The 114,453-nt window shown below is 55.9% G+C and overlaps 4 protein-coding genes, 1 pseudogene and 8 gene segments (V, D, J or C); 10 read left to right on the top strand and 3 right to left on the bottom strand.

The window, feature by feature from the left end:
• Positions 1-1,041: 1,041 nt before the first annotated feature.
• On the bottom strand, positions 1,042-1,846 carry LOC139601492 (feather keratin Cos1-1/Cos1-3/Cos2-1-like; annotated as a pseudogene).
• A 3,545-nt stretch (positions 1,847-5,391) lies between these two features.
• OR6F1 (olfactory receptor family 6 subfamily F member 1) lies at positions 5,392-7,794 on the bottom strand. The gene is made up of 3 exons (XM_071450777.1): positions 7,754-7,794; positions 7,582-7,657; positions 5,392-6,336 (listed from the first exon to the last, which is right to left on the bottom strand). Exons 1-3 carry the CDS (start codon positions 7,792-7,794, stop codon positions 5,392-5,394), a joined length of 1,062 nt encoding a protein of 353 aa, XP_071306878.1.
• A 1,763-nt stretch (positions 7,795-9,557) lies between these two features.
• On the bottom strand, positions 9,558-83,457 carry LOC139601518 (feather keratin Cos1-2-like). The gene is given in 4 exon segments (XM_071450650.1): positions 9,558-10,298; positions 10,652-10,744; positions 10,747-14,232; positions 83,032-83,457. Coding segments are annotated over 3 exon segments (450 nt in total). The 5' UTR covers positions 10,786-14,232; positions 83,032-83,457; the 3' UTR covers positions 9,558-9,980.
• LOC139601550 (T cell receptor alpha variable 1-1-like) lies at positions 17,122-19,002 on the top strand. The segment is given in 3 exon segments: positions 17,122-17,170; positions 17,997-18,264; positions 18,942-19,002. Coding segments are annotated over 3 exon segments (378 nt in total).
• Positions 19,119-20,144, top strand: LOC139601549 (T cell receptor alpha variable 4-like). The segment is given in 2 exon segments: positions 19,119-19,161; positions 19,600-20,144. Coding segments are annotated over 2 exon segments (588 nt in total).
• Positions 43,709-45,593, top strand: LOC139601548 (T cell receptor alpha variable 1-1-like). The segment is given in 3 exon segments: positions 43,709-43,757; positions 44,588-44,855; positions 45,533-45,593. Coding segments are annotated over 3 exon segments (378 nt in total).
• LOC139601547 (T cell receptor alpha variable 4-like) lies at positions 45,710-46,736 on the top strand. The segment is given in 2 exon segments: positions 45,710-45,752; positions 46,192-46,736. Coding segments are annotated over 2 exon segments (588 nt in total).
• Positions 48,130-50,025, top strand: LOC139601546 (T cell receptor alpha variable 1-1-like). The segment is given in 3 exon segments: positions 48,130-48,178; positions 49,020-49,287; positions 49,965-50,025. Coding segments are annotated over 3 exon segments (378 nt in total).
• Positions 72,514-73,684, top strand: LOC139601545 (uncharacterized). The gene is made up of 2 exons (XM_071450672.1): positions 72,514-72,565; positions 73,056-73,684. The coding sequence occupies exons 1-2, from the start codon at positions 72,514-72,516 to the stop codon at positions 73,682-73,684; spliced, it is 681 nt and encodes a 226-aa protein (XP_071306773.1).
• Positions 83,458-87,518: 4,061 nt separating the features above from the next.
• LOC139601522 (immunoglobulin heavy variable 5-51-like) lies at positions 87,519-88,890 on the top strand. The segment is given in 2 exon segments: positions 87,519-87,809; positions 88,301-88,890. Coding segments are annotated over 2 exon segments (597 nt in total).
• Positions 88,891-92,189: 3,299 nt separating this feature from the next.
• On the top strand, positions 92,190-93,687 carry LOC139601516 (immunoglobulin heavy variable 5-51-like). The segment is given in 2 exon segments: positions 92,190-92,250; positions 92,707-93,687. Coding segments are annotated over 2 exon segments (636 nt in total).
• A 3,251-nt stretch (positions 93,688-96,938) lies between these two features.
• On the top strand, positions 96,939-98,744 carry LOC139601544 (immunoglobulin lambda variable 3-9-like). The segment is given in 3 exon segments: positions 96,939-96,990; positions 97,438-98,003; positions 98,721-98,744. Coding segments are annotated over 3 exon segments (642 nt in total).
• A 3,388-nt stretch (positions 98,745-102,132) lies between these two features.
• On the top strand, positions 102,133-104,470 carry LOC139601543 (uncharacterized). Its single transcript, XM_071450671.1, has 3 exons — positions 102,133-102,309; positions 102,804-103,378; positions 104,324-104,470. Exons 1-3 carry the CDS (start codon positions 102,258-102,260, stop codon positions 104,468-104,470), a joined length of 774 nt encoding a protein of 257 aa, XP_071306772.1. The 5' UTR covers positions 102,133-102,257.
• The last annotated feature ends 9,983 nt before the right edge of the window (positions 104,471-114,453 follow it).

Below are 114,453 nucleotides of genomic sequence, written 5' to 3'. Positions count from 1 at the left end.
GGGTTCACAGGGACCCCAGTGTGAGGCCCAGAGTGGTTAATCCCAGCATTGACTTGGGAATGATGCCAGGCCTGAATGCCTGCCAAAACCTGGGCCCTGCCATGGGCCTTATGTGTGGCAGTAGGGCTGCAATGAGGAACTGATCCCAGCTGCCTGTGCCCATTTGTGCTGGCCATGGTCTCAGACTGGGCAGTGGAGTGGAGATGAGGCCTTGGGCCAGCTCCGAGGCTATTCCACACAACCACACTTCTGACATCCTTTGGTAACATTTTCTGCCTACCCCAGCACAGCACTGACCAGAGCAAGAGGTGCTGAATTCCCATGATCCTGCAGGTTGGTTTGTTTCCAGGACCTCCCATGAAATTCTAGTTGTTACGTGAGGTTTTTGCAGGAGGTGTTGGGGGTATATCTGGGCAAAGACACTGAAGGGAAACGAGCTGATCACCTTTCAGCTGGGGATGTTTTGCATCCTGGCCCAGGACTGTTCCCCACATAGCACCCCCTGCAGTGTATCCCAACCTCACATTTTTCTGGATGAAGGATCTCACTGCATTGTCACCTTTTCCCCTGCCAGGATCAACACCATTCTACCCTGGGAGCTTGCAAGGGCATATGTGGAGGGAAGGACAACCTGGAGACCCAGCCTGAGATGCAAAAATCTTTATTGAGTTTAAAGAAGGAATCAAGGTTGTTATAAGCACAGGCCCTCAGTGCAGGGATCTGGAGGGACAAGCAGGACACTTCACCTCTTGGCCATGGTGAAGTCCATGCAGGACATGCATCTGCCTTGCCTGTAGAGTGCAGGCTGGCTTGGAGGAGCCTTGCAGCCGAGGGGAGCAGAAGGACACAATGAAAATAGAAACAAGGAGATATGTAGGAAAGACATAGGGCTTTTCAAGTGCCTGAGCTGGGCCCTTCTTTCCAGCATATTCAGGAGGAACTAAAGATGGTCAGTTCCTCTGAAAGAAATGACCTGAAGATTCTTCCTTTGTCCAGCACCATGCCTGGAGATCCTGGGGACACTTCCCAAGACCAGCACCATTAGCAAGGGAGGCCCCTCCTTCCACCGTAGCGCCTGGTGATGGAGGAGATGTCAAAGCCCCCAGAGTTGATGGGAACTCCGTCAGAGCTGAGGATGTTGCCAACAGCAGCAGAGGTGGAGGATCCCACCACGGTGTTCTGTGGGAAGGAGCTGAGGATGGGCCCAGGCAGGGTCACCACCACAGCAGGCGGCTGAATGACCACAGTGGAGTCCTGGCACTGCCTGACACAGCACTCATTGCAGCTATTGGCCAGTGGAGTGGGGCCACAGGGCTGGCAGGGACGGCACTGGGTGTTGCAGGACATGTCTTGAGGCTTCAGATGCACCTGGCAGAGAGAGTAGAGAGGAAACAGAGCACAAGGCTGGGTGGGTGAGTGAGGAGCAGCCTGGTTACCCCATCACAAAAGAGCCAAGGCCATCATGAGTGGGAAGCTGGAGACTGGGCCAGGAGCCCTACAAAGAGCAGCCTGACTCAGGAAGTTCTCTGCCAGGCAAATAAAGCAAAAGGCACCACCATCACCAGCCTCTCTCCATGCCAGCCTCCTCCCGACTTTCCTCTCTCAGGACCGGATGCTCCAATCCCCAAATATGAGAAAGCCAACATCAGTTGAGATACCCACCAAGAGGAGATCTCACTTTGGCAGAGAAAGAGAAGGGGCTTCAGACTCACCTGGTTCCCAAGCAGAAGGAAGCAAGAGAAGTGGATGAGAGAGCAGAGACTTGGGCTGCCTTTTATACCTGCCCTTCACTGCCGCAGGACCAGGGGCAGCCTTTGCAGAGGTAACAATTTCCCAGCAAGCTCATCTTGAATGCAAACCAGCACACCTAATGATATGGGCTGTGCTTTCATTTCCTACACTGCTGCCTTTTCATTTCCAGGTTTGTTCCGTGCCTGTTCCCCATTGAAGGCTTCTTCTGATCCCTGGGATTAAAGGCCCTGGGATTTCTAAAGCAGGAATGCAGCAGTGCAGGCAGAAAACTCAGTTTATGTACTGCATGGGCCCAGGCTGGGCAAGTGATATTACAGTCTGGATAACTCTGGTGGGGCGGTTTGAGTTCCAGCAATCCTCAGCTGGCTGCCCAAGGACTCCTGTGCATGAGGATATGTCCTATCCTTCTCTTTCTCTCCCTGTGGTCACCTCTTCCCTCCCTGTGTCCATCGACTCTGCAACTGTTTTTCAGCCCAATGTGCCTAACTCTGCTATCAAGAGAAAATTCTGGCTTGTTTAACTCATGCCCTCTTTGTGCAGCAGAGAAAATGTCATGGGCTTGTCTGGCTCCTTGTCCTTCCTCACAGTGCTCCAGCCCTGCTGCAGTTGTCCCCAGGTGTCCTCAGCAGAGCCCATGGTGTATTGTGCTCCTACAACCTCGACTTCATCAGGACAGAGAGGTGGGCCAATGAAATCCTCATGAAGCTCAAGAAGGCCAAGTATAAGGTCCTGAATTTGGGTTGGGTCTTCCCCAAGGATGCACACAGAGTGGGTAATGAGTAAACTGAGAGCAGCCCATCCAAGAAGGACTTGGGTGTGCTGGTGAATGAGAGGCTGGACACGACCTGCAACGTTCACATGCAGCCCTGGAATTGTATCCCAGAACTGTATTGCCTCAGAAGAAGAGTTACCACTAGGTATAGAGAGGTGGTTCTCCCCCAGTTCTCTGCTCTTGTGAGGCCCCAGCTGGAGTGCTGTGTCCATTTCTGTGGTCACCAATGTGAAGGTGCTGAAGTAGGTCTAGATGAGGTCACAAAGTTGCTCAGAGGGCTGCAGCCCTTCTGCTATGGAGACAGGGCTGGGAGAGATGAATGTATTTAGCCTGAAGATGGTTTTGGGAATACCTTAAATCACATTCCAGTGCCCAAAGAGGATAAAAGAGATGAACTCTCTCTTTTTAACAAGGACATGTAGTGACAGGGCAAGGGGGAATGGCTTCCCACTGAAACAGGATAGATTTGTACTAGTTGCTAAGAAAAAATTCTTCCCTCTGAGGGTGGTGAGGCCCTGCACATGTTGTCCAGAGAAGATCTGGCTGCCCCATCCCTGGAAGTGGATGCTGTGGTGCTGTGAAGCACATACTCGTGTGACTTTCACAGTTGCTTCTAGATCCAGGGATTTTGATGATAAAAACTGTCCAAGACTTGGTGCAGACCTATTGGAGGCTACACCATTAACAAGCCAAACAAGCCTTGTCAATGTTCTCTGCTTACAATAGCACTGCAATTCTCAGAGCAAGTAGCCTGCTGGCTCTTCTTCCTGTTTCATCTCCATGGGCCTCCACTGATGGCCACAGCTGGAGAATGAGGCCTTTGGTAGGGAGCACAATTGCTCTTATGGTTTGACATTGTGGCAGAAGCCCAAGATGGGAAGGGCTCTTCCTTACCCTGCATCAGCAAGTGGAAAACAGCCACCAGTCAGACTCTGGACAAGATTCTTCCTGCACTCATCCACTACCAGAGAGGGGTCCCACTCTTTTTCATGTCTCTCCTTTTCAGGGAAATCACCAGTGCTGGAGAGAGCTCCCATGTTCCTGAGTCTGTGCCAGTTTCTCTGTCCAGCAGCTGGCAACATCTCAGTGATCTCCTCTCCTCCCATGAGCTAAAGGAAGGGTTCTGGGGACCTATTTTTGGGCAAACCCACTACAGCACTTCTTATGGAAACTCAGCTCAAGGGTGCTGAGTTTCCAGATGGATCCCACCCTTTGAATTGGAATCGGTTGATCATGGAGTATCATCCCCTTTGCCCGAGAAATCTCAGGGTACTCATTTGTTTTTCTGTGGCTGTTCCAGCATAGCCTGCCTCTCCCAAGTGAGAAGGATGTGCTCTGACAGCCCTGTGTGAGGCTTTGAATGCTGCTGGTTATCTCAGAGGGCTCTAAGCAGTTTTGATGAGGAATTCACAGCAGGTCACAGTGTCCTGCACTCTACTGTGTCTTGGATTTCTTGGACATTTCTGATCCTTTTTGTTGCTTTCCAGGACTGTACAGGGCTTCAACACTCCAAATACACAATTCTTTCCAAAGTGCATCATTCCTAGGCAGAAATGACAAGCAGTGGTGTCTGTCTGAGGACAAATCCAGTCTCAGACTCTTTCTGCATTTTCCCAAATGCCACTGGAAAAGAGCACAGCTGACAAAGGTGGGAATGAGCCTGTGCCTTGGGCAGTGGTGCCTGGGCCTGGGTACAGGACTAAATGCCAAGTGCCCAGGTGGATGCAGGAGGTTTGGGAATCTCCCCCAGAAGTGCCATTGCTTCTAGAAGGGAGGAGTAGATGTCCAGTTCAGACTCAATCATCTCAATTGGAGAGCTCTATGTTCAGGTGAAATTAACCCTACACTTTCCATAAAGGTGTGTTTACCATGATGAGGAGCTGATGCCTCCTCATTATGAAGTGGTTACATGGACTATCCTCACTGTCAGTGTGCCAAAAGAAAAGCTTTGAGAACATGGTTAATCTGTTCTGAAATGAAAATTGGGAGGGAAAAAGCAAGTACTGTTTGGAAGTGCTAATGTCCTCCCAATGAGTGCAAAGAGAGGCTTGCTTCCCAGCCAGCCTTCCACAGCTCTGCCCTTTGAGTGCTTTGCCAATCACATTAAAGTTTTTCCACAACAAAGCCCAAAATGGGTGGAACAATGTACTGCTAAAAACGATGTGGGGTTTTAGATGTGGAAATGCCCTGACACATCTAGAATGAAGCACACTATTTTGCATAATTTTAATTAAAAATAAGAGACTAGATTCAGATACTAAGGAGAGGAAAGAAGAGGAATTATGCAAATTTTGTTTGCAGTCTTATGCTAGGAAAAATGGCTATAAGTAGAGATATCAGACATTGCCAAATTTTATCTTGAATCAGAGTATGAATTGATGAAATAGCTACAAGAATGTGGCATAGATACATCACAAAACATCAGGCTAAATGGAGAAACACGTCTACTTCCTAAAGCAATGTTTCCTAAGGTTGCTGGGATTTCTTTAGGAGATTCAGACAAACCCTGACAAAATTAAGCACTTGGCAAACTGGGGTAGAAACCTGTGGGAGTACCACTCCTCCAGCTTTGTTACAGAACCATTTATGGACAGGGTTTGTGACCCTTTCCAAGCATGGCACTTTAAAGGACTGGAAGGCATTCTGAATTACCTGGGAACGAACAGAGGGTGGTGGGAGAGCAGAACTGAGGCTCAGCCCAGCCAGAGATGGCTGTAAGGTGATATGAGCTCATTGGCAGTGGCTTCTCAGTGCCTGGGATGTCCACACAAACCTACACTTCAGAGGGGATCTTCTGCAGGGCAGAAGTCATGGGAGGGCAGGGATGAATCTGTTTGTTCAACTGATGCCCTGTGAAAAAAGTCACTTTATTTTTTCTGGAAAGCCCGTCCCAGAGCGAGCTTGACCTCTTTGTTTCTGAGTGTGTAAATGAAGGGGTTCAGCAAAGGAGTTACCATTGTGTTAAAGGTATTCACGATTTTGTTCACATCCAGGGAGTTCTGGGCTGATGGCTTGACATACAGGAACATGGTGGAGCCATACCAGATGGTGACAACACTGAGATGGGCAGAGCAGGTGGAAAAGGCTTTTTTTCGGCCATGGCCTGACTGGATCCGCAGGATGGAGGAGATGATGTACGTGTAGGAGACCAAGGTGACCACACAGGAGGCCACCACAACAATAATGGAGACAAGGAAGGTTGCCAGCTCCACAGGCCATGTATCACTGCAGGAGAGGGCAAGGCAGGAATCTATATCACATATGAAATGATTGATGACATCTGGCCCACAGAAAGTCAGCCTGGATGTCAGAAAGGCCAGCAGGGAAATGGCCAAAAATCCTCCCAGCCAGGAGCTGAGTGCCAGCCGAACAGAGAGGACACTGCTCATGAGGGAGCTGTACCTCAGGGGGCAGCATATGGCTAAGTAGCGGTCATAGGCCATGACAGACAGGAGAAAACACTCAGTGGAGCCTAGAGAGAGAAGAAAGAACAACTGGAGGATGCAGACACTGAAGGAGATGGTCTGGCTAGTCCCCAGCATGACTCCTATGGCTTTGGGAACAACACCCGTAGTGTACCAGATCTCCAGGAAGGAGAGATTGCAGAGGAAAAAGTACATTGGGGTGTGTAGGTTGCTGCTTCTCCACACAAGGGCTATGATGGATGCATTACCTATCACTGTCAGGGTGTACATCAGTGCAAACACCACCACAAAGGAGACTCGGAATTGCCATGTCCCTGGGAAGCCAAGAAGGATGAATTCTTTTACACTTGTCCTATTTGCCATGTCCTTCCAAGTGTTGAGGTCTGTCTGCAAAGAAAGAAAAGTTTCTGTGAAAGTTTGCATGCTACAAGTAGTGAAAAAAAAAAAATCACCATCCCCAAAAATGCAGTTGGTGCACAGCATAGGAAAATGGGACTTTTCCTATGTTAAAATTTTCATAGAAATCCTCCCCTGATGAAACACGTTTGGACAACTAGATCTAATCCTGAAAATCAGGTGTACCCCAACAAATGAACACTTAGAGAAGTATTTATCAGATTGTGCATCTCCTTTACAGCACGGGGAATGTAGTCACTTCTGTGACATGAAAATCCCACATAGGAAACTATGGACACCAGGCTGAGGCACTCCAGCTATGGAAAAACCTGTTACAAATAGGAAGGCAATAACATAACTTGTAGTTTCCAAGGCAGGCAATACTGAGGTGTGGTTTCATCAAATGAGGAATACAAATACTGTCATGATCATGTGACACTGCAAGAGATTTTCCTACCTCTTCTATGTCAGTTTATTACAAAGCATTGAGACTGAGCTGCAGGCACACAGGGCAGCAGGTTGGTATGCCAGTCACTACTCAAGGTCTCCTATATTTGCTTTCTTTTAAGCCTCAGAACAGGAAGCTTTTGCAGATACCTCCATTTCCCTCACTGAAGTTTGCTTCTCAGCATAGCTACTAGGTGTGATCCACCTCTTTGCAACTTTGCCATTTCAGAGTCAGAGGAAGGATTTCTGCTGACTAAGCTGGAATATCTAAGGTGAAATAAAATACTTCTATCTCAGCTCCTCAGCTTACCCCCCTTCTTTCTTCACAGACAGAGAAAAAGCATGAGGGAAACATGGCTCATTTTGTCCTAAAAGCATGGCTAAAAGCTCTCTAGAAGTGCCAGGTTGTCTCTGAGGTCTAAGGCAGGAGTCTAGTAAGCACCTGGGTGTTAGACATCTCAATTTGGGCAGAGATATTCAGCCTCAGAGACTGAAGGCAAAATCCTCCGAGTTGAATCCATTAAAGGTAGCTCTGCTGAACTGTTGCTGCAGACAAGGGAAAATTCTTGATTAGTTCTCTAGAGAAAACATATTTTCAGGTGGATGTGGAAGACAGATGGACTAAATCACCACCTGAATAATCCCTTTCTCTCCTATCTTCCTCCACAGCAATATATACCAGAAATCTCATGTACTTAAAGGGTAAAGAAATCTCCCTTAAACCAGCTCTCCTTAAACATGCAAGGCATTGGAAGTCTGTGCTACACGTCTTGGGCAGGCTTCACTCACCAGATTTGCCAGTGGAAATGATCCAAAAGACATTTTTTCATGCACCATCCTCCCAAGGTAGCCATGGTCCCCTTGGCTAATGGAGAGCATTGGAAAGAAGTAGATTTATTGTGGGGAACTCTGGATTCAGGTGAAGGTGTGTGGATGAGCAGCTCTCCCCTTGCTGACTCACTTCAAGCTGATGGCAACTGCCTGACCTGGTTTCCTCTCCATCCAGTAGGATCTGACAGCTTCCACTCCTGATCTTCTTCCCTCTCACTGCCACCACTGTAATTCCACCAAAGAAAGCTCTGTGTGCACACACACAAAGTGTAAATTCTCTTCATATTATGAGATCATGCACCAGAGAGTCGCCAGCATCATTAGCATAAGAACATCCCCACACCCACCTCATTAACACAATGAAGCTCCAGCTAGCCACACCCTGGAGACTGTTTTCTGTTTTCCCTCTGGTGTGCTCCAGGGAATTTGACCTCTGGGAAGCCTTATGGGCTTGTCAGGGATGAATAGTACTCTCTCTTCGCACAGGCCAATTAAAGAACAGCAATGCAATTCCCTAAGTGCCTGCTAGGCTGGGTGTTTGCCTCCTACCTGCAGCTGTGGTATGAGAACCTTGTCAGGAACTCAGCTGGCATGGGAATGTCTGAAATAGTCATGTTCCAAGAGACTGGGGTCAAGCATTTGGTGCTGGGTACTCAGGGGGTCGAGAAACCTCCATGGTGAGAAGTAACTAAAGGCAACTATGGGCACATGGACACAGAGACAGTAAAGGACTCACCTACCTCATTTCAGAGCCTTTAAGTGCAGTTAAGGCCTCTGTCTTCAGCTTTAACTGAGGAACTAAGTTCAAAATCAGACAAGACATAAATAGAGGAAAATTTATTTCCCCTGACTCCAGAAAAGGTGTCTTCTATTGAGGTACTCATCTTTGCTCCATTCATCATCAGCTGAGAGAACAGGCACTCTCAAGCCTTAGTTCAACCCTTACAAAAAATGATCTCTTACAGATCAGGCAATGCAGGCCTTACAGACACCTATTTTTCTTCTGTTGACACTCAAGATAAACTAGTCAGCTGGCTTAGACCACACTCACACAAAAATACACACACTTCTCATCCTCTAGACATCTTAAGTTAGATTCACCTCCAGAGAGAGTCTGTCTGCACTGTCCAGGACCTCACACAGATGTTGGACATGGCAGAGACATTTTCTGCAAGTCTGTGTCCCAGGTTTTGGTGTGGTTGAGAGAAAACTGACCTGTACTTGGTTTGAGGTGGAGATGCAGCTAATGGGAGCCAGGTTCTCAGCTTGAGCCTATTTGCTGACCATTAAGCCATCTCCCCACTATTTATCTGTCCTATCCATGGAAATGGTGGTGGGGTTTAGCCATGGAATGGAGGTGCTGGAGCCTCTGGGTTCACCTGTGATCGCTTAGTGAAGCAAGCCATGCACACATGACCAGGAATGCAGGCCCTGCTGTTAGCTTGTCCTACCTGGGTAGTTCAGAGGGACCACCACTGGTCAGCTGCAGGATTTGTGTCTCCAGAAAGATGATTCTTGCCATTTCCTGGCACACCTGCTTTGCTTTGGGATGGGTAAGTCCCTTGGGTGACCTGATGTCCCATCACTGACTGTGGGAAGAGTCTACAGAGTCTGTTAGATCTGGTCCTGAAGATGGGTTGTACTCCTCATCTGCAGCACATGCTCTGAGACCAAGGAGTCATATCTGAGCAGAAATGTTGGAAGGCTGAGCCTGATCCCTGCTGTCTGTGGAGAAGTCAGGGATGTCTTCCTCAGCTCCAAGGGACAGTGCCCGAATGGGCCCCACTTCTGTGTTTCCCACCCTCCCCTTCCTCTGGGAATAATCAGTGGTCTACTGGTGTCCCCACCTTTTCCTCCACCACCCATGGCAACACCTTTTGGTCTCAGCACCTTGAGACAAGGACACCAAAAAAGGATTACATGGAGGCTGAGGATGAGATGCACAAAGCTTTATTGTCATTGAAGTGGGAAATTAGTTCCCTTACAGAGGAGGCTACTGGTGGTGGTGGTGAGAGACCACATGCAACTGCAGCAAGTCTGGGCCCACTTTGGCACAGACACTTGAGAGCCAAAGGGACATCCATCTGCCTGCCCTACAGCAGGCAGGGGTTAGCAGATCCCCCAGAGAGGCTCTGAAAGTCTTACAGTCCAGAAGTATGGAAGACAAGAGAGAGGTGGAAGAGAAAGGCAGGGAAAGCAAACACTGGCCATGGTTTCAGAGAGCCCCACCAGCCCTCCTTCAGAAGAGCAGCATTGGTGGCTCAGCACCTCTGAATTTGATGGCCAGGAGCTCTGTCCTCAGTCCAGCATCAGCTTCTGGGTTTCTGGGGGTCCTCGTGAGGGCTGCACCAGTGGCTTTAGCATGGACGGCACCTGCTGCCACCGTAGCGGTTGGTGATGCAGGAGATGTCAAAGCCCCCAGAGTTGATGGGCACTCCTTCAGAGCTGAGGATGTTGCCAACAGCAGCAGAAGTGGAGGATCCCACCACGGTGTTCTGTGGGAAGGAGCTGAGGATGGGCCCAGGCAGGGTCACCACCACGGGCGAGGGCTGGATGAAGACGGTGGAGTCCTGGCACTGCCTGACACAGGGCTCATTGCAGCTGCTGCCCAGCGGGGTGGGGCCACAGGGCTGGCACCGGGTGTAGCAGGACATGGCTTGGGGCTGCAGATGCACCTGAGAGAGAGGGAAGGGAAGGAAGCAGAGCACAGGCACATGTGAGGAGCCATCAGCCATGAATCCATCATCCCACTGCAAGAATTGCAATGGTACCTGCTTAAGCCAGAAGGGAGAAACTGGGCAGTGAGAGAAAGGGGTTTTCAGCCTCATCCTGACACGGTACTGCAAATTGTTGCAATATCTCTTCAATAAAGAGCTCCCTCAGCCAAATCCTTGACACTAAGTCAGACCTTAGTTCTTCTCTGACCCCTCAGCAGCAGCAGCAGCAGCAGCACTAAAACCTCTCATAGGCTATAGGAACATGCATCTGCTTCACCAGAAAAGGACAGGGGAAAGGGCTTTGGACTTACCTGGATTCCAAGGAGAAGGAGGCAGGAGAAGTGGATGAGAGAGCATGAATTCTGGCTGGCTTTTATAGTCACTCTGAGTTGCCCCAGGCCCAGAGGTGGCTTCTATGAAAGTGATAATTTCTTAAGGTACTCATGATGTATGGAAAATATCCCAGCTAATGACATGGGTTGGGTGCTTGTTTTCCATGTTGCCACCTTTTCATTTCCTGGCTTATTCATAGACATTTCTTCATGGAGGCTTCTTCTGAGTGCTGAGATTGAGACGCCTCAGGATTTCCAGGGCAGGAATGTGTCAGTGTCTGCAGAATCCTCCGCTCGAGTGCTGGATGGGTGCATGCAGGGAAATGAAGTTGGCCTGGAGCTCACTGCTGGTGTTGCCTGTGGCCTTGTTGATTGCAAGGGGTGCAGCTGCTCCCAGGGCTTCAAACCTTGACTGGTCACCCAAAGATATGCCATGATACCATTGCAAAATGATATGCCATGTCTCTTTCCTCCATTCCTCCCAACTTGCTCCACTGTTCATTTGTGTTCAGAATCTCAGGCATTTGGGCTGCACTGTTGGGTTTCATTCTCTTGCTCCTAAAGCTCTCATTTTGTCCTCCCAAGGAGGGAGAATCCTTAAGTCATCTGGGCAATGTGAGAGAGTGCTTGGTCACCCTCAACAATAAGAAGGGCTTCGCTATGTTTCACACCAGTGTTCCAGCCTGTGCTTGTTTTCTCTGGTCCCCTCACTGGGCAATTCAGAGAAGTGTCTGGCTCTGTTTGCCTTGCACCCTCTGGATTTGGGCTGCATGGCAAGGTTTTGGTTGTGGGGGAGCCAACACCAGATGGATTTAAGACTCATCCACCCCTGGCCAAGGCTGAGCTCATCATTGATGGTGGAAGCAGCTCTGGGATAACGTTTGGGAAGGGAGAAAACACCTACTGTGGAAGAGCAGCCAGAAGAGAGGGGAGAGACAATGTGAGAGAAACAACCCTCAGGGAAGAGGGGAGGTAGGTGCTCCAGGTGACCCCATAAAACCTCATTCTGGATCAGGCTCCTGTCAGGACCTGTGCCCACGTGAGTGACAGGCCCATGCTAGCACAGGTTTGCAAGCAGGACTTGCGAAGAACTGTAGCCCATGTGAAAAACTCACATTGGAGAAGTTTTGGGAGTACTGTCTCCCCACAATGGCATAGGGCAAGTGTGTGAATGTTCCTTCTCCTAAGCACAAAAGAGCCACAGAGATGTGTGGAACTGACCACAACTCCAAATCCTTATCATTTGGAGAGGAGAAAATCAGCAGTGAAATTGAGCTGAAGAAGAAGGGAGCAGTGGAGGGGAAGGTGGTTTTAGATTTGAGGTTTATTTCTCATTACCCTAAACTGACTGGATTGCAATATATCAAATTAATTTCTCTGATCTGAGTTGGGGTTTCCCATGAGGGTAATTGATGAGTGACCTTTCCTCTCTTTATCTAGACCCAGAAGCCTCTTGTATTTTCTCTCCTCTGTCCAGCTGAGGAGAGGGAGTGATGGAACAGAGCTATCATAGAAGACTGCTGGAATCAGGTGGTTGGTCCATTGAGGTGAGATCTCCTTTTAGAGAAAGCAGAGAAGGAGAAAGGGTTTCAGACTGACCTGATTCCCAGGGAGAAGGAGGCAAGAGAAGGGGATGAGAGAGAAAAGAGCTGGGCTGGCTTTCACCATGGACCTTTACTGACTCAGGCTGCCAGAGGTATCCCTTCTGGAGGTGATCATTTTCTGACAAATTCATCTTGAATGCAAACCATCTCATTTAATGCTGTGAGCTGTGGTTTGGCTTTTTAAATTGCTGTGTTTTCACTTCCTGCTTTATTTCTGGCACATTCCTCAATGAAGGCATCTTTTGCATGACAAGATGAGAGGCCCAAGCATTTCTGCATCAAAACACATCAGCGTCAGCACAGGACTCACACACTACAGGAGTCCATTAAAAGTAAATTATGTCAGTCTGGGTCACTCCATTGGGATCTTAGGGGCCTTTGTCTCAAAGAAGTGGCCTTGTTCCTGGGTTTGACTGTATCCCACCAAACACAGAGCCCAGGACAATTCAGGTGGCTGGCTTTGCCTTCTCCTGTCGTACAGCAGGGATACAGAAAGGGGGAGAAAAGGTGGAAGGTTTTATTCAGCTGTAAGAAGGAAAGGCAAATGGCATGATAAAGGGGCTTCCATTAGGACAAAGGTGACAAAAGGAAGAGTAAGGAAAGTTGCTGCTAAATGAGACAAAGGCCCTGGTGACACAGGGTAGAGAAAAAGCTGAGGTGCTGAAGGCCTTCTTTGCCTCAGTCCTTATTAGCAAGACTGGCCTTAAGGAATACCAGATGTAGACTGGGGGTAAAGTCAGGATGGAGATCAGGGCAGTGAATCCTTAGCAAACTGCACATATTTAAGTCCTATTGGAATGTAGACACAAGTAGTGAGGGAACTGGCTCCTGTCATTGCCAGGTCATTCTTGGTTACCTTCAGCTGAGCCTGGTGACTGGATACTGGAGCAAAACAAATGCCACTTCTGTCTTCAAAAAGGGGAAAAGGAGAACCAGGGAGCTACAGCCTTCTCAGCCTCACTTAGCCCCTTAGAAGGTGATAGAGCAGCTAGTCCTGGAAAGCTCTCCTAATCAAGGCATGCAGGGATGGGAAAGTAACCAGGAGCGGGGCAGTGTGGCTTTACTAAGGGGAAGTTATGCCTGATCTTCTTGACAAAGTGCTGTGGAGATGTGACAGAATGGTGAGGAAGAAAGAATGGTGGATCTTCTCTACCTGGAGGTGAGCAAAGCCTTTGACATTTTGTGTGGATTCCTGTAGGAGCCTCAGAGAGAAGCTGTTGATGTTGGATGAGCAGACAGTGAGACAGAATGAAAAGTGACTGGCCAGGCACAGAGATCAGTGATCAGCACCACAAAATAAAGTTGGAGACCAGTGCATCCAAATGGTCAGGAGTTGATGGCTCCTGTTTGTCAACTTCACTGGTGATGTGGTTGATGGGACAGAGTGGACCCTCAGCAGGTTTGCAGACAACACCAAACTGGGAAGAGAGTCAGGCCAGCATCCAGAGGGACCTCAGCAAGCAGGAGAAATGTGCTGGGAATGGGAAACTCATGCAATTGAAAAGGGAAAGTGCATATTCCCTTGTGCCAAAGAAGTCCAACTGTATCCCCAGCTCCACTGCACCAGGTGTGGCCAGGAGCTCGAGAGAGGTGACTGCTCTCCTTTATGCAGCACTGGGGGGGACACAGCTGCAGTGGCCTCCTCTGCTGCCCTTCCTCTGTGACCATATTGGTGAAAAAAGGGATCAGTAAGACAGGGATAAGGTGAGTGGAAAATTATCTGGCCTACCAGGCCCAAAGTGTTGTGGCCATTGTTTCAAACCCCAGCTGGCAGACAACTCTGGGGTCCCTCAAGGATCAGCAGTAGGACCACTAGTGTTGCATGTTGCCATGAATGTTGTGAATAGTGGGAAGGAGGACACTCTCCACAAGTTTGGAGGTGACATGGAACAACCAAGAACAGGCAGTGAACTGGCTTCTGTTGCCCAAGTTGTTCCCAGAAAATCCTGGAACCACCTGTGGAAAGGAAACAAGGAATAGCGACTAGACTCTGGGAGTTCTCTGCAACAGGAGACTGAGCTACAAACACCTGCTGGAACATGGGGCTTTCAGCCTCCTCACTGCCATCTGCAGAAAATCCCTGGCTGCTGTTTCCAGCCCCTGAGCACAGAGACAGCTCGGGGAAACTGCTCCATCTCCTGGTTCAGGGCCCTCTTGCTGCCTCAGGCTGCAGCTGGGGCTGTACCGCCTGATTCTCGCTGAGATGTCCTTGCTGGAGGAGGGGGAGAGTCCATTTGCCAGGACACCAAGCTGTGTCCGTGCACACCCGGACTGCTCTGAGACAGCCCGAGCGGAGCCAGGGCAGGGCTCAGTCCGGGGCGGAGCTGGTGGCGATGGAGAGAGAGGAGAGGAGAGACGAGGAGGCGGCACAGTCAGAGCAGAGCCGGGGCTCAGGGGCACAGCGAGGCTCGGCCGGCGGAGCGGCGGCATGCGGCGGGCTCGGGCCGCGGCGCTGGCCGCGCTGCTCATCGGTGCGTGGGGCTGGGGTGATCCCGCAGGTGCCCGGAGGCTGCCGCCCTGCCTGCCTTCGGCACAGACCTTTTCTCGAGAGCTGTTCCCCTCTTCATCCCTCCCTCTTCTCCATCCTATAGTACCGCAGAAATCTCCGGGTATTTTCTCTACCCAACCCTGCACAAGTATTCTTTCTTTATTACTCACGAAGTCTCTCCATACCACTTGCTAATTTCCTTCTTGTCTTTTTGTGCTTTCTCCCACATCCTCTCATTCTTCAACGACTGCACCGATTCTTCTGTCATTCACTCATTCATCTCTCCACAAACCATTCATGGACACTTCCATTCCTGCATATCTTAACGCCCTCTGGGAACTGTTTTCCTCCTCATCTCTCTATGTTCCTGAATATCATTTTCTGCAAAAGAAAAGTGATTGTGCTTTTCTCTGTGGCAGTGGCTGTGGTCAGAGCCCAGGTACAGCAGGAGCCATTCATGGAGACCACCGAGGGCACCGGCATCAACATCACCTGCTCACATCCCCAAATCCAGACCAGAGATTGGATCCAGTGGTACCGACAGCTCCCGGGCCAAGGACCTGAACTCCTCGCACTCACTGTGAAAGAGGCCAAAGAGCTGCCGGGCAGTGCAGGATGGCTGTTGGTGTCGGCAGATCGGAGTTGGAGCTCGCTGTGGCTCGCTGAGCCCCGGCGCGGGGACGCGGCCGTGTATTACTGCGCGCTGGGGGCCACGGGCACAGGAGCCGGGGCTGCGGCCGGGCACGAACCGCCGCGGGCGGGGCCGGCCGGGGCCAGCAGGGGGCGCTGCCGCTCCGCCCGCCGGGCTCCCGGGCCGCGCCTCCGCAGCTCCTTCCTCTGCCCCGAGCCCGCAGCACCGGCCCCGCACGGCCCCGCACGGCCCCCAACACGCCTCACAACCGCCCCAACCTGCACTCACACAGTCCCCACACACAGCCCGGCCTCTCCTCGGGCCGCTCCTTGAGAGCACCTGGGCTGGGAGCTGACAAAGCAGCTGCGCTCACAGGCACACAGGGGCCAATTCCTGGAGTGCTGTCAGGTCAGTAGGTCAGTGCATGAGTGGGGTTTGCATTGAGGTGACAAAGAAATCTCTGTCTCTGCAGAAATGTCTCTGGTCCATACTGCAAGGTGCATTCTCTCCTGGCTGTGTAAGGCAGGTGTGCTTTTAATGCCACCTGAAGAAGAAATTCACCTCTTTACATTTTGTTCTCGTCCTCAGATGTCCACAAACATCCAGGAATGTGCATTCAGCATCTTCCTGAAACAGTAGAACATCTGCTAGGGAGACCAATCAATTGGTTGGAGTAGAGGAGCATTTCATATCATTGAAGGGCTTGCTTATACCCACCCTCCCCCTGACTTCGGTTTGCCCCTTTCCCTTCACTTTAGTAACCTGTCCAGCATCCAGAAGAACAACTGCCAGGATTTAGCAGTGCTGCAAGTGTTGGAGGGAGACACTTGAAAGACTGATCTCCACATGATGTTTCCCTCCAGAGACCTGCTCTAGGGACCCCATTTCCTTTGGGGACAGGAGCCTTTCAGCAGCTTCAGGAACTCTTTGGGCTGAGCAAGTTCAGCTGAGGCCACAGTCAGGGCATGTGAAAGACCAGACTGTCAGGTTCTCTAAGGCTCACATCACATCCATTTTCCTTTCCAAGGGAAGAACAAGGATGAGGGAAAGTGAGGAACAAAGCACACAATGACACCAATGTAGCAGTAGGTGATAAGGGGAGAAAGAGAGAGCTCAGAGCTCTCCAGCTTCTAATTGATGGGCCATTAGGAAACTGCTGTGAGTTGGCTCAGGCTGAGCTTTGTCAGTGACAAGAAGGGACAAGAGGAACATGAGGATAATGGAGGTTTGAGGGGGTCTTGTGGGGTTAGGGAGCACCCACCAAGGAATGCTTGTGAGGCTGTTCCGCCTCCAGCCATGAGGTTCTTCAAAAGCCATCAGGATTTGGAGATTAGCAATGACCCCAGAGAGCTGAGGACACCTCGGGAGGGTGAGAAACCCCAGCAGGGAAGAAGCCCCTGAATACCCAGGCCTGGGTGTGCAGCAGAGCTGGGCATTGCAGCTGCGGAGGTGAGGAGCCCACTGCGGGAACAGCCCCTTGCCATGGGAATGCTCACAATGCCAGGGGCTGAGGGAGCCTCGGGGGCTGCTGCTGGAGGAGCCAGAAACGCACAAGGAGCATTTCAGGCACTGCAAGGACAGGTCATTGCTCTGCCTGCTCCGCCGCTGCTCCCTGTGCTCCCGCCCAGAGTCGTTTGCGGCAGCTCCGTTCTCTCGGCGCTGGGACGTCCTTTCTGCCTCTGCCTCACTCAGCAAACACTTGCTCACTCAGCACCTCGGTCTCGGCATGCACCTCGCTTATCTCATCCTCACCGTCCTCCTGGGCCAGCTCCTGGGTAAGTCCTGGCTCCCCTCTTTTTCTTCTTCTTTTTTTCTGCCCAGGATATCCTCAAAAGCCTAATCAGGACCACGGGGGAAATGCCAGTGAATGAAGAGAAAAGGATAAGAAAAAACTGCTTTTGTTGGTGGTTTTGCAAGTGTTTCCTGAAGAAGCTCTTCGATTTGGAAAGGGAAAGGGAAGAGAGAGAAACCTCGGGCCCTTCTGTGTCTTTTCTCTCACCTTAAATCCATCTGCCTCTGCCTCTCTCTCCTCATCCACGTGCTGTCACCTCAGGACATCTCAGCTGTCTCTGCAGTGCCATATTGCTCCTGTTTTAGTGTAAATTCCCACATTCTGTCCAACCTGCCCCAGGCACCTCGCAGTTTTTCATACCATTCCATTATCCGGGTGTTCCATTCTGCCTCCAGGCTGACACAGCTCTGCCACAGCTTCCCGTGTTCACTGGCATGGACACAAGCAGGGCTCCCTCTTTCCAAGCTCAGCTTTGTGTGTGCTCAGGAGCTTTCAGAGGTGACAGGAATGGGGAAGCAGATGAACCTTTCTGCTGGACCTGGCTGGGCACCTCAGGGAGCTGGAAGGCTGCTGGTTCCAGCACGCTAAGTTCAGGCATGGCAGGCTGTTCCCTGGTCCTTTAAGCAGAGGGAGCAGGAGCAGGGACACAGCCCAGTTCTTCTTTTGGCGATGCATAGCAGAGAGCTCCGAACTGCTGCCCAAAATCTCTCCGGACTCTGCTACAAGGCAGGCACTTTTCTCCACCAGCGTTTTCCATGCACTTCGCATAGTGTTTTCCTGTGGAACTGCTCAGCATCACTTTCTTCCAGGCACCACGGGGCAGGACACGGTCACCCAGGAAGATGGACCAGTCTTGGTGAAGCAGGGACACCCCTTCCACACCACCTGCAAATACCACACCAGTTCTTTTAATGCCTTGCTGTGGTACCAGCTGAGGAAAGGCAGAGCCCCAGAGCTGATCTCCTATCAAGCAGGGACTGGCCGCAAGCCCAGTGGCCGTTTCACCACGGTCCTGAACACCACAAGCAAATCCAGTGTCCTGCAGCTGGAGGAAGTGGAGCTCTCTGACACTGCCTTGTACCTCTGTGCTGTGCAAGACACCCTGGTGCAGGGAGCTTCCTCAGCTGTGCAACAATCCAGGCCAGGGAGGGCATGTGTCAGTGCAAGGCTCAGCTTGGCAAAGGGACTCTGATCTCACCCTGATACTCAGCAGAATTTGCATCCACATGTGGATACAATGGTCTGGTGGTTTTTACCCCATCCATCCTAGCACTTCACTTAGGAAAATATTTTGGAGTATATTGACTTATCTCTGCATTTTGCAGTCTCTAAGTAAAAAAGAAAACTATCCCCTGTGCTTGCCTGAGACCTTGTCCTTCCACACCCCAGCCCTGCTGCTTTTGACCGCGCATGTCCTCAGCAGAGCCCGGGGCTGCTTGTGTGTCCCTGCCTTGGGTGCTCTTGGAGCAGCCCCGTTTGCAGGGACACACGTGAAGCAGGGATTTGTCTGTGGCTCCACACTGGGTAGGACGGCCCTGGCTCTGTCCGTGAGTGTCCCCGATCGGGAGGGAATTTCCTGACCATGCCAGGGACACCGAGCACCGCTCTGGCCCCGAACAGCACAGAGCAGCGGCTGCCCAGGCTCACAAACAGCCTGAGAGCAGCTGAGCGGGGCCGGCAGCCGCCCGCGGCAGGTGTGTGCAGGGTGGATCGGCTGCCCAGGCGGTGTGGCTGCTGTGTGCGATGGGACGCAGCTGTCCCTTGTCCCTGGCCATGCCAAAGGTCCTTGTGTCGCTGGTGGTGCAGGTGCCGTGAGAGGCGGGGGCTGAGGCCGGCCGGGGCGGAGCTGGCGGCGGTCCAGAGGAGGCGGCACGGCCGCAGCAGAGCCGGGGCTCAGGGGCACAGCGAGGCTCGGCCGGCGGAGCGGCGGCATGCGGCGGGCTCGGGCCGCGGCGCTGGCCGCGCTGCTCATCGGTGCGTGGGGCTGGGGTGATCCCGCAGGTGCCCGGAGGCTGCCGCCCTGCCTGCCTTCTGCACAGACCTTTGCTCGAGAGCTGTTTCTCCTCTTCATCCCTCCCTCTTCTCCATCCCATAGTCCCGCAGAAATCTCCGGGTTATTTTCTCTACCCAACCCTGCACAAGTTTTCTTTCTTTATTACTCACAAAGTCTCTCCGTACCCCTTGCTAATTTCCTTCTTGTCTTTTTGTGCTTTCTGCCACATCCTCCCATTCTTCAGCGACTGCACCGATTCTTCTGTCATTCACTCATTCATCTCTCCACAAACCATTCATGGACACTTCCATTCCTGCATATCTTAACGCCCTCTGGGAACTGTTTTCCTCCTCATCTCTCTATGTTCCTGAATATCATTTTCTGCAAAAGAAAAGTGATTGTTGGTTTCTCCGTGGCAGTGGCTGTGGTCAGAGCCCAGGTACAGCAGGAGCCATTCATGGAGACCACCGAGGGCATCGGCATCAACATCACCTGCTCTCATCCCAAAATCCAGAGCGGTGATTGGATCCAGTGGTACCGACAGCTCCCGGGCCAAGGACCTGAACTCCTGGCACTCACTGTGAAAGAGTCCAAAGAGCTGCCGGGCAGTGCAGGATGGCTGTTGGTGTCGGCAGATCGGAGTTGGAGCTCGCTGTGGCTCGCTGAGCCCCGGCGCGGGGACGCGGCCGTGTATTACTGCGCGCTGCGGGACACGGGCACAGGAGCCGGGGCTGCGGCCGGGCACGAACCGCCGCGGGCGGGGCCGGCCGGGGCCAGCAGGGGGCGCTGCCGCTCCGCCCGCCGGGCTCCCGGGCCGCGCCCCCGCAGCTCCTTCCTCTGCCCCGAGCCCGCAGCACCGGCCCCGCACGGCCCCGCACGGCCCCCAACACGCCTCACAACCGCCCCAACCTGCACTCACACAGTCCCCACACACAGCCCGGCCTCTCCTCGGGCCGCTCCTTGAGAGCACCTGGGCTGGGAGCTGACAAAGCAGCTGCGCTCACAGGCACACAGGGGCCAATTCCTGGAGTGCTGTCAGGTCAGTAGGTCAGTGCATGAGAGGCGTTTGCATTGAGGTGACAAAGAAATCTCTGTCTCTGCAGAAATGTCTCTGGTCCATACTGCAAGGTGCATTCTCTCCTGGCTGTGTAAGGCAGGTGTGCTTTTAATGCCACCTGAAGAAGAAATTCACCTCTTTACATTTTGTTCTCGTCCTCAGATGTCCACAAACATCCAGGAATGTGCATTCAGCATCTTCCTGAAACAGTAGAACATCTGCTAGGGAGACCAATCAATCGGTTGGAGTAGAGGAGCATTTCATATCATTGAAGGGCTTGCTTATACCCACCCTCCCCCTGACTTCGGTTTGCCCCTCTCCCTTCACTTTAGTAACCTGTCCAGCATCCAGAAGAACAACTGCCAGGATTTAGCAGTGCTCCAAGTGTTGGAGGGAGACACTTGAAAGACTGATCTCCACATGATGTTTCCCTCCAGAGACCTGCTCTAGGGACCCCATTTCCTTTGGGGACAGGAGCCTTTCAGCAGCTTCAGGAACTCTTTGGGCTGAGCAAGTTCAGCTGAGGCCACAGTCAGGGCATGTGAAAGGCCAGACTGTCAGGTTCTCTAAGGCTCACATCACATCCATTTTCCTTTCCAAGGGAAGAACAAGGATGAGGGAAAGTGAGGAACAAAGCACACAATGACACCAATGGAGCAGTAGGTGATAAGGGGAGAAAGAGAGAGCTCAGAGCTCTCCAGCTTCTAATTGATGGGCCATTAGGAAACTGCTGTGAGTTGGCTCAGGCTGAGCTTTGTCAGTGACAAGAAGGGACAAGAAGGGACATGAGGATAATGGAGGTTTGAGGGCGTCTTGTGGGGTTAGGGAGCACCCACCAAGGAATGCTTGTGAGGCTGTGCCGCCTCCAGCCATGGGGTTCTTCAAAAGCCATCAGGATTTGGAGATTAGCAATGACCCCAGAGAGCTGAGGACACCTCGGGAGGGTGAGAAATCTCAGCGGGGAAGAAGTCCCTGAATGCCCGGGCCTGGGTGTGCAGCAGAGCTGGGCATTGCAGCTGCGGAGGTGAGGAGCCCACTGCGGGAACAGCCCCTTGCCATGGGAATGCTCACAATGCCAGGGGCTGAGGGAGCCTCGGGGGCTGCTGCTGGAGGAGCCAGAAACGCACAAGGAGCATTTCAGGCACTGCAAGGACAGCTCATTGCTCTGCCTGCTCCGCCGCTGCTCCCTTTGCTCCCGCCCAGAGTCGTTTGCGGCAGCTCCGTTCTGTCGGCGCTGGGACGTCCTTTCTGCCTCTGCCTCACTCAGCAAACACTTGCTCACTCAGCACCTCGGTCTCGGCATGCACCTCGCTTATCTCATCCTCACCGTCCTCCTGGGCCAGCTCCTGGGTAAGTCCTGCCTTTTCCCCAAGGCTCCCCTCTTTTTCTTCTTCTTTTTTTCCGCCCAGGATATCCTCAAAAGCCTAATCAGGACCACGGGGGAAATGCCAGTGAATGAAGAGAAAAGGATAAGAAAAAACTGCTTTTGTTGGTGGTTTTGCAAGTGTTTCCTGAAGAAGCTATTTGATTTAGAAAGGGAAAGGGAAGAGAGAGAAACCTCGGGCCCTTCTGTGTCTTTTCTCTCACCTTAAATCCATCTGCCTCTGCCTCTCTCTCCTCATCCACGTGCTGTCACCTCAGGAGATCTCAGCTGTGTCTGCAGTGCCATATTGCTCCTGTTTTAGTGTAAATTCCCACATTCTGTCCAACCTGCCCCAGGCACCTCGCAGTTTTTCATACCATTCCATTATCAGGGTGTTCCATTCTGCCTCCAGGCTGACACAGCTCTGCCACAGCTTCCCGTGTTCACTGGCATGGACACAAGCAGGGCTCCCTCTTTCCAAGCTCAGCTTTGTGTGTGCTCAGGAGCTTTCAGAGGTGACAGGAATGGGGAAGCAGATGAACCTTTCTGCTGGACCTGGCTGGGCACCTCAGGGAGCTGGAAGGCTGCTGGTTCCAGCACGCAAAGTTCAGGCATGGCAGGCTGTTCCCTGGTCCTTTAAGCAGAGGGAGCAGGAGCAGGGACACAGCCCAGTTCTTCTTTTGGCGATGCAGAGCAGAGAGCTCCGAACTCCTGCCCAAAATCTCTCAGGACTCTGCTACAAGGCAGGCACTTTTCTCCACCAGCGTTTTCCATGCACTTCGCATAGTGTTTTCCTGTGGAACTGCTCAGCATCACTTTCTTCCAGGCACCACGGGGCAGGACACGGTCACCCAGGAAGATGGACCAGTCTTGGTGAAGCAGGGACACCCCTTCCACACCACCTGCAAATACCACACCAGTTCTTTTAATGCCTTGCTGTGGTACCAGCTGAGGAAAGGCAGAGCCCCAGAGCTGATCTCCTATCAAGCAGGGACTGGCCGCAAGCCCAGTGGCCGTTTCACCACGGTCCTGAACACCACAAGCAAATCCAGTGTCCTGCAGCTGGAGGAAGTGGAGCTCTCTGACACTGCCTTGTACCTCTGTGCTGTGCAAGACACCCTGGTGCAGGGAGCTTCCTCAGCTGTGCAACAACCCAGGCCAGGGAGGGCATGTGTCAGTGCAAGGCTCAGCTTGGCAAAGGGACTCTGATCTCACCCTGATACTCAGCAGAATTTGCATCCACATGTGGGTACAATGGTCTGGTGGTTTTTACCCCATCCATCCTAGCACTTCACTTAGGAAAATATTTTGGAGTATATTGACTTATCTCTGCATTTTGCAGTCTCTAAGTAAAAAAGAAAACTATCCCCTGTGCTTGCCTGAGACCTTGTCCTTCCACACCCCAGCCCTGCTGCTTTTGACCGCGCATGTCCTCAGCAGAGCCCGGGGCTGCTTGTGTGTCCCTGCCTTGGGTGCTCTTGGAGCAGCCCCGTTTGCAGGGACACACGTGAAGCACGGATTTGTCTGTGGCTCCACACTGGGTAGGACGGCCCTGGCTCTGTCCGTGTGTGTCCCCGATCGGGAGGGAATTTCCTGACCATGCCAGGGACACCGAGCACCGCTCTGGCCCCGAACAGCACAGAGCAGCGGCTGCCCAGGCTCACAAACAGCCTGAGAGCAGCTGAGCGGGGCCGGCAGCCGCCCGCGGCAGGTGCGTGCAGGGCGGATCGGCTGCCCAGGCGGTGTGGCTGCTGTGTGCGATGGGACGCAGCTGTCCCTTGTCCCTGGCCATGCCAAAGGTCCTTGTGTCGCTGGTGGTGCAGGTGCCGTGAGAGGCGGGGGCTGAGGCCGGCCGGGGCGGAGCTGGCGGCGGCCCAGAGGAGGCGGCACGGCCGCAGCAGAGCCGGGGCTCAGGGGCACAGCGAGGCTCGGCCGGCGGAGCGGCGGCATGCGGCGGGCTCGGGCCGCGGCGCTGGCCGCGCTGCTCATCGGTGCGTGGGGCTGGGGTGATCCCGCAGGTGCCCGGAGGCTGCCGCCCTGCCTGCCTTCTGCACAGACCTTTTCTCGAGAGCTGTTCCCCTCTTCATCCCTCCCTCTTCTCCATCCCATAGTCCCGCAGAAATCTCCGGGTATTTTCTCTACCCAACCCTGCACAAGTATTCTTTCTTTATTACTGACAAAGTCTGTCCGTACCCCTTGCTAATTTCCTTCTTGTCTTTTTGTGCTTTCTCCCACATCCTCCCATTCTTCAGCGACTGCACCGATTCTTCTGTCATTCACTCATTCATCTCTCCACAAACCATTCATGGACACTTCCATTCCTGCATATCTTAACGCCCTCTGGGAACTGTTTTCCTCCTCATCTCTCTATGTTCCTGAATATCATTTTCTGCAAAAGAAAAGTGATTGTTGGTTTCTCCGTGGCAGTGGCTGTGGTCAGAGCCCAGGTACAGCAGGAACCATTCATGGAGACCACCGAGGGCACCGGCATCAACATCACCTGCTCACATCCCCAAATCCAGACCAGAGATTGGATCCAGTGGTACCAACAGCTCCCGGGCCAAGGACCTGAACTCCTCGCACTCACTGTGAAAGAGGCCAAAGAGCTGCCGGGCAGTGCAGGATGGCTGTTGGTGTCGGCAGATCGGAGTTCCAGCTCGCTGTGGCTCGCTGAGCCCCGGCGCGGGGACGCGGCCGTGTATTACTGCGCTCTGCGGGACACGGGCACAGGAGCCGGGGCTGCGGCCGGGCACGAACCGCCGCGGGCGGGGCCGGCCGGGGCCAGCAGGGGGCGCTGCCGCTCCGCCCGCCGGGCTCCCGGGCCGCGCCTCCGCAGCTCCTTCCTCTGCCCCGAGCCCGCAGCACCGGCCCCGCACGGCCCCGCACGGCCCCCAACACGCCTCACAACCGCCCCAACCTGCACTCACACAGTCCCCACACACAGCCCGGCCTCTCCTCGGGCCGCTCCTTGAGAGCACCTGGGCTGGGAGCTGACAAAGCAGCTGCGCTCACAGGCACACAGGGGCCAATTCCTGGAGTGCTGTCAGGTCAGTAGGTCAGTGCATGAGAGGCGTTTGCATTGAAGTGACAAAGAAATCTCTGTCTCTGCAGAAATGTCTCTGGTCCATACTGCAAGGTGCATTCTCTCCTGGCTGTGTAAGGCAGGTGTGCTTTTAATGCCACCTGAAGAAGAAATTCACCTCTTTACATTTTGTTCTCGTCCTCAGATGTCCACAAACATCCAGGAATGTGCATTCAGCATCTTCCTGAAACAGTAGAACATCTGCTAGGGAGACCAATCAATTGGTTGGAGTAGAGGAGCATTTCATATCATTGAAGGGCTTGCTTATACCCACCCTCCCCCTGACTTCGGTTTGCCCCTTTCCCTTCACTTTAGTAACCTGTCCAGCATCCAGAAGAACAAATGCCAGGATTTAGCAGTGCTGCAAGTGTTGGAGGGAGACACTTGAAAGACTGATCTCCACATGATGTTTCCCTCCAGAGACCTGCTCTAGGGACCCCATTTCCTTTGGGGACAGGAGCCTTTCAGCAGCTTCAGGAACTCTTTGGGCTGAGCAAGTTCAGCTGAGGCCACAGTCAGGGCATGTGAAAGGCCAGACTGTCAGGTTCTCTAAGGCTCACATCACATCCATTTTCCTTTCCAAGGGAAGAACAAGGATGAGGGAAAGTGAGGAACAAAGCACACAATGACACCAATGTAGCAGTAGGTGATAAGGGGAGAAAGAGAGAGCTCAGAGCTCTCCAGCTTCTAATTGATGGGCCATTAGGAAACTGCTGTGAGTTGGCTCAGGCTGAGCTTTGTCAGTGACAAGAAGGGACAAGAGGAACATGAGGATAATGGAGGTTTGAGGGGGTCTTGTGGGGTTAGGGAGCACCCACCAAGGAATGCTTGTGAGGCTGTTCCGCCTCCAGCCATGAGGTTCTTCAAAAGCCATCAGGATTTGGAGATTAGCAATGACCCCAGAGAGCTGAGGACACCTCGGGAGGGTGAGAAACCCCAGCAGGGAAGAAGCCCCTGAATGCCCAGGCCTGGGTGTGCAGCAGAGCTGGGCATTGCAGCTGCGGAGGTGAGGAGCCCACTGCGGGAACAGCCCCTTGCCATGGGAATGCTCACAATGCCAGGGGCTGAGGGAGCCTCGGGGGCTGCTGCTGGAGGAGCCAGAAACGCACAAGGAGCATTTCAGGCACTGCAAGGACAGCTCATTGCTCTGCCTGCTCCGCCGCTGCTCCCTTTGCTCCCGCCCAGAGTCGTTTGCGGCAGCTCCGTTCTCTCGGCGCTGGGACGTCCTTTCTGCCTCTGCCTCACTCAGCAAACACTTGCTCACTCAGCACCTCGGTCTCGGCATGCACCTCGCTTATCTCATCCTCACCGTCCTCCTGGGCCAGCTCCTGGGTAAGTCCTGCCTTTTCCCCAAGACTCCCCTCTTTTTCTTCTTCTTTTTTTCTGCCCAGGATATCCTCAAAAGCCTAATCAGGACCACGGGGGAAATGCCAGTGAATGAAGAGAAAAGGATAAGAAAAAACTGCTTTTGTTGGTGGTTTTGCAAGTGTTTCCTGAGGAAGCTATTTGATTTGGAAAGGGAAAGGGAAGAGAGAGAAACCTCGGGTCCTTCTGTGTCTTTTCTCTCACCTTAAATCCATCTGCCTCTGCCTCTCTCTCCTCATCCACGTGCTGTCACCTCAGGACATCTCAGCTGTGTCTGCAGTGCCATATTGCTCCTATTCTAGTGTAAATTCCCACATTCTGTCCAACCTGCCCCAGGCACATCACAGTTTTTCATACCATTCCATTATCAGGGTGATCCATTCTGCCTCCAGGCTGACACAGCTCTGCCACAGCTTCCCGTGTTCACTGGCATGGACACAAGCAGGGCTCCCTCTTTCCAAGCTCAGCTTTGTGTGTGCTCAGGAGCTTTCAGAGGTGACAGGAATGGGGAAGCAGATGAACCTTTCTGCTGGACCTGGCTGGGCACCTCAGGGAGCTGGAAGGCTGCTGGTTCCAGCACGCAAAGTTCAGGCATGGCAGGCTGTTCCCTGGTCCTTTAAGCAGAGGGAGCAGGAGCAGGGACACAGCCCAGCTCTCCTTTTGGCGATGCAGAGCAGAGAGCTCCGAACTCCTGCCCAAAATCTCTCAGGACTCTGCTACAAGGCAGGCACTTTTCTCCACCAGCGTTTTCCATGCACTTCCCATTGTGTTTCCCTGTGGAACTGCTCAGCATCACTTTCTTCCAGGCACCACGGGGCAGGACACGGTCACCCAGGAAGATGGACCAGTCTTGGTGAAGCAGGGACACCCCTTCCACACCACCTGCAAATACCACACCAGTTCTCTTACTGCCTTGCTGTGGTACCAGCTGAGGAAAGGCAGAGCCCCAGAGCTGATCTCCTATCAAGCAGGGACTGGCCGCAAGCCCAGTGGCCGTTTCACCACGGTCCTGAACACCACAAGCAAATCCAGTGTCCTGCAGCTGGAGGAAGTGGAGCTCTCTGACACTGCCTTGTACCTCTGTGCTGTGCAAGACACCCTGGTGCAGGGAGCTTCCTCAGCTGTGCAACAACCCAGGCCAGGGAGGGCATGTGTCAGTGCAAGGCTGAGCTTGGCAAAGGGACTCTGATCTCACCCTGATACTCAGCAGAATTTGCATCCACGAGTGGGTACAATGGTCTGGTGGTTTTTACCCCATCCATCCTAGCACTTCACTTAGGAAAATATTTTGGAGTATATTGACTTATCTCTGCATTTTGCAGTCTCTAAGTAAAAAAGAAAACTATCCCCTGTGCTTGCCTGAGACCTTGTCCTTCCACACCCCAGCCCTGCTGCTTTTGACCGCGCATGTCCTCAGCAGAGCCCGGGGCTGCTTGTGTGTCCCTGCCTTGGGTGGTCTTGGAGCAGCCCCGTTTGCAGAGACACACGTGAAGCAGGGATTTGTCTGTGGCTCCACACTGGGTAGGACGGCCCTGGCTCTGTCCGTGTGTGTCCCCGATCGGGAGGGAATTTCCTGACCATGCCAGGGACACCGAGCACCGCTCTGGCCCCGAACAGCACAGAGCAGCGGCTGCCCAGGCTCACAAACAGCCTGAGAGCAGCTGAGCGGGGCCGGCAGCCGCCCGCGGCAGGTGTGTGCAGGGTGGATCGGCTGCCCAGGCGGTGTGGCTGCTGTGTGCGATGGGACGCAGCTGTCCCTTGTCCCTGGCCATGCCAAAGGTCCTTGTGTCGCTGGTCGTGCAGGTGCCGTGAGAGGCGGGGGCTGAGGCCGGCCGGGGCGGAGCTGGCGGCGGCCCAGAGGAGGCGGCACGGCCGCAGCAGAGCCGGGGCTCAGGGGCACAGCGAGGCTCGGCCGGCGGAGCGGCGGCATGCGGCGGGCTCGGGCCGCGGCGCTGGCCGCGCTGCTCATCGGTGCGTGGGGCTGGGGTGATCCCGCAGGTGCCCGGAGGCTGCCGCCCTGCCTGCCTTCTGCACAGACCTTTGCTCGAGAGCTGTTCTCCTCTTCATCCCTCCCTCTTCTCCATCCCATAGTCCCGCAGAAATCTCCGGGTTATTTTCTCTACCCAACCCTGCACAAGTTTTCTTTCTTTATTACTCACAAAGTCTCTCCGTACCCCTTTCTAATTTCCTTCTTGTCTTTTTGTGCTTTCTCCCACATCCTACCATTCTTCAGCGACTGCACCGATTCTTCTGTCATTCACTCATTCATCTCTCCACAAACCATTCATGGACTCTTCCATTCCTGCATATCTTAACGCCCTCTGGGAACTTTTTTTTTTTTTTTTCCTCCTCATGTCTCTATGTTCCTGAATATCATTTTCTGCAAAAGAAAAGTGATTGTTGGTTTCTCCGTGGCAGTGGCTGTGGTCAGAGCCCAGGTACAGCAGGAGCCATTCATGGAGACCACCGAGGGCATCGGCATCAACATCACCTGCTCTCATCCCAAAATCCAGAGCGGTGATTGGATCCAGTGGTACCGACAGCTCCCGGGCCAAGGACCTGAACTCCTGGCACTCACTGTGAAAGAGTCCAAAGAGCTGCCGGGCAGTGCAGGATGGCTGTTGGTGTCGGCAGATCGGAGTTGGAGCTCGCTGTGGCTCGCTGAGCCCCGGCGCGGGGACGCGGCCGTGTATTACTGCGCGCTGCGGGACACGGGCACAGGAGCCGGGGCTGCGGCCGGGCACGAACCGCCGCGGGCGGGGCCGGCCGGGGCCAGCAGGGGGCGCTGCCGCTCCGCCCGCCGGGCTCCCGGGCCGCGCCCCCGCAGCTCCTTCCTCTGCCCCGAGCCCGCAGCACCGGCCCCGCACGGCCCCGCACGGCCCCCAACACGCCTCACAACCGCCCCAACCTGCACTCACACAGTCCCCACACACAGCCCGGCCTCTCCTCGGGCCGCTCCTTGAGAGCACCTGGGCTGGGAGCTGACAAAGCAGCTGCGCTCACAGGCACACAGGGGCCAATTCCTGGAGTGCTGTCAGGTCAGTAGGTCAGTGCATGAGAGGCGTTTGCATTGAGGTGACAAAGAAATCTCTGTCTCTGCAGAAATGTCTCTGGTCCATACTGCAAGGTGCATTCTCTCCTGGCTGTGTAAGGCAGGTGTGCTTTTAATGCCACCTGAAGAAGAAATTCACCTCTTTACATTTTGTTCTCGTCCTCAGATGTCCACAAACATCCAGGAATGTGCATTCAGCATCTTCCTGAAACAGTAGAACATCTGCTAGGGAGACCAATCAATCGGTTGGAGTAGAGGAGCATTTCATATCATTGAAGGGCTTGCTTATACCCACCCTCCCCCTGACTTCGGTTTGCCCCTCTCCCTTCACTTTAGTAACCTGTCCAGCATCCAGAAGAACAACTGCCAGGATTTAGCAGTGCTGCAAGTGTTGGAGGGAGACACTTGAAAGCCTGATCTCCACATGATGTTTCCCTCCAGAGACCTGCTCTAGGGACCCCATTTCCTTTGGGGACAGGAGCCTTTCAGCAGCTTCAGGAACTCTTTGGGCTGAGCAAGTTCAGCTGAGGCCACAGTCAGGGCATGTGAAAGGCCAGACTGTCAGGTTCTCTAAGGCTCACATCACATCCATTTTCCTTTCCAAGGGAAGAACAAGGATGAGGGAAAGTGAGGAACAAAGCACACAATGACACCAATGGAGCAGTAGGTGATAAGGGGAGAAAGAGAGAGCTCAGAGCTCTCCAGCTTCTAATTGATGGGCCATTAGGAAACTGCTGTGAGTTGGCTCAGGCTGAGCTTTGTCAGTGACAAGAAGGGACAAGAAGGGACATGAGGATAATGGAGGTTTGAGGGCGTCTTGTGGGGTTAGGGAGCACCCACCAAGGAATGCTTGTGAGGCTGTGCCGCCTCCAGCCATGGGGTTCTTCAAAAGCCATCAGGATTTGGAGATTAGCAATGACCCCAGAGAGCTGAGGACACCTCGGGAGGGTGAGAAATCTCAGCGGGGAAGAAGTCCCTGAATGCCCGGGCCTGGGTGTGCAGCAGAGCTGGGCATTGCAGCTGCGGAGGTGAGGAGCCCACTGCGGGAACAGCCCCTTGCCATGGGAATGCTCACAATGCCAGGGGCTGAGGGAGCCTCGGGGGCTGCTGCTGGAGGAGCCAGAAACGCACAAGGAGCATTTCAGGCACTGCAAGGACAGCTCATTGCTCTGCCTGCTCCGCCGCTGCTCCCTTTGCTCCCGCCCAGAGTCGTTTGCGGCAGCTCCGTTCTGTCGGCGCTGGGACGTCCTTTCTGCCTCTGCCTCACTCAGCAAACACTTGCTCACTCAGCACCTCGGTCTCGGCATGCACCTCGCTTATCTCATCCTCACCGTCCTCCTGGGCCAGCTCCTGGGTAAGTCCTGCCTTTTCCCCAAGGCTCCCCTCTTTTTCTTCTTCTTTTTTTCCGCCCAGGATATCCTCAAAAGCCTAATCAGGACCACGGGGGAAATGCCAGTGAATGAAGAGAAAAGGATAAGAAAAAACTGCTTTTGTTGGTGGTTTTGCAAGTGTTTCCTGAAGAAGCTATTTGATTTAGAAAGGGAAAGGGAAGAGAGAGAAACCTCGGGCCCTTCTGTGTCTTTTCTCTCACCTTAAATCCATCTGCCTCTGCCTCTCTCTCCTCATCCACGTGCTGTCACCTCAGGAGATCTCAGCTGTGTCTGCAGTGCCATATTGCTCCTGTTTTAGTGTAAATTCCCACATTCTGTCCAACCTGCCCCAGGCACCTCGCAGTTTTTCATACCATTCCATTATCAGGGTGTTCCATTCTGCCTCCAGGCTGACACAGCTCTGCCACAGCTTCCCGTGTTCACTGGCATGGACACAAGCAGGGCTCCCTCTTTCCAAGCTCAGCTTTGTGTGTGCTCAGGAGCTTTCAGAGGTGACAGGAATGGGGAAGCAGATGAACCTTTCTGCTGGACCTGGCTGGGCACCTCAGGGAGCTGGAAGGCTGCTGGTTCCAGCACGCAAAGTTCAGGCATGGCAGGCTGTTCCCTGGTCCTTTAAGCAGAGGGAGCAGGAGCAGGGACACAGCCCAGTTCTTCTTTTGGCGATGCAGAGCAGAGAGCTCCGAACTCCTGCCCAAAATCTCTCAGGACTCTGCTACAAGGCAGGCACTTTTCTCCACCAGCGTTTTCCATGCACTTCGCATAGTGTTTTCCTGTGGAACTGCTCAGCATCACTTTCTTCCAGGCACCACGGGGCAGGACACGGTCACCCAGGAAGATGGACCAGTCTTGGTGAAGCAGGGACACCCCTTCCACACCACCTGCAAATACCACACCAGTTCTTTTAATGCCTTGCTGTGGTACCAGCTGAGGAAAGGCAGAGCCCCAGAGCTGATCTCCTATCAAGCAGGGACTGGCCGCAAGCCCAGTGGCCGTTTCACCACGGTCCTGAACACCACAAGCAAATCCAGTGTCCTGCAGCTGGAGGAAGTGGAGCTCTCTGACACTGCCTTGTACCTCTGTGCTGTGCAAGACACCCTGGTGCAGGGAGCTTCCTCAGCTGTGCAACAACCCAGGCCAGGGAGGGCATGTGTCAGTGCAAGGCTCAGCTTGGCAAAGGGACTCTGATCTCACCCTGATACTCAGCAGAATTTGCATCCACATGTGGGTACAATGGTCTGGTGGTTTTTACCCCATCCATCCTAGCACTTCACTTAGGAAAATATTTTGGAGTATATTGACTTATCTCTGCATTTTGCAGTCTCTAAGTAAAAAAGAAAACTATCCCCTGTGCTTGCCTGAGACCTTGTCCTTCCACACCCCAGCCCTGCTGCTTTTGACCGCGCATGTCCTCAGCAGAGCCCGGGGCTGCTTGTGTGTCCCTGCCTTGGGTGCTCTTGGAGCAGCCCCGTTTGCAGGGACACACGTGAAGCACGGATTTGTCTGTGGCTCCACACTGGGTAGGACGGCCCTGGCTCTGTCCGTGTGTGTCCCCGATCGGGAGGGAATTTCCTGACCATGCCAGGGACACCGAGCACCGCTCTGGCCCCGAACAGCACAGAGCAGCGGCTGCCCAGGCTCACAAACAGCCTGAGAGCAGCTGAGCGGGGCCGGCAGCCGCCCGCGGCAGGTGCGTGCAGGGCGGATCGGCTGCCCAGGCGGTGTGGCTGCTGTGTGCGATGGGACGCAGCTGTCCCTTGTCCCTGGCCATGCCAAAGGTCCTTGTGTCGCTGGTGGTGCAGGTGCCGTGAGAGGCGGGGGCTGAGGCCGGCCGGGGCGGAGCTGGCGGCGGCCCAGAGGAGGCGGCACGGCCGCAGCAGAGCCGGGGCTCAGGGGCACAGCGAGGCTCGGCCGGCGGAGCGGCGGCATGCGGCGGGCTCGGGCCGCGGCGCTGGCCGCGCTGCTCATCGGTGCGTGGGGCTGGGGTGATCCCGCAGGTGCCCGGAGGCTGCCGCCCTGCCTGCCTTCTGCACAGACCTTTTCTCGAGAGCTGTTCCCCTCTTCATCCCTCCCTCTTCTCCATCCCATAGTCCCGCAGAAATCTCCGGGTATTTTCTCTACCCAACCCTGCACAAGTATTCTTTCTTTATTACTGACAAAGTCTGTCCGTACCCCTTGCTAATTTCCTTCTTGTCTTTTTGTGCTTTCTCCCACATCCTCCCATTCTTCAGCGACTGCACCGATTCTTCTGTCATTCACTCATTCATCTCTCCACAAACCATTCATGGACACTTCCATTCCTGCATATCTTAACGCCCTCTGGGAACTGTTTTCCTCCTCATCTCTCTATGTTCCTGAATATCATTTTCTGCAAAAGAAAAGTGATTGTTGGTTTCTCCGTGGCAGTGGCTGTGGTCAGAGCCCAGGTACAGCAGGAACCATTCATGGAGACCACCGAGGGCACCGGCATCAACATCACCTGCTCACATCCCCAAATCCAGACCAGAGATTGGATCCAGTGGTACCAACAGCTCCCGGGCCAAGGACCTGAACTCCTCGCACTCACTGTGAAAGAGGCCAAAGAGCTGCCGGGCAGTGCAGGATGGCTGTTGGTGTCGGCAGATCGGAGTTCCAGCTCGCTGTGGCTCGCTGAGCCCCGGCGCGGGGACGCGGCCGTGTATTACTGCGCTCTGCGGGACACGGGCACAGGAGCCGGGGCTGCGGCCGGGCACGAACCGCCGCGGGCGGGGCCGGCCGGGGCCAGCAGGGGGCGCTGCCGCTCCGCCCGCCGGGCTCCCGGGCCGCGCCTCCGCAGCTCCTTCCTCTGCCCCGAGCCCGCAGCACCGGCCCCGCACGGCCCCGCACGGCCCCCAACACGCCTCACAACCGCCCCAACCTGCACTCACACAGTCCCCACACACAGCCCGGCCTCTCCTCGGGCCGCTCCTTGAGAGCACCTGGGCTGGGAGCTGACAAAGCAGCTGCGCTCACAGGCACACAGGGGCCAATTCCTGGAGTGCTGTCAGGTCAGTAGGTCAGTGCATGAGAGGCGTTTGCATTGAGGTGACAAAGAAATCTCTGTCTCTGCAGAAATGTCTCTGGTCCATACTGCAAGGTGCATTCTCTCCTGGCTGTGTAAGGCAGGTGTGCTTTTAATGCCACCTGAAGAAGAAATTCACCTCTTTACATTTTGTTCTCGTCCTCAGATGTCCACAAACATCCAGGAATGTGCATTCAGCATCTTCCTGAAACAGTAGAACATCTGCTAGGGAGACCAATCAATTGGTTGGAGTAGAGGAGCATTTCATATCATTGAAGGGCTTGCTTATACCCACCCTCCCCCTGACTTCGGTTTGCCCCTTTCCCTTCACTTTAGTAACCTGTCCAGCATCCAGAAGAACAAATGCCAGGATTTAGCAGTGCTGCAAGTGTTGGAGGGAGACACTTGAAAGACTGATCTCCACATGATGTTTCCCTCCAGAGACCTGCTCTAGGGACCCCATTTCCTTTGGGGACAGGAGCCTTTCAGCAGCTTCAGGAACTCTTTGGGCTGAGCAAGTTCAGCTGAGGCCACAGTCAGGGCATGTGAAAGGCCAGACTGTCAGGTTCTCTAAGGCTCACATCACATCCATTTTCCTTTCCAAGGGAAGAACAAGGATGAGGGAAAGTGAGGAACAAAGCACACAATGACACCAATGTAGCAGTAGGTGATAAGGGGAGAAAGAGAGAGCTCAGAGCTCTCCAGCTTCTAATTGATGGGCCATTAGGAAACTGCTGTGAGTTGGCTCAGGCTGAGCTTTGTCAGTGACAAGAAGGGACAAGAGGAACATGAGGATAATGGAGGTTTGAGGGGGTCTTGTGGGGTTAGGGAGCACCCACCAAGGAATGCTTGTGAGGCTGTTCCGCCTCCAGCCATGAGGTTCTTCAAAAGCCATCAGGATTTGGAGATTAGCAATGACCCCAGAGAGCTGAGGACACCTCGGGAGGGTGAGAAACCCCAGCAGGGAAGAAGCCCCTGAATGCCCAGGCCTGGGTGTGCAGCAGAGCTGGGCATTGCAGCTGCGGAGGTGAGGAGCCCACTGCGGGAACAGCCCCTTGCCATGGGAATGCTCACAATGCCAGGGGCTGAGGGAGCCTCGGGGGCTGCTGCTGGAGGAGCCAGAAACGCACAAGGAGCATTTCAGGCACTGCAAGGACAGCTCATTGCTCTGCCTGCTCCGCCGCTGCTCCCTTTGCTCCCGCCCAGAGTCGTTTGCGGCAGCTCCGTTCTCTCGGCGCTGGGACGTCCTTTCTGCCTCTGCCTCACTCAGCAAACACTTGCTCACTCAGCACCTCGGTCTCGGCATGCACCTCGCTTATCTCATCCTCACCGTCCTCCTGGGCCAGCTCCTGGGTAAGTCCTGCCTTTTCCCCAAGACTCCCCTCTTTTTCTTCTTCTTTTTTTCTGCCCAGGATATCCTCAAAAGCCTAATCAGGACCACGGGGGAAATGCCAGTGAATGAAGAGAAAAGGATAAGAAAAAACTGCTTTTGTTGGTGGTTTTGCAAGTGTTTCCTGAGGAAGCTATTTGATTTGGAAAGGGAAAGGGAAGAGAGAGAAACCTCGGGTCCTTCTGTGTCTTTTCTCTCACCTTAAATCCATCTGCCTCTGCCTCTCTCTCCTCATCCACGTGCTGTCACCTCAGGACATCTCAGCTGTGTCTGCAGTGCCATATTGCTCCTATTCTAGTGTAAATTCCCACATTCTGTCCAACCTGCCCCAGGCACATCACAGTTTTTCATACCATTCCATTATCAGGGTGATCCATTCTGCCTCCAGGCTGACACAGCTCTGCCACAGCTTCCCGTGTTCACTGGCATGGACACAAGCAGGGCTCCCTCTTTCCAAGCTCAGCTTTGTGTGTGCTCAGGAGCTTTCAGAGGTGACAGGAATGGGGAAGCAGATGAACCTTTCTGCTGGACCTGGCTGGGCACCTCAGGGAGCTGGAAGGCTGCTGGTTCCAGCACGCAAAGTTCAGGCATGGCAGGCTGTTCCCTGGTCCTTTAAGCAGAGGGAGCAGGAGCAGGGACACAGCCCAGCTCTCCTTTTGGCGATGCAGAGCAGAGAGCTCCGAACTCCTGCCCAAAATCTCTCAGGACTCTGCTACAAGGCAGGCACTTTTCTCCACCAGCGTTTTCCATGCACTTCCCATTGTGTTTCCCTGTGGAACTGCTCAGCATCACTTTCTTCCAGGCACCACGGGGCAGGACACGGTCACCCAGGAAGATGGACCAGTCTTGGTGAAGCAGGGACACCCCTTCCACACCACCTGCAAATACCACACCAGTTCTCTTACTGCCTTGCTGTGGTACCAGCTGAGGAAAGGCAGAGCCCCAGAGCTGATCTCCTATCAAGCAGGGACTGGCCGCAAGCCCAGTGGCCGTTTCACCACGGTCCTGAACACCACAAGCAAATCCAGTGTCCTGCAGCTGGAGGAAGTGGAGCTCTCTGACACTGCCTTGTACCTCTGTGCTGTGCAAGACACCCTGGTGCAGGGAGCTTCCTCAGCTGTGCAACAACCCAGGCCAGGGAGGGCATGTGTCAGTGCAAGGCTGAGCTTGGCAAAGGGACTCTGATCTCACCCTGATACTCAGCAGAATTTGCATCCACGAGTGGGTACAATGGTCTGGTGGTTTTTACCCCATCCATCCTAGCACTTCACTTAGGAAAATATTTTGGAGTATATTGACTTATCTCTGCATTTTGCAGTCTCTAAGTAAAAAAGAAAACTATCCCCTGTGCTTGCCTGAGACCTTGTCCTTCCACACCCCAGCCCTGCTGCTTTTGACCGCGCATGTCCTCAGCAGAGCCCGGGGCTGCTTGTGTGTCCCTGCCTTGGGTGGTCTTGGAGCAGCCCCGTTTGCAGAGACACACGTGAAGCAGGGATTTGTCTGTGGCTCCACACTGGGTAGGACGGCCCTGGCTCTGTCCGTGTGTGTCCCCGATCGGGAGGGAATTTCCTGACCATGCCAGGGACACCGAGCACCGCTCTGGCCCCGAACAGCACAGAGCAGCGGCTGCCCAGGCTCACAAACAGCCTGAGAGCAGCTGAGCGGGGCCGGCAGCCGCCCGCGGCAGGTGTGTGCAGGGTGGATCGGCTGCCCAGGCGGTGTGGCTGCTGTGTGCGATGGGACGCAGCTGTCCCTTGTCCCTGGCCATGCCAAAGGTCCTTGTGTCGCTGGTCGTGCAGGTGCCGTGAGAGGCGGGGGCTGAGGCCGGCCGGGGCGGAGCTGGCGGCGGCCCAGAGGAGGCGGCACGGCCGCAGCAGAGCCGGGGCTCAGGGGCACAGCGAGGCTCGGCCGGCGGAGCGGCGGCATGCGGCGGGCTCGGGCCGCGGCGCTGGCCGCGCTGCTCATCGGTGCGTGGGGCTGGGGTGATCCCGCAGGTGCCCGGAGGCTGCCGCCCTGCCTGCCTTCTGCACAGACCTTTGCTCGAGAGCTGTTCTCCTCTTCATCCCTCCCTCTTCTCCATCCCATAGTCCCGCAGAAATCTCCGGGTTATTTTCTCTACCCAACCCTGCACAAGTTTTCTTTCTTTATTACTCACAAAGTCTCTCCGTACCCCTTTCTAATTTCCTTCTTGTCTTTTTGTGCTTTCTCCCACATCCTACCATTCTTCAGCGACTGCACCGATTCTTCTGTCATTCACTCATTCATCTCTCCACAAACCATTCATGGACTCTTCCATTCCTGCATATCTTAACGCCCTCTGGGAACTTTTTTTTTTTTTTTTCCTCCTCATGTCTCTATGTTCCTGAATATCATTTTCTGCAAAAGAAAAGTGATTGTTGGTTTCTCCGTGGCAGTGGCTGTGGTCAGAGCCCAGGTACAGCAGGAACCATTCATGGAGACCACCGAGGGCACCGGCATCAACATCACCTGCTCACATCCCCAAATCCAGACCGGTTATTGGATCCAGTGGTACCGACAGCTCCCGGGCCAAGGACCTGAACTCCTGGCACTCACTATGAAAGAGTCCAAAGAGCTGCCGGGCAGTGCAGGATCGCTGTTGGTGTCGGCAGATCGGAGTTCCAGCTCGCTGTGGCTCGCTGAGCCCCGGCGCGGGGACGCGGCCGTGTATTACTGCGCGCTGGGGGCCACGGGCACAGGAGCCGGGGCTGCGGCCGGGCACGAACCGCCGCGGGCGGGGCCGGCCGGGGCCAGCAGGGGGCGCTGCCGCTCCGCCCGCCGGGCTCCCGGGCCGCGCCTCCGCAGCTCCTTCCTCTGCCCCGAGCCCGCAGCACCGGCCCCGCACGGCCCCGCACGGCCCCCAACACGCCTCACAACCGCCCCAACCTGCACTCACACAGTCCCCACACACAGCCCGGCCTCTCCTCGGGCCGCTCCTTGAGAGCACCTGGGCTGGGAGCTGACAAAGCAGCTGCGCTCACAGGCACACAGGGGCCAATTCCTGGAGTGCTGTCAGGTCAGTAGGTCAGTGCATGAGAGGCGTTTGCATTGAGGTGACAAAGAAATCTCTGTCTCTGCAGAAATGTCTCTGGTCCATACTGCAAGGTGCATTCTCTCCTGGCTGTGTAAGGCAGGTGTACTTGTAATGCTACCTGAGGAAGAAATTCACCTCTCTACATTTTGTTCTCGTCCTCAGATGTCCACAAATATCCAGGAATGTGCATTCAGCATCTTGCTGAAACAGTAGAACATCTGCTAGGGAGACCAATCAATTGGTTGGAGTAGAGGAGCATTTCATATCATTGAAGGGCTTGCTTATACCCACCCTCCCCCTGACTTCGGTTTGCCCCTTTCCCTTCACTTTAGTAACCTGTCCAGCATCCAGAAGAACAAGTGCCAGGATTTAGCAGTGCTGCAAGTGTTGGAGGGAGACACTTGAAAGCCTGATCTCCACATGATATTTCCCTCTAGGGACTTGCTCTAGAGACCCCATTTCCTTTGGGGACAGGAGCCTTTCAGCAGCTTCAGGAACTCTTTGGGCTGAGCAAGTTCAGCTGAGGCCACAGTCAGGGCATGTGAAAGGCGAGACTGTCAGGTTCTCTAAGGCTCACATCACATCCATTTTCCTTTCCAAGGGAAGAACAAGGAAGAGGGAAAGTGAGGAACAAAGCACACAATGACACCAATGTAGCAGTAGGTGATAAGGGGAGAAAGAGAGAGCTCAGAGCTCTCCAGCTTCTAATTGATGGGCCATTAGGAAACTGCTGTGAGTTGGCTCAGGCTGAGCTTTGTCAGTGACAAGAAGGGACAAGAGGATCATGAGGATAATGGAGGTTTGAGGGGGTCTTGTGGGGTTAGGGAGCACCCACCAAGGAATGCTTGTGAGGCTGTGCCGCCTCCAGCCATGAGGTTCTTCAAAAGCCATCAGGATTTGGAGATTAGCAATGACCCCAGAGAGCTGAGGACACCTCGGGAGGGTGAGAAACCTCAGCGGGGAAGAAGCCCCTGAGCTCCTGAATGCCCGGGCCTGGGTGTGCCGCAGAGCTGGGCATTGCAGCTGCGGAGGTGAGGAGCCCACTGCGGGAACAGCCCCTTGCCATGGGAATGCTCACAATGCCAGGGGCTGAGGGAGCCTCGGGGGCTGCTGCTGGAGGAGCCAGAAACGCACAAGGAGCATTTCAGGCACTGCAAGGACAGGTCATTGCTCTGCCTGCTCCGCCGCTGCTCCCTGTGCTCCCGCCCAGAGTCGTTTGCGGCAGCTCCGTTCTCTCGGCGCTGGGACGTCCTTTCTGCCTCTGCCTCACTCAGCAAACACTTGCTCACTCAGCACCTCGGTCTCGGCATGCACCTCGCTTATCTCATCCTCACCGTCCTCCTGGGCCAGCTCCTGGGTAAGTCCTGCCTTTTCCCCAAGGCTCCCCTCTTCTTCTTCTTCTTTTTTTCCGCCCAGGATATCCTCAAAAGCCTAATCAGGACCACGGGGGAAATGCCAGTGAATGAAGAGAAAAGGATAAGAAAAAACTGCTTTTGTTGGTGGTTTTGCAAGTGTTTCCTGAAGAAGCTATTTGATTTAGAAAGGGAAAGGGAAGAGAGAGAAACCTCGGGCCCTTCTGTGTCTTTTCTCTCACCTTAAATCCATCTGCCTCTGCCTCTCTCTCCTCATCCACGTGCTGTCACCTCAGGAGATCTCAGCTGTGTCTGCAGTGCCATATTGCTCCTGTTTTAGTGTAAATTCCCACATTCTGTCCAACCTGCCCCAGGCACATCACAGTTTTTCATACCATTCCATTATCAGGGTGTTCCATTCTGCCTCCAGGCTGACACAGCTCTGCCACAGCTTCCCGTGTTCACTGGCATGGACACAAGCAGGGCTCCCTCTTTCCAAGCTCAGCTTTGTGTGTGCTCAGGAGCTTTCAGAGGTGACAGGAATGGGGAAGCAGATGAACCTTTCTGCTGGACCTGGCTGGGCACCTCAGGGAGCTGGAAGGCTGCTGGTTCCAGCACGCAAAGTTCAGGCATGGCAGGCTGTTCCCTGGTCCTTTAAGCAGAGGGAGCAGGAGCAGGGACACAGCCCAGTTCTTCTTTTGGCGATGCAGAGCAGAGAGCTCCGAACTCCTGCCCAAAATCTCTCAGGACTCTGCTACAAGGCAGGCACTTTTCTCCACCAGCGTTTTCCATGCACTTCGCATAGTGTTTTCCTGTGGAACTGCTCAGCATCACTTTCTTCCAGGCACCACGGGGCAGGACACGGTCACCCAGGAAGATGGACCAGTCTTGGTGAAGCAGGGACACCCCTTCCACACCACCTGCAAATACCACACCAGTTCTTTTAATGCCTTGCTGTGGTACCAGCTGAGGAAAGGCAGAGCCCCAGAGCTGATCTCCTATCAAGCAGGGACTGGCCGCAAGCCCAGTGGCCGTTTCACCACGGTCCTGAACACCACAAGCAAATCCAGTGTCCTGCAGCTGGAGGAAGTGGAGCTCTCTGACACTGCCTTGTACCTCTGTGCTGTGCAAGACACCCTGGTGCAGGGAGCTTCCTCAGCTGTGCAACAACCCAGGCCAGGGAGGGCATGTGTCAGTGCAAGGCTCAGCTTGGCAAAGGGACTCTGATCTCACCCTGATACTCAGCAGAATTTGCATCCACATGTGGGTACAATGGTCTGGTGGTTTTTACCCCATCCATCCTAGCACTTCACTTAGGAAAATATTTTGGAGTATATTGACTTATCTCTGCATTTTGCAGTCTCTAAGTAAAAAAGAAAACTATCCCCTGTGCTTGCCTGAGACCTTGTCCTTCCACACCCCAGCCCTGCTGCTTTTGACCGCGCATGTCCTCAGCAGAGCCCGGGGCTGCTTGTGTGTCCCTGCCTTGGGTGCTCTTGGAGCAGCCCCGTTTGCAGGGACACACGTGAAGCACGGATTTGTCTGTGGCTCCACACTGGGTAGGACGGCCCTGGCTCTGTCCGTGTGTGTCCCCGATCGGGAGGGAATTTCCTGACCATGCCAGGGACACCGAGCACCGCTCTGGCCCCGAACAGCACAGAGCAGCGGCTGCCCAGGCTCACAAACAGCCTGAGAGCAGCTGAGCGGGGCCGGCAGCCGCCCGCGGCAGGTGCGTGCAGGGCGGATCGGCTGCCCAGGCGGTGTGGCTGCTGTGTGCGATGGGACGCAGCTGTCCCTTGTCCCTGGCCATGCCAAAGGTCCTTGTGTCGCTGGTGGTGCAGGTGCCGTGAGAGGCGGGGGCTGAGGCCGGCCGGGGCGGAGCTGGCGGCGGCCCAGAGGAGGCGGCACGGCCGCAGCAGAGCCGGGGCTCAGGGGCACAGCGAGGCTCGGCCGGCGGAGCGGCGGCATGCGGCGGGCTCGGGCCGCGGCGCTGGCCGCGCTGCTCATCGGTGCGTGGGGCTGGGGTGATCCCGCAGGTGCCCGGAGGCTGCCGCCCTGCCTGCCTTCTGCACAGACCTTTGCTCGAGAGCTGTTCTCCTCTTCATCCCTCCCTCTTCTCCATCCCATAGTCCCGCAGAAATCTCCGGGTTATTTTCTCTACCCAACCCTGCACAAGTTTTCTTTCTTTATTACTCACAAAGTCTGTCCGTACCCCTTGCTAATTTCCTTCTTGTCTTTTTGTGCTTTCTCCCACATCCTCCCATTCTTCAGCGACTGCACCGATTCTTCTGTCATTCACTCATTCATCTCTCCACAAACCATACATGGACACTTCCATTCCTGCATATCTTAACGCCCTCTGGGAACTGTTTTCCTCCTCATCTCTCTATGTTCCTGAATATCATTTTCTGCAAAAGAAAAGTGATTGTTGGTTTCTCCGTGGCAGTGGCTGTGGTCAGAGCCCAGGTACAGCAGGAGCCATTCATGGAGACCACCGAGGGCATCGGCATCAACATCACCTGCTCTCATCCCCAAATCCAGACCAGAGATTGGATCCAGTGGTACCGACAGCTCCCGGTCCAAGGACCTGAACTCCTCGCACTCACTATGAAAGAGTCCAAAGAGCTGCCGGGCAGTGCAGGATCGCTGTTGGTGTCGGCAGATCGGAGTTCCAGCTCGCTGTGGCTCGCTGAGCCCCGGCGCGGGGACGCGGCCGTGTATTACTGCGCGCTGGGGGCCACGGGCACAGGAGCCGGGGCTGCGGCCGGGCACGAACCGCCGCGGGCGGGGCCGGCCGGGGCCAGCAGGGGGCGCTGCCGCTCCGCCCGCCGGGCTCCCGGGCCGCGCCTCCGCAGCTCCTTCCTCTGCCCCGAGCCCGCAGCACCGGCCCCGCACGGCCCCGCACGGCCCCCAACACGCCTCACAACCGCCCCAACCTGCACTCACACAGTCCCCACACACAGCCCGGCCTCTCCTCGGGCCGCTCCTTGAGAGCACCTGGGCTGGGAGCTGACAAAGCAGCTGCGCTCACAGGCACACAGGGGCCAATTCCTGGAGTGCTGTCAGGTCAGTAGGTCAGTGCATGAGAGGCGTTTGCATTGAGGTGACAAAGAAATCTCTGTCTCTGCAGAAATGTCTCTGGTCCATACTGCAAGGTGCATTCTCTCCTGGCTGTGTAAGGCAGGTGTACTTGTAATGCCACCTGAGGATGAAATTCACCTCTCTACATTTTGTTCTCATCCTCAGATGTTCACAAACATCCAGGAATGTGCATTCAGCATCCTGAAACAGTAGAACATCTGGCAGGGAGACCAATCAATTGGTTGGAGTAGAGGAGCATTTCATATCATTGAAGGGCTTGCTTATACCCACCCTCCCCCTGACTTCGGTTTGCCCCTTTCCCTTCACTTTAGTAACCTGTCCAGCATCTAGAAGAACAAATGCTAGGATTTAGCAGTGCTGCAAGTGTTGGAGGGAGACACTTGAAAGACTGATCTCCACATGATGTTTCCCTCCAGAGACCTGCTCTAGGGACCCCATTTCCTTTGGGGACAGGAGCCTTTTCAGCAGCTTCAGGAACTCTTTGGGCTGAGCAAGTTCAGCTGAGGCCACAGTCAGGGCATGTGAAAGGCGAGACTGTCTGGTTCTCTAAGGCTCACATCACATCCATTTTCCTTTCCAAGGGAAGAACAAGGAAAAGGGAAAGTGAGGAACAAAGCACACAATGACACCAAGGTAGCAGTAGGTGATAAGGGGAGAAAGAGAGAGCTCAGAGCTCTCCAGCTTCTAATTGATGGGCCATTAGGAAACTGCTGTGAGTTGGCTCAGGCTGAGCTTTGTCAGTGACAAGAAGGGACAAGAGGGACGTGAGGATAATGGAGGTTTGAGGGCGTCTTGTGGGGTTAGGGAGCACCCACCAAGGAATGCTTGTGAGGCTGTTCCGCCTCCAGCCATGAGGTTCAAAAGCCATCAGGATTTGGAGATTAGCAATGACCCCAGAGAGCTGAGGACACCTCGGGAGGGTGAGAAACCTCAGCGGGGAAGAAGCCCCTGAGCTCCTGAATGCGCGGGCCTGGGTGTGCAGCAGAGCTGGGCATTGCAGCTGCGGAGGTGAGGAGCCCACTGCGGGAACAGCCCCTTGCCATGGGAATGCTCACAATGCCAGGGGCTGAGGGAGCCTCGGGGGCTGCTGCTGGAGGAGCCAGAAACGCACAAGGAGCATTTCAGGCACTGCAAGGACAGGTCATTGCTCTGCCTGCTCCGCCGCTGCTCCCTTTGCTCCCGCCCAGAGTCGTTTGCGGCAGCTCCGTTCTCTCGGCGCTGGGACGTCCTTTCTGCCTCTGCCTCACTCAGCAAACACTTGCTCACTCAGCACCTCGGTCTCGGCATGCACCTCGCTTATCTCATCCTCACCGTCCTCCTGGGCCAGCTCCTGGGTAAGTCCTGGCTCCCCTCTTCTTCTTCTTCTTTTTTTCTGCCCAGGATATCCTCAAAAGCCTAATCAGGACCACGGGGGAAATGCCAGTGAATGAAGAGAAAAGGATAAGAAAAAATTGCTTTTGTTTGTGGTTTTCTAAGTGTTTCCTGAAGAAGCTATTCGATTTGGAAAGGGAAGAGAGAGAAACCTCGGGTCCTGCTGTGTCTTTTCTCTCACCTTAAATCCATCTGCCTCTGCCTCTCTCTCCTCATCCACGTGCTGTCACCTCAGGAGATCTCAGCTGTCTCTGCAGTGCCATATTGCTCCTGTTTTAGTGTAAATTCCCACATTCTGTCCAACCTGCCCCAGGCACCTCGCAGTTTTTCATACCATTCCATTATCAGGGTGTTCCATTCTGCCTCCAGGCTGACACAGCTCTGCCACAGCTTCCCGTGTTCACTGGCATGGGCACAAGCAGGGCTCCCTCTTTCCAAGCTCAGCTTTGTGTGTGCTCAGGAGCTTTCAGAGGTGACAGGAATGGGGAAGCAGATGAACCTTTCTGCTGGACCTGGCTGGGCACCTCAGGGAGCTGGAAGGCTGCTGGTTCCAGCACGCAAAGTTCAGGCATGGCAGGCTGTTCCCTGGTCCTTTAAGCAGAGGGAGCAGGAGCAGGGACACAGCCCAGCTCTCCTTTTGGCAATGCAGAGCAGAGAGCTCCGAACTCCTGCCCAAAATCTCTCCGGACTCTGCTACAAGGCAGGGACCATTCTCCACCAGCCTTTTCCATGCACTTCGGTTTGCTTCCCATTGTGTTTCCCTGTGGAACTGCTCAGCATCACTTTCTTCCAGGCACCACGGGGCAGGACACGGTCACCCAGGAAGATGGACCAGTCTTGGTGAAGCAGGGACACCCCTTCCACACCACCTGCAAATACCACACCAGTTCTTTTAATGCCTTGCTGTGGTACCAGCTGAGGAAAGGCAGAGCCCCAGAGCTGATCTCCTATCAAGCAGGGACTGGCCCCAAGCCCAGTGGCCGTTTCACCACGGTCCTGAACACCACGGGCAAATCCAGTGTCCTGCAGCTGGAGGAAGTGGAGCTCTCTGACACTGCCTTGTACCTCTGTGCTGTGCAAGACACCCTGGTGCAGGGAGCTTCCTCAGCTGTGCAACAACCCAGGCCAGGGAGGGCATGTGTCAGTGCAAGGCTCAGCTTGGCAAAGGGACTCTGATCTCACCCTGATACTCAGCAGAATTTGCATCCACATATGGGTACAATGGTCTGGTGGTTTTTACCCCATCCATCCTAGCACTTCACTTAGGAAAGTATTTTGGAGTATATTGACTTATCTCTGCATTTTGCAGTCTCTAAGTAAAAAAGAAAAATACCCCCTGTGCTTGCCTGAGACCTTGTCCTTCCACACCCCAGCCCTGCTGCTTTTGACCGCGCATGTCCTCAGCAGAGCCCGGGGCTGCTTGTGTGTCCCTGCCTTGGGTGCTCTTGGAGCAGCCCCGTTTGCAGGGACACACGTGAAGCACGGATTTGTCTGTGGCTCCACACTGGGTAGGACGGCCCTGGCTCTGTCCGTGTGTGTCCCCGATCGGGAGGGAATTTCCTGACCATGCCAGGGACACCGAGCACCGCTCTGGCCCCGAACAGCACAGAGCAGCGGCTGCCCAGGCTCACAAACAGCCTGAGAGCAGCTGAGCGGGGCCGGCAGCCGCCCGCGGCAGGTGCGTGCAGGGTGGATCGGCTGCCCAGGCGGTGTGGCTGCTGTGTGCGATGGGACGCAGCTGTCCCTTGTCCCTGGCCATGCCAAAGGTCCTTGTGTCGCTGGTCGTGCAGGTGCCGTGAGAGGCGGGGGCTGAGGCCGGCCGGGGCGGAGCTGGCGGCGGCCCAGAGGAGGCGGCACGGCCGCAGCAGAGCCGGGGCTCAGGGGCACAGCGAGGCTCGGCCGGCGGAGCGGCGGCATGCGGCGGGCTCGGGCCGCGGCGCTGGCCGCGCTGCTCATCGGTGCGTGGGGCTGGGGTGATCCCGCAGGTGCCCGGAGGCTGCCGCCCTGCCTGCCTTCTGCACAGACCTTTGCTCGAGAGCTGTTCTCCTCTTCATCCCTCCCTCTTCTCCATCCCATAGTCCCGCAGAAATCTCCGGGTTATTTTCTCTACCCAACCCTGCACAAGTTTTTTTTTTCTTTATTACTCACAAAGTCTCTCCATACCGCTTGCTTATTTCCTTCTTGTCTTTTTGTGCTTTCTCCCACATCCTCCCATTCTTCAGGGACTGCACCGATTCTTCTGTCATTCACTCATTCATCTCTCCACAAACCATTCATGGACACTTCCATTCCTGCATATCTTAACGTCTTCTGGGAACTGTTTTCCTCCTCATGTCTCTATGTTCCTGAATATCATTTTCTGCAAAAGAAAAGTGATTGTTGGTTTCTCCGTGGCAGTGGCTGTGGTCAGAGCCCAGGTAGAGCAGGAGCCATACGTGGAGACCAGCGAGGGCACCGGAATCAACATCACCTGCTCACATCCCCAAATCCAGACCAGCGATTGGATCCAGTGGTACCGACAGCTCCCGGGCCAAGGACCTGAACTCCTCGCACTCACTATGAAAGAGTCCAAAGAGCTGCCGGGCAGTGCAGGATGGCTGTTGGTGTCGGCAGATCGGAGTTCCAGCTCGCTGTGGCTCGCTGAGCCCCGGCGCGGGGACGCGGCCGTGTATTACTGCGCGCTGGGGGCCACGGGCACAGGAGCCGGGGCTGCGGCCGGGCACGAACCGCCGCGGGCGGGGCCGGCCGGGGCCAGCAGGGGGCGCTGCCGCTCCGCCCGCCGGGCTCCCGGGCCGCGCCTCCGCAGCTCCTTCCTCTGCCCCGAGCCCGCAGCACCGGCCCCGCACGGCCCCGCACGGCCCCCAACACGCCTCACAACCGCCCCAACCTGCACTCACACAGTCCCCACACACAGCCCGGCCTCTCCTCGCGCCGCTCCTTGAGAGCACCTGGGCTGGGAGCTGACAAAGCAGCTGCGCTCACAGGCACACAGGGGCCAATTCCTGGAGTGCTGTCAGGTCAGTAGGTCAGTGCATGAGAGGCGTTTGCATTGAGGTGACAAAGAAATCTCTGTCTCTGCAGAAATGTCTCTGTTCCATACTGCAAGGTGCATTCTCTCCTGGCTGTGTAAGGCAGGTGTACTTTAATGCCACCTGAGGATGAAATTCACCTCTCTACATTTTATTCTCGTCCTCAGATGTCCGCAAATATCCAGGAATGTGCATTCAGCATCTTGCTGAAACAGTAGAACATCTGGTAGGGAGACCAATCAATTGGTTGGAGTAGAGGAGCATTTCATATCATTGAAGGGCTTGCTTATACCGACCCTCCCCCTGACTTCGGTTTGCCCCTTTCCCTTCACTTTAGTAACCTGTCCAGCATCCAGAAGAACAACTGCCAGGATTTAGCAGTGCTGCAAGTGTTGGAGGGAGACACTTGAAAGACTGATCTCCACATGATGTTTCCCTCCAGAGACTTGCTCTAGAGACCCCATTTCCTTTGGGGACAGGAGCCTTTCAGCAGCTTCAGGAACTCTTTGGGCTGAGCAAGTTCAGCTGAGGCCACAGTCAGGGCATGTGAAAGGCGAGACTGTCTGGTTCTCTAAGGCTCACATCACATCCATTTTCCTTTCCAAGGGAAGAACAAGGATGAGGGAAAGTGAGGAACAAAGCACACAATGACACCAATGTAGCAGTAGGTGATAAGGGGAGAAAGAGAGAGCTCAGAGCTCTCCAGCTTCTAATTGATGGGCCATTAGGAAACTGCTGTGAGTTGGCTCAGGCTGAGCTTTGTCAGTGACAAGAAGGGACAAGAAGGGACATGAGGATAATGGAGGTTTGAGGGGGTCTTGTGGGGTTAGGGAGCACCCACCAAGGAATGCTTGTGAGGCTGTGCCGCCTCCAGCCATGAGGTTCTTCAAAAGCCATCAGGATTTGGAGATTAGCAATGACCCCAGAGAGCTGAGGACACCTCGGGAGGGTGAGAAATCTCAGCGGGGAAGAAGCTCCTGAATGCCCGGGCCTGGGTGTGCAGCAGAGCTGGGCATTGCAGCTGCGGAGGTGAGGAGCCCACTGCGGGAACAGCCCCTTGCCATGGGAATGCTCACAATGCCAGGGGCTGAGGGAGCCTCGGGGGCTGCTGCTGGAGGAGCCAGAAACGCACAAGGAGCATTTCAGGCACTGCAAGGACAGGTCATTGCTCTGCCTGCTCCGCCGCTGCTCCCTGTGCTCCCGCCCAGAGTCGTTTGCGGCAGCTCCGTTCTCTCGGCGCTGGGACGTCCTTTCTGCCTCTGCCTCACTCAGCAAACACTTGCTCACTCAGCACCTCGGTCTCGGCATGCACCTCGCTTATCTCATCCTCACCGTCCTCCTGGGCCAGCTCCTGGGTAAGTCCTGCCTTTTCCCCAAGGCTCCCCTCTTCTTCTTCCTCTTCTTCCGCCCAGGATATCCTCAAAAGCCTAATCAGGACCATGGGGGAAATGCCAGTGAATGAAGAGAAAAGGATAAGAAAAAACTGCTTTTGTTGGTGGTTTTGCAAGTGTTTCCTCAAGAAGCTCTTCGATTTGGAAAGGGAAAGGGAAGAGAGAGAAACCTCGGGCCCTTCTGTGTCTTTTCTCTCACCTTAAATCCATCTGCCTCTCTCTCCTCATCCACGTGCTGTCACCTCAGGAGATCTCAGCTGTGTCTGCAGTGCCATATGGCTCCTATTTTAGTGTAAATTCCCACATTCTGTCCAACCTGCCCCCGGCACCTCGCAGTTTTTCATACCATTCCATTATCAGGGTGTTCCATTCTGCCTCCAGGCTGACACAGCTCTGCCACAGCTTCCCGTGTTCACTGGCATGGACACAAGCAGGGCTCCCTCTTTCCAAGCTCAGCTTTGTGTGTGCTCAGGAGCTTTCAGAGGTGACAGGAATGGGGAAGCAGATGAACCTTTCTGCTGGACCTGGCTGGGCACCTCAGGGAGCTGGAAGGCTGCTGGTTCCAGCACGCAAAGTTCAGGCATGGCAGGCTGTTCCCTGGTCCTTTAAGCAGAGGGAGCAGGAGCAGGGACACAGCCCAGCTCTCCTTTTGGCAATGCAGAGCAGAGAGCTCCGAACTCCTGCCCAAAATCTCTCCGGACTCTGCTACAAGGCAGGGACCATTCTCCACCAGCCTTTTCCATGCACTTCGGTTTGCTTCCCATTGTGTTTCCCTGTGGAACTGCTCAGCATCACTTTCTTCCAGGCACCACGGGGCAGGACACGGTCACCCAGGAAGATGGACCAGTCTTGGTGAAGCAGGGACACCCCTTCCACACCACCTGCAAATACCACACCAGTTATTTTAACGCCTTGCTGTGGTACCAGCTGAGGAAAGGCAGAGCCCCAGAGCTGATCTCCTATCAAGCAGGGACTGGCCGCAAGCCCAGTGGCCGTTTCACCACGGTCCTGAACACCACAAGCAAATCCAGTGTCCTGCAGCTGGAGGAAGTGGAGCTCTCTGACACTGCCTTGTACCTCTGTGCTGTGCAAGACACCCTGGTGCAGGGAGCTTCCTCAGCTGTGCAACAACCCAGGCCAGGGAGGGCATGTGTCAGTGCAAGGCTGAGCTTGGCAAAGGGACTCTGATCTCACCCTGATACTCAGCAGAATTTGCATCCACGAGTGTGTACAATGGTCTGGTGGTTTTTACCCCATCCATCCTAGCACTTCACTTAGGAAAATATTTTGGAGTATATTGGCTTATCTCTGCATTTTGCAGTCTCTAAGTAAAAAAGAAAACTATCCCCTGTGCTTGCCTGAGACCTTGTCCTTCCACACCCCAGCCCTGCTGCTTTTGACCGTGCATGTCCTCAGCAGAGCCCAGGGCTGCTTGTGTGTCCCTGCCTTGGGTGGTCTTGGAGCAGCCCCGTTTGCAGGGACACACGTGAAGCACGGATTTGTCTGTGGCTCCACACTGGGTAGGACGGCCCTGGCTCTGTCCGTGAGTGTCCCCGATCGGGAGGGAATTTCCTGACCATGCCAGGGACACCGAGCACCGCTCTGGCCCCGAACAGCACAGAGCAGCGGCTGCCCAGGCTCACAAACAGCCTGAGAGCAGCTGAGCGGGGCCGGCAGCCGCCCGCGGCAGGTGTGTGCAGGGTGGATCGGCTGCCCAGGCGGTGTGGCTGCTGTGTGCGATGGGACGCAGCTGTCCCTTGTCCCTGGCCATGCCAAAGGTCCTTGTGTCGCTGGTGGTGCAGGTGCCGTGAGAGGCGGGGGCTGAGGCCGGCCGGGGCGGAGCTGGCGGCGGCCCAGAGGAGGCGGCACGGCCGCAGCAGAGCCGGGGCTCAGGGGCACAGCGAGGCTCGGCCGGCGGAGCGGCGGCATGCGGCGGGCTCGGGCCGCGGCGCTGGCCGCGCTGCTCATCGGTGCGTGGGGCTGGGGTGATCCCGCAGGTGCCCGGAGGCTGCCGCCCTGCCTGCCTTCTGCACAGACCTTTTCTCGAGAGCTGTCCTCCTCTTCATCCCTCCCTCTTCTCCATCCTATAGTCCCGCAGAAATCTCGGGGTATTTTCTCTACCCAACCCTGCACAAGTATTCTTTCTTTATTACTCACAAAGTCTCTCCATACCGCTTGCTAATTTCCTTCTTGTCTTTTTGTGCTTTCTCCCACATCCTCCCATTCTTCAGCGACTGCACCGATTCTTCTGTCATTCACTCATTCATCTCTCCACAAACCATTCATGGACACTTCCATTCCTGCATATCTTAACGCCCTCTGGGAACTGTTTTCCTCCTCATCTCTCTATCTTCCTGAATATCATTTTCTGCAAAAGAAAAGTGATTGTTATTTTCTCCGTGGCAGTGGCTGTGGGCAGAGCCCAGGTACAGCAGGAACCATTCATGGAGACCAGCGAGGGCATCGGCATCAACATCACCTGCTCACATCCCAAAATCCAGACCAGAGATTGGATCCAGTGGTACCGACAGCTCCCGGGCCAAGGACCTGAACTCCTGGCACTCACTATGAAAGAGTCCAAAGAGCTGCCGGGCAGTGCAGGATGGCTGTTGGTGTCGGCAGATCGGAGTTCCAGCTCGCTGTGGCTCGCTGAGCCCCGGCGCGGGGACGCGGCCGTGTATTACTGCGCGCTGGGGGCCACGGGCACAGGAGCCGGGGCTGCGGCCGGGCACGAACCGCCGCGGGCGGGGCCGGCCGGGGCCAGCAGGGGGCGCTGCCGCTCCGCCCGCCGGGCTCCCGGGCCGCGCCTCCGCAGCTCCTTCCTCTGCCCCGAGCCCGCAGCACCGGCCCCGCACGGCCCCGCACGGCCCCCAACACGCCTCACAACCGCCCCAACCTGCACTCACACAGTCCCCACACACAGCCCGGCCTCTCCCCCGGCCGCTCCTTGAGAGCACCTGGGCTGGAAGCTGACAAAGCAGCTGCACTCACAGGCACACAGGGGCCAATTCCTGGAGTGCTGTCAGGTCAGTAGGTCAGTGCATGAGAGGCGTTTGCATTGAGGTGACAAAGAAATCTCTGTCTCTGCAGAAATGTCTCTGGTCCATACTGCAAGGTGCATTCTCTCCTGGCTGTGTAAGGCAGGTGTGCTTTTAATGCCACCTGAAGAAGAAATTCACCTCTTTACATTTTGTTCTCGTCCTCAGATGTCCACAAACATCCAGGAATGTGCATTCAGCATCTTCCTGAAACAGTAGAACATCTGCTAGGGAGACCAATCAATTGGTTGGAGTAGAGGAGCATTTCATATCATTGAAGGGCTTGCTTATACCCACCCTCCCCCTGACTTCGGTTTGCCCCTTTCCCTTCACTTTAGTAACCTGTCCAGCATCCAGAAGAACAACTGCCAGGATTTAGCAGTGCTGCAAGTGTTGGAGGGAGACACTTGAAAGACTGATCTCCACATGATGTTTCCCTCCAGAGACCTGCTCTAGGGACCCCATTTCCTTTGGGGACAGGAGCCTTTCAGCAGCTTCAGGAACTCTTTGGGCTGAGCAAGTTCAGCTGAGGCCACAGTCAGGGCATGTGAAAGGCCAGACTGTCAGGTTCTCTAAGGCTCACATCACATCCATTTTCCTTTCCAAGGGAAGAACAAGGATGAGGGAAAGTGAGGAACAAAGCACACAATGACACCAATGTAGCAGTAGGTGATAAGGGGAGAAAGAGAGAGCTCAGAGCTCTCCAGCTTCTAATTGATGGGCCATTAGGAAACTGCTGTGAGTTGGCTCAGGCTGAGCTTTGTCAGTGACAAGAAGGGACAAGAGGAACATGAGGATAATGGAGGTTTGAGGGGGTCTTGTGGGGTTAGGGAGCACCCACCAAGGAATGCTTGTGAGGCTGTTCCGCCTCCAGCCATGAGGTTCTTCAAAAGCCATCAGGATTTGGAGATTAGCAATGACCCCAGAGAGCTGAGGACACCTCGGGAGGGTGAGAAACCCCAGCAGGGAAGAAGCCCCTGAATACCCAGGCCTGGGTGTGCAGCAGAGCTGGGCATTGCAGCTGCGGAGGTGAGGAGCCCACTGCGGGAACAGCCCCTTGCCATGGGAATGCTCACAATGCCAGGGGCTGAGGGAGCCTCGGGGGCTGCTGCTGGAGGAGCCAGAAACGCACAAGGAGCATTTCAGGCACTGCAAGGACAGGTCATTGCTCTGCCTGCTCCGCCGCTGCTCCCTGTGCTCCCGCCCAGAGTCGTTTGCGGCAGCTCCGTTCTCTCGGCGCTGGGACGTCCTTTCTGCCTCTGCCTCACTCAGCAAACACTTGCTCACTCAGCACCTCGGTCTCGGCATGCACCTCGCTTATCTCATCCTCACCGTCCTCCTGGGCCAGCTCCTGGGTAAGTCCTGGCTCCCCTCTTTTTCTTCTTCTTTTTTTCTGCCCAGGATATCCTCAAAAGCCTAATCAGGACCACGGGGGAAATGCCAGTGAATGAAGAGAAAAGGATAAGAAAAAACTGCTTTTGTTGGTGGTTTTGCAAGTGTTTCCTGAAGAAGCTCTTCGATTTGGAAAGGGAAAGGGAAGAGAGAGAAACCTCGGGCCCTTCTGTGTCTTTTCTCTCACCTTAAATCCATCTGCCTCTGCCTCTCTCTCCTCATCCACGTGCTGTCACCTCAGGACATCTCAGCTGTGTCTGCAGTGCCATATTGCTCCTGTTTTAGTGTAAATTCCCACATTCTGTCCAACCTGCCCCAGGCACCTCGCAGTTTTTCATACCATTCCATTATCAGGGTGTTCCATTCTGCCTCCAGGCTGACACAGCTCTGCCACAGCTTCCCGTGTTCACTGGCATGGACACAAGCAGGGCTCCCTCTTTCCAAGCTCAGCTTTGTGTGTGCTCAGGAGCTTTCAGAGGTGACAGGAATGGGGAAGCAGATGAACCTTTCTGCTGGACCTGGCTGGGCACCTCAGGGAGCTGGAAGGCTGCTGGTTCCAGCACGCTAAGTTCAGGCATGGCAGGCTGTTCCCTGGTCCTTTAAGCAGAGGGAGCAGGAGCAGGGACACAGCCCAGCTCTCCTTTTGGCAATGCAGAGCAGAGAGCTCCGAACTGCTGCCCAAAATCTCTCCAGACTCTTCTACAAGGCAGGGACCTTTCTCCACCAGCGTTTTCCATGCACTTCCCATTGTGTTTCCCTGTGGAACTGCTCAGCATCACTTTCTTCCAGGCACCACGGGGCAGGACACGGTCACCCAGGAAGATGGACCAGTCTTGGTGAAGCAGGGACACCCCTTCCACACCACCTGCAAATACCACACCAGTTCTCTTACTGCCTTGCTGTGGTACCAGCTGAGGAAAGGCAGAGCCCCAGAGCTGATCTCCTATCAAGCAGGGACTGGCCGCAAGCCCAGTGGCCGTTTCACCACGGTCCTGAACACCACGGGCAAATCCAGTGTCCTGCAGCTGGAGGAAGTGGAGCTCTCTGACACTGCCTTGTACCTCTGTGCTGTGCAAGACACCCTGGTGCAGGGAGCTTCCTCAGCTGTGCAACAACCCAGGCCAGGGAGGGCATGTGTCAGTGCAAGGCTGAGCTTGGCAAAGGGACTCTGATCTCACCCTGATACTCAGCAGAATTTGCATCCACGAGTGTGTACAATGGTCTGGTGGTTTTTACCCCATCCATCCTAGCACTTCACTTAGGAAAATATTTTGGAGTATATTGACTTGTCTCTGCATTTTGCAGTCTCTAAGTAAAAAAGAATAATACCCCCTGTGCTTGCCTGAGACCTTGTCCTTCCACACTCCAGCCCTGCTGCTTTTGACCGCGCATGTCCTCAGCAGAGCCCAGGGCTGCTTGTGTGTCCCTGCCTTGGGTGCTCTTGGAGCAGCCCCGTTTGCAGGGACACACGTGAAGCACGGATTTGTCTGTGGCTCCACACTGGGTAGGACGGCCCTGGCTCTGTCCGTGTGTGTCCCCGATCGGGAGGGAATTTCCTGACCATGCCAGGGACACCGAGCACCGCTCTGGCCCCGAACAGCACAGAGCAGCGGCTGCCCAGGCTCACAAACAGCCTGAGAGAGCTGAGCGGGGCCGGCAGCCGCCCGCGGCAGGTGCGTGCAGGGTGGATCGGCTGCCCAGGCGGTGAGGCTGCTGTGTGCGATGGGACGCAGCTGTCCCTTGTCCCTGGCCATGCCAAAGGTCCTTGTGTCGCTGGTGGTGCAGGTGCCGTGAGAGGCGGGGGCTGAGGCCGGCCGGGGCGGAGCTGGCGGCGGCCCAGAGGAGGCGGCACGGCCGCAGCAGAGCCGGGGCTCAGGGGCACAGCGAGGCTCGGCCGGCGGAGCGGCGGCATGCGGCGGGCTCGGGCCGCGGCGCTGGCCGCGCTGCTCATCGGTGCGTGGGGCTGGGGTGATCCCGCAGGTGCCCGGAGGCTGCCGCCCTGCCTGCCTTCTGCACAGACCTTTTCTCGAGAGCTGTTCCCCTCTTCATCCCTCCCTCTTCTCCATCCCATAGTCCCGCAGAAATCTCCGGGTATTTTCTCTACCCAACCCTGCACAAGTATTCTTTCTTTATTACTGACAAAGTCTGTCCGTACCCCTTGCTAATTTCCTTCTTGTCTTTTTGTGCTTTCTCCCACATCCTCCCATTCTTCAGCGACTGCACCGATTCTTCTGTCATTCACTCATTTATCTGTCCACAAACCATTCATGGACAATTCCATTCCTGTATACCTCCATGGCATCCTCTGGGAACTGTTTTCCTCCTCATCTCTCTGTGATGAGTGAGATGAGGAGGAAAACAGTTCCCAGAGGAACTGGGACAGCTTGTGCAGGCTTTGTTCTGGGGATTGGCAGGCAGATCTGTGTATAGAAAGTAGGAATTGAAGTTTGTTCTTTTTCTTTCCCTGGCAGTGGCTGCGGTCAGAGCCCAGGTACAGCAGGAGCCGTTCCTGGAGACCACCGAGGGCACCAGTATCGCCATCAAGTGCTCACACCCCAATATCCGGACTGGTGATTTCATCCATTTTTACCGTCAGCTGCCGGGCCAAAGACCCGAACTCCTGGCCGTCACTCCTAAATCGACCAAGCAGATGCGAGTCCCTAAAGGGCGTCTGTCGGTGTCGGCAGATCGGAGTTCCAGCTCGCTGTGGCTCGCTGAGCCCCGGCGCGGGGACGCGGCCGTGTATTACTGCGCGCTGGGGGCCACGGGCACAGGAGCCGGGGCTGCGGCCGGGCACGAACCGCCGCGGGCGGGGCCGGCCGGGGCCAGCAGGGGGCGCTGCCGCTCCGCCCGCCGGGCTCCCGGGCCGCGCCTCCGCAGCTCCTTCCTCTGCCCCGAGCCCGCAGCACCGACAGCGCCAATGGCACCCAAAGGCCCACACACTCCGGGCCTGCTGGCCCTCACTGGCACTGCTATTGCTTCTCCTCATGTCCATCACATCCCTGAGCCTCCCGGATGCCTTGCTGGGAATAAAGCAGCAGCCACAGTTGGAGAAGCAGCATTAAAAGATCTCCTACTGCACGTACACAAGTTCACAGTATCACAAACACACTCTGGAACTTGCATACACCAAGAGTAACTCATAGCTCTGCATTTATGAAGAGCTGTGTGCACACACATTTCCAAAGGGGACACAGGCACAGACACTTCTCCTTCTGCCGTGTCCCCACTGATGTGCAAACATGCACACTCGCTCCCATTCCTGCTTCTGCACCCCAGTCTGCGCACACACATCTACATGAACAATCCTGACCAGAGATGTGCACACAAAAAGCCCATCCCAAAACGGATCAAGTCCCACACACTTACATATACACCTTCCCTTCTTCCCTCTTCAGCTCACTCTGATTTTCACTGTTTCTTGCCTCCACATGTGTCAGCATTGGGCTTCTGCTTCCGACCCTGCCCTGATGAAATTGACTTCAGGAAAGTATTTGTGCCTCTCTGGACATCTTATACTCTATTCTGCCTGTCAGAACAGAAACCATGCCATTGCCTTGCCTGACTCTTTGTCCTTCCCCACAAGGCTCCAGCCCTGCTGCAGTTGCACCCAGGTTTCCTATGACAGGTCCATGGCTGATTGTGTCCTTGCCTGTGCTCCAGGTTTGTGTGTGCTTGTGTTCAAGTAGGGTGTACAGGAATCCATGTGGGAGCACAAATTCGGGCATGAATGCCACTGATGGGCAGAAGCCTCTGCGTGTGTGTCTGTGTGTGTGTGTGTCTGTGTCTGAGTCTGTGTGTGTCTGTGTGTTACTTCACCAGTGAAATGCCTTGATCACACTGGAGATGCTCTCCACTGCTCTGCCCTGTGCATCACAGAGCAGCATTTTCCCAAATTCAGAAGGAGCCCGCAGGAGATCCTGCAGGACATTTGTCCAGGGAACAGGTGCTGAAATGCAGTTTCTGCTTCCTGGGCCCTCCTTTTCCAGCTGCTCTAAAGACAGACACAGAGACATGTGGACAGCGGACACACAGACGGATCTCTCCAGGCCAGTGCACAGCTGCTCTCCCCTGAGATGCATCACGTTGGTTTCATGGACAGAGAGAAAGGCTGGGGCTTTATGCCCAGGTCTTGAATCTGGGAATGTGGATTTTCTTCCAGTGCCCTGAAGGACAATTCGGGAGTCACCACATGACAGCAAAGGGACAATGTGAGGGAACAGATTATGGGAGCGAAGGAAAGCCAGGCACTGTCAATGGTGATGTCCACCATCCCAGCCCGATCGCTGCCCCCCAGGCCGGCCCCGCCGCTTGCGACGTGCAGAGAGCCGAGCGCCGCCCCGCAGGCCCCGCGCTCGCCTCGCCTCCGTTCCCTGCCAGGACTCGGCGAGAGCCCGAGCGGCAGCGGCGCAGGGCTCAGCCCCGGGGCGGAGCTGGCGGCGGCCCAGAGGAGGCGGCACGGCCGCAGCAGAGCCGGGGCTCAGGGGCACAGCGAGGCTCGGCCGGCGGAGCGGCGGCATGCGGCGGGCTCGGGCCGCGGCGCTGGCCGCGCTGGCCGTGGTTCTGATCGGTGCGTGGGGAAAGCAGCAGTGGGGGACGTCGGGGGGCTGGCTGAGACCCCGCTCGCCCGAAGATTTCTCTCTTATCCTTCTTCTCCTTCTCAGTTCTTGTTAGCTCTCTGTCCCCTCCTCTGCCACCATAGGGGTTTTTTTTGCCTCACTGAAATCGTTCTCTGCGAGTCTGCCTATGCTCCTCCAATTTTCATCCATCCATCCATCCATCCATCCATCCATCCATCCATCCATCACTCAATCCATCCATCCATGCAAATCTATTTTCCTCATCCCTTTCTCCTCCCTAAAATTCCAATTGTCCTTTAAAATATCCATCATCGATTCTTTTCCCCTGCCAAACCCTCTCGGAGCAATATTCTCTCTATACTTTATTATCAGAAAGCCGCCCAGATAACGCTGCTCTCTCTACCTCCCCATCTCCAACTGCATGGCATTCTCTGATAAAGAAAAGTGATTGTGCTTTTCTCTGTGGCAGTGGCTGTGGCCAGAGCCCAGGTACAGCAGGAGCCATTCATGGAGACCTCCGAGGGCACCGGCATCAACATCACCTGCTCACATCCCAAAATCCAGACCAGCCAAATGATCCAGTGGTACCGTCAGCTCCCAGGCCGAGGACCCGAACTCTTCGTGAGCATTCACAAAGACTCCAAGGAGCTGCCGGGCAGTGCGGGCCATGTGTTGGTGTCGGCAGATCGGAGTTGGAGCTCGCTGTGGCTCGCTGAGCCCCGGCGCGGGGACGCGGCCGTGTATTACTGCGCGCTGGGGGCCACGGGCACAGGAGCCGGGGCTGCGGCCGGGCACGAACCGCCGCGGGCGGGGCCGGCCGGGGCCAGCAGGGGGCGCTGCCGCTCCGCCCGCCGGGCTCCCGGGCCGCGCCTCCGCAGCGCCTTCCTCTGCCCCGAGCCCGCAGCACCGACAGCGCCAATGGCACCCAAAGGCCCACACACTCCGGGCCTGCTGGCCCTCACTGGCACTGCTATTGCTTCTCCTCACTTCCATCACATCCCTGAGACTCCCTGATGCCTTGATGGGAATAAAGCAGCACCCAGAGTAGGAGAAGAAATAATTAAAGAACTCCTATTGCACATACACGAGTTCATGGTACCACAAACACACTCTGGAGCTAGCACAAACCCAAAGAGTAACTCATAACTCTGCATTTATGGAGAGGTGTGTTCACACACATTTCCAAAGGGGACACAGGCACAGACACTTCTCCTTCTGCCATGTCCCCACTGATGTGCAAACATGCACGCTCACTCCCATTCCTGCTCCTGCACCCACGTCTGTGCATGCACATCTATGTGACCATGCCCATCCAGAGATGTGCACACATAAATTCCATCCCAACACGGAACTATTCCCACAAATGGTCTCCCTTCTTCCCTCCTCAGCTCACTGGTTTTGCCTCCCTGACCCTGCTCTCTAAAAATTGCCTTCAGGAAACTAGTCGTCCCCCTCTGGACATCTTACCTGCTGTTCAGCCAGTGAGTACACAAACCATGACAGGGCTTTGCCTGACCTATCGTCCTTCCCCACAAGGTTCCAGCCCTGCTGCAGTTGTTCCCAAATTTCCTCAGCAGCATCCATGGCTGATTGTGTCCTTGCCTGTGCTCCTGGTTTGTGTGCACTTGTGTTCAGGTAGGGTCCATGGAATCCATGCGGGAGCACAAATTCATGCATGAATCGCCCCCGATGTGCAGAAACCTGTGTGTTTGTGTGTGTGTCTGTGTGTGTGTATCCAGCGTGTCCCAGTGTGTTACTCCACAAGTGAAATGAGTTGATCACACTGGGAACCCTCTCCATTGCTCAGCCCTGACCATCCCAGAGCAGCATTTCACAAGACTCAGAAGGAGCCCGGGTGTAATTGGTCAATGATGCAGCAGGGTGGAGGAGATTTGTCCAAGGAAGAGGCTCTGAAATGCAGTCCCTTGGTCCTGAGCCCCCCTTATCCAGCTGCTGTAAACACAGACACACAAACACATGGAAACACAGACACAGAAATACACGGATTTACAGACAAACACACAGGTCTCGCCGGGCCAGTGCACACCTGCTCTCCCCTGAGCTGCATCACATTGGTGTCGTGGACATGGACAAAGGCTGGGGCTTTATGCCCAGGTCCTATATCGGTGGGAATGAATTTCTTTCCAGGGACTGAAAGACAATTCGAGAGTCCCCACATGACAGCACAGGGACAATGTGAGGGAACAGATTATGGGAGCGAAGGAAAGCCAGGCACTGTCAATGGTGATGTCCACGATCCCAGCCCGATCGCTGCCCCCCAGGCCGGCCCCGCCGCTTGCGACGTGCAGAGAGCCGAGCGCCGCCCCGCAGGCCCCGCGCTCGCCTCGCCTCCGTTCCCTGCCAGGACTCGGCGAGAGCCCGAGCGGCAGCGGCGCAGGGCTCAGCCCCGGGGCGGAGCTGGCGGCGGCCCAGAGGAGGCGGCACGGCCACAGCAGAGCCGGGGCTCAGGGGCACAGCGAGGCTCGGCCGGCGGAGCGGCGGCATGCGGCGGGCTCGGGCCGCGGCGCTGGCCGCGCTGGCCGCGCTGCTCATCGGTGCGTGGGGGTGATGAAGGCGCCGCGGTTTGGGGATGGGTGATCCCGCAAGTCCCTGGAAGCTGCCGTCCTCCCTGGCTTTTTCTCAGACCTCTTCCCGAGAGCTGTTCTATTGTTTTTCACTCCTTCTTCATTCCATAGTCCCACAAAAATCACCTCATATTGTGTCAACCCTGAGCGAGCTTTCCATATCTCTCCTTCTTTATTAGTTACAAGGTCTGTCATTAGCCCTTCTAACTTTTCTTCTTTTATTTCTGTGCTTTCTCCCACGTCCCTCCATTCTCCTGTGACTGCCCCATTCTTCCTGTCATTCCTGCATTCATCTCTCCACAAACCGTTCATGGACACTTCCATTCCTGCTGATCTTGAAACCTCTTCGCTCCTGTTTATTTCACCATCTCTATACGTTCTCCACTTTTTCTGTGAGATTTGCACTATGCAGTAGGGTAGTGCAGGAGTTCAGATTTGTCCTTTTTCTGTCACCGGCAGTGGCGACAGGCAGAGCCCAGGTGCAGCAGGAACCATTCCTGGAGACCACCGAGGGCACCGGCATCAACATCACCTGCACACACACCAAGAAATTGAGCGGCGATGTCGTCCATTTCTACCGTCATCTCCTGGGCCAAAGCCCCGAATTCCTCGCCCTCGTTGCTAGAGGCTCGAAGCCCCTGCCGGCCATTGCAGGATCGCTGTCGGTGTCGGAGGACGGGACTTCCAGCTCGCTGTGGCTCGCTGAGCCCCGGCGCGGGGACGCGGCCGTGTATTACTGCGCGCTGGGGGCCACGGGCACAGGAGCCGGGGCTGCGGCCGGGCACGAACCGCCGCGGGCGGGGCCGGCCGGGGCCAGCAGGGGGCGCTGCCGCTCCGCCCGCCGGGCTCCCGGGCCGCGCCTCCGCAGCTCCTTCCTCTGCCCCGAGCCCGCAGCACCGACAGCGCCAATGGCACCCAAAGGCCCACACACTCCGGGCCTGCTGGCCCTCACTGGCACTGCTATTGCTTCTCCTCACTTCCATCACATCCCTGAGACTCCCGGATGTCTTGCTGGGAATAAAGCAGCAGCCACAGTTGGAGAAGCAGTATTAAAAGATCTCCTCCTGCACGTACACAAGTTCACAGTATCACAAACACACTCTGGAGCTTGCAAACACCCAAAGAGTATCTCATAACTCTGCATTTATGAAGAGGTGTGTGCTCTCACGTTTCCAAAGGAGACCCAGGCACAGACACTTCTCCTTCTGCCATGTCCCCACTGATGTGCAAACACGGACGCTCGCTCCCATTCCTGCTCCTGCACACAAGTCGTTGAAAGGATATCTATGTGAACACTCCTGTCCAGAGATGTGCACACATAAAGCACATCCCAACACAGATCGATTCCCACAAACGCTCTCCCTTCCCCTCCCCTCAGCTCACCCTGATTGTCACTGGTTTTTGTCTCCCCATCTGTTGCCATCAGGCTGCTCGTTCCGAACCTGCCTTGCTGAAATGACCTTCAAGAAATTAATCGTGCCTTTCTGGACATCTAACTCTCAGTTCAGCCTGGGAGTACACAAACCAGGCCAGGGTCTTGCCTAACCCATCCACCTTCCCCACAAGGCTCCAGCCCTGCTGCAGTTGTTCCCAAATTTCCTCAGCAGCATCCATGGCTGATTGTGTCATTGCCTGTGCAACTGGTTTCTGTGCACTTCTGTTAAGGCAGGGTGCACAGAAATCTATGTGGGAGCAAAAGTTCATGCATGAATCCCCCTCAATGTGCAGGAGTCTCTGTCTGTGTCTGTGTGTCTGTCTGTGGGTGTCTGTGCCCTTTTGTGTAACTCAACCAGTGAAATGCCTTGATCACACTGCAGACGCTCTCCATTGCTCTGCCCTGAGCATCCCAGAGCAGCATTTGACCAAACTCAGAAGGAGCCCGGGTGTAATTGGACGATGAAGGAGCAGCGTTCAGGAGATTTGTCCAGGAAAGAGGCTCTGAAATGCAGTCCCTGGGTCCTGACCCCTCCTTATCCAGACACACGGACATATACACACAGGTCTCTTCCCGCCAGTGCACAGCTGCTCTCCCCTGAACTTCATCCCATGCATTTCTTGGACATGGAGAAAGGCTGGGGCTTTATGCCCAGGTCCTGTATCCATGTGTGTGTGGATTTCCTTCCAGTGCCCTGAAGGACGATTCGGGAGTCCCCACATGACAGCAAAGGGACAATGTGAGGGAACAGATTATGGGAGCGAAGGAAAGCCAGGCACTGTCAATGGTGATGTCCACGATCCCAGCCCGATCGCTGCCCCCCAGGCCGGCCCCGCCGCTTGCGACGTGCAGAGAGCCGAGCGCCGCCCCGCAGGCCCCGCGCTCGCCTCGCCTCCGTTCCCTGCCAGGACTCGGCGAGAGCCCGAGCGGCAGCGGCGCAGGGCTCAGCCCCGGGGCGGAGCTGGCGGCGGCCCAGAGGAGGCGGCACGGCCGCAGCAGAGCCGGGGCTCAGGGCCACAGCGAGGCTCGGCCGGCGGAGCGGCGGCATGCGGCGGGCTCGGGCCGCGGCGCTGGCCGCGCTGCTCATCGGTGCGTGGGGATGATGAAGGCGCCGCGGGCTGGCGCTGCGATGATCCCCCAAGTCCCTGGAAGCTGCCGTCCTCCCTGGCTTATTCTCACACCTTTTCCCAAGAGCTGTGCTCTTGTGTTTGTCTCCTTCTTCTTCAGTGCATAGTCCCAGGAAAATCACCTGATTCTGTCTCCAACCCTGAGCAAGCATTTAATTCCTCTCCTTCTTTATTAGTTACAAGGTCTGTCCTTAGCCCTTCTAACATTTCTTCTTTTATTTCTATGCTTTCTCCCACGTCCCTCCATTCTCCTGTGACTGCCCCATTCTTCCTGTCATTCCTGCATTCATCTCTCCACAAACCATTCATGGACACTTCCTTTCCTGTTAATCTTGAAATCCCTTCGCTCCACTTTATGTCATCATCTCTGTACGTTCCTGACTGTTTCTGAGAGATCGGTACTATGCAGTAGGGCAGTGTAAAATTTGAGATTTGTCCTTTTTCTGTCTCTGGCAGTGGCGACAGGTAGAGCCCAGGTGCAGCAGGAACCATTCCTGGAGACCACAGAGGGTATCGGCATCAACATCACCTGCTCTCACTCCAACAAACGGATGGGAGAAACGATCCATTTCTACCGTCAGCTCCCGGGCCGAGGACCCGAATTCCTCGCATTCATTGCTAGAGGCTCCAAGCCCCTGCCGGCCATTGCAGGATCGCTGTCGGTGTCGGAGGACGGGACTTCCAGCTCGCTGTGGCTCGCTGAGCCCCGGCGCGGGGACGCGGCCGTGTATTACTGCGCGCTGGGGGCCACGGGCACAGGAGCCGGGGCTGCGGCCGGGCACGAACCGCCGCGGGCGGGGCCGGCCGGGGCCAGCAGGGGGCGCTGCCGCTCCGCCCGCCGGGCTCCCGGGCCGCGCCTCCGCAGCTCCTTCCTCTGCCCCGAGCCCGCAGCACCGACAGCGCCAATGGCACCCAAAGGCCCACACACTCCGGGCCTGCTGGCCCTCACTGGCACTGCTACTGCTTCTCCTCACTTCCATCACACCCCTGAGACTCCCTGATGCCTTGATGGGTATAAAGCAGCACCCAGATTAGAAGAAGACGTAATTAAAAAACTCCTCCTGCACATACACGAGTTCACGGTACCACAAACACACTGTGGAGCTTGCACAAACCCAAAGAGTAACTCATAGCCCGGCATTAATGAAGATGTGGGCACACAAACATTTCCAAAGGGGACCCAGGCACAGACACTTCTCCTTCTGCCATGTCCCCACTGATGTGCAAACACGCACGCTCGCTCCCATTCCTGCTCCTGCACACAAGTCCTTGCAAACACATCTATGTGAACACTCCTGTCCAGAGAGGGGCACACATAAATCACACCCCAACACAGATCTACTCTCACACATGGCCTCCCTTCTTCCCTCCTCAGCTCACCCTGATGGTCACTGGTTTTTGCCTCCCCATCTGTTGCCATCACGCTGCAGTTTCTGAACCTGCCTTGTTGAAATTGCCTTCAGGAAAGCAGTCATGCGTCTTTGGACATATTACTCTCAGTTCAGCCTGGGAGTACACAAACCAGGCCAGGGCCTTGCTTCACTCCTTTTCCTTGCCCACAAGGCTCCAGCCCTGCTGCAGTTGTTCCCTAATTTCCTCAGCAGCATCCATGGCTGATTGTTTCCTTGCCTGTGCAACTGGTTTCTGTGCACTTCTGTTAAGGCAGGGTGCACAGAAATCTATGTGGGAGCAAAAGTTCATGCATGAATCCCCCTCAATGTGCAGGAGTCTCTGGGGGTGTGTGTGTGTCTGTCTGTGGGTGTCTGTGCCCTTTTGTGGAACTCAACCAGTGAAATGCCTTGATCACACTGGAGATGCTCTGCATTGCTCTGCCCTGAGCATCCCAGAGCAGCATTTGACCAAACTCAGAAGGAGCTTGGGTGTAACTGGACAATGATGCAGCAGCGTGCAGGAGATTTGTCCAGGGAAGAGGCTCTGAAATGCAGTCCCAGGGTCTTGAGCCCTCCTTATCCAGCTGTTCTAAACACAGTCACACAGACACACGGACATATACACACAGGTCTCTTCATGCCAGTGCACAGCTACTGTCTCCTGAACTACATCCCATGCATTTCTTGGACATGGAGAAAGGCTGGGCTTTATGCCCACGTCCTGTATCCATGTGTGTGTATTTCCTTCCAGTGCCCTGAAGGACGATTCGGGAGTCCCCACATGACAGCCAAGGGACAATGTGAGGGAACAGATTATGGGAGTGAAGGAAAGCCAGGCACTGTCAATGGTGATGTCCACGATCCCAGCCCGATTGCTGCCCCCCAGGCCGGCCCCGCCGCTTGCGACGTGCAGAGAGCCGAGCGCCGCCCCGCAGGCCCCGCGCTCGCCTCGCCTCCGTTCCCTGCCAGGACTCGGCGAGAGCCCGAGCGGCAGCGGCGCAGGGCTCAGCCCCGGGGCGGAGCTGGAGGCGGCCCAGAGGAGGCGGCACGGCCGCAGCAGAGCCGGGGCTCAGGGGCACAGCGAGGCTCGGCCGGCGGAGCGGCGGCATGCGGCGGGCTCGGGCCGCGGCGCTGGCCGCGCTGGCCGTGGTTCTGATCGGTGCGTGGGGAAAGCAGCAGTGGGGGACGTCGGGGGGCTGGCTGAGACCTCGCTCGCCCGAAGATTTCTCTCTTATCCTTCTTCTCCTTCTCAGTTCTTGTTAGCTCTCTGTCCCCTCCTCTGCCGTCATAGGGGTTTCTTTTACCTCACTGAAATCCTTCCCAGCGAATTTGCCTATGCTCCTCCAATTTTCATCCATCCATCCATCCATCCATCCATCCATCCATCCATCCATCACTCAATCCATCCATCCATGCAAATCTATTTTCCTCATCCCTTTCTCCTCCCTAAAATTCCAATTGTCCTTTAAAATATCCCTCATCGATTCTTTTCCCCTGCCAAACCCTCTCGGAGCAATATTCTCTCTATACTTTATTATCAGAAAGCCGCCCAGATAACGCTGCTCTCTCTACCTCCCCATCTCCAACTGCATGGCATTCTCTGATAAAGAAAAGTGATTGTGCTTTTCTCTGTGGCAGTGGCTGTGGCCAGAGCCCAGGTACAGCAGGAGCCATTCATGGAGACCTCCGAGGGCACCGGCATCAACATCACCTGCTCACATCCAAAAATCCAGACCAGCCAAACGATCTACTGGTACCGTCAGCTCCCAGGCCGAGGACCCGAACTCTTCGTGAGCATTCACAAAGACTCCAAGGAGCTGCCGGGCAGTGCGGGCCATGTGTTGGTGTCGGCAGATCGGAGTTGGAGCTCGCTGTGGCTCGCTGAGCCCCGGCGCGGGGACGCGGCCGTGTATTACTGCGCGCTGGGGGCCACGGGCACAGGAGCCGGGGCTGCGGCCGGGCACGAACCGCCGCGGGCGGGGCCGGCCGGGGCCAGCAGGGGGCGCTGCCGCTCCGCCCGCCGGGCTCCCGGGCCGCGCCTCCGCAGCTCCTTCCTCTGCCCCGAGCCCGCAGCACCGACAGCGCCAATGGCACCCAAAGGCCCACACACTCCGGGCCTGCTGGCCCTCACTGGCACTGCTATTGCTTCTCCTCACTTCCATCACATCCCTGAGACTCCCTGATGCCATTCTGGGAATAAAGCAGCACCCAGAGTTGGAGAAGCAGCATTAAAAGAACTCCTACTGCACGTACATAAGTTCACAGTATCACAAACACACTCTGGAACTTGCATACACCAAAGAGTAACTCATAGCTCTGCATTTATGAAGAGCCGTGTGCACACACATTTCCAAAGGAGACCCAGGCACAGACACTTCTCCTTCTGCCATGTCCCCACTGATGTGCAAACCCGCATTCTCGCTCCTATACCAGCTGCTGCACCCAAGTCCTTGCACAGATATCTATATGAACACTCCATCCAGGGATGTGCACAGAAAAAGCACATCCCAACTTTGATCGATTTCCACACATGGCCTCCCTTCTCCTCTCCTCAGCTCACCCTGACGGTCACTGCTTTTTGTCTCCCCATCTCTTGCCATCAGGCTGTTGCTTTCGAACCTGCCTTGTTAAAATTACCTTTAAGAAAATAATCGTGCCTTTCTGGACATCTTACCCTCGGTCCAGCCTGGGAGAACACAAACCATGCCAGGGCCTTGCCTGACCCGTCGTCCTTCCCCAAAAGGCTCCAGCCCTGCTGCAGTTGTTCCCAAATTTCCTCAGCAGCATCCATGGCTGATTGTGTCCTTGCCTGTGCTCCTGGTTTGTGTGCACTTGTATTCTGTCAGGGTGGACAGGAATCCATGTGGGAGCAAAAATCCATGCATGAATGCCCCCGATGTCCAGGAGTCTCTGGGTGTCTGTGTGTCTGTCTGTGGGTGTCTGTGCCCTTTTGTGTAACTCAACCAGTGAAATGCCTTGATCACACTGCAGACGCTCTCCCTTGCTCTGCCCTGAGCATCCCAGAGCAGCATTTGACCAAACTCAGAAGGAGCTTGGGTGTAACTGGACAATGATGCAGCAGCGTGCAGGAGATTTGCCCAGGGAAGAGGCTCTGAAATGCAGTCCCAGGGTCTTGAGCCCTCCTTTTCCAGCTGTTCTAAACACAGTCACACAGACACACGGACATATACACACAGTTCTCTTCCCGCCAGTGCACAGCTACTGTCCCCTGAACTTCATCCCATGCATTTCTTGGACATGGAGAAAGGCTGGGGCTTTATGCCCAGGTCCTGTATCCATGTGTGTGTGGATTTCCTTCCAGTGCCCTGAAGGACAATTCGGGAGTCCCCACATGACAGCAAAGGGACAATGTGAGGGAACAGATTATGGGAGCGAAGGAAAGCCAGGCACTGTCAATGGTGATGTCCACGATCCCAGCCCGATCGCTGCCCCCCAGGCCGGCCCCGCCGCTTGCGACGTGCAGAGAGCCGAGCGCCGCCCCGCAGGCCCCGCGCTCGCCTCGCCTCCGTTCCCTGCCAGGACTCGGCGAGAGCCCGAGCGGCAGCGGCGCAGGGCTCAGCCCCGGGGCGGAGCTGGCGGCGGCCCAGAGGAGGCGGCACGGCCACAGCAGAGCCGGGGCTCAGGGGCACAGCGAGGCTCGGCCGGCGGAGCGGCGGCATGCGGCGGGCTCGGGCCGTGGCGCTGGCCGCGCTGGCCGTGGTTCTGATCGGTGCGTGGGGAAAGCAGCAGTGGGGGACGTCGGGGGGCTGGCTGAGACCTCGCTCGCCCGAAGATTTCTCTCTTATCCTTCTTCTCCTTCTCAGTTCTTGTTAGCTCTCTGTCCCCTCCTCTGCCGTCATAGGGGTTTCTTTTACCTCACTGAAATCCTTCCCAGCGAATTTGCCTATGCTCCTCCAATTTTCCATCCATCCATCCATCCATCCATCCATCCATCCATCCATCCATCCGTCCATCCCTCATGCAATCCATCAATCCATGCAAATCCATTTTCCTCATCCCTTTCAACTCTTAAAAATTCCAATTGTCCTTTAAAATATCCATCATCGATTCTTTTCCCCTGCCAAACCCTCTCGGAGCAATATTCTCTCTATACTTTATTATCAGAAAGCCGCCCTGTTAACGCTGCTCTCTCTACCTCCCCATCACCTACTGCATGGCATTTTCTGATAAAGAAAAGTGATTGTGCTTTTCTCCGTGGCAGTGGCTGCGGCCAGAGCCCAGATAGAGCAGGAGCCAACAGTGGACACCAACGAGGGCACCGGCATCAACATCACCTGCTCACATCCAAAAATCCAGCCCACCGATTGGATCCAGTGGTACCGTCAGCTCCCGGGCCAAGGACCTGAATTCCTGGCACTCACTCTTAAAGACTCCAAGGAGCTGCCGGGCAGTGCGGGCCATGTGTTGGTGTCGGCAGATCGGAGTTCCAGCTCGCTGTGGCTCGCTGAGCCCCGGCGCGGGGACGCGGCCGTGTATTACTGCGCGCTGGGGGCCACGGGCAGAGGAGCCGGGGCTGCGGCCGGGCACGAACCGCCGCGGGCGGGGCCGGCCGGGGCCAGCAGGGGGCGCTGCCGCTCCGCCCGCCGGGCTCCCGGGCCGCGCCTCCGCAGCTCCTTCCTCTGCCCCGAGCCCGCAGCACCGACAGCGCCAATGGCACCCAAAGGCCCACACACTCCGGGCCTGCTGGCCCTCACTGGCACTGCTATTGCTTCTCCTCACTTCCATCACATCCCTGAGACTCCCTGATGCCATTCTGGGAATAAAGCAGCACCCACAGTCGGAGAAGCAGCATTAAAAGATCTCCTCCTGCACATACATGAGTTCACAGTTCTACAAACACACTCTGGAGGTTTCACACTCCAAAGAATAACTCATAGCCCTGCATTTATGAAGAGGTGTGTGCTCTCAAGTTTCCTGAGGATATCCAGGCACAGGTGCTTCTCCTTCTGCCTTTTCTCCACTGATGTGCAAACACGCACGCTCGCTCCTATTCCTGCTTCTGCACTCAAGTCCTTGCACAGATATCTGTGTGAACAGTCCTGTCCAGAGAGGTGCACACAGAAAGCACATCCCAAGACGTTTCTATTCCCACAAATGCCCTCCCGTCTTCCCTCCTAAGCTCAATATGTTGGTCACTGGCTTTTGTCTCCCTATGTGTTGGCATTGGCCTGCTGGTTCCAACCCTCCGTTGTTACACTTGCCTTCAGGAAAGTAGCCATGCCTCACTGGACACCTTACTCTTTTTTCAGCCTGTGAGTACACAAACCACGTTCGGAGTTTTTCTGACTCTTTGTCCATCCCCACAAGGTTCCAGCCCTACTGCAGTTGTTCCCAGTTTACCTCAGCAGCATCCATGGCTGATTGTGTCCTTGTCTGTTCTCCTGGTTTGTGCACGCTTGTGTTCTGTGTGTCTGTGTGTCTGTCTGTGTGTCTGTGTGTGTCCTGCTGTGTTACACAACCAGTGAAATGCATTGAGCACACTGCAGACGCTTTCCATTGCTCTGCCCTGAGCATCACAGAGCAGCATTTGCTCAGACTCAGGAGGAGCCTGCGTGCAGTTGAACAATGAGGTAGCATCCTGCAGGCCATTTGTCCGGGGAAGAGGCTCTGCAATGCAGTACCTGCTTTCTGAGCCGTTCTAATCCAGCTGCTGTAAACACAGACCCACAGACAGATGGACATAATGGTCTCTCCAGGCCAGTGCACAGCTGCTCTCCCCTGAACTGCATCCCATGCATTTCTTGGACATGGAGAAAGGCTGGGGCTTTATGGCCAGGTCCTTTATCCGTGTGTGTGGGTTTCTTCCAGTGCCCTGAAGGACAATTCGGGAGTCACCACATGACAGCCAAGGGACAGTGTGAGGGAACAGATTATGGAGAGAAGGAAACGCAGGCACTGTCAATGGTGATGTCCACGATCCCAGCCCGATCGCTGCCCCCCAGGCCGGCCCCGCCGCTTGCGACGTGCAGAGAGCCGAGCGCCGCCCCGCAGGCCCCGCGCTCGCCTCGCCTCCGTTCCCTGCCAGGACTCGGCGAGAGCCCGAGCGGCAGCGGCGCAGGGCTCAGCCCCGGGGCGGAGCTGGCGGCGGCCCAGAGGAGGCGGCACGGCCGCAGCAGAGCCGGGGCTCAGGGGCACAGCGAGGCTCGGCCGGCGGAGCGGCGGCATGCGGCGGGCTCGGGCCGCGGCGCTGGCCGCGCTGGACGCGCTGCTCATCGGTGCGTGGGGACGGTGGAGGTGGCGGAGGCCGGGGCTGTGTCTGGGTCTGCCTGGCTTAAGCATTGGGCTCGGCATATGTCTCTTGCCCTCCTGCTCGTCCGTGCTTCTTCTCTCACTGCCAGCGACCCTCCTCTCCTCAATGAATCTGTTTTCTCCCAGTTTCCCCTGCTCCACTATTCAATTTCTTTAGTAATTCATTGATTCATTCAATCGTCTACTAATCCATGCATTTCAGCCAATCTCTTTTCCTCATTCCATATCCCCTTCTGCAGTCTGACACTTCTCCCACAGTCTTATTTTCCCCAAATATACCACATTCTTATTTCCAAGCAATTAGTTTCAGAGAAACAGTCTCTCCATGCTTTTTTGTCAGCATATTGCAGCTGCCTGTGATCTGTCCTCCTCTACCCTCTTCCCTCTTCCCGTGCAAGGCATTTGCTGCCGATGGAAAGTGATTGTTGGTTTCTCCATGGCAGTGGCTGTGGCCAGAGCCCAGGTAGATCAGGCGCCAACAGTGGAGACCACCGAGGGCACCGGCATCAACATCACCTGCTCACATCGCGACATACGGACGGGCGATACAATCCAATGGTACCGTAAGCTGCCGGACAAAGGCCCCGAACTCCTTGTGCTCACAGTGAGAGAAACCAAAGAGCTGCCGGGCAGTGCAGGATGGCTGTTGGTGTCGGCAGATCGGAGTTCCAGCTCGCTGTGGCTCGCTGAGCCCCGGCGCGGGGACGCGGCCGTGTATTACTGCGCGCTGGGGGCCACGGGCACAGGAGCCGGGGCTGCGGCCGGGCACGAACCGCCGCGGGCGGGGCCGGCCGGGGCCAGCAGGGGGCGCTGCCGCTCCGCCCGCCGGGCTCCCGGGCCGCGCCTCCGCAGCTCCTTCCTCTGCCCCGAGCCCGCAGCACCGACAGCGCCAATGGCACCCAAAGGCCCACACACTCCGGGCCTGCTGGCCCTCACTGGCACTGCTATTGCTTCTCCTCACTTCCATCACACCCCTGAGACTCCCTGATGCCTTGATGGGTATAAAGCAGCACCCAGATTAGAAGAAGATGTAATTAAAAAACTCCTCCTGCACATAGACGAGTTCACAGTACCACAAACACACTGTGGAGCTTGCACAAACCCAAGAGTAACTCATAGCCCGGCATTAATGAAGATGTGGGTACACGAACATTGCCAAAGGAGACCCAGGCACAGACACTTCTCCTTCTGCCATGTCCCCACTGATATGCAAACACGGACGCTCGCTCCTATTCCTGCTCCTGCATCCAAGGCCTTGCAGACACATCTATGTGAACACTCCTGTCCAGACACATGCACACATAAAACACATCCCAACACAGATCTATTCCCACACATGCCCTCCCTTCTTCCATTCTCAGCTCACCCTGATGGTCACTGGTTTTTCCTCCCCATCTGTTGCCAACACGCTGCAGGTTCTGAACCTGCCTTGTTAAAATTGCCTTCAGGAAAGCAGCCATGCGTCCCTGGACATCTTACCCTCAGTTCAGCCTGGGAGTACACAAACCATGCCAGGGCCTTGCCTGACTCCTTGTCCTTGCCCACAAGGCTCCAGCCCTGCTGCAGTTGTTCCCTAATTTCCTCAGCAGCATCCATGGCTGATTGTGTCCATGCCTGTGTTCCTGGTTTGTGTGCACTTGTGTTAAGGCAGGGTGCACAGGAATCCATGTGGGAGCAAATGTTCATGCATGAATCCCCGCAATGTGCAGGAGACTCTGGGTGTCTGTGTGTCTGTCTGTGGGTGTCTGTGCCCTTTTGTGTAACTCAGCCAGTGAAATGCCTTGATCACACTGGGGATGCTCTCCCTTGCTCTGCCCTGAGCATCACAGAGCAGCATTTGACCAAACTCAGAAGGAGCTTGGGTGTAACGGGACAATGATGCAGCAGCGTGCAGGAGATTTGCCCAGGGAAGAGGCTCTGAAATGCAGTCCCAGGGTCCTGAGCCCTCCTTTTCCAGCTGCTCTAAACACAGACTCACAGACACACGGACATATACACACAGGTCTCTTCATGCCAGTGCACAGCTGCTCTCCCCTGAACGGCATCCCATGCATTTCTTGGACATGGAGAAAGGCAGGGGCTTTATGCCCAGGTTCTGAATCCGTGAGTGTGGATTTCCTTCCAGTGCCCTGAAGGACAATTCGGGAGTCACCACATGACAGCCAAGGGACAATGAGAGGGAACAGATTATGGGAGCGGAGGAAACGCAGGCACTGTCAATGGTGATGTCCACGATCCCAGCCCGATCGCTGCCCCCCAGGCCGGCCCCGCCGCTTGCGACGTGCAGAGAGCCGAGCGCCGCCCCGCAGGCCCCGCGCTCGCCTCGCCTCCGTTCCCTGCCAGGACTCGGCGAGAGCCCGAGCGGCAGCGGCGCAGGGCTCAGCCCCGGGGCGGAGCTGGCGGCGGCCCAGAGGAGGCGGCACGGCCGCAGCAGAGCCGGGGCTCAGGGGCACAGCGAGGCTCGGCCGGCGGAGCGGCGGCATGCGGCGGGCTCGGGCCGCGGCGCGGGCCGCGCTGGCCGCGCTGCTCATCGGTGCGTGGGGGTGGTGAAGGCGGCGCGGGCGGGGGCTGCGATGATCCCGCAAGTCCCTGGAAGCTGCCGTCCTGCCTGGCTTTTTCACAGACCTCTTCCCGAGAGCTGTTCTATTGTTTTTCACTCCTTCTTCATTGCATAGTCCCACAAAAATCACCTCATATTTTGTCAACCCTAAGCGAGCTTTCCATATCTCTCCTTCTTTATTATTTACAAGGTCTGACCATTGTCCTTCTAACTTTTCTTCTTTTATGTCTGTGCTTTCTCCCACGTCCCTCCATTCTCCTGTGACTGCCCCGTTCTTCCTGTCATTCCTGCATTCATCTCTCCACAAACCGTTCATGGACACTTCCATTCCTGCTGATCTTGAAATCCCTTCGCTCCTGTTTATTTCACCATCTCTGTACGTTCTCCACTTTTTCTGTGAGATTTGCACTATGCAGTAGGGTATTGTAGGATTTCAGATTTGTCCTTTTTCTGTCTCCGGCAGTGGCGACAGGTAGAGCCCAGGTGCAGCAGGAACCATTCCTGGAGACCAACGAGGGCACCGGCATCAACATCACCTGCTCCCACTCCAACAAACGGATGGGCGATGACATCCATTTCTACCGTCAGCTCCCGGGCCGAGCACCCGAATTCCTCGCCCTCGTTGTTAGAGGCTCCAAGCCCCTGCCGGCCATTGCAGGATCGCTGTCGGTGTCGGAGGACGGCAGTTGGAGCTCGCTGTGGCTCGCTGAGCCCCGGCGCGGGGACGCGGCCGTGTATTACTGCGCGCTGGGGGCCACGGGCACAGGAGCCGGGGCTGCGGCCGGGCACGAACCGCCGCGGGCGGGGCCGGCCGGGGCCAGCAGGGGGCGCTGCCGCTCCGCCCGCCGGGCTCCCGGGCCGCGCCTCCGCAGCTCCTTCCTCTGCCCCGAGCCCGCAGCACCGACAGCGCCAATGGCACCCAAAGGCCCACACACTCCGGGCCTGCTGGCCCTCACTGGCACTGCTATTGCTTCTCCTCACTTCCATCACATCCCTGAGCCTCCCGGATGCCTTGCTGGGAATAAAGCAGCACCCAGAGCAGGAGAAGTAATTCAAGAACTACTACTGCACGTACACAAGTTCACAGTATAACAACCACACTCTGGAACTTGCACATACCCAAAAAATAACTCATAGGCCTGCATTAATGAAGAGGTGTGTGCACACACATTTCCAAAGGAGACCCAGGCACAGACACTTCTCCTTCTGCCATGTCCCCACTGATGTGCAAACACGCACACTCGCTCCCATTCCTGCTCCTGCACCCAGGTCTGTGCATGCACATCTATGTAAACACTCCTGTCCAGAGATGTGTACACAAAAAGCACATCCCAACACGGATCTATTCTCACAGACACACTCCCTTCTTCGTTTCTCAGCTCAACGTGATGGTCACCAGTTTTTTGCCTCCCTGTGTGTCAGCATTGGGCTGCTGGTTCCAATCCTCCCCTGTTAAACTCGCATTCAGGGAAGTGGTCGTGCCTCACTGGACACTTTACTCTGTGTTGAGCCAGTGAGTACATAAACCATGCTAGTGCCTTGTCTGACCCTTGTCCTTGCCCACAAGGCTCCAGCCCTGCTGCTGTTCCCAGGTTTCCTCAGCAGCGTCCATGTCTGATTGTGTCCTTGTCTGTGTTCCTGGTTTGTGTGCACTTGTGTTCTGTGTGTGTGTTTGGGTGTGTGTGTCTGTGTGTGTGCCCTATTGTGTTACTCAACCAGTGAAATGCGTTGACCGCATTGCAGACGCTCTCCACTGCTCTGCACTGAGCAGCATTTGCCATGATTCAGAAGGAGCCCAGGTGTGGCTGAACAAAGAGGTAGCAGCCTGGAGGAGATTTGTGCATGGAAGAGGCACTGAAATGTTGTCCCTGCCTCCTGAGCCCTCCTTTTGCAGCTGCTCTAAACATAACATTTTACTAGTGCACAGTGCCAGCCCTAACAAAGGGGGTTACAACTAAATTTGGATTTTTAGTTTAATTCCGTTTGAATTCTTGGGAGACCCTCAGCATGGCTGAGAGTCCACACACACCCTCGAACTCAGGGACACACGGATACACAGAAACACGGATAGGTCTTTCCAGGTCAGTCCACAGCTACTCTCCCCTGAACTGCATCACATTCGTTTCATGGACACGGAGAAAGGCTGAGGCTGTATGTCCTGGTCCTTTGTCCGTGTATCTGGGTTTCATTCAAACGCCCTGAAGGTAAATTCTGGAGTTCGCACATGACAGCAAAAGGATAATGTGAGGGAACAGATTATGGGAGTGAAGGAAACGCAGGCACTGTCAATGGTGATCACCACGATCCCAGCCCGATCGCTGCCCCCCAGGCCGGCCCCGCCGCTTGCGACGTGCAGAGAGCCGAGCGCCGCCCCGCAGGCCCCGCGCTCGCCTCGCCTCCGTTCCCTGCCAGGACTCGGCGAGAGCCCGAGCGGCAGCGGCGCAGGGCTCAGCCCCGGGGCGGAGCTGGCGGCGGCCCAGAGGAGGCGGCACGGCCGCAGCAGAGCCGGGGCTCAGGGGCACAGCGAGGCTCGGCCGGCGGAGCGGCGGCATGCGGCGGGCTCGGGCCGCGGCGCTGGCCGCGCTGGCCGCGCTGCTCATCGGTGCGTGGGGGTGGCGAAAGGGTCAGCGGGCTGGCGCTGCGATGATCCCGCAAGTCCCTGGAAGCTGCCGTCCTCCCTGGCTTTTTCTCAGACCTTTTCCCAAGAGCTGTGCCCTTGTTTTTCTCTCCTTCTTCTTCATTGCATAGTCCCAGGAAAATCACCTGATTCTGTCTCCAACCCTGAGCAAGCATTCCATTCCTCTCCTTCTTTATTATTTACAAAGTCAGTCCTTAGGCATTCTAACTTTTCTTCTTTTATGTCTGTGCTTTCTCCCACGTCCCTCCATTCTCCTGTGACTGCCCCGTTCTTCCTGTCATTCCTGCATTCATCTCTCCACAAACCGTTCATGGACACTTCCTTTCCTGCTAATGGTGAAATCCCTTCGCTCCTCTTTATGTCCTCATCTCTGTACGTCCCTGACTGTTTCTGTGAGATCGGTACTATGCAGTAGGGCAGTGTAGAATTTCAGATTTGTCCTTTTTCTGTCTCTGGCAGTGGCAACAGGCAGAGCCCAGGTGCAGCAGGAACCATTCCTGGAGACCAACGAGGGCACCGGCATCAACATCACCTGCACACACACCAAGACCAATGATAACATCCATTTCTACCGTCAGCTCCCTGGCCAAAGCCCCGAATTCCTCGCAGCTGTTTATAGAGGCTCCAAGCCCCTGCCGGCCATTGCAGGATCGCTGTCGGTGTCGGAGGACGGGAGTTGGAGCGCGCTGTGGCTCGCTGAGCCCCGGCGCGGGGACGCGGCCGTGTATTACTGCGCGCTGGGGGCCACGGGCACAGGAGCCGGGGCTGCGGCCGGGCACGAACCGCCGCGGGCGGGGCCGGCCGGGGCCAGCAGGGGGCGCTGCCGCTCCGCCCGCCGGGCTCCCGGGCCGCGCCTCCGCAGCTCCTTCCTCTGCCCCGAGCCCGCAGCACCGACAGCGCCAATGGCACCCAAAGGCCCACACACTCCGGGCCTGCTGGCCCTCACTGGCACTGCTACTACTTCTCCTCACTTCCATCACACCCCTGAGCCTCCCGGATGCCTTGCTGGGAATAAAGCAGCACCCAGAGTTGGAGAAGCAGCATATAAAGATCTTCTCCAGCACATACACCAGTTCATGTTGCCAAAAACACACTCTGGAGCTGGCAAACACCCAAAGAGTAACTCATAGGCCTGCATTAATGAAGAGTTGTGTGCTCTCACGTTTCCAAAGGAGACCCAGGCACAGACACTTCTCCTTCTGCCATGTCCCCTCTGATGTGCAAACACGCACGCTTGCTCCTATTCCTGCTCCTACATCCAAGTCTCTACATGCACATCTATGTGAACACTCTGTCCAGAGATGTGCACACATAAAACACATCTGAACATGGATCTATTCCCACACACATGCCCTCCCTTCTTCCATTCTCAGCTCACCCTGATGGTCACTGGTTTTTGCCTCTCTGTGTTTCACCATTGGGCTTCTGGTTCCGACCTGCCCCCTTGAAATTGCCTTCAGGAAAGTATTTTTGATTGGCTGGACATCATACCCACTGTTCATCCTGTGAGTGCCAAAATCATGCCAGGGGCCTTGCCTGACTCCTTGTCCTTCCCCACAAGGCTCCAGCCCTGCTGCAGTTGTTCCCAGGCTTCCTCAGCAGCGTCCATGGCTGATTGTGTCCTTGCCTGTGCAACTGGTATGTTTGCACTTGTGTTCAGGCAGGGTCCACAGGAATCCATGTGGGAGCACAAATTCATGCATGAATCCCCCCCGATGTGCAGAAGCCTCTCTCTCTCTGCCTGTGTGTGTGTGTGCCTGTTCCTGTCTCTGTCTTTCTGTCTAGGTCCCAGTGTGTAACTCCACAAGTGAAATGTGTTGATCAGCCTTGGGATGCTCCCCACTGCCCAGCCCTGACCATCACAGAGCAGCATTATCCAAGACTCAGAAGGAGCCTGGATGCACTTGAAGAATGATGCAGCAGGCTGTAGGAGATTGGACCAGGGAAGAGGAACTGAAATGCAGTCCCTGCTTCCTGAGTCCTCCTTTTCCAGCTGCTCTAAATACAGGCACACAGAAACACATATATACACGGAAACACACAGATCTCTCCAGGCCATTGCACAACTGCTCTCCCCTGAGCTGCATCACATTCGCTTCATGGATACAGGAAATGGTGAGGCTTTTTGCCCAGGTCCTGTATCCGTGTGTGTGGGTTTCTTGCCAGTGCCCTGAAGGACAATTCGGGAGTCCCCACATGACAGCCAAGGGACAATGTGAGGGAACAGATTATGGGAGCGAAGGAAAGCCAGGCACTGTCAATGGTGATGTCCACCATCCCAGCCCGATCGCTGCCCCCCAGGCCGGCCCCGCCGCTTGCGACGTGCAGAGAGCCGAGCGCCGCCCCGCAGGCCCCGCGCTCGCCTCGCCTCCGTTCCCTGCCAGGACTCGGCGAGAGCCCGAGCGGCAGCGGCGCAGGGCTCAGCCCCGGGGCGGAGCTGGCGGCGGCCCAGAGGAGGCGGCACGGCCGCAGCAGAGCCGGGGCTCAGGGCCACAGCGAGGCTCGGCCGGCGGAGCGGCGGCATGCGGCGGGCTCGGGCCGCGGCGCTGGCCGCGCTGGCCGTGGTTCTGATCGGTGCGTGGGGTTTGGCACCAAGCGAGCGGGGCCTGAGGCTGGAGTATTCCCCAGGGAGACTGGCATGGAGTTTTCCCTCTCCTCCCCAACTCTTTCTCTCTCCTGGTCTCCCTGCCATCTCTCATCCCAGCAAGTCTTCATCATTTGTGTTGGTAAAGCCTGCTTGCATGTGTTTATTCCTGCTTTTCCTTGTACATGTACCTTGCCCTCTACATCCAGCATTTATTTTTGCCCTGAATACAGCATTCTGTTTTTCACTTAAAATCTTCATTTCTTCATCCATCTGTGCATGTGCACACCTGCCTAATCTCTGCATGCATGAATTTCGAATTCCTGTCATTCCATTCCAGTCTGCCTCTGCCTTGTGGCCACTGTCCCTGACTCTGTCTGGCAAAAGAAACATCAGAATCCCACGGTTTTGAAGAAGTTTGTTCTCTCTCCCTCCTTTCCCAGCAGTGGCTGCGGACACAGATCAAGTGCAGCAGACTCTTTGGGCAGAGACTACCGAAGGCACAGGCCTGAACCTCACTTGCCAGCACCCCAAAATTGCTGCCGACTCTACCCACTGGTATCGCCAATTCCCACACCAAGCACCCCAGCTGATTGCAACGGCTGTCGTAGGCACGAAACCCGTGCTGGAACCAGAGGGGAGTCTGACAGTGTCGGCAGATCGGCGTTCCAGCTCGCTGTGGCTCGCTGAGCCCCGGCGCGGGGACGCGGCCGTGTATTACTGCGCGCTGCGGGCCACGGGCACAGGAGCCGGGGCTGCGGCCGGGCACGAACCGCCGCGGGCGGGGCCGGCCGGGGCCAGCAGGGGGCGCTGCCGCTCCGCCCGCCGGGGCCGCCCAGCCCCGCTCGTCCCGGGCTGCCGGGGCGCTGCCGCCACCAGAACCGACACCAGAACCGACATCAGCACCGGCACCGGTACCAGCATCGACACCGACTCCGGCACCCACACGGACGCCAACCCTGGCACCCACACTGACACCGGCTGCTCCCCCACTTGGCGTCACAGACCGTGCTCAGCCCCTCTCCTCAGCCCGGGCTGTGTCCAGCTGAGCTCCTCACGGCAGCAAACAGCCCCGCCAGGCCATAGCTACATGTTCACACTGAGGTGGTCTGTGTGAGGCAGGGAGGGCAGAAGGGTCTGTGCCAAGCCACCTCTTGGTCCTTCCGAAAGGGCTCTGTGCCTTCCGGGGAGCAGGGCATCCTCTGGCCTGTCTGCAAAGGTGGGTCGGCATTGTTTTAGAAACACATCAGTGAGAGAACACATTCCCACAAAGCCCATATCAGGTTGCTTCTCCTCTTGTTTCTGTCCTCCGGTCCATGGAGTGCAGACTTGCAGGAAGAGATGCCTCCAGGATGGGTCCGCAATGTGTCCACAGGTCCTGGCAGAAAATGAGCTCCAGAATGGGCTCCTCTCCATGGAGGCACAGTCCTGCCAGGGCCTTGCTCCTGGGGGGGTTCCCATGGGGTCACACCTTCCTTAAGGACACATCCACCTGCTGTGGCTTTGGATCTTCCATGGGATGCATTTCTGCTCCAACACACATCTTCATAGGCTGTAGGGGGACAGCCTCCCTCACCATGGTCTTCATTACAGGCTGCAGAAATAGCGGTGCTCTGGTGCCTGCAGCAGCTCCTCTCCCTCCTTCCTCACTGTCCTTCCTGACTGCAGCGTTGAATCTCTCACAGAGACTCTATCCCCTCTTCCCGCTGATGTTGCACAAGAGTTTTTCTGCCTTTTCAATTTTTGCCAGCACAGTTGCTCTCTTTGACAGGCAAGGAGCACAGGCTCTTGAGACCAGCAGAGTTCTCTGCCTCTCGTGCCCCTCGTCCCTTCTTACAAAGACATGCCACGAAGGACAAATCTGAAATACCCAGTGCTAGTGGAGGGGGAACGGGAAGGAACAGATGGTGGAGGAGAAGAGAGAAAATAATCGTTCAGTCCTGTGCTTTCCGGGACAAACGGCTCCAGATCTGCACATTGTCCCCGCAGTCTCCGTGGGACACAGCTGCGAGCGCCGCCCCGCAGGCCCCGCGCTCGCCTCGCCTCCGTTCCCTGCCAGGACTCGGCGAGAGCCCGAGCGGCAGCGGCGCAGGGCTCAGCCCCGGGGCGGAGCTGGCGGCGGCCCAGAGGAGGCGGCACGGCCGCAGCAGAGCCGGGGCTCAGGGCCACAGCGAGGCTCGGCCGGCGGAGCGGCGGCATGCGGCGGGCTCGGGCCGCGGCGCTGGCCGCGCTGGCCGTGGTTCTGATCGGTGCGTGGGGAAAGCAGCAGTGGGGGACGTCGGGGGGCTGGCTGAGACCCCGCTCGCCCTAAGATTTCTCTCTTATCCTTCTTCTCCTTCTCAGTTCTTGTTAGCTCTCTGTCCCCTCCTCTGCCATCATAGGGGTTTCTTTTGCCTCACTGAAATCGTTCCCCGCGAGTCTGCCTATGCTCCTCCAATTTTCATCCATCCATCCATCCATCCATCCATCCATCCATCCATCCATCCATCCATCACTCAATCCATCCATCCATGCAAATCTATTTTCCTCATCCCTTTCTCCTCCCTAAAATTCCAATTGTCCTTTAAAATATCCATCATCGATTCTTTTCCCCTGCCAAACCCTCTTGGAGCAATATTCTCTCTATACTTTATTATCAGAAAGCCGCCCTGTTAACGCTGCTCTCTCTACCTGCCCCATCTCCGACTGTATGGCATTCTCTGATAAAGAAAAGTGATTGTGCTTTTCTCTGTGGCAGTGGCTGTGGCCAGAGCCCAGGTACAGCAGGAGCCAACAGTGGAGACCACCGAGGGCACCGGCATCAACATCACCTGCTCACATCCCAAAATCCAGACCAGCCAAATGATCCAGTGGTACCGTCAGCTCCCAGGCCGAGGACCCGAACTCTTCGTGAGCATTCACAAAGACTCCAAGGAGCTGCCGGGCAGTGCGGGCCATGTGTTGGTGTCGGCAGATCGGAGTTGGAGCGCGCTGTGGCTCGCTGAGCCCCGGCGCGGGGACGCGGCCGTGTATTACTGCGCGCTGGGGACCACGGGCACAGGAGCCGGGGCTGCGGCCGGGCACGAACCGCCGCGGGCGGGGCCGGCCGGGGCCAGCAGGGGGCGCTGCCGCTCCGCCCGCCGGGCTCCCGGGCCGCGCCTCCGCAGCTCCTTCCTCTGCCCCGAGCCCGCAGCACCGACAGCGCCAATGGCACCCAAAGGCCCACACACTCCGGGCCTGCTGGCCCTCACTGGCACTGCTATTGCTTCTCTTCATGTCCATCACATCCCTGAGCCTCCCGGATGCCTTGCTGGGAATAAAGCAGCAGCCACAGTTGGAGAAGCAGCATTAAAAGATCTCCTACTGCACGTACACAAGTTCACAGTATCACAAACACACTCTGGAACTTGCAAACACCCAAAGAGTAACTCATAGCTCTGCATTTATGAAGAGGTGTGTGCACACACATTTCCAAAGGAGACCCAGGCACAGACACTTCTCCTTCTGCCATGTCCCCACTGATGTGCAAACCCGCATGCTCGCTCCTATACCAGCTGCTGCACCCAAGTCCTTGCACAGATATCTATATGAACACTCCATCCAGAGATGTGCACAGAAAAAGCACATCCCAACTTTGATCGATTTCCACACATGGCCTCCCTTCTCCTCTCCTCAGCTCACCCTGACGGTCACTGCTTTTTGTCTCCCCATCTGTTGCCATCAGGCTGCTGCTTTCGAACCTGCCTTGTTAAAATTACCTTTAAGAAAATAATCGTGCCTTTCTGGACATCTTACCCTCGGTCCAGCCTGGGAGAACACAAACCATGCCAGGGCCTTGCCTGACCCGTCGTCCTTCCCCAAAAGGCTCCAGCCCTGCTGCAGTTGTTCCCAAATTTCCTCAGCAGCATCCATGGCTGATTGTGTCATTGCCTGTGCAACTGGTTTGTGTGCACTTGTATTCTGTCAGGGTGGACAGGAATCCATGTGGGAGCAAAAATCCATGCATGAATGCCCCCAATGTCCAGGAGTCTCTGGGTGTCTGTGTGTCTGTCTGTGGGTGTCTGTGCCCTTTTGTGTAACTCAACCAGTGAAATGCCTTGATCACACTGCAGACGCTCTCCATTGCTCTGCCCTGAGCATCCCAGAGCAGCATTTGACCAAACTCAGAAGGAGCCCGGGTGTAACTGGACAATGATGCAGCAGCGTGCAGGAGATTTGTCCAGGGAAGAGGCTCTGAAATGCAGTCCCAGGGTCTTGAGCCCTCCTTATCCAGCTGTTCTAAACACAGACTCACAGACACACGGACATATACACACAGGTCTCTTTATGCCAGTGCACAGCTACTGTCCCCTGAACTACATCCCATGCATTTCTTGGACATGGAGAAAGGCTGGGGCTTTATGCCCAGGTCCTGTATCCATGTGTGTGGATTTCCTTCCAGTGCCCTGAAGGACAAATCGGGAGTCCCCACATGACAGCCAAGGGACAATGTGAGGGAACAGATTATGGAGTGAAGGAAACGCAGGCACTGTCAATGGTGATGTCCACGATCCCAGCCCGATCTCTGCCCCCCAGGCCGGCCCCGCCGCTTGCGACGTGCAGAGAGCCGAGCGCCGCCCCGCAGGCCCCGCGCTCGCCTCGCCTCCGTTCCCTGCCAGGACTCGGCGAGAGCCCGAGCGGCAGCGGCGCAGGGCTCAGCCCCGGGGCGGAGCTGGCGGCGGCCCAGAGGAGGCGGCACGGCCGCAGCAGAGCCGGGGCTCAGGGCCACAGCGAGGCTCGGCCGGCGGAGCGGCGGCATGCGGCGGGCTCGGGCCGCGGCGCTGGCCGCGCTGGCCGTGGTTCTGATCGGTGTGTGGGGTCGGCGAAGGGGCTGCGGTCTGGGGATGGGGTGATCCCGCAGGTGCCCGGAGGCTGCCGTCCTGCCTGGCTTTTGCACAGACCTTTTCCCAAGAGCTGTTCTCTTGTTTTTCTCTCCCCTTCTCCATCCCATAGTCCCTCAGAAATTTTCTTTCTATATTATGTCGTAACCTGCATAATCATTCCATCCCTCTCCTTCTTTATTATTTATGAAGTCAGTCCTTACCCCTTCTAACTCCCTTTTTTTGTTGTTCTTTCTACCACATCCTTCATTTCTTCAATGAAAGCTCGGTTCTTCCTGGCATTTACACTTTCATATTTTCGCATACCATTAAATTCCATTTCTCTTCCTGCTTATCTTGAAATCCCAGCAGTACTTACTTTCTAATCACCTGTGTACGTTCTTCACTGTATCTGCAGGCTTTCTTCTGTGAAGAAGGGCATTACAGTATCTTAGTCTTCTCCATTTTCTGTTCCCGGCAGTGGCGTCAGGCAGAGCCCAGGTGCAGCAGGAGCCATTCCTGGAGACCACCGAGGGTACCGGCACCAACATCACCTGCACACATACCAAGAAATTGAGCGGCTATGTCGTCCATTTCTACCGTCAGCTCGCGGGCCGAGCACCCGAATTCCTGGCACTCATTGCTAGAGGCTCCAAGCCCCTGCCGGCCATTGCAGGATCGCTGTCGGTGTCGGAGGACGGGAGTTGGAGCTCGCTGTGGCTCGCTGAGCCCCGGCGCGGGGACGCGGCCGTGTATTACTGCGCGCTGGGGGCCACGGGCACAGGAGCCGGGGCTGCGGCCGGGCACGAACCGCCGCGGGCGGGGCCGGCCGGGGCCAGCAGGGGGCGCTGCCGCTCCGCCCGCCGGGCTCCCGGGCCGCGCCTCCGCAGCTCCTTCCTCTGCCCCGAGCCCGCAGCACCGACAGCGCCAATGGCACCCAAAGGCCCACACACTGCGGGCCTGCTGGCCCTCACTGGCACTGCTATTGCTTCTCCTCACTTCCATCACATACCTGAGCCTCCCGGATGTCTTGCTGGGAATAAAGCAGCAGCCACAGTTGGAGAAGCAGTATTAAAAGAACTCCTACTGCACGTACACAAGTTCACAGTATCACAAACACACTCTGGAGCTTGCAAACACCCAAAGAGTATCTCATAACTCTGCATTAATGAAGAGGTGTGTGCTCTCACGTTTCCAAAGGAGACCCAGGCACAGACACTTCTCCTTCTGCCATGTCCCCACTGATGTGCAAACCCACACGCTCGCTCCTATTCCGGCTGCTGCACCCAAGTCTTTGAAAGGATATCTATGTGAACATTCCTGTCCAGAGATGTGCACACATAAAGCACATCCCAACACGGATCGATTCCCACAAATGGTCTCCCTTCTCCTCTCCTCAGCTCACCCTGATGGTCACTGGTTTTTGCCTCCCCATCTGTTGCCATCAGGCTGCTCGTTCCGAACCTGCCTTGTTGAAATGACCTTCAAGAAATTAATCGTGCCTTTCTGGACATCTAACTCTCAGTTCAGCCTGGGAGTACACAAACCGTGCCAGGGCCTTGCCTAACACATCGACCTTCCCCAAAAGGCTCCAGCCCTGCTGCAGTTGTTCCCTAATTTCCTCAGCATCATCAATGGCTGATTGTGTCATTGCCTGTGCAACTGGTTTCAATGCACTTGTGTTCAGGCACAGTCCACAGGAATCCATGTGGGAGCAAAAATCCATGCATGAATCCCACCCGATGTGCAGGAGTCTCTGGGTGTCTGTGTGTCTGTCTGTGGGTGTCTGTGCCCTTTTGTGTAACTCAACCAGTGAAATGCCTTGATCACACTGCAGACGCTCTCCCTTGCTCTGCCCTGAGCATCCCAGAGCAGCATTTGACCAAACTCAGAAGGAGCCCGGGTGTAATTGGACGATGAAGCAGCAGCGTGCAGGAGATTTGTCCAGGAAAGAGGCTCTGAAATGCAGTCCCAGGGTCCTGAGCCCTCCTATTCCAGACACACGGACATATACACACAGGTCTCTTCCCACCAGTGCACAGCTGCTCTCCCCTGAACGGCATCCCATGCATTTCTTGGACATGGAGAAAGGCTGGGACTTTATGCCCAGGTCCTGTATCCGTGTGTGTGGATTTCCTTCCAGTGCCCTGAAGGACAATTCGGGAGTCCCCACATGACAGCCAAGGGACAATGTGAGGGAACAGATTATGGGAGCGAAGGAAAGCCAGGCACTGTCAATGGTGATGTCCACGATCCCAGCCCGATCGCTGCCCCCCAGGCCGGCCCCGCCGCTTGCGACGTGCAGAGAGCCGAGCGCCGCCCCGCAGGCCCCGCGCTCGCCTCGCCTCCGTTCCCTGCCAGGACTCGGCGAGAGCCCGAGCGGCAGCGGCGCAGGGCTCAGCCCCGGGGCGGAGCTGGCGGCGGCCCAGAGGAGGCGGCACGGCCGCAGCAGAGCCGGGGCTCAGGGCCACAGCGAGGCTCGGCCGGCGGAGCGGCGGCATGCGGCGGGCTCGGGCCGCGGCGCTGGCCGCGCTGGCCGCGCTGCTCATCGGTGCGTGGGGGTGATGAAGGCGCCGCGGGCTGGCGCTGCGATGATCCCCCAAGTCCCTGGACGCTGCCCTCCTCCCTGGCTTTTTCACAGACCTTTTCCCAAGAGCTGTGCTCTTGTTTTTCTCTCCTTCTTCTTCATTGCATAGTCCCAGGAAAATCGCCTGATTCAGTCTCCAACCCTGAGCAAGCATTCCATTCCTCTCCTTCTTTATTATTTACAAAGTCAGTCCTTGGGCATTCTAACTTTTCTTCTTCTTTTTTTTTTTTTTTTTTTTTGTACTTTCTCTTATATCTCCCCATTGTCCAGTGACGGAACCTTTCTTCCTGTCATTCCTGCATTCATCGCTCCACAAACCATTCATGGACACTTCCATTCCTGCTAATGTTGAAATCCCTTCGCTCCTGTTTATGTCACCATCTCTGTACGTTCCTGACTGTTGCTGTGATGTCGGTACTATGCAGTAGGGCAGTGTAGAATTACAGATTTGTCTCTGTCTTTTTCTGTCTCTGGCAGTGGCAACAGGCAGATCCCAGGTGCAGCAGGAACCATTCCTGGAGACCAGCGAGGGCACCGACATCAACATCACCTGCACACATACCAAGAAACAGAGCGATGAATACATCCATTTCTACCGTCAGCTCCCGGGCCAAAGCCCCAAATTCCTCGCACTCATTGCTAGAGGCTCCAAGCCCCTGCCGGCCATTGCAGGATCGCTGTCGGTGTCGGAGGACGGGAGTTGGAGCTCGCTGTGGCTCGCTGAGCCCCGGCGCGGGGACGCGGCCGTGTATTACTGCGCGCTGGGGGCCACGGGCACAGGAGCCGGGGCTGCGGCCGGGCACGAACCGCCGCGGGCGGGGCCGGCCGGGGCCAGCAGGGGGCGCTGCCGCTCCGCCCGCCGGGCTCCCGGGCCGCGCCTCCGCAGCTCCTTCCTCTGCCCCGAGCCCGCAGCACCGACAGCGCCAATGGCACCCAAAGGCCCACACACTCCGGGCCTGCTGGCCCTCACTGGCACTGCTATTGCTTCTCCTCACTTCCATCACATCCCTGAGACTCCCGGATGCCTTGATGGGTATAAAGCAGCACCCAGATTAGAAGACGACGTAATTAAAAAACTCCTCCTGCACATAGACGAGTTCACGGTACCACAAACACACTGTGGAGCTTGCACAAACCCAAGAGTAACTCATAGCCCTGCATTAATGAAGATGTGGGTACACACACATTTCCAAATGAGTCCCAGGCACAGACACTTCTCCTTCTGCCATGTCCCCACTGATGTGCAAACACGGACGCTCGCCCCCATTCCTGCTCCTGCACACAAGTCCTTGCAAACACATCTATGTGAACCCTCCTGTCCAGAGATGTGCACACATAAATCACACCCCAACATGGATCTACTCTCACACGTGGCCTCCCTTCTTCCCTCCTCAGCTCACCCTGATGGTCACTGGTTTTTGCCTCCCCATCTGTTGCCATCACGCTGCAGGTTCTGAACGTGCCTTGTTGAAATTGCCTTCAGGAAAGCAGTCATGCGTCTTTGGACATATTACTCTCAGTTCAGCCTGGGAGTACACAAACCAGGCCAGGGCCTTGCTTCACTCCTTTTCCTTGCCCAAAAGGCTCCAGCCCTGCTGCAGTTGTTCCCAAATTTCCTCAGCAGCATCCATGGCTGATTGTTTCCTTGCCTGTGCAACTGGTTTCTGTGCACTTCTGTTAAGGCAGGATCCACAGGAATCTATGTGGGAGCAAATGTTCATGCATGAATCCCCCTCAATGTGCAGGAGTCTCTGTCTGTGTCTGTGTGTCTGTCTGTGGGTGTCTGTGCCCTTTTGTGTAACTCAACCAATGAAATGCCTTGATCACACTGGAGATGCTCTGCATTGCTCTGCCCTGAGCATCCCAGAGCAGCATTTGACCAAACTCAGAAGGAGCCCGGGTGTAACTGGACAATGATGCAGCAGCATGCAGGAGATTTGTCCAGGGAAGAGGCTCTGAAATGGAGTCCCAGGGTCCTGAGCCCTCCTTTTCCAGCTGTTCTAAACACAGTCACACAGACACACGGACATATACACACAGGTCTCTTCATGCCAGTGCACAGCTACTGTCCCCTGAACTACATCCCATGCATTTCTTGGACATGGAGAAAGGCTGGGCTTTATGCCCAGGTCCTGTATCCGTGTGTGTGGATTTCCTTCCAGTGCCCTGAAGGACAATTCGGGAGTCCCCACATGACAGCAAAGGGACAATGTGAGGGAACAGATTATGGGAGCGAAGGAAAGCCAGGCACTGTCAATGGTGATGTCCACGATCCCAGCCCGATCGCTGCCCCCCAGGCCGGCCCCGCCGCTTGCGACGTGCAGAGAGCCGAGCGCCGCCCCGCAGGCCCCGCGCTCGCCTCGCCTCCGTTCCCTGCCAGGACTCGGCGAGAGCCCGAGCGGCAGCGGCGCAGGGCTCAGCCCCGGGGCGGAGCTGGCGGCGGCCCAGAGGAGGCGGCACGGCCGCAGCAGAGCCGGGGCTCAGGGCCACAGCGAGGCTCGGCCGGCGGAGCGGCGGCATGCGGCGGGCTCGGGCCGCGGCGCTGGCCGCGCTGGCCGCGCTGCTCATCGGTGCGTGGGGGTGATGAAGGGGCTGCGGTCTTGGGATGGGGTGATCCCGCAGGTGTCCGGAGACTGCCGTCCTACCTGGCTTTTGCACACACCTTTTCCCAAGAGCTGTTCTCTTGTTTTTCTCTCTCCTCCTCCATCCCATAGTCCCTCAGAAATTTTCTTTCTATTTTATGTCCAAACCTGCATAATCATTCCATCCCTCTCCTTCTTTATTATTTACGAAGCCAGTCCTTACCCCTTCTAACTCCCTTTCTTTTTGTGCTTTCTACCACATCCTTCATTTCTTCAATGAAAGCTCGGTTCTTCCTGGCATTTACACTTTCATATCTTCGCATACCATTAAATTCCATTTCTCTTTCTGTTTATCTTGAAATCCCCTCAGTACTTAATTTCTCATCATCTGTGTACGTTCTTCACTGCATCTGCAGGCTTTCTTCTGTGAAGAAGGGCATTACAGTATCTTAGTCTTCTCCATTTTCTGTTCCCGGCAGTGGCGTCAGGCAGAGCCCAGGTGCAGCAGGAGCCATTCCTGGAGGCCACCGAGGGCGCCGGCATCAACATCACCTGCTCACATCCCCAAATCCAGACCGGTTATTGGATCCAGTGGTACCGACAGCTCCCGGGCCAAGGACCTGAACTCCTGGCACTCACTATGAAAGAGTCCAAGGAGCTGCCGGGCAGTGCAGGATGGCTGTTGGTGTCGGCAGATCGGAGTTCCAGCTCGCTGTGGCTCGCTGAGCCCCGGCGCGGGGACGCGGCCGTGTATTACTGCGCGCTGGGGGCCACGGGCACAGGAGCCGGGGCTGCGGCCGGGCACGAACCGCCGCGGGCGGGGCCGGCCGGGGCCAGCAGGGGGCGCTGCCGCTCCGCCCGCCGGGCTCCCGGGCCGCGCCTCCGCAGCTCCTTCCTCTGCCCCGAGCCCGCAGCACCGACAGCGCCAATGGCACCCAAAGGCCCACACACTCCGGGCCTGCTGGCCCTCACTGGCACTGCTATTGCTTCTCCTCACTTCCATCACATCCCTGAGACTCCCTGATGCCTTGCTGGGAATGAAGCAGCACCCAGAGTAGGAGAAGACGTAATTAAAGAACTCCTACTGCACGTACACAAGTTCACAGTATCACAAACACACTCTGGAACTTGCACACACCCCAAGAGTAACTCATAGCTCTGCATTTATGAAGAGCTGTGTGCACACACATTTCCAAAGGATACCCAGGCACAGACACTTCTCCTTCTGCCGTGTCCCCACTGATGTGCAAACATGCACGCTCGCTCCCATTCCTGCTCCTGCACCCCAGTCTGTGCATGCACCTCTACATGAACAATCCTGACCAGTGATGGGCACACATAAATCGCATCCCAACACGAATTTATTCCCTCAAACATCCACCATCCTTCTCTTCTCTGCTCACCCTGATTGTCACTGGTTTTTGCCGCCCCATGTGTCACCCTTGGTCTGCTGGTTTCAACCTACCCTGTTGAAACTGCCTATAAGAATGTATTTGTGCCTCTCTGGACATCTAACCCTGTGTTGAGCCTGTGACTACACAAACCAAGCCAGGGCCATGCTTAACCCCTCGTCATTCTCCACAGGGCTCCTGCTGCAGCTGTTCCCAGGTTTCCTCATCAGTGTCCTTGCCTGGGATACAAGGACACACAGATACATGGACAGACGGAGACATGGGGACAAGGACACATGGACTCACACAAACAAAGACACACAGACAGGTCTCTCCAGGCCAGTGCACAGCTGCTCTCCCCTGTGCTATATCAGATTGGTCTTTTGGACACAGAGAAAGTCTAAAGCATTTATGCCCAGGTCCTGTATCCGTGTGTGTGAATTTCCTTCCAGTGCCCTGAAGGACAATTCGGGAGTCCCCACATGACACAAAGGGACAGTGTGAGGGAACAGATTATGGGAGTGAAGGAAAGCCAGGCACTGTCAATGGTGATGTCCACGATCCCAGCCCGATCGCTGCCCCCCAGGCCGGCCCCGCCGCTTGCGACGTGCAGAGAGCCGAGCGCCGCCCCGCAGGCCCCGCGCTCGCCTCGCCTCCCTTCCCTGCCAGGACTCGGCGAGAGCCCGAGCGGCAGCGGCGCAGGGCTCAGCCCCGGGGCGGAGCTGGCGGCGGCCCAGAGGAGGCGGCACGGCCGCAGCAGAGCCGGGGCTCAGGGGCACAGCGAGGCTCGGCCGGCGGAGCGGCGGCATGCGGCGGGCTCGGGCCGCGGCGCTGGCCGCGCTGCTCATCGGTGCGTGGGGGTGGCGAAAGGGTCAGCGGGCCGGCGCTGCGATGATCCCGCAAGTCCCTGGAAGCTGCCGTCTTCCCTGGCTTATTCTCAGACTATTTCCCAAGAGCTGTGCCCTTGTTTTTCTCTCCTTCTTCTTCTTTGCATAGTCCCAGGAAAATCACCTGATTCTGTCTCCAACCCTGAGCAAGCATTCCATTCCTCTCCTTCTTTATTATTTACAAAGTCAGTCCTTAGGCATTCTAACTTTTCTTCTTTTATGTCTGTGCTTTCTCCCACGTCCCTCCATTCTCCTGTGACTGCCCCGTTCTTCCTGTCATTCCTGCATTCATCTCTCCACAAACCATTCATGGACACTTCCATTCCTGCTAATCTTGAAATCCCTTCGCTCCTCTTTATGTCATCATCTCTGTACGTCCCTGACTGTTTCTGTGAGATCGGTACTATGCAGTAGGGCAGTGTAGAATTTCAGATTTGTCCTTTTTCTCTCTCTGGTAGTGGCGACTGGCAGAGCCCAGGTGCAGCAGGAACCATTCCTGGAGACCACCGAGGGCACCGGCATCAACATCACCTGCACACACACCAAGATACAGACCAATGATAACATCCATTTCTACCGTCAGCTCCCTGGCCAAAGCCCCGAATTCCTCGCAGCTGTTTATAGAGGCTCGAAGCCCCTGCCGGCCATTGCAGGATCGCTGTCGGTGTCGGAGGACGGGAGTTGGAGCTCGCTGTGGCTCGCTGAGCCCCGGCGCGGGGACGCGGCCGTGTATTACTGCGCGCTGGGGGCCACGGGCACAGGAGCCGGGGCTGCGGCCGGGCACGAACCGCCGCGGGCGGGGCCGGCCGGGGCCAGCAGGGGGCGCTGCCGCTCCGCCCGCCGGGGCCGCCGAGTCCCGCTCGTCCCGGGCTGCCGGGGCGCTGCCGCCACCAGAACCGACACCGGCACCGGCAATGGGACCAGCATTGACATCGACATCCACACAGGCACTGACAACGGCAGCTCCAGCTTGGAATCACCGACCTCCCTCAGCCCCTCTTCTCAGCACTGCGTTAATGAGCTTTTGACCCAGCTGCCTCATCTCCCTAGCACCAATCCCATTCAATCCTTAAATCTTTTGAGCCTCGAAGAGGCTTAGCAAATCTTTAACTTCCTCCGTCTTGATTACAGGGGTTCCTTGCTCCTTGCCCTCCCTGTCTCCCAGATCAGGAGGCCAGTTGTCCTGATGATAAGCAATCCTAATCTTGAAAACTCAGGCACAGAAGGTGTTAAGTACGTCAGGTATTCCCTTGTTTTGGTGAATGTATTCCCCATGAGAATGGACTTAGAACAGAAGAAAACAACCTCTTCTGAGACATTTGTAAAGTGGGTAATTTTGTAAGAGAAAGAGAAACGGAAGGGGCATCAGATTCACCTGTTTTCCAAACTCAGAAGAAGCCTGGCTGCAGTTGTACAATGATGTAGCAGACTGCAAGAGATTTGTCCAGGGAAGAGGCGCTGAAACCAATAAGGGGGGGGAGGGGGTCACCCAAATTTGTATTTTTAGTTTAATTCTGTTTGAAGTGCTGGGAGTACCTCAGCATGACTGGGAGAGCTCACATACACACACAAACACACACACACACACACAGATACACATATATACAGACACACACACAGGTCTCATCATGCCAGTGCACAGCTGCTCTCCCCTGAGCGGCATCACGTTGGTTTCGTGGACACGGAGAAAGGCTGGGGCTTTATGCCCAGGTCCTTTATCGTTGGAAGTGCATTTCCTTCCAGTGCCCTGAAAGACAATTCGGGAGTCCGCACATGACAGCCAAGGGACAATGTGAGGGAACAGATTATGGGAGCGAAGGAAAGCCAGGCACTGTCAATGGTGATGTCCACGATCCCAGCCCGATCGCTGCCCCCCAGGCCGGCCCCGCCGCTTGCGACGTGCAGAGAGCCGAGCGCCGCCCCGCAGGCCCCGCGCTCGCCTCGCCTCCGTTCCCTGCCAGGACTCGGCGAGAGCCCGAGCGGCAGCGGCGCAGGGCTCAGCCCCGGGGCGGAGCTGGCGGCGGCCCAGAGGAGGCGGCACGGCCGCAGCAGAGCCGGGGCTCAGGGCCACAGCGAGGCTCGGCCGGCGGAGCGGCGGCATGCGGCGGGCTCGGGCCGCGGCGCTGGCCGCGCTGGCCGCGCTGCTCATCGGTGAGTGGGGGTGGCGAAAGGGTCTGCGGGCTATGTGAGATCGGCCCCAGCTCAGAATTCAACTTTTACCGTCCTCTTCCTTTTCGGTTCTTATTACCTTCTGTCCCCTCCTCTGCCTGCGTGATTTCTTTCCTCTCTAAATTGATGCTTCCCATCTAGGCTTTTCTCCTTCCTATCTGTATTCATCCATCCATCCATCCATCCATCCATCCATCCATCCATCCATCCATCCATCCTTCAATTCCTCTCAGCCAGTTTTTCACAATTCCTTCTGATTTACCTTCAAAATATCCCTCATCGGTCCTTATCGTCAATGAAACACTCTCAGACAAATCATGTCTCCATACCCTATTCTCAAAACATATCCAAGATCTCTCTGATCTGGCGTCCTCTGCCCTCTCCCCTTGCATGGTATTTTCTGTAAAAAAAACCTGATTTTTCTTTTCTCCATTGCAGTGGCTGTGGTCAGAGCCCAGGTGGAGCAGGAGCCGTCATTGGAGACCACCGAGGGCACCGGCATCAACATCACCTGCTCACATCCCCAAATCCAGATCAGTGATAGGATCCAGTGGTACCGTCAGCTCCCGGGCCAAGGACCTGAATTCCTGGCACTCACTATAGAAGACACCAAGGAGCTGCCGGGCAGTGCAGGATGGCTGTTGGTGTCGGCAGATCGGAGTTCCAGCTCGCTGTGGCTCGCTGAGCCCCGGCGCGGGGACGCGGCCGTGTATTACTGCGCGCTGGGGGCCACGGGCACAGGAGCCGGGGCTGCGGCCGGGCACGAACCGCCGCGGGCGGGGCCGGCCGGGGCCAGCAGGGGGCGCTGCCGCTCCGCCCGCCGGGCTCCCGGGCCGCGCCTCCGCAGCTCCTTCCTCTGCCCCGAGCCCGCAGCACCGACAGCGCCAATGGCACCCAAAGGCCCACACACTCCGGGCCTGCTGGCCCTCACTGGCACTGCTATTGCTTCTCCTCACTTCCATCACATCCCTGAGACTCCCGGATGCCTTGCTGGGAATAAAGCAGCACCCAGAGTAGGATAAGCAGCATTTAAAGAACTCCTCCTGCACATACATGAGTTCACAGTTCTACAAACACACTCTGGAGCTTGCACACACCAAAGAATAACTCATAGCCCTGCATTTATGAAGAGGTGTGTGCTCTCACGTTTCCAGAGGATATCCAGGCACAGGTGCTTCTCCTTCTGCCTTTTCTCCACTGATGTGCAAACACGCACGCTCGCTCCTATTCCTGCTTCTGCACTCAAGTCCTTGCACAGATATCTATGTGAACAGTCCTGTCCAGAGATGTGCACACAGAAAGCACATCCCAAGACGTTTCTATTCCCACAAATGCCCTCCCTTCTTCCCTCCTAAGCTCAACATGTTGGTCACTGGCTTTTGTCTCCCTATGTGTTGGCATTGGCCTGCTGGTTCCAACCCTCCGTTGTTACACTTGCCTTCAGGAAAGTAGCCATGCCTCACTGGACACCTTACTCTTTTTTCACCCTGTGAGTACACAAACCATGTTCGGAGTTTTTCTGACTGTTTGTCCATCCCCACAAGGTTCCAGCCCTGCTGCAGTTGTTCCCAGTTTACCTCAGCAGCATCCATGGCTGATTGTGTCCTTGTCTGTCTCCTGGTTTGTGCACGCTTGTGTTCTGTGTGTCTGTGTGTCTGTCTGTGTGTCTGTGTGTGTCCTGCTGTGTTACACAACCAGTGAAATGCATTGAGCACACTGGAGACGCTTTCCATTGCTCTGCCCTGAGCATCACAGAGCAGCATTTGCTCAGACTCAGGAGGAGCCTGCGTGCAGTTGAACAATGAGGTAGCATCCTGCAGGAGATTTGCCCAGGGAAGAGGCACTGAATTGCAGTACCTGCTTTCTGAGCCGTTCTAATCCAGCTGCTGTAAACACAGACCCACAGACAGATGGACATAATGACAGGTCTCTCCAGGCCAGTGCACAGCTGCTCTCCCCTGAGCTGCATGACATCGGTTTCATGGACACGGAGAAAGGCTGAGGCTTTACGTCCAGGTCCTGTATCTGTGTGTGTGGGTTTCTTCCAGTGCCCTGAAGGACAATTCGGGAGTCCGCACATGACAGCCAAGGGACAATGTGAGGGAACAGATTATGGGAGCGAAGGAAACGCAGGCACTGTCAATGGTGATGTCCACGATCCCAGCCCGATCGCTGCCCCCCAGGCCGGCCCCGCCGCTTGCGACGTGCAGAGAGCCGAGCGCCGCCCCGCAGGCCCCGCGCTCGCCTCGCCTCCGTTCCCTGCCAGGACTCGGCGAGAGCCCGAGCGGCAGCGGCGCAGGGCTCAGCCCCGGGGCGGAGCTGGCGGCGGCCCAGAGGAGGCGGCACGGCCGCAGCAGAGCCGGGGCTCAGGGCCACAGCGAGGCTCGGCCGGCGGAGCGGCGGCATGCGGCGGGCTCGGGCCGCGGCGCTGGCCGCGCTGGCCGCGCTGCTCATCGGTGCGTGGGGTTTGGCACCAAGCGGGCGGGGCCTGGGGCTGGAGTATTCCCCAGGGCGACTGGCACGGAGTTTTCCCTCTCCTCCACAACTCTTTCTCTCTCCTGGTCTCCCTGCCATCTCTCATCCCAGCAAGTCTTCATCATTTGTGTTGGTAAAGCCTGCTTGCATGTGTTTATTCCTGCTTTTCCGTGTACATGTACCTTGACCTCTACATCCAGTATTTATTTTTGCCCTGAATACAGCAGTCTGTTTTTCACTTAAAATCTTCATTTCTTCAACCATCTGTGCATGTCAACACCTGACTTCTGCCTAATCTCTGCATTCATGTATTTCGAATTCCTCTCATTCCGTTCCAGTCTGCCTCTGCCGTGTGGCCACTGTCCCTGACTCTGTCTGGCCAAAGAAACATCAGAATCCCACGGTTTTGAAGAAGTTTGTTCTCTCTCCCTCCTTTCCCAGCAGTGGCTGCGGACACAGATCAAGTGCAGCAGACTCTTTGGGCAGAGACTACCGAAGGCACAGGCCTGAACCTCACTTGCCAGCACCCCAAAATTGCTGCCGACTCTACCCACTGGTATCGCCAATTCCCACACCAAGCACCCCAGCTGATTGCAACGGCTGTCGTAGGCACGAAACCCGTGCTGGAACCAGAGGGGAGTCTGACAGTGTCGGCAGATCGGCGTTCCAGCTCGCTGTGGCTCGCTGAGCCCCGGCGCGGGGACGCGGCCGTGTATTACTGCGCGCTGGGGGCCACGGGCACAGGAGCCGGGGCTGCGGCCGGGCACGAACCGCCGCGGGCGGGGCCGGCCGGGGCCAGCAGGGGGCGCTGCCGCTCCGCCCGCCGGGGCCGCCCAGCCCCGCTCGTCCCGGGCTGCCGGGGCGCTGCCGCCACCAGAACCGACACCAGAACCGACATCAGCACCGGCACCGGTACCAGCATCGACACCGACTCCGGCACCCACACGGACGCCAACCCTGGCACCCACACTGACACCGGCTGCTCCCCCACTTGGCGTCACAGACCGTGCTCAGCCCCTCTCCTCAGCCCGGGCTGTGTCCAGCTGAGCTCCTCACGGCAGCAAACAGCCCCGCCAGGCCATAGCTACATGTTCACACTGAGGTGGTCTGTGTGAGGCAGGGAGGGCAGAAGGGTCTGTGCCAAGCCACCTCTTGGTCCTTCCGAAAGGGCTCTGTGCCTTCCGGGGGGCAGGGCATCCTCTGGCCTCTCTGCAAAGGTGGGTCGGCATTGTTTTAGAAACACATCAGTGAGAGAACACATTCCCACAAAGCCCATATCAGGTTGCTTCTCCTCTTGTTTCTGTCCTCCGGTCCATGGAGTGCAGACTTGCAGGAAGAGATGCCTCCAGGATGGGTCCGCAATGTGTCCACAGGTCCTGGCAGAAAATGAGCTCCAGAATGGGCTCCTCTCCATGGAGGCACAGTCCTGCCAGGGCCTTGCTCCTGGGGGGGTTCCCATGGGGTCACACCTTCCTTAAGGACACATCCACCTGCTGTGGCTTTGGATCTTCCATGGGATGCATTTCTGCTCCAACACACATCTTCATAGGCTGTAGGGGGACAGCCTCCCTCACCATGGTCTTCATCATAGGCTGCAGAAATAGCCGTGCTCTGGTGCCTGCAGCAGCTCCTCTCCCTCCTTCCTCACTGTCCTTCCTGACTGCAGCGTTGTTTCTCTCACAGAGACTCTATCCCCTCTTCCCGCTGATGTTGCACAAGAGTTTTTCTGCCTTTTCAATTTTTGCCAGCACAGTTGCTCTCTTTGACAGGCAAGGAGCACAGGCTCTTGAGACCAGCAGAGTTCTCTGCCTCTCGTGCCCCTCGTCCCTTCTTACAAAGACATGCCACGAAGGACAAATCTGAAATACCCAGTGCTAGTGGAGGGGGAACGGGAAGGAACAGATGGTGGAGGAGAAGAGAGAAAATAATCGTTCAGTCCTGTGCTTTCCGGGACAAACGGCTCCAGATCTGCACATTGTCCCCGCAGTCTCCGTGGGACACAGCTGCGAGCGCCGCCCCGCAGGCCCCGCGCTCGCCTCGCCTCCGTTCCCTGCCAGGACTCGGCGAGAGCCCGAGCGGCAGCGGCGCAGGGCTCAGCCCCGGGGCGGAGCTGGCGGCGGCCCAGAGGAGGCGGCACGGCCGCAGCAGAGCCGGGGCTCAGGGCCACAGCGAGGCTCGGCCGGCGGAGCGGCGGCATGCGGCGGGCTCGGGCCGCGGCGCTGGCGGCGCTTGCCGCGCTGCTCATCGGTGCGTGGGGTCGGCGAAAGGGTCTGCCGGCTATGTGAGATCGGCCCCAGCTCAGAATTCATCTTTTACCGTCCTCTTCCTTTTCGGTTCTTATTACCCTCTGTCCCCTCCTCTGCCTGCTTGTTTTCTTTCCTCTGTAAATCATTGCTTCCCATCTAGGCTTTTCTCCTTTGTATCTGTATCCATCCATCCATCCATCCATCCATCCATCCATCCATCCATCCTTCTATCCCTCTCAGCCAGTCTGTTTTTCACAATTCCTTCTGATTTACCTTCAAAACATCCCTCACCAGTCCTTATCGTCAATGAAACACTCTCAGACAAATCATGTCTCCATACCCTATTCTCAAAACATAACCAAAATCTCTCTGATCTGGCGTCCTCTGCCCTCTCCCCTTGCATGGTATTTTCTGTAAAAAAACCTGATTTTTCTTTTCTCCATTTCAGTGGCTGTGACAACAGCCCAGGTGCAGCAGGAGCCATCCCTGGAGACAACCGAGGGCACCGGCATCAACATCACCTGCTCCCACTCCAACAAACGCGGCGCCGATTACATCCATTTCTACCGTCAGCGCCCGGGCCGAGCACCTGAATTCGTGGCAGTCGTTGCTAAAGGCTCCAAGCCCCTGCCGGGCATTGCAGGATCGCTGTCGGTGTCGGAGGACGGCAGTTGGAGCTCGCTGTGGCTCGCTGAGCCCCGGCGCGGGGACGCGGCCGTGTATTACTGCGCGCTGGGGGCCACGGGCACAGGAGCCGGGGCTGCGGCCGGGCACGAACCGCCGCGGGCGGGGCCGGCCGGGGCCAGCAGGGGGCGCTGCCGCTCCGCCCGCCGGGCTCCCGGGCCGCGCCTCCGCAGCTCCTTCCTCTGCCCCGAGCCCGCAGCACCGACAGCGCCAATGGCACCCAAAGGCCCACACACTCCGGGCCTGCTGGCCCTCACTGGCACTGCTATTGCTTCTCCTCACTTCCATCACATCCCTGAGCCTCCCGGATGCCTTGCTGGGAATAAAGCAGTACCCAGATTTGGAGAAGCAGCATTTAAAGATCTTCTCCTGCACATACACCTATTCACAGTACCACAAACAAACTGTGGAGCTTATACACACCCCAAGAGTAACTCATAGCCCTGCATTTATGATGAGGTGTGTGCACGCACATTTCCAAAGGAGGCACAGGCACAGACACTTCTCCTTCTGCCATGTCCCTACTGATGTGCAAACACCACGGTCGCTCCCATTCCTGCTCCTGCACCTAAGTCTGTGCATGCACATCTATGTGAACCCTCCTGTCCAGAGATGTGCACACATAAATCACATACCAACACGGATCTATTCTCACACTCACGCTCCCTTCTTTGCTCCTCAGCTCAATGTGATGGTCACCAGTTTTTTGCCTCCCCGTGTCTCAGCATTGGGCTGCTGGTTCCAATCCTCCCCTGTAACACTCCCATTCAGGGAAGTGGTCATGCCTCACTGGACACTTTACTCTGTGTTGAGCCTGTGAGTACACAAACCATGCTAGGGCCTTGTCTGACCCTTGTCCTTGCCCACAAGGCTCCAGCCCTGCTGCAGTTGTTCCCAGGTTTCCTCTGCAGCGTCCATGTCTGATTGTGTCCTTGTCTGTGTTCCTGGTTTGTTTGCACTTGTGTTCTGTGTCTGTGTTTGGGTGTGTGTGTCTGTGTGTGCCCTATTGTGTTACTCAACCAGTGAAATGCGTTGACCGCATTGCAGACGCTCTCCACTGCTCTGCACTGAGCAGCATTTGCCATGATTCAGAAGGAGCCCAGGTGTGGCTGAACAATGAGGTAGCAGCCTGGAGGAGATTTGTGCATGGAAGAGGCACTGAAATGCTGTCCCTGCCTCCTGAGCCCTCCTTTTGCAGCTGTTCTAAACATAACATTTTACTAGTGAACAGTGCCAGCCCTAACAAAGGGGATTACAACTAAATTTGGATTTTTAGTTTAATTCCATTTGAATTCTTGGGAGACCCTCAGCATGACTGGGAGTCCTCACACACCCTTAGACACAGGGACACACAGACACACAGACACACAGAAACACAGATACACGGATAGAACTCTCCAGGAGAGTGCACAGTTGCTCTCCCCTGAACGGCATCACATTGGTGTCGTGGACACGGAGAAATGCTGGGGCTTTATGGCCAGGTCTTGAATCTGGGAATGTGGATTTCCTTCCAGTGCCCTGAAGGACAATTCGGGAGTCCCCACATGACAGCCAAGGGAGGATGTGAGGGAAGAGATTATGGAGCGAAGGAAAGCCAGGCACTGTCAATGGTGGTCTCCACGATCCCAGCCCGATCGCTGCCCCCCAGGCCGGCCCCGCCGCTTGCGACGTGCAGAGAGCCGAGCGCCGCCCCGCAGGCCCCGCGCTCGCCTCGCCTCCGTTCCCTGCCAGGACTCGGCGAGAGCCCGAGTGGCAGCGGCGCAGGGCTCAGCCCCGGGGCGGAGCTGGCGGCGGCCCAGAGGAGGCGGCACGGCCGCAGCAGAGCCGGGGCTCAGGGCCACAGCGAGGCTCGGCCGGCGGAGCGGCGGCATGCGGCGGGCTCGGGCCGCGGCGCTGGCCGCGCTGGCCGTGGTTCTGATCGGTGCGTGGGGAAAGCAGCAGTGGGGGACGTCGGGGGGCTGGCTGAGACCCCGCTCGCCCGAAGATTTATCTCCTACCCCTCTTCTCCCTTTCAGTTCTTGTTTGCTCTCTGTCCCCTCCTCTGCCATCATACGGGTTTATTTTTGGCTCACTTAAATCCTTCTCAGCGAGTTTGCCTATGCTACTCCAATTTTCCATCCTTCCATCCAAACATCCATCTATCAATCCAAACATCCATCCATCCATCCATCCATCCATCCATCCATCCATCTATCCATCCATCCATCCATCCATCCATCCATCCATCTATCCATCCATCCATCCATCCATCCATCCATCCAACCATCACTCAATCCATCCATCCATGCAAATCCATTTTCCTCATCCCTTTCCTCTCTAAAAAATTCCAATTGTCCTTTAAAATATCCATCACCGGTTCTTTTCCCCTGCCAAACCCTCTCAGAGCAATATTCTCTCTATACTTTATTATCAGAAAGCCGCCCAGTTAACGCTGCTCTCTCTCCCTCCCCATCTCCAACTGCATGGCATTCTCTGATACAGACAAGTGATTGTGCTTTTCTCCGTGGCAGTGGCTGTGGCCAGAGCCCAGGTACAGCAGGAACCAATCCTGGAGACCACCGAGGGCACTGGCATCAACATCACCTGCTCACATCCCAAAATCCAGACCAGCCAAATGATCCAGTGGTACCGTCAGCTCCCGGGCCGCGGACCGGAACTCTTTGTGAGCATTCACAAAGACTCCAAGGAGCTGCCGGGCAGTGCGGGCCATGTGTTGGTGTCGGCAGATCGGAGTTGGAGCTCGCTGTGGCTCGCTGAGCCCCGGCGCGGGGACGCGGCCGTGTATTACTGCGCGCTGGGGGCCACGGGCACAGGAGCCGGGGCTGCGGCCGGGCACGAACCGCCGCGGGCGGGGCCGGCCGGGGCCAGCAGGGGGCGCTGCCGCTCCGCCCGCCGGGCTCCCGGGCCGCGCCTCCGCAGCTCCTTCCTCTGCCCCGAGCCCGCAGCACCGACAGCGCCAATGGCACCCAAAGGCCCACACACTCCGGGCCTGCTGGCCCTCACTGGCACTGCTATTGCTTCTCCTCACTTCCATCACATCCCTGAGACTCCCGGATGCCTTGCTGGGAATAAAGCAGCACCCAGAGCAGGAGAAGTAATTCAAGAACTCCTACTGCACGTACACAAGTTCACAGTATCACAAACACACTCTGGAGCTTGAACATACCCAAAGAGTAACTCATAACTCTGCATTTATGGAGAGGTGTGTGCTCTCACGTTTCCAAAGGAGACCCAGGCACAGACACTTCTCCTTCTGCCATATCCCCACTGATGTGCAAACATGCATACCTGCTCCCATTCCTGCTCCTGCACCCCAGTCTGCGTACACACATCTACGTGAACAATCCTGTCCAGAGATGTGCACACATAAAGCACATCCCAAAACGGATCAACTCCCACACACTTACATATACACCTTCCCTTCTTCCCGCTTCAGCTCACTCTGATTGTCACTGTTTCTTGCCTCCACATGTGTCAGTATTGGGCTTCTGGTTCCGACCCTGCCCTGATGAAATTGATTTCAGGAAAGTATTTGTGCCTCTCTGGACATCTTATACTCTATTCTGCCTGTCAGAACAGAAACCATGCCATTGCCTTGCCTGACTCTTTGTCCTTCCCCACAAGGCTCCAGCCCTGCTGCAGTTGCTCCCAGGTTTCCTGTGACGGGTCCATGGCTGATTGTGTGCCCTCCTGTGCCCCTGGTTTATGTGTGCTTGTTTTAAAGTAGAGTGTACAGGAATCCATGTGGGAGCATAAATCCATGCATGAATGCCCCTGATGGGCAGAAGCTTCTGCGTGTGTGTCTGTGTGTGTGTGTGTGTGTCTGTGTCTGAGTCTGTGTGTGTATCTGTGTGTGTCTGTGTCTGAGTCTGTTTGTTACTTCACCAGTGAAATGCCTTGATCACACTGGAGATGCTCTCCACTGCTCTGCCCTGTGCATCACAGAGCAGCATTTGCCCAGATTCAGAAGGAGCCCGCAGGAGATCCTGCAGGACATTTGTCCAGGGAACTGGTGCTGAAATGCAGTTTCTTCTTCCTGGGCCCTCCTTATCCAGCTGCTCAAAACAAAGACACAGAGACATGCAGACAATGGACACACAGACGGATCTCTCCAGGCCAGTGCACAGCTGCTCTCCCCTGAGATGCATCACATTGGTTTCGTGGACACGGAGAAAGGCTGGGGCTTTATGCCCAGGTCTTGAACTTGTGAGTTTGGATTTCCTTCCAGTGCCCTGAAGGACAATTCGAGAGTCCCCACACGACAGCAAAGAGACAATGTGAGGGAACAGATTATGGGAGCGAAGGAAAGCCAGGCACTGTCAATGGTGGTCTCCACGATCCCAGCCCGATCGCTGCCCCCCAGGCCGGCCCCGCCGCTTGCGACGTGCAGAGAGCCGAGCGCCGCCCCGCAGGCCCCGCGCTCGCCTCGCCTCCGTTCCCTGCCAGGACTCGGCGAGAGCCCGAGCGGCAGCGGCGCAGGGCTCAGCCCCGGGGCGGAGCTGGCGGCGGCCCAGAGGAGGCGGCACGGCCGCAGCAGAGCCGGGGCTCAGGGGCACAGCGAGGCTCGGCCGGCGGAGCGGCGGCATGCGGCGGGCTCGGGCCGCGGCGCTGGCCGCGCTGGCCGCGCTGCTCATCGGTGCGTGGGGGTGATGAAGGCGCCGCGGGCTGGCGCTGCGATGATCCCCCAAGTCCCTGGAAGCTGCCGTCTTCCCTGGCTTATTCTCAGACCTTTTCCCAAGAGCTGTGCTCTTGTTTTTCTCTCCTTCTTCTTCATTGCATAGTCCCAGGAAAATCACCTGATTCTGTGTCCAACCCTGAGCAAGCATTTAATTCCTCTCCTTCTTTATTAGTTACAAGGTCTGTCCTTAGCCCTTCTAACATTTCTTCTTTTATTTCTATGCTTTCTCCCACGTCCCTCCATTCTCCTGTGACTGCTCCGTTCTTCCTGTCATTCCTGCATTCATCTCTCCACAAACCATTCATGGACACTTCCATTCCTGCTAATCTTGAAATCCCTTCGCTTCTCTTTATGTCATCATCTCTGTACGTTCCTGACTGTTTCTGAGAGATCGGTACTATGCAGTAGGGCAGTGTAAAATTTGAGATTTGTCCTTTTTCTGTCTCTGGCAGTGGCGACAGGTAGAGCCCAGGTGCAGCAGGAACCATCCCTGGAGACCACAGAGGGTATCGGCATCAACATCACCTGCTCCCACTCCAACAAACGGATGGGAGAAACGATCCATTTCTACCGTCAGCTCCCTGGCCAAAGCCCCGAATTCCTCGCATTCATTGCTAGAGGCTCCAAGCCCCTGCCGGCCATTGCAGGATCGCTGTCGGTGTCGGAGGACGGCAGTTGGAGCTCGCTGTGGCTCGCTGAGCCCCGGCGCGGGGACGCGGCCGTGTATTACTGCGCGCTGGGGGCCACGGGCACAGGAGCCGGGGCTGCGGCCGGGCACGAACCGCCGCGGGCGGGGCCGGCCGGGGCCAGCAGGGGGCGCTGCCGCTCCGCCCGCCGGGCTCCCGGGCCGCGCCTCCGCAGCTCCTTCCTCTGCCCCGAGCCCGCAGCACCGACAGCGCCAATGGCACCCAAAGGCCCACACACTCCGGGCCTGCTGGCCCTCACTGGCACTGCTACTGCTTCTCCTCACTTCCATCAAATACCTGAGACTCCCGGATGTCTTGATGGGAAGAAAGCAGCCCCCAGAGTTGGAGAAGCAGCATATAAAGATCTTCTCCAGCACATATACCAGTTCATGTTGCCACAAACACACTCTGGAGCTTGCAAACACCCAAAGAGTAACTCATGGCTTTGCATTAATGAAGAGGTGTGTGCACACACGTTTCCAAATGAGTCCCAGACACAGACACTTCTCCTTCTGCCATATCCCCACTGATGTGCAAACATGCATGCTCGCTCCTATTCCTGCACCTGCATCCAAGTCTGTGCACACACATCTGTATGAACACTCCTGTCCAGAGATGTGCACACATAAAGCACATCCTAACACGGATCTATTCCCACACACTTACATATTCAACTTCCGTTCTTCCCTCTTCAGCTCACTCTGATTGTCACTGTTTCTTGCCTCCACATGTGTCAGCATTGGGCTTCTGGTTCCGACCCTGCCCTGATGAAATTGATTTCAGGAAAGTATTTGTGCCTCTCTGGACATCTTATACTCTATTCTGCCTGTCAGAACAGAAACCATGCCATTGCCTTGCCTGACTCCTTGTCCTTCCCCACAAGGCTCCAGCCCTGCTGCAGTTGCTCCCAGGTTTCCTGTGAAGGGTCCATGGCTGATTGTGTCCTTGCCTGTGCTCCTGCTTTGTGTGTGTTTGTGTTCAAGTAGGGTGTACAGGAATCCATGTGGGAGCACACATTCGGGCATGAATGCCCCTGATGGGCAGAAGCCTCTGCGTGTGTGTCTGTGTGTGTGTGTGTCTGTGTCTGAGTGTGTGTGTGTCTGTGTGTTACTTCACCAGTGAAATGCCTTGATCACACTGGAGATGCTCTCCACTGCTCTGCCCTGTGCATCACAGAGCAGCATTTTCCCAAATTCAGAAGGATCCCGCAGGAGATCCTGCAGGACATTTGTCCAGGGAAGAGGGGTTGAAATGCAGTTTCTGCTTCCTGGGCCCTCCTTTTCCAGGTGCTCAAAACAGAGACACAGAGACATGTGGACAGCGGACACACAGACGGATCTCTCGAGGCCAGTGCACAGCTGCTCTCCCCTGAGATGCATCACGTTGGTTTCATGGACAGAGAGAAAGGCTGGGGCTTTATGCCCAGGTCTTGAATCTGGGAATGTGGATTACCTTCCAGTGCCCTGAAGGACAATTCGGGAGTCCCCACATGACAGCCAAGGGACAATGTGAGGGAACAGATTATGGAGCGAAGGAAAGTCAGGCACTGTCAATGGTGGTCTCCACGATCCCAGCCCGATCGCTGCCCCCCAGGCCGGCCCCGCCGCTTGCGACGTGCAGAGAGCCGAGCGCCGCCCCGCAGGCCCCGCGCTCGCCTCGCCTCCGTTCCCTGCCAGGACTCGGCGAGAGCCCGAGCGGCAGCGGCGCAGGGCTCAGCCCCGGGGCGGAGCTGGCGGCGGCCCAGAGGAGGCGGCACGGCCGCAGCAGAGCCGGGGCTCAGGGCCACAGCGAGGCTCGGCCGGCGGAGCGGCGGCATGCGGCGGGCTCGGGCCGCGGCGCTGGCGGCGCTTGCCACGCTGCTCATCGGTGCGTGGGGTCGGCGAAAGGGTCTGCGGGTTATGTGAGATCGGCCCCAGCTCAGAATTCAACTTTTACCGTCCTCTTCCTTTTCGGTTCTTATTACCCTCTGTCCCCTCCTCTGCCTGCGTGTTTTCTTTCCTCTCTAAATCGATGCTTCCCATCTAGGCTTTTCTCCTTCCTATCTGTAGCTATCCATCCATCCATCCATCCACCCATCCATCCATCCATCCATCCATCCATCCATCCATCCATCCTTCTATCCCTCTCAGCCAGTTTTTCACAATTCCTTCTGATTTACCTTCAAAACATCCCTCATCGGTCCTTATCGTCAATGAAACACTCTCAGACAAATCATGTCTCCATACCCTATTCTCAAAACATATCCAAGATCTCTCTGATCTGGCGTCCTCTGCCCTCTCCCCTTGCATGGTATTTTCTGTAAAAAAAACTGATTTCTTTTCTCCATTGCAGTGGCTGTGGTCAGAGCCCAGGTGGAGCAGGAGCCAACAGTGGAGACCACCGAGGGCACCGGCATCAACATCACCTGCTCACATCCCCAAATCCAGATCAGTGATAGGATCCAGTGGTACCGTCTGCTCCCGGGTCAAGGACCTGAATTCCTGGCACTCACTATAAAAGACACCAAGGAGCTGCCGGGCAGTGCAGGGTCGCTGTTTGTGTCGGCAGATCGGAGTTCCAGCGCGCTGTGGCTCGCTGAGCCCCGGCGCGGGGACGCGGCCGTGTATTACTGCGCGCTGCGGGACACGGGCACAGGAGCCGGGGCTGCGGCCGGGCACGAACCGCCGCGGGCGGGGCCGGCCGGGGCCAGCAGGGGGCGCTGCCGCTCCGCCCGCCGGGCTCCCGGGGCGCTGCCGGCACCGGGACCGACACCGGCAATGGGACCGGCAATGGGATCGAGACCGGGACCGGGACCGGCACCTGTACCAACACCAACAGCGACACCAACACTGACACTGACACCTGGGTCTCTTACCGGCTCACTGTCAGCATGGAATCCAGCAGAACAACCCAGCAGAACTCCCCTGGCTGTTTTCTGCCAATCTGCTTAACAACTGGGCAGCTCCCAGCACATACCGGTGCATGGGGTTGTTCCTCCCTAGCTGCAGGACACTGCCCTTGTGTCCAAAAGGGGGAAACGAGTACCTTACTGCCCTCCCACAGGCACCAGCTGCTTCCCACTGTAGCCTTCAAAGTGCTCACATTGGCTGGGCAGTCTGTCACAAACATCTGCACCTTGCACTGAAATCACTGGTCCTGTGGGTCATCAGGGACCAGTGAGCCTGAGCACCTTCTGGGCTGTCCTAGATTGCCAAGCAATGTGTATTCTATTTTCCATCTGTTATCTTCTGTTCATTGGGCAGTTTTCTTTATCTCTTCCACAACCCATCCTCCCTCCAGGAGATCTCTTCTGTTCATGGCCAGTGAGGGTCCCTGCAGGGCTGATCCAATTCCATCATCCCATGGGGAGATGCTCTGCCCAAGGGGAGGAGCCAAGCATTCCTACCTGGATACAATCTGAGATTCTGGGACAGCAGAACAGCCTTTCCACTGGATTTCCCAGAGGAACAGCAGCTGCCTCTTCCACTGGATCTTCAGAGGAAGACCACACCCTTCTACAGGATCCCTGCTCCAGCAGAACCAGCCCTGACACTGCAGGAGGGCTGCAGGCACAATTCCAATGGGACTGCCAGCAGCACCCTGACCCACAGGGTGTCAGGTCATAATCTGACTCTCTCAGTGTTGTTTTAGTTTACTGCATTGTTATTTTTATTTTTATTTTCTTCCCTAATAAAGAACTGTTATTCCTGCTCCCATATATTTGCCTGAGAACCCCTTAATTTCAAATTTATAACAATTCAGAGGAGAGGGTTTACATTTTCCATTTCAGGGGAGGCTCTTGCCTTCCTTAGCAAACACCTGTCTTTCCAAACTAAGACATGGGCATCACTGGGTCCTCAAAGAACAGTGGCTGCTTTGGCCAGGGGATGTTCACCACCTGGGTAGATTTCAGCTGAGCGTCTTTGATTTACAGGGCCACCCTCACCTTGCAGCCTTGTCTGATAAAGAGTACATTGCTGCAGAATCAGATGCCCAGCAGTGAAGGTCTCTCTCTATTTTAGTCAGAATATGCACCAAAATGAGAAAGAGCAAAAGTTCAGGATTTGCCAGGAAGCTGGAGAGGGAGAGAGGTGCTGCTCAGGAGCTGCTCTTTGGCACTTCTCTGCTCAGCAGATCCACACACCAGAGTTTTGTCTCCTGTCTCTGTCCCCATCTAAGTCCCTTTCCTTTTCATTGTGCCAACAGTGGCTGGAAAGCTCCAAGTCCTGCCCTTACACCTTGCACAGGTACAGAACTGCACTGTGGATGGGGCTGCAGATTCCTCCTCCTCAGTTTGCTCTCCCCCAGCCAGCACTAAGCCAACCCATTGGAACCAGGACTCCATCACCCTGTTTTAGGAATTTTTATGTTCACCATTAAAACACCCTTTCCCCACCAATCAACTTCCTCCCATGTCTACTGAGTTGTCATGTGTGGAGAAACACTGAACAACTGCTTTCAAAATATCACAGGCTTAACTAAGAGAAACCCAAAACTCTTTGAAAAGAACATGACACCTGTGTTCCCAGAGCCCTGAATGCTCTGAGGACGCTCTGAGGAGCTGCTGTGCTTTCAGAAGCCTGCCCACCATCAAGGAGCACACAAAAGCAGACACACTCTGCAGTGAGGCAGAGATGTTACCTCGCACAGTAAATGCTGGGAACAGAGAAGGAAGCCCAAGGAAAAGTACAGGAAGCCACTGAGACTGTCCACTCTCTGCTGTGGACACAAGAAAAGGCAAAAGGTGTCTGAGCCTCATTCCAGCCCTCCACATCACAGAGGTGTGACACATGCACTGCACTCTCTCTGCAGGGTGGTGCTTTTTCATTGTGCTACCAAGAGTGTTCTGTTGTGCTGAGAGTCTCATGAAGGAAAAGGATTCTTGAGCTGGGGAAAATGATCTTCACTGTGGCTGTGCCAGCGTGTGTCCTGCTAATCCAGTCAGGTGGGTGTATTCATGTCCTTCCTGCTGTCTCTCATGGTTTTTAGTAAGTTATTTGGAGGTGTCTACCAACAAGAGCATGAAGTCGGGGAGAAATATAAAAGGGAGATGGATGTAGATATCTGAACTTTCCATTTCTTTGGAAAGGCAGCAAATATTGGGGCAGTTTTAAATGCAGAGAAAGGGAGAGAAGGAAGCAAACTTCTCTGCAGACACATTTATGCCTGTGTTGCAGGTCTTGTTGGAAGTGATCCCACGAAGCAATTCTTCTCTGAGGTGCTAGTCAGAGTTGGACAGCAAGTGGTTCTTCCTTGCCAGTCCAACACTAAGGAGAGTGACATCAATCTCAACTTCTTCTGGTACCGCCAGTTCCCAGGAGATACTCTGAGATTTCTCCTGCAAGCACATAAAAGCACAGGGGATGGCAGGTACCACAGTGGCCAATTCTCTATGGTGGTCTACAGAAATAACACAGCCCCCTTGGAAATAGCAGGAGTCTCTGTTCAGGACACTGCGATTTATTATTGCGCTCTGAGGCTCCACCTTGAGCTAAGGCAAATTTCCGTTCGTACAAAATCTGTGTCACCAACAGCACAGGAGGGGTGAGGCTCTCCATCCTCCAGCCTCAGCTGTGCTTTCATGCCTGAAATTATTCTCTCCTTCTTAGATCAGCCTTTCCAACTTCTCCCATCCCAAATCCTGCCTATTTTTCTCAAAGTCCTCATCGATGCAGAGGTATTCAAAGCAGGGACTCAGACAGGCAGGACCATGGGATTCTTTGCAGATGAGCTGAAACATGATTTTTCTTACTTCTTCATACAGAACATCCCTCAAGAAAACAATCAACATATCTGGACATAACATCCAATTGCAGTGTCAATGCTTACCTGCACTTCCAGGGAGCTGACACTGCAGAATCCAGTGCTGCTGGGGCATCCTGTCCAAAGCCTTGACCAAGATGGGCAGAGACAGGGGATCCGTGTCTCTGCTTTGCTCCTGGCCAGCCCCAGCCCTTGACACAAGAACCCAATGGACCACAGACTCTCATCTTGCTCCTCTTTGCAGAGCAGCCAAAGAAGACAAAAGCAGCTTTTACCTTAATGCTTTCATCACCGGGCAGGGAAACTTTTTCTGTGCTGCACATGGTTAAATGATGAGATCCTCCCACACCCCAGCCACCATGAAATCTGCTACTTTGAAAAATACCAATGAAGAGAAAAGCTATTAAAACTTTGAAATACCTAAGCAACCAACAGCACTGCAGGCAAGAGGTTCTGTATATTTAATACAGTGCCTTGAGATCATCAGATAATGAAAACTGATTGAAGACAAGGATGAAGATGATTATCATGATGAGAGTTTCCTCTGGATTGGGCTCACTGTTTGGTAGAATTGGAAACTCAAAGGCAAGTTGGTTTAGGCATCCCAGAGCCCAAGTAGAACTCAGCATGGCCTGTTCTACGAGGAAAACTCCTGGAGCCACTGTGGTCCTGTTGCTCACAAGAAGTTTTCCCACCAGGAAACCTTACCTACAGTACATGGGGCATCACCATACTGCTGGGACCTGGGGGACACCTTCATGTGTCCTGCCTAGAAAAACAGAAAAAGACACCAAGGGTGCCCTTGAAATTTGACTGGTTTCACTTCATCAACCCTCAGCTTTTAGGTTCACAAGTCAGGTAAATGCCAAAGGAGTAACAGGACTCTGACTCTGGCATAGCATAGACTGAAGGTGGGTCAGGCAGAGACAACAAGGATACAGGCAGGTAAATGAGGGGAAAGTTGGGGTTTGTGAATCCACAGCAGTCCTGATTTGCAGACTTTAATGTTTCAGGGATTATATCCCACCCTAGGAAGGATGACAAAGGGGCTTTGCTCCTGAGAACTTAAGCAGGTCAGTACAGCCCCAAAATCTCCCTACCACCATGTCCCACTGTTCCTCTCCTGTTTCCCCTGTGGGGAAAGTCACAACAGACACAGCCCGCTGTCACTCGTCGCCCACAGGACGGCAGCAAAGCCCAGCAAGAAAAACCGGCAAGAACAGGTCCCACGACGTGGGAAGAAGAATGATCCAGGGCTTCTGGGGAGCTCTGCGGTGAGGAGGGAAGGGGTGTAGGACAAGGAGGTAGAAGTAGAGGGAGTCCTTTCCACACTTTGCACACAAACAACCCCCACCGGGGCCCGGGGCGGGTGAGTCGGGGCGGGCAGAGGCGCCGGCGCTGCCCCGGCGAGGCGGGGCCGGGCGGGAGCGGCCCGAGCGCGGCTCCGCTCGCCTCCTGTGCGGCTGCCGCGGCGCCGGCAGCGATGTTGGCCGGGCCGGGGCCGGGGCTGCTGGCCTTGGCCTTGGCCTTGGCGCCGGCAGGTGAGAGCCGGCCGGGGAGGGCAGCGAGCCCGGCCGGGGCAACCACGCACAGCCACAGCGACAGCGACAGGAGCAGGAGCACGAACAGGGACGGGCACAAGGGCAGAGGCTGGGGAAAGGACAGGGGCAGAGGCAGGGCAGGGAACACGGGCAAAGGCCGGGGCAGACCCAGGGACAGGGGCTGTGGGCCGGGGCTGGCGGCTGTGGCTGTGCCGGGCCGGGGGCACCGGGACACCGGGACAGCGCCCTCGGTCCGCGGCCGCGCCCCGCCCGATCCCTGCGCTCTCCCTCCGCAGGGCTCTGCGCACAGCCGAGGCTGCAGGAGGCCGGCGGAGGGCAGCGAGCGCCCGGCGACTCCGTCACCCTCTCCTGCCGTGGATCCGGATTCACCTTCGAGGATTATTATATTTACTGGTACCGCCAGGCACCCGGAGGCAGCCCAGAGTGGGTGTCCTTTATCAGCAGCCCCAAGGGCACTGTAGAGGACTACGGGGCAGCGGTGCAGGGTCGGGCCAAGATTTCCCGGGACAATTCCCGATCCGAGGCTTATCTCTCTTTGCGGTCCTTGCAAGCTCAGGACTCTGCCCGGTATTTCTGTGCCATCACACGGGGACAGGAAATGCAGATGAGCTTTAACACAAACCTCCCGCGGCCCAGCAGAGGCTGCCTTAGATGCCGGGAAGGTGAGAGTTGCCAGGGGCTGGAGCCAATGGGTCTCAAGGCTGTTTCCAAGAAGTCAGGTGCCATCGCTGTGTACCTCAGGTATTCCGGGCCTTTACTGCACACTACAGGGGTTCTGATTTATTGACAATTTGATTTAGAGTAGAACTGGGAGCAATTACAAATTGCCTTGCTCCCACTTTATCCCACTTTGCTGCCAAACTCATCCTCAAGGATGAATTCCTGAATTCTCTGCCTGTTCTCTCTAAAAAGAAAAGAGACAATAAGAAATCAGGTGTGGGATCATTTCTTAACAATGAATCACGGCTCTTCATCTCTCCTGCTTCTTGTTCCCTTCCTCCCTCAGGCTGCAGTCCAATGGCTCCAGCATGGGTCCTTCCCAAGAGCTGCCATCCTCCAGAATCAACCCTGTCCAGACTCGGTTCTCCACAGACTCCATCTCCCCAGTGTCATGACCACACAGATTGTGAACATCTCCGACCACGGAGACTCCAGGAGGTGCCTGAGCAGCCTGTGCCAGTGTTTGGGCACCCTCACACTGTGAAAAGGCATTTCTCTCTGATGTTCACTGAGAACCTCTTGTCATTTTCTGTTTGTGCTCATTGATCATTGTCCTGCCAATGGGCATAAGCTGAAAACAGCCTGGCCATGTCCTCGTGTTCCTGTTCACTTATGACAACCCCAACCAGCTTCTGCATCTCCATGGTAAACAGGGCCGGCTCTGACAGCCTTTGTAACCTGGAGAGATGTTCCGTTTCAACAGATGAAAACCAAAAATAGCTAATTCCACAATATAGGGGAAATTAAGAATTTATGTCCCACTTCTCCATCAATAGGCAGATATTTAACCATTTCTAGGACAAACGGTCTTTCTCCCACAGAAAGATTTCTTGGGAAGACAAAGGCCATCACTCCGAATGTCCCCTTTCCTCCTTTCCGTGAGCTTTATTTCTGAGAACCACGTGTTACAGAATGGGATATTCCTTTGCTCAGTTGGCTAAAGGGTGTGTCCCATCACAGCTTATTGCCCAACCCCAGGCACTCACTGGCAAAACAGTGAGAGAAGCAAAACCCCCTTCTGAGCAAGAGGTTTCAGAGCCTCGTGTCTACACCGCTCTCTGTTTACAAAGAGAAAATAAAGCCTCGCACGGCGCTGTCGCTCGTCCCTTCGTGCACCGCTGCCTGTCCCGCCCGGCGGGGCCGCGGTCCCGGGGCCCGGGGCGGGTGAGTCGGGGCGGGCAGAGGCGCCGGCGCTGCCCCGGCGAGGCGGGGCCGGGCGGGAGCGGCCCGAGCGCGGCTCCGCTCGCCTCCTGTGCGGCTGCCGCGGCGCCGGCAGCGATGTTGGCCGGGCCGGGGCCGGGGCTGCTGGCCTTGGCCTTGGCCTTGGCCTTGGCGCCGGCAGGTGAGAGCCGGCCGGGGAGGGCAGCGAGCCAGGCCGGGGCAACCACGCACAGCCACAGCGACAGGCAGCGACAGGAGCAGGAGCACGAACAGGGACGGGCACAAGGCCAGAGGCTGGGGAAAGGACAGGGGCAGAGGCAGGGCAGGGAACACGGGCAAAGGCCGGGGCAGACCCAGGGACAGGGGCTGTGGGCCGGGGCTGGCGGCTGTGGCTGTGCCGGGCCGGGGGCACCGGGACACCGGGACAGCGCCCTCGGTCCGCGGCCGCGCCCCGCCCGATCCCTGCGCTCTCCCTCCGCAGGGCTCTGCGCACAGCCGAGGCTGCAGGAGGCCGGCGGAGGGCAGCGAGCGCCCGGCGACTCCGTCACCCTCTCCTGCCGTGGATCTGGATTCATCTTTAGTAAATATGGAATTTATTGGTACCGTCAGTTCCCCGGAAGCATCCCACAGTGGGTGTCTCTCATCAACTCCTCGGGCAATGTAAAAAGGTACGGAGCAGCAGTGCGGGGTCGGGCCACAGTCTCACGGGACAATTCCCAGTCTCAGTCGTCTCTGGTTTTGGGAGCTCTGCAGCCCAGCGACTCTGCCCGCTACTTCTGCGCCATTCACACCAAGACAGGAAACCCAGCTGAGCTGTAACACAAACCTCCCGGGGCCTGTCATGGGGTGTGTTAGATGGAGGTAAGGTCAGAGTCACCAGGAGCCTGGAGTTGATGGGTCACAGGTGGGTTCCCAAAGAGTCAGATCAGAGGCAGGTGTTCCTGGCTTTAACTGCACACTGCCAGGATTCCAGTTTATTGCCAAATTGAAACAGAGTGGAATAGTGAGTGACAACAACACCAAAAGGCATTAAAACACCTTGGCCGTGCTGAAGCCTCACTTGATCCCAAGTTTGTCTTCAATCCTGCATTCCTGATTTCTTGCCCTCTTCTGTCCAAAAAGCAGAGGCCCAGTGGGAAAGGGGTCAATTCCTACACTTGTCATATGGCTCCTTCAAAATCAACCTGCTCTAGCCTGGCTTCTCCACAGGCTCCACTTCCTTCAGGCCATAAGCAAACAGTTTGTGAGTTTCTCCAAGCATGGAGACTCCACAGGGGGCCTGGATAACCTGCTCTGGTGCTTGGTTATGCTCACACTGTGGTGCCATATGCCATAACTCCAAAAAGCCCCTTTCCTCCTTCTTTCTCTGAGTCTTATTTCTGAAAATGATGTATTAGTGTATGGGATTATCCTTTGCTAATTTGGCATCACCTGTCCTGGCTGTTTCTCCTCTCAGCATTTTGTCCATGGCAAGCCAACTCACTGTTGGGGCAGTATGCGAATCAGAGAAGACCTTGATGTTCTGTCAGCACTACTGAGCAACAGATAAAACATCCCCCTGCCTGTGCCATCAGCAGTACTGTAAAAAAAAAAAAAATTACCTTTATCCCACTGAAAATTAGTACAGCTTTTTGAGCCGACTCAGGTTCCATTTCTCCAGCCTGCTGAGGTCCCTCTGGGTGGCAGCACAACCGTGCTGTGTAGCAGCCCCTCGTACTACTCGTTTCATTAAATTTGCTAGGGTTCATCTGTATTTCCATCTTCCTAAAGATGGCTAAAGATGCTAAAAGAGACCCAACACTGACCCTGGGGTGCTTTGCTAGACACTGACTTCCAACTAGACCTCATGCCACTGGTCACAAATCTTAGGGATCTTCTGTCTGTCCACTGCTCTGTCCAGATCACCATCTACTCACGCCATTGAGATTTTATCAGCTTCTCTTAGGAGAACCTAAATTGGAAGGCCAGTGTTGAAAGCCTTCCTGAAACCAAGGTAAACAATGCACACTGCTCTCTCCTCATCTACACTGCTCACTCCTCCTCTACAAAGCCAATCATTTCAGCATAGAAGTTCATTATCAACTCTGTCAAGTGTGAGTTCTCCTTGGTGAGTCCTGCAAACATTCTTGTGTTTCATGTGCCTGGAAATTATTTCCAGGATTAGGTGCTCCATCATCATCTCAGGGCTTGAGGGAAGCTTCCTGGGTCCTCTTTCTTGTCCTTCTTGCAGG

Source organism: Agelaius tricolor, unplaced genomic scaffold (assembly GCF_023055355.1).
Source record: "Agelaius tricolor isolate 1412-34295 unplaced genomic scaffold, bAgeTri1.0.p SCAF_31, whole genome shotgun sequence".
NCBI classification, from domain to species: domain Eukaryota; kingdom Metazoa; phylum Chordata; class Aves; order Passeriformes; family Icteridae; genus Agelaius; species Agelaius tricolor.
The sequence above is the reverse complement of the archived record's forward strand: the minus strand, read 5'-3'. Positions and strand labels throughout refer to the sequence as shown.

Bases quoted from the DNA above. Each gene is read 5' to 3' on its own strand.
- LOC139601543 (XM_071450671.1), top strand. From the start codon at position 102,258: ATGCGGCGGGCTCGGGCCGCGGCGCTGGCCGCGCTGGCCGCGCTGCTC. The intron at 102,310-102,803 runs GTGCGTGGGGGT...TGTCTCTGGCAG, and splicing joins GCTGGCCGCGCTGCTCATCG to TGGCGACAGGTAGAGCCCAG. The intron at 103,379-104,323 runs GTTGGAGAAGCA...CTCCTTTTCCAG, and splicing joins GGAAGAAAGCAGCCCCCAGA to GTGCTCAAAACAGAGACACA.
- LOC139601545 (XM_071450672.1), top strand. From the start codon at position 72,514: ATGCGGCGGGCTCGGGCCGCGGCGCGGGCCGCGCTGGCCGCGCTGCTC. The intron at 72,566-73,055 runs GTGCGTGGGGGT...TGTCTCCGGCAG, and splicing joins GCTGGCCGCGCTGCTCATCG to TGGCGACAGGTAGAGCCCAG.
- OR6F1 (XM_071450777.1), bottom strand. From the start codon at position 7,794: ATGGAGAGGAAACCAGGTCAGGCAGTTGCCATCAGCTTGAA. The intron at 7,658-7,753 runs GTGAGTCAGCAA...GCTCTCCATTAG, and splicing joins GCAGTTGCCATCAGCTTGAA to CCAAGGGGACCATGGCTACC. The intron at 6,337-7,581 runs GTGAGTGAAGCC...CTTTCTTTGCAG, and splicing joins CATTTCCACTGGCAAATCTG to ACAGACCTCAACACTTGGAA.